General features: G+C 45.0%; 1 protein-coding gene across 2 annotated transcripts; it reads right to left on the bottom strand.

Annotated features, from left to right (window-relative positions):
• Positions 1-4,550: 4,550 nt before the first annotated feature.
• GPR45 (G protein-coupled receptor 45) lies at positions 4,551-86,688 on the bottom strand. 2 transcript variants are annotated; one of them, XM_047747054.1, is made up of 2 exons: positions 86,461-86,688; positions 4,551-5,909 (listed from the first exon to the last, which is right to left on the bottom strand). In XM_047747054.1, exon 2 carries the CDS (start codon positions 5,670-5,672, stop codon positions 4,551-4,553), a length of 1,122 nt encoding a protein of 373 aa, XP_047603010.1. In that variant the 5' UTR covers positions 5,673-5,909; positions 86,461-86,688. The 2 variants fall into 2 exon arrangements, 1 of the variants encoding a protein (XP_047603010.1); XR_007130392.1 differs by lacking the exon at positions 4,551-5,909 and adding an exon at positions 85,144-86,214.
• Between the last annotated feature and the right edge of the window lie 35,208 nt (positions 86,689-121,896).

The raw sequence follows: 121,896 nt of genomic DNA, 5'->3' as shown, positions 1-121,896 counted from the left end.
TGAAATTTCTTATCAGCGTCCTCAGATCTGTGATCGCAAAAAGGTAAAGTTCTGGTCCTACAGGTAAGTTCTTTCCGTTGTTACCAGACTAATGAGAAAAAAAAAAAATCTGTGCCGCAGCCCCTCCTGGTTGGCTCTCTGAGTCGGGCAATCTCAGGCATCCCTCTTGTCCCTAGAACACCTTGTCCCCTGCTTCTCCAAGATGAAAGGCAAGAGAACAGAAGGTAGGCTGGGAGGGTCTGCTTAAGGAACCCTGGACGCCTGTCCGAAATTATGCGGGTGCGCATGCGCACACACATAGACACGTGCACACAATGCCTTTGCCTTCAAACCTCTTTATTCTTGCAGAATCCAGATGTTAACCTCCCACCTGGGGGCCCCCACGCCCTCCCTTTTCATGAATAGTTAAATTGCCGCAGCCTGGCCTGAGCCCCCTCCCACACTCCCTGGTGGTCCACCTTGCCATGGGCAACCTGTCTCCACCGTACCATAGGCAAAACCTTGAAATTATACTCTTGCCTTGAACATAATTAAATTCTTGGGCAGAGTTGGTTTCAATCACTGTTGACTGTTGTTTTAAATAGTAATTAAAAAAATAACCTAGGCCAAATTCATTTCTTCATGACTGCAAATTTTCAAATGGTTAAACTTTGTTTCCATTCTTCTGCGTCTCAAAGATTAAATGTGGCGGCTTTATCTCCTTAGCCCAGGCATAAATGCGTGCAGTTTTTCTCTGCGGATGTAGGTCCCTGTATGTTGAGGGCTGGAGGTGAAGAGGCACCCCTCTTGGGTTGATGGAATAGAGGTGTGTTTATTTTACAAGGAGCAAGTCTCCCTTATGAAATTTGTGCTTAGGATTTCAGAATTGGTATGTCTGCTAGGATCCCTTGTTTTTCAAAATCGTGGTATTTCGGCAGAAACTGCTGGGAATCCACCAAATCCTCTTCCTTTCCGGGCTAAGAAAGCTGTACGTCATCAAAGTTTCCCCAGATGGGGACTCCCATTTCCCGGCCTCCTTTGTAGCTAGCTGTGGTCATGTGACTCAGCTCCTGGCTGCGGAAGACCAGGGGAGTGTGGGTGTGTCTTATCCCACCTTTCCTTTCCTCAGGAACCAAACAGCCTTGGCCACAGCCAAAATGCACCACAAAGAAGAAGACAGTACCCTGGAGAGTTAATGGGAGACTGGATGAAAGGAACCTGAGTGAGGCAACCCCATGAGCAGAGATCCCACCTCGCTGACGTGGACCTCAACGAGAGGGAAACAAGGTTATTGTTTTAAAGATTTTATTTATTTATTTGTTTATTTACTTACTTACTTATTTATTTTGAGAAAGAAAAAGAGAGAGCGGTAGGAGCAGAGAGAGAACCTCAAGAAGAGCCTGAGGTGGGGCTTGATTTAATGGCTCTAAGATCATCACCTGAACCAAAAGCAGACACTTAACCCACTGAGCCACCCAAGAGTCCCCAAAGTGGGGTTTTTAGTCCAAAGCAGCATGTGTTGTAATTCATGTTGGGGAAGATAGTCCCAGGGGTCAAAATAGCCAAGTAGGAATTGATCTAGAATTTCATTGCTTGGCTTGGTTGTCAGAACGACCTAGAGAAACTTTGCCTTCATTTTGTCCCAGCAACAGGAATCGAGATTCAAGACGAGAAGGTAGTAGATTTTTAGGGGTAGTCAGGATTAGGATGACACTTCTGAGGCTTATTTGTGTCTCATTTTCTGGGGCGAGGCTCTCCCACGTCGCTTCTGGAACAGTTATTACCATAGTAGCTACCCAGGCCCCACAGGAAAAAAAAAAAAACTTCAGGTGCCGCAGGGCTAAAGAGAAGATGTAAACCAAAACCCAACAAGCACCACTTTCCCTGCAAACCTCAGGAAAGGAGATGAGAACTTGGTAGCTGTGCGTGGTCTTAGGAAAGCAAAGTTCGTTAAAGACTCGGCGAGGCTGGAGAGCACTCTGAAGGTGGCAGACCGGAAGTCAGCGGTGAAGACTTAACTGGCTGGAGTTACTTAGTGGGGCTATGATTGTTTTCAAAAGTGGGTGCCCCGGTTGTGACCTCCCCATTGTTCAAATAGTCTCCCCATTGTCATCTTATATTAACTTCCTGGTCATTCCAGCTTGGTTACTAACATCAAGGTTCTAGATTTCCTAATGTTGTTTTGTCCTAGGAGGTGTTAGACACCAGATTTGTGGCTTACCCTTCACGGGCTTGGTGCTAATTTTGATAAGAACATAGTCTTGTACACTGAAAGAGCAATAATACTTTATTTAAAATATATACAAAACTATTACTTTAAAACATATATACTACTGTCCAACATACAGCATATAACACTGCTTGACAGAAATTTGGATACCTTCATTCATTCAGCTTGTGATTTCTTTTTTGCTCCTGAAGAACATTCTCTTAAGCTCCCACCAGAGGGGAGGTCCCAAGGGCCTGTTACCCAGGGTGGTCTGGCTGTGCTTCTGGACACCACTGAAGCCAAGCAACTCGTCTTGAGGGAACTGAAGGCAAAACCTGGCCCTGCCTGGTGCACTAGGGACACGGAGTTGACTGGACCCACGTCAATCAGTCACATGCCAACTGCCAGTCTTCATGTGCATTCTCTCTCTATCTATATCTCTCTGCGCTCTCGTCTGCATATAAATGGATGGGGGAGCTGGTGAGAAAGTTGCAGTTATTTCCTTAACAGACCTTCCTCTGGGCTTAGGTTAATGTAAATCATGTTCTCTTTCTTTCCCTCTGTCACCGGTACTGCAGGAAAAGAGCAATAGAATGGGGAGTTGGCCTCTTACCAGTCTTGGAAAGGAAATGAGAAAAGAGACAAAAAGAGACCTTCTGTGCTGTTAGACCAAATTCAAGTTAACGATTATCCTGAAATGCGTTGGACAACTGCTTTTTGTCATAACCCATGCATTAGTCGTCATTATTCCCACAGTGCCTTGCATCTACTAGGCACTTAATAAAAGCTCATTGCATGGATAAACAAACACACACAGGGGATCTGGTGAGTCCAAGTGGGAAAGGAAATAGACACACTTAGAATCTGAGCATCTGTGAAACAGTAAGGACACTGGACCTCATCTGGACCTCCTTCCTTCCTTGGCAATTGGGGAAACTGAGACCCTGTGAAGTGTGGTGAAATGAACAAGTTCACAGGATTAGCTCCTGACAGAGTTAGACTTGCAATCAGATTTTTGGAATCTCCTTGAATTTCCCACTCTCTTCAGATCCGAAACTGTAACAAGAACTCAGAGGCCTCAGTGGCATGCCTGAACTTGAAAATCATCCCCTGACATCAGAAGCTCCTGATGGTGACGGGTGGCCCTGGGCACAGTGGCTGAGTGGATAGCACAAGCAGAAAGGTCCCCTCCAGGCAGCTTTAGTCGTGGGCTCCTGGTCCCAGCTGGGGTTGGGAGCCCCAGGTTCTGGCAGGTGGCCAGGACAGCAGCAGTCAGACTGTGGATCTGAATGAGGTAGGAGGAAGGCAGAGCTCAGTGGGGAACCGCTCAGAGCTTGGCGGGTCAGGTGTTTATGATGCCCCCCACTCCAGCCCCTGTGCTGAAGTCCATGCAGCAGCTCACCAAGACAGCAGCCTTGGGCACTTGGGAGAAAACATAAACCAAGCCCACTGACCGCTTCTGAAACTGAGAGCAAGTCACTATGGATACTTACTGAAAAGATGAATTACAGAAAGAATGGGTTTCTTCGGTGCATGGGATGGATGGCATGAAACAAAGGGAGGCATGGGGAACAGTGGAGGGAAAGAGAGAAGGGGCAGGGGGACTCTCACAGCCCAGAGGGAGGGCTTCAGGGCCCAGGGACAGGGCTAGGCCAGGTAGGAGCAGTTGGGTAAATGCAGGACCACTTGGGTGGGCTTCTCATTTCAGCTGAGCTACCCTGATCATTCTCTGGGCTTCAAGCCATGGACACCTCCCATGTGTCCCACTGAGCAACTGAAAAGCACAGGGGCTCACTCTACTTCCTGGTGCGATTTTGGTTTATCAAAAGGAAGATTGTGCATGATCAGAAAGGCACACCTGACCAACATAAAGAGCCTTGTGTGTTTCCCATGCTCCACAAACATAAATACCTATGAAGAAGGCTGGCGTCAAATGAAAGGAGTGGTAACCCATGAGATCATCCCTTCTGGGTTTCCCATCTCAGAGCAGTCACCACAGGGTTGCTCGGAAGCAGGTGCACAAGCAGCTCTTTAGAGCCTTTCTCCAGCCCCACACTCAGTCTCCCTGCCTTCTCCCTAACTTTCAGCCCCCATATGCCTACCCCATTCCCACTTTATCTCAGCTACCTTCCACTTTCCATCAAACCCCAAAACGGCTCTTCTCCAGTGAGGAACAGAAATAATACATCTTGCAAATCTGGGAGCTGCAACCCATCCGGGAACAGATGGTACATTTGTGCTTACAGGGAGGGCCACCAAAACTGCAGATTACCACCAGCGCCGCCAGGACACAGAGCAGAAGGGCGTATGAGCTCCTTCCGGCCGGGAACTAGCGCATGGGGCTCCTCCCACGGGCATCCTCCTAAACGGCAGACTGGTTTTCATTGCACACGTAGACAGTGCTGGGCTGGATTCTCCTCCGGATCCGCTCAGGCACTTTGGGGAGGATTTGGACGGTCTGGGGGAGCAGCTCAATGCAGGCCTCGCGGAATTTTTTGATTCTCCAGCAGTAGACGATGGGGTTGAAGACGGACTTGAGGTAGCTGAGCCACAGGACGCAGGAGCTGGTGGTGTAGAAGGAGGAGCTGCAGTAGAAGCCCCGGCTGAACACCGACAGCAGGCTGTAGACCGAGTGCGGCAGCCAGCACAGTGAGAAGCCCACAAAGAGGATCAGGATGGTGGTGCAGGCCTTGGTCTTGAAGCTCAAGTCCAAACTGACCTGCTGTTGCCGCTGCAGCCTCCGCAGGCCGGCCCTGGTGAGCTGTCTGAGGTCCAGGCTGTCGGACTCATTGTGCACGCGGATGGCGTTCTTGCGGACCGTGTGCAGAATGCACAGGTAGGAGCACAGCATGATGCCGAAGGGCACGAAGAACACAGCCACCACCAGCGCCACCACGTAGGCGCGTTCCGCCGGGAACTCCGTGTAGCCCAGTACGCACTGCGGGGCCCGCGCCGGCACCTCCATGAACGTCCGGCCCGCCAGCGAGGGGGCCGACACGCAGAACGAGAGCGCCCAGGAAACGGCGATGATCCTCTTGGCCCGCCGTGGGTTCAGCTTGTCCTGGCGTTGGACGATGATGAGGAAGCGGTCCACACTGATGATGAGCAGGATGGCCACGCCCTCCAGGACAAAAAACCAGTAAAGGGTGGCTGAGAGCCGGCAGAAGTAATCCCCAAAGTGCCAGTGGACCGTGATCAGGGTGATGGCCGTGAAGGGCATACAGCATAAGGACAGCATGATATCGGAGAAGGCCAGCGTGGCCAGCAGCAGGTTGATGGCGGAACGCATGGCTGGCCGCTGGTACACGATGATGCAGACCACAGAATTGCCGAGGAATCCCACCACGATCATTAGCATCATGATTATTGCCAAGGATATCCTGATCGGAGCAGGGGGTGTGGTGACCCCAGAGGCTGACACGTTGCTCCCATTCAGCAGCAAGTACTGGTAAGTCTCAGTGGCGGAGCTGTTGCAGGCCATCATGGAAAAAAACTTGGAGCCCAGACGGAAAGGACTGGAAGGACTCCCCTCAGCGCTTCGGTGGCTGCCATTTTCTGTCTGTCGGTTGCATGTCTGGGATCTCTAGGGCATGGGAATGGTGGTGAGCAGAAGTCTTTCTTTGGGAGCGGTAACCAGGATTTGCAATTCATGGATCACAGCCTCATCGCCTGCAGACAACTGACTGTGTCTGCAGCTTCCCGCTTGGATGCTCTCCGTAGCCTAGAGCAGAGAGGAGCAGGGGAGAGAAGGGAGTGAGACTTTCCAAGCACGTTTTGCACACAGCAGTGTTTAGATTTTACAGGTATTATAAACATGGCGGTGGAGAGAAAGAATGACTCATGGATTCATTCACCATTTGGGATAAAGCTTGGCAGTCGCAAATACTGTGTGCCTTGTCGAGTAGCCCAGGGAAATCTCATCAGACCTACTTTGTGGTGGGATGAGGAGGGGAATACTCTGTAGTCCGTATTTATTTAATGAGCATGCATTTGATACATTTTATTGTAAGGAAGTTCATAAATACATGGAAGTTGATGCTGTTGCTACAATATTTTTAACTTTATTTTTTTTTAAAATTTTATTTATTTAATTGACACAGAGAGAGAAAACAAGCAGTGGGAGCGACAGGCAGAGGGAGAGGGAGAAGCAGGCTTCCTACTGGCTGGATCCCAGGACCCCCCGGGATCGTGACCTGAGCTGAAGGCAGACGCTTCACCGACTGAGCCACCAAGGCACCCCGTAATTTATTTTGAGTTAAGTGTAGATTCACATGCAGTTGTGAGAAAGAAAAAAAAAATTCAGTGAGATCTCATATACCCTTCACCCACTTTTCCCTAATAGTAAAGTCTTAAGTTAAAGTAGTGTTGCCTTGCCATAGGATTACTTTTGGAAATGCTGATGGAAAGGAAGAAACTCTGTCCCTAAAGATGGGTTCTTTTAAAGGATAATATTGATTTTTATTTCTTGTCTCATAGGTGGGGTAAGAATGGTGTCCATTAGCCCACGTGTGGACTCAGATCGCCTGGGCTGGGTAGAATCTACACCCACTACTTATCTATTCCTGGGCACCCTCCAGCAGGTGGCTGAGCCTCTGCTGACAGGACTACCTCGTCTGTAGCCCATAAGTAATAACTAGGCCTACTACAGAGGAGCTGCAAAGATGAAATGGGAGAATAAGCACAGAGTGATTTAACCACACCTAGATCATAACTGGTATTCAAGAAATGTTAACTGTTATCATTGGAGCCCGGAGGAAAAGCAATCACAATGTTACAATGGCTATTGTTTCATTTGTATGTTATACACATAGAATATTTGCATCTGTTCTAGACCAGTGGCTCTGGGTACCCCAGGGAGAGGGTGTTCGTAATACATTTCCCGTTCCCCCACCCCTCAGCATTTTCAGTACAGGCATACCTTGTTTTACGGCCCTTCCCTTTGCCGTGCCTCGCAGATGATTGCATTTTGTTTGTGTGTTTGTTTACGAACTGACGGTGTGTGGCTACCCTGGGTCGAACAAGCCTATCAGCACCCTTTTTCCAACAGCATTTGCTCTCTTGGCGTCACTGTGTCACGTTTTGGTAATTCTTCCACTATTTCAAATTTTGTCATTATCATTCTATTTGAACTGCTGCAATCTCATGTTAAAACGTTAATGTGTGAGGAGTTGCTTCTTACAGATGAGTAAAGAAAGTGGTTTCTTGAGATGGAATCTCCTCCTGGTGAAGAGGCTGTGGAGATTGTTGCAATGACAACAAAGCATTCCGACTGTTACGTGAACTCTGTCAATAAAGCAGTGGCAGGGTTTGAAGATAGACTCCAGTTCTGGAAGAGGTTCTACTGTGGGTAAAATGCTGCCCAACAGCTTCGCCTGTTACAGAGAATCGCTCGATCTTTGTGGCAAACGTCATCTTTGTCTCATTTCAAGAAATTGCTACAGGGACCAGTGTGGCAGTGGTGGGGGACAAGGAGAGAGAAAGAAAGAAGGAGAGAGGGAGGGAGGGAGGGAGGAAAGAAAGGAAGGAAGGAAGAAAGAAAAGAAAGAAGGACATTGCCATGGCCCAGCCCCCTGCCTTCAGCAACCACCACCCTGATCAGCAGCAACCATCAACACAGAGGCAAGACCCTCCACCAGCAAAAAGATTACAAATTGCTGAAAACTCAGATGATGGATAGCATTTTTTAGCAAAGTATTTTAAAATTAAGGTATGCGTGTGCTTTTTTGAAGATAGACTATCATTTGACACTTATAGGCTACAGTTTAGTGTAAGTACAACTTTTTTTTTTTAAGAATTTATTTTTTCAGAGAAAGAGCAAGCACAAGCAGGGGGAGCAGCAGGAAGAGGGAGAAGGAGGCCCCCCACCAAGCAAGGTGCCCGACAAGGGGGACCCGATCTCAGGACCCTGGGATCACAACCTGAGCTGAAGGCAGACGGCCAACGCAGGCATCCTGTAAGCACAGCTTTTATATGCGCCAGGGAACCAAAAAAGTCATTTGACTCACTATATTGCGACAGTTGCTTTATGGCAGCGGTCTGGAACCGAACCAGCACTATCTCCGAGGTGTGCTTGTATAGCTGATTGGACGGGCAGCTAACCCAATGGCAGCTAATGCATAGCCTGGCCAATGACAGCAGAGCCTCACTCACTCAGCCTGAAATCTGAATTAGGAACTACTAAGCCACTAAAGCAGCTGCCTTGAGGGATGTAACAGAAGAGTATAGAGAGAGAAGTCTCCAGGCCACAAGGTATGATAGATACTCTGCCTTTGCTTCTCCAGTTCTCCTGGCTACTCTCTCCCTTGCCACTGTGGGAAGGGAGACAGGGGAGGGCTTTTTTGCTCTGGCCCCCTCCCACCTGGTTGTGGTTGGCAGTGGTTTATTCCTCTCCAAAACTCTCAGCTCCTCCAGGGAGGCTGCCCTGCAGCCCAGCACCCTCTGCAGATTCCCTCCTGGCTCCTGTCTCAACCTGGAGGCTTAGGGGTGACAGGGCTTCCCGATGCTGCTAGCCCAGGGTGCTTCTCCAGCCCTCCTAGGTCTCCCTTAACCCGGCCTCTCCTTTGACAAGAATCCCTTATTAATCAGGGGCTGATCTCCTTCCTATCTACACCCTGATTGATACAAGGGGTCCTGGCCAACCAGAGCTATGAGGAGGCAGAAACCAAGAGTAAGTAGCTATGAGGAGGTAGAGGAAAGTGACATGTGTGTGGTATAAGGAAATAGAAACACAGGGAAACTTACCTCAGTTCATGACAGGTTTCCAATCAGAGTTGCATTTCCAAATGCAAATCAATATTTATGCCTTTGTTTTTAATTGCATTCTTAGCTTTTCGCTTTCATGTAGCTGTTGGCCATTGGTATGTCTTCTTTGGGGAAATGTATAATCAAGTCCTTTGTCTATTTTTTTCATTGGATTGTTTTTTCACTCTTGGGTTGTATTTCTTTATATATTTTGAATATTAACCCCTGATCAGACCCACGGTTTGCAAGTATTTTCCCATTCTGCAGGCTACCTTTTCATTTTGCTGATGGTTTCTTTTGCTGTGCAGAAGCTTTTTAACTCGATGTCCTCTAGCTTCTTTATTTTTGCTTTTTGTTGCTTGTTGATGTCATATCCAAGAAATCATTGCCAAGACCAATGTCAAGGAGCCATTTTTCTATGTTTTAATAGTTTTGGGTCTTACATTTAAGCCTTTAATCCATTTCAGGTAAAATTTTTGTGAGTGGTGTGAGATAGGGGTCCAATTTCATTCTTTTGTTTGTGAATATCTGGTCTTCCCACCATCATTTATTGGAGACTATCCTTTCCCCATTAAATATCAAATATTATTTGATAAGGGATATTTATGGGTTTATTTCTGGGCTCTCAATTCTGTTCCATTGATGTATGTACCTGTTTTTATGCCAGTACCGTATCATTTGGATCACAATAGCTTTTAATAACATTTGAAATCAGGAATTGTGATGTTTTTAGCTTTGACCTTCTTTCTCAGGATTGCTGTGGCTATTCAAAGTCTTTATGAGGTGTTGTTTTTTTTGTTGTTGTTGTTGTTTGGCTACTGCCATGTTTCCTTGATTTTTTATGATCTCTGTGCTCATGGGTAGGTGTCTGCCCATTTGAGGAAATATGCACTTCTTCTAGTCTTTATAGACTGACTTCAGCAGCCAAGCTGGTCTAGAGATTCTGGGTGGGTCATTTGGTGATGTCTGGGTCAATAGGTGAGCAGCCCTGATGCTTGGGTACAATGGGTGAGGCTTGGGCCTTCAGCCTGCAGTTATAGGCCTGAGACCTGGTCTATGTGGGTGGGCCTGGATCCTGGTCCCTAGGGGTTAAGCAGACTCCAGGGATCACTGAGGTGGGCCCCAAGTCTGGATTCACAGGCTTGGTCCAAAGGCTGGGGACATGAGGGTGGTCAGTGACCTGGGGCTTCAGGGACAGACCTGGAGATGGGTCTGCAAGGGCCTGTCTGGTGCTAGAGTAAGCTAGGAATCTAAGTACGTGAGAGCTGGTTTAGACTCTGAGTCTATGGGGGCTGGTTGGTCCTGGGATGGGCCAGTGGCCTGGGTCAGTCCATAGTAGTTGGCCTGGAGCTTGGGCTGATTGAGAGCTGGAGGCTCTCAGGAGTTACTGGGCCAGCAGGAGCCAGCTGACACTGGTGTGAGCAGGTACCCTGAGTTCACAGGAACCTCTAGGAGCTTGGTACCCTGGGAGCCACCTAGGGCTGTAGGAATTGGCATGGTACTGGGTGTCCCTGGTGAAGTCAGGTGCTCACTTTTCTCCTCCCATGGAGACAGGGTGTCTCTCTGTGCTGGGCTGCCAGGTTTGGGGTAGGGGATGATGGAGGGAATGTGAATCCATCTTTCCTTGCCTCCTTTGTTATTTCCAGGAGAGAGGATTCATTTAGCTTGGCAAATGTTTCCATAAGATGGAATACACTTTTGAATTGCTAAAAAATGTATCATTCCTTATGTACTTCATTTTAAAATCACCAAATAGTGATATAAAATAAACCTGCAGAAGTCTGTTGTATTTCATTACATTAGCAATGAAGCAGCAGAAGATACCGGAAATAAACCTAACCAAGAGGCAAAAGATGTGAACTCTGAAAACTATAGAACCTTATGAAAGAAATTGAGGAAGACAGGAAGAAATGGAAAAACATTCCATGCTCATAGATTAGAAGAATAAATACTGTTAAAATGTCCATGCTATGCAAAACAATGTACACATTCAATGTAATCAATCCTTATCAAAATGCTATCAGCATTTTTCACAGAGCTCAAACAAATAATCCTAAAATTGGTATGAAACTAGAAAAGATCCCAAATAGCCAAAGTAATGTTGAAAAAGAAAATAAAGTTAAAGGCCTCTCAATTCCAGACTTCAAGCTGTATCACAAAGCTGTAATCATCAAGACAGTATGGTACCAGCACAAAAATAGACACATAGATCAATGGAACAGAATAAAGAACACAGAAATGGACCTTTAACTCTATGGTCAACTAATCTTCAACAAAGCAGGAACGAATATCTAATGGCAAAAAGACAGTCTCTTCAACAAATGGTGTGGGGAAAATTGGACAGCCACATGCAGAAGAATGAAATTAGACCACTTTCTTACACCACACACAAAAATAAACTCAAAATGGATAAAAGACCTAACTGTGAGACAGGACTCCATGAAAATCCTAGAGGAGAACATAGGTGGCAAACTCTGTGACCTCTGCTGCATCATCTTGCTAGACACGTCTCCAAAGGCAAGGGAAACAAAGACAAAAATGAACTATTGGGGCTACATCCAGATAAAAACCTTTTGCACAGCAAAGGAAATAGTCAACAAAATTAGAAGACAACCAACAGAATGGGAGAAGATATTTGCAAATGTCTTATCAGATGAAGGGCTAGTATCCAAAATCTATAAAGAACTTATCAAACTCAACACCCCCAAAACAAAAAATCCAGGCAAGAAATGGGCAGAAGACACGAATAGACATTTCTCCGAAGAAGACTTACAAATGGCCAATAGACACTTGAAAAAATGCTCAGCATCACTAGGCATCAGGGAAATACAAATCAAAACCACAATGAGATACCACCTCACACCTGTGAGATTGGCTAAAATTAACAAGCCAGGAAACAACAGATGTTGGTGAGGATGTGGAGAGTGGGGAGAAGTCTTACATTGTTGGTGGCAATGCAGGCTGGGGCAGCCACTCTGGAAAACAGTATGGAGGTTCCTCAAAAAGTTAAAAAGAGAACTATCTTATGACTTAGCAATTGCACTACTGAGTATTTATCCAAAGGATACAAACATAGTGATTTGAAGGGGCACTTGCTCCCCAGTGTTTATCGCAGCAATGTTCACAATAGCCAAATGATGGAAAGAGCCAAGATGTCCATTGGCAGATGAGTAGATAATGAAGATGTGGTCAGTCAGTCTGTCTATCTATCTATCTATCTATCTATCCAATGGAATATTACTCATCCATCAAAAAGAATGAAATCTTACCATTTGCAACAACATGGATGGAACCAGAGGACATTATGCTAAGCAAAATAAGCCAGCTGGAGAAAGACAAATACAGTATGATTTCACTCATATGTGGAATTTAAGAAACAAAACAGATGAACATAGGGGAAGGGCAAGACAAATATAATAAGACAAAAAGAGAGAGGGAAGCACACCATAAGAGACTCTCAATGGTAGAGAACAAACTGAGGGTTGCTGGAGGGGAGGTGGGTGGGGCAGCTGGAGGGATTTGGGTGATGGGCAAGTGCAGGCACTCGAAGTAATGAGCACAGCTTGTTATATGTAACTGATGAAACACTAAATTCTACCCCTGAAACTAATAATATAGTATATGTTAACTGAATTGAATTTAAATAAAATAAAAAAAATAAAATTGCCTAACAGTATAATAAAATTTTAAAATGTAGGAGCTAATGAACCAACAATTTGACAAAATGTTCTTTTTACAGGCCCAGGTGTTTTTTTTTTTAATTTTGGGAAACAAATGTGTAATAATTTCCATAAAAAGGTTGTTGTAGTTATAAATGCAAGGTGAATGGACTGGCGGGAGAACCTGCTGGAGGGGAGGCAGTGGCTTCTGGCCACACCTGAAATCTCCACCTCTGGAATCTCTGTTGCCATGGCAAAGGATCACGTGGCAGAACTTCCCTGGGAGTGGGGAGGCTCACGCAGGCAAGGCCTGAAGAGCAGTAGGAGCACAACTGACCCACTCCAGACTCCCTCCTTCCATGGTTAAAGGCACCAGAGTGAAAGCAATAAAAGGAAACTAGAATTTTCTTCATTCTTTTACTTTCCACCAGAAACAAAACATGGGAGTCAGACAAGAATTAGACTCGACAGAGACTTCCAGAGACCCCGCAGGGACACACTTTGACCTCCTGCCTTTCTTCTTCTTCAGAAGCCCTCTTCCTGCTTTCCACTTAGCAAGACCCACTTCTTCCTCTGTGCTTGCAAGAAAGAGTCTTTCTTCCTAAGCTCCTTGTGGTCGGTATTATAGATAAAGGGATCCACTGCTTTTTGAAAGTTTTCCGTACGCCACTTTGCTTTTAGGTAGAACCTACATTTGTCCTGGTTTTCACTAACTGAAAGAAATCCAAAGAGGATTTTTGCTTTTACCAAAAAAAGGGCAAGAAGCAACAATAGCATTCAGCACCAGTTTTGCAAAGAGAAACAGTGTGCACCCGAGCTCCTTCCCGGGGATGCATGCTCAGCATCTTGGCATCACACCACCAGTGCTCTGACCCTTGTCTGCGAGCATCTGGGCTTTATCTTCATTTAGGCTGTGCATCCGTTAGCAAGATGTGTCTGCGGGTATCAGAAAAGCCCAACAGAGATTATCCTTTAGGTCTGGGAGTCCTGAATTTCTTTTCCCCATATAAATTAATGGCAGTTGCTTCTTTGCTGGCTACCATTTCTTTTCTTTTCTTTTCTCTTTTTTTTTTTATTGTGTTATGTTAGTTACCATAAAATACATCATAAGTTTTTGATGCAGTGTTCCAAGATTCATTGTTTATGTACAGGACCCAGCCCTCCGTGTAATATGAGCCTTCCTTAATACCCGCCACCAGGCTCACCTATCCCCGCAAGCCCCTCCCCTCCAAAACCCTCAGTTTGTTTCTCAGAGTCCACAGTCTAATGGTTTGTCTCCCTCTGCGATTTGCCCCAATGCACTTTTTCTTTCCTTCTCCTAATGTCCTCCATGCTATTCCTTATGTTCCACAAGTAAGTGAAACCATCTGATAATTGACTCTCTCTGCTTGACTTATTTCACTCAGCATAATCTCTTCCAGTCCCGTCCATGTTGATGCAAAAGTTGGGTATTCATCCTTTCTGATGGAGGCATAATACTCCATAGTGTATATGGACCACATCTTCTTTATGCATTCGTCTATTGAAGGGCATCTTGGCTCTTTCCACAGTTTAGTGACTGTGGCCATTGCTGCTATGAACATTGGGTTACCTCTGGCCCTTTTCACTGCATCTGTATCTTTGGGGTAAATACCCAATAGTGCAATTTCAGGGTCCTAGGGTAGCTCTATCTCCACACTGTTTTCCAAAGTGGCTATACCAACTTACATTCCCACCAACAGTGTAGGAGTGTTCCCCTTTCTCCACATCCTCCCCAACATTTATTGTTTCCTATCATATTAATCTTTGCCATTCTAACTGGTTTCAGGTGGTATCTCAATGTGGTTTTGATTTGAATTTCCCTGAAGGCTAGTGATGATGAACATTTTTTCATGTGTCTGCTGGCCATTTGTATGCCTTCCCAAGTGTCTGTTCATGTTTTCTGCCCATTTGTTGACACGATTATCTGTTTTTTGGGTGTTGAGTTTGAGAAGTTCTTTATAGATCTTGGATATCAGCCCTTTGTCTGTAGTGTCATTTGTGAATATCTTCTCCCATTCCATGCGTTGGCTGGCTACCATTTCAGCATGTGAAAGTTTTCACAGGAGCACTCTACTCTCAGATAGTGGGAGACACCAGCATCTCAAATTGAAGGGATTTGGTGAAATAAAAGTTTGGGACACTGAACACCAGGCCAGCTAGCCTAAAGTTTCTGCAGGTGGTGATATCTTCCTGATGTTACCTCGGTTTAGATACAACCAGTCCTCAGTGTGATAGGCCTAGAACTTGATTTGGCCAAGCATGCCCAGAAGGGTTTCATCTCTCAGTGGTGGGTCCAGTTATCCAAACTCCTGGAGGGCAAGCTATATAATCAGAAGTCTTGTGTGTTATTCTACAAGTGAGTGATATCCCTCATGCAGACCACAAATGCTTGCATTAAGGTGATACAGTACTTTGGTGCCTCAGTCTTCTGATCTGTGAAATGGGGATAATTACCTATGTCTTCCCAGAATTTTAAAATATATGTGCAATGCCTGGTACAAAGAAGGGCATTACTAAATAATTACTAAACTAATAATTGATCAACTCCACATTTCTCATTATTTCAAGTTCACGGGTTTGTTTCTTGGGTCAGAGTAGAACTGTGACACACAGATATGAGGCCCTCATGGATTAAGCTCCTCCTAGAGCATAGAGTAAGGGGCACTGAGTAGAAAACATACCCTTTTGGGTCTGTGTGCCTATCAGTCCTAGCTAGTAACTAGTCCTTCACCCACTCCCTGTGATGCTCTAAGATTGGATTGTCCCTATGTGATAGTGACAGAGAGCAATTCAATGATAGTGTGGAGAATTTTTTTTTTTAATGTGTTGTGTCTTGGGGTTGAATCAGATTAAAATTGCTTGGGCTTCCGGGCAACAACTTGTCTTGGATATTTTAATTTAGTGTTTTGGTCACAGTCCTGTTGTTAATATCCAAATCAACAACACTTTTATTACCAGACACTTTGGAAAGTTAAAGATCAAAGTAAAATGTAACAAGTGAACCAGGAATGTTGCACTATGATCCTTCAGTTTGAAACAGCGCTCAATATCTCTCTGGTGCTTTGCACTCTGAGGAATGGGAGCCATGAATGATAAGCCAAGGAAGAAGCCAGCTGGGAACAGAACAATTTCAAAGTACTTATTATAGTTCTTCCTATCCAAACCATCTCACTCTGGAAAGGGGAGGTCGCACAGGTGCTGGAAGATAAAGAATCTAAGGAAAGGACCACCAACCTGTGCCTTGCCTATGTGCTCTGGGATAAGCAGAAGCATGCTGACAGTGTCCTTGATGAGCTGAATCCATGCAAAAGATAGAAGGTCCTTTTGACCTTGAGCAACGAGGAAACACTGCCATCCATACACTGCATTTACTGCAATGCTTCCTAAAACTTCTTCAACCACCCCACACCACTGTCCTACCACCTAGCTTCTGCACACCGAGTACTCTTTCCCAAGCCCCTGACCATGCCCCGTCCTGCCATCCTCACAACTGGAAGAGGGAGGCCAGGAAATGAAAGGGATGCTCTGAAACAGTCATGACACCTCCAGGTCATAAAAGCAGGAAGAACATGGAGCCAGGGCTGGAAACCAGGTTTCTGGTACTGAGACCCCAGAAGGGGGACCAATCTTGGTTTGGACCATGCAAGAGTGACGGTGGTTTCAAGTCTATGACGCTCACAAGCATGGGGAAGAGGAAAGCAAACCCTCACCCCAAAACCATCCAAGAGGAGGTCAGAAAACTTTGAGATGAGATCACACCCTGTTCTCCTTTCCAGAAGATGAAGAATGGATGTTTATAAACAGGGCTCTGGTGGTTGAGAACCATGGGGGTGAGGGAAGGAATCTTTTCCTCTGCTCTTTCTACAGGACAGCTCAGGGTGGGACCACCACCTGGTGCCCTGAGGGATCACCCTGGGCACTGACCAGCCACAGACTGCCAGGAAGCACTGAGGACTTGCGAACATTGTCACTCCTGCTTGCCTGCCTACTTCCTCCCTCTTCAATCCTGTCCCCTTCTTTCTTTCTCTGTCTTTCCTTGATAACTTTTAAAACCTTTCTATTTTAATACATTTCAAATGTATAGAGACATAGAAAAACTAGTATACCAAACTCCATTTGACCAAGCTTCTGAGATATGTTTCTCCCACTTCCTTTCATTTATGCACACAGCAGCTCTACAATTCCTTGTCCCTGCACACCTGCTCTTTGGGCTTTGTTCCCAATCTGCTGACGAGATTCTGTGAGATTTTCTTGGAGTGAGGAAGCCAGGGTATGAGGTAGAGGAGTGCCCTGATGGACAAGGAGAGGAACACAAGCCAAGGAGAGAGTCCTAGACGACAGGAGGGCTGCAGGGGGAGTAAAGGTTCCAGAAAGTGCCTCTCCAAGCCTTTTCAAGTATTTGGCCCAATCTAATAATAGTGGGCCTAACCCAGAGATGAGTTGGATAGGCTGTTTCCTCTATTTTGAAGACCTCTCGTTTCAGGCAACAAATCTTGTCTTCAGCTGGGGATATGTCTGGTTTTAAATTGATGGGCCGGATGGAGTTCCAAATGTCTTTCTTCTTTCCTCATCCTTGAGGTCAGATATGAGAAGAACAACCAGGCTGTAAACCTGAAACCTGGTGAGCCATAGAGCCTGGAGGGAAGAGGGGAAAGCAGTGTGTGGGCAGAATGTGAAAGACTGAGCAGAGGATGGTGGGAGTCAGAGGAAGTTACCATGTGTACTAGGAAGACTTCCTGGAAGCTGGGGTGACCAAGCACCAGTGTGGGTTTTCAATGAAGGACTCACTTCTCCTCTGATGCCTCTAAAACAGAATGTGTCTCAAAGTGACAGTGAAAAGCATCGAGTCCAATCCTATACAGAAAGCTCGTGTCACTGCCATTAGGGTGTCAGGAAGATGAGTGAATCTCCCCACACGACAGTGACTCCGAACTCCGGAGGTGAGCTCCTTTGTGACATGTGCCTGTCCTTCAAGCAGGGCAGTCATTGACCCTTCCCCCTCCCCACGTAGCTCCGTACCTGTGCGTAATGGAAAGTCTCCGGCTATAAGCTTCGTTCCTGTGCACCTTTGTGCCCATGAGACTTGACCGCGTGTTTGAGGCCCCGCCCAGTGCGGAAGGGGCCACCACCTTCTCAGAAGCAGAAGGCTCCTGGTACTATGCCAGGGAGTAAGTAGTTCTTTTGCAACTATTTTACGCAAACAGTAAAGAAGTCAGGTACTTGCGGTATGCACAGGTACACCTACATTTTAATTCACAGATTTAGAAGTAAGCTATACACGTTAACATATATGTACACATATGTACATATGCATATAATATACATTATAGCATGTATATAGGTTGCCAATAGAACTTAATGGTTTCGCTCGTTCTAGTCAAGCCGAATGGTGGGAAATTTGGTGAGCCCTTTCTCCGGAGTGGTTAGTATTGCTTCAAGTAACCAACTGGTGTTTGTAATATTGGATTTTTAATTCCTACTCCAGAAGAACATATCGGTTCACAAATGCTAAATCTAAGAAATGAAGTCAATTTTGGCAGATGGGACAGTTTGCTGTTGAAACAGCTTGAGTCTGTCATTACCTGCAACTCTGTCACCTGTCTTTTTGATACAAACTCTCAGCCAGATGGTATATTTCAATTTCAATAACTTTATTGGCAATGAAAAAGTAGGCAAGAGCTGCCAAAAGTAATATGTCAAGTAGCTGTGTTTAGAAACAGGTGTTACCCCACGTGTCTGAATTTCTAAGAAAAGTGAGCTGAAGAAGACCAGATTTTTTTATTTCTCAACTCAGGCAGGACTCTTGGGGGGGAAATTTTTAAATAGAACAGAATTGGGAAGCTTTTTAAGGGAGTAAATCTTTATTGATTGTTTCCCTTACTAGTGCCTAAAATTTACGACGTGCTTATTACGTGGCAGCCTAAGCCCTTTTCAGAGTGCAGGGGTTCTCTGGACTTGCATATGCACTCTCCATATCACCGAGGAATTTGTTTCAAATGCATCTTATTGGGGCCAGGCAAGACCTCCTGAATCAGAGCTCCGGGAGCAGGGAGGTGGCCGGCTCCACAATCTGTTTCAACACAAGTTTTGGGGAGTTAGACATTCTCATCTGTGGGAACCACAACCATAGCTTATCTCTCTGAACCTGGCCATTGATCCAGTTTTACCAATGGGGAAACCGGTGGGCTCTTCTTTACCTAGAAAGGAGATTCATTGTATTAGGAACCGGGCGTTCTGGTTTAATCCCTGGCCATGCCACTTCCATAATGCTATAAGGGATGGTTCACTGAAGCTTTTACATTTGCAATGAACCAGTATTGTTGAGCAAGAGCAAGTATGTCTTTCAGCAGGAAGAGAGAAGAAACACAGGGAATGATGGCGAGAACCCCAGACTGACAAGGGCTGGAGTATAGCAGAGCCACAGGCAGCCATGAACACCAGGCTGCCCTCGCACCTGGATTACACTCTGTGTCCCCAGATGGATGGGTTCTCACAGAGGCTTTTGGGGCCAATGTGGATGGGACCTACTTGTCCCATCCCTTGAAAAATCTGCTGGCTGTAGAGGAGGTGGGATTTACTGCCAAATCCTTGGGAGACCCAGTGTAACATGGGGATTTGGCCACTAACCAGTCTCTGTTCGATGCTTGCTTCTTCCCTGGGACACACACACACAATATTTAAGTGACATATTAGAATGACAGTCAGAGGGCTGAGGAGAGTGTTAATTCCTTGGACAGGCCAGTAGCCCATTAACTGTTCCAGAGCCGTGCACGTTTGTTGGGAAACTCTTATCTTTTTTTTTTTTTTATTTAAGATTTTATTTATTTATTTGACAGAGAGAGAGAGACAGGGATAGAGGGAACACAAGCAGGGGGAGTGGGAGAGGGAGAAGCAGGCTTCCTGCCAAGCAGAGAGCCTGATATGGGGATCGATCCCAGGACCCAGGACCATGACCTGAACCAAAGCAGACGCTTAACGACTGAGCCACCTAGTCACCCGGGAAACTCTAATCTTAAGAGGCTGAATTATAGGGCTCCACACATACAGAGTCTAGCATAGACTGAATTTTTTATCTGACCAAAGAAACAATAATAATATCTAATATTTGGAGAAGATTTTTAAATATATAAAATGTTTCCCCCCAAATTGTTCTTCTTTCTTTCTCCTAGCCATCTGTTGATATATTCTTATTACCATTTACAGATGAGGAAACATACATGGATTTGGTAATGTGTTTAAGATGGGACAAGTGGAAGAGGATGTCTTCTACTCATAGGCTCTCATCCCCTTTTCTTTGGCCTGGGTAGGGCCCAGGTCAGGAAGTCTTACTACCAAACTCAGGATTGTGTTGTGTGTACAAATTCATTTTCACAGGAACTATGATTATGGTTCAGGTCAACCCATTAACTGGCTACCCTTGATCTAGTTATGAGAAAGAACCATTGGTTTTTTAAGTATTTATGGAAAGTCCAAAATAACCCCCACCCCCAGCACTCACAAAGTGTCTGTTTTTATGTCTACACATGTTACCACCATCCTTTGGAGGAAACCACAGGACATTACTTACTTAGGATCCTTAGTTTCCAAGTGCATCTTTGAAAATTTTATTTGTGCATTTAACTGTTAGAGCCAACTTTTTTTTGTTTTCGCTTTCAGAACTACTTTAGAGGTGTTGAGTCTAAGACAGGGTTTTTAATGTCTCTGAACCATGCCTGAAAGATTTTGCTAGAGGCACAAAGCATATGGCACTTCTTTAAAAATGGATATAGCTTGATATTTTAATGAAATCGGAGACACTTAGCACTTCTTCAAGATGCTATAAGCAAGACCTGTTGATGCCAAGTTCTTCCAGGTAGAATATATGACGTCCCAAGTAGCCTCACCTGGGGGGCTCCCAGGACAGCTGTGTCTTCTTCACATCAGAAAAGAACCTGATGCCACACCTCCAACTTCTCAGGCTGCAGCCCAGCTGCTTTGCAAAAGCTTTTTCCTCCTTGAACATCACATCTACAGGCGCCCTTCCCCCACTTTTACTTGACTTTCTCAAAAACCAATTTTAAACTTCCTTCTGTATCTTTTGCAAATTTTCTAACATTTCATGCCTCTATTTTGGAAAAAGAAAAAAGAAAAACTAAATCTAGTTGAAAATATGCCTTTTCGTTTGTAATAAAGACTGACACAGCTTATGTATTTGCTTAAAATTATTTTTGATGATATCTTACTGTTTTCAACAGCTTTATTGAAAGAGAATTTGCATACCATAAAATTTGCTCATTGTAAGTTCATAATGCAGTGATTTTTAGTCAATTTATAATGTTGTGCAACTGTCCCCACTATCAACTTAGAGCATTTCCACCACCCTAAAAAAAAAAAAAAAAAATCCCTCCTATTTGCTGTCATCTGATTGAATTGTTCAATAGTGATTTCAGTTAATTTTCCAAAAATGAGTTCCCCAGACCACCCAAGAACTTGACAATTCTAATGAGGAGCTGGTCACTCTAGAAGCTCCTGACCTTAGGTTCTTGCCCAGGCCCATGACATATGGAAGAACGTAGCATTGAAGACACTACCTTCCTAATAAAGAGGAAATATCATTGAAATCACTTCAGTCCTTCAGCCTGGCCCATCTTGACATTCATGACCCTGACTTTACAAGTAGGAGCTGGGTAGGGAGCAGGATGAGCTTAACTGATTCACCCAGGCCTCCACAAAAATACTAACCAATTCACATAAGGTCAAGATGAGGGAATGAAGTAGAGGAGGGGACAGGGTCTGGGTAATTCCCAGGGCAACTCTTATGGTCCTAGCTCTGCTTCTTAGCCTTGTCACCTGGAGAACAATTCCCAAATTTTCAGCCTCTGATTCCTCTTTTGGACCTACCGCAGCGCACCCCCACCCCACCGCCCCCCCGCCCACCAAACCCCGGTCCCAGCCCAAGTGCTGTTGTGAACATTAAATATTTATAAAAGCAGCTTGCAAATCACAGGGCACTAGGCAAGGTCAGGGAGGGACCTCTACCAGGGAAGATGGCACCATGCTAGATCTGAGGGGCAGTCCCAGCCAATCGTGGGTATGTGGGTCCCCAGGAGTGATGTCCTGAGGTTCTCCTGAGGGTTTTGCTTCTAAGTACATTCCATTTCAAATATTTGACATTTATGCTTTGCAAAGCATTTCATGACCCTGTTACTAGTGCCCTTGAACTCCCCATGAGGTCACAGAGGGTGTACATAGTAAAGCTGGGATGCACAGCACCTGGGTCTTCCCTTTTAAGTTCCGCCAAAGTTGGACCTCTGTGATCCTTCTCCAGAAGAGGGTGAGAGCCCCCACGTGGCAGAAAGGATGACTCCAGAATTTAAACCCTTTCTCTTAGAAGAGCTTAAGCCCACTGGCTCTTAAGGTGCATACTTTGACATGAGCCAATTTGTCTGTGACCTTGCTCATTGTTAATGAGCTAAGGGGGTCTATTTAAAAGTAAAAGGACCACAGAAGAGTTTGATTTGGTCCCTTATAAGGAAAACATAAAATCTTTTTTTTTTTTTTTTTTAATTTGACAGACAGAGATCACAAGTAGGCAGAGAGGCAGGCAGAGAGAGAGAGGAGGAAGCAGGCTCCCCGCTGAACAGAGAGTCCGACGCGGGGCTCGATCCCAGGACCCTGGGATCATGACCTGAGCCGAAGGCAAAGGCTTTAACCTACTGAGCCACCCAGGCGCCCCAGGAAAACATAAAATCTAAGGGGGAAGTATGCTCACTTTCACTTTTTGGAGTTGTATGTTAAAGTCTCGAATCTTTAGAGAAGTATTCATTGAATTCTTGTGTTAAAAAATAATTATTAAAACATCTAGGGGCGCCCGGGTGGCTCAGTCAGTTAAGTATCTTCCTTTAGCTCAGATCATGATCTTAGGATCATGGTCTTAGGATCGAGCCCCACATTGGGCTCCCTGCTCAGTCGGGAGTCTGCTTCTCTCCCTCTGCTGTTCCTGTCCCCCCACCCCAACTCATGCTCTCGCTCTAGCTTGCTCTCTCTCAGTAAATAAAGAAAATCTTTTAAAAAAATTATTAGAACATTTAAGAAGGTATTTGTCAACCTGTAAGTTTTTAAGCCCTACATAAATTTCTCGTGGACAATTTCAAATGAGCCGGCTTGCATACGGCTCTCCTGATATTACACAAACTAAGGCTACCTATACACTGGCTATGAATACAAAGGCAATGTTTCATGGCTTCCTGGGTTGAATGCATGTAACAGCAAGTGCCAAATTGGAAATGTTCCTGCTTGAGTAACATGTTGAATAGAAGCTCATTTTCTCCTGAGAAGCAAAGCCTCTCGGGTCTAAGATGTTGGGGAATGACTTTTAGGGAAGAGGTCTAAGTGGAATCCTCAGAGTGGGTCAGACTCAGCGTTTGGTCTTCCTGTGAAGTTATTTGTCAGTAGCTCAAAATATTTCCATTTTATGAGTCTCAAAAACCTTATCTGTGAAATGGGCATAATAATGCCTATCTCTTCAGCTTGTAAGAACTAAATGAGAAAAAGCTTGGAAAACATACACATTTTGTCTTTCACTGACTCTGAGAGCCCCTGAATTTAAGATGCTTCATTATCTTGCATACGCTAAGGAGGTAAAAACACTGCCATGTAACCCCAACTCAGAGTCAACAGTGGTCCTACACCCAGCGGGAATGGACACCAGTGCCTCCCCTTGCTTTGTGATTTCTTTTCTCTATCACTCTGGTGTGTAATGGCTGGCTTGCTTTTTTTTTTTTTTTTTTTTTTTTTTTTTTTTTTTTTTTTTTTGGTCATATGTCTTCGTAACAAAACAACACAGCTTCATATGTATATTACAAATACTTAAAATTTTCTATATATTGTGGGGCACCTGGGTGGCTCAGTGGGTTGAGCCGCTGCCTTCGGCTCAGGTCATGATCTCAGGGTCCTGGGATCGAGCCCCGCATCGGGCTCTCTGCTCAGCGGGGAGCCTGCTTCCTCCTCTCTCTCTGCCTGCCTCTCTGCCTGCTTGTGATCTCTCTGTCAAATAAATAAATAAAATCTTTAAAAAAAAATATTCTATATATTGTGATGGTTTGACATTTTTTTTTTTTTTTTTTTTTTTACTTAGTGTTGGATTCCCCGCTCCCCAAATTTTTATTTAAATTCTAGTTTGTTCTTTAAAGACCTTCCTGGCTGGGGATATATGCCTCTCTGGGGCCACCCACTTCTTAGAGACAGCAAAGAGCCACGCAGATAAGCAAACTGACTGAACCAGAGCCTTCTATCTGGCCCCTACAGCCCAGGAGGCAAGATGCCTCTGCCTTAATCATCCCAGGGCCAGGTGCCATGCAACGAGAGACCACCACTAGAGCTCAAAGCCCACTAAAATTATTCAAACTAGCCAGTCCTCTGGTGTCTCCCTTGCCCTGCCTTGCCCTTCCTGGGGAATCCCAATAAAGACCATGGTCTAAAATTCCCCCATCTTCTGCCTTCTGACCACCTGCTGTCTTCTCCATGTCACTCCTCATGGCACGCCTCCTCTGTCTAGGACCTGTGAGTATAATAATCTGTTTTCTGGAGCCTCTCTGTCTCCTTTAGTGGCCACACCTGACTGAAATTTTCGTGAAGAATACAAAGCAATCTGTGTGTAGGTTTCTTCCTTTCGATGGTCCTATAAAGCATTTGGTTTCTATGTGACAAAAAAATGTGGAATTCAAGTAATTCCTGGGATGACCCATCTTCGCTTTACTCGTGTGAAATGTACACCCCACTGTGCTGTTTTTGTGTGTAACTTAGCATGCGTGCCTGAAACTTTCCATTGTGGCACATAATTAGGATGTCACCTTTTTGAAAACAGTCTAAATGGGGTAGTAGCAACACTGCTCATTACTGAACCATATACTGAAGTGACATGAACCACTGTGACCAGCTCCCCCCACCACACACACATCATGGCACGTAGATGACAACCACCCGGCCAAAAGCCGGATAAGATGCACTCCAGTTTTAGAGATGTTAAAATGTGGGAGGAAAAAAAAGCAAAACAAATCAAACTAAAAATGTGTGCCTTAGTACTGACAGATTCTTTATTTGATCAAACTCTAGTCAGGCTCCTGAACCTTCTCCAGCGCCCATCTGTGTCCTTCATGTCAAATCCAGTTTTAGCAAGAACCTGGCTAAGTCAGTTCAACCAGAAACCCCAGCCTCTATATCTGGTGACCCTCAGTGTCTGACCAGGTTCCTCACTCTCCACCTTCCCCAAGTGATGATGTTTGATCGTCCCAAACTGCCTTCAGCAGGATTCCTGTTAGGTGGGCTTAGCTAGAACCCTCCTTCGCACTAATGTTTCCTCTCAGTAATTTTTCACCCACTCAACCCACCCTGTTCCTAGACTCTAAGCCCCCACTTCTCCTTGTTGCATGAGAGGCTGAGTGCCCTCTCTCCCCACCATGGCAAACTCCCCCTGCACTGGGCCCTGCACCCAACTCAATGGTCCTCAGGAAAGTCTGCCTAACTGTCTCGAACAAGCACCATTCAACATACCACTGAACCTTGAACAATACAGGTTTGAACTGTGAGGGTCTTTGCAGAATTTTTTCCATAAATACAGGACGGTACTGTATATGTGTTTTCTCTTCCTTATGCGTCTCTCTTTTTTTTTTTTTTAAAGATTTTTATTTATTTATTTGACAGAGAGATCACAAGCAGGCAGAGAGGCAGGCAGAGAGAGAGAGGAGGAAGCAGGCTCCCCGCCGAGCAGAGAGCCCGATGTGGGGCTGTATCCCAGGACTCTGAGATCATGACCCGAGCCGAAGGCAGCGGCTTAACCCACTGAGCCACCCAGGTGCCCCCCTTATGCTTCTCTTAATAACATTTTCTTTCCTCTAGTTTATTTATTATAAGAATACAGTATATAATACATATAATATACAAAACATGTTAATCGATTCTTTATATTATCAGTAGATTATTAGTAGTCAAGCTTTTGGCCAGAGTCAAAGTTATATGCACATTTTTTAGTGCATGATGGGGAGGGGGTCAGCTCCCCCAACCGCTTGGCTCTTCAAGGGCCAAATGTGTGTCAGTTTCGTCAGTACACATGAGCTATGTTGGTAAGTGCTCTGTACATGTTAGAAAGAGACAAACCTGCATTTTCACTATGCTATTTTCTCTTTCTGTCAGTACACACACACACACACACACACACACACGAGCTTGGATATAAATCCTGCCTTTGGTAAAATTTCTAAAGCCATGGGCAAAAAATTAATATATTCATTTATTTAAGAAATACTTAATGAGTGGTTGCCATGGGCAGGTGTGAGTCATTCAATGGTGATCTCTGCCTTTGGGGGTTTTTTCTAGTCTGTTTTTCTCCAGATGTGGTCTGCGGATGAGCGGCACTAAGCTGGCACGGGTTATGTGTTAAAAGGGCAGATCCTGGGGCCCAACCTCAGACCCATTCGAGCAAAATCTCTGGTTGGGAACCAGGAATCTGCTCCCAGGGGACTTTCAGTGCCCCAGTCTTTGAGACTGGCAGTGGATCGTAACAGATAATAATAGAGAAGCAGACGAGGGCCTTGGCTCTGAAGCATTATTGCACCATCTGCCTCCCCTCCCCCACCTCCAGGGCCAAGGGAAACTCTGATCAATGATACAGTCACGTACCTGTGGCAGACTCCCGAGGAAATGAGAAGATTTGAAAGATCATAACTCACAAGGTTATGCTGGGGCATTCATCACCTGCTTCTCCTGCACTGAGACAGGCGTGCTGAATTCTACCGTGCACACTGTCACTGGTTAAACACAAAATGTTAGCTAGAAAATGCTCACATTAGGCTGACATTTGGGTGTTTGCTGATGGTGGGAAGACCACATCCACCGGGGAGTTCCTCTACCATTCGACTCTCCAGACACACCCCAGCTAGAGGTGGGATTCCCTGTAGTCTAGCGCATCAGATGGTCATCTGAAATTAACCAGAAGCAGCCCTAGCTACACGGTTTGCTGCTCCAGGGGTTAACATGGGCAGGTTGCTTTGGAAAACCTCTGGTAGTGTTGCCCGGTGGGCTTTGGAGTTGGTTTTTACAAAGCTGAGTGACTGCCGGAAAGCCGTTGGGTTCCCCAGCCTCATTTCCTGCTGTATAAAATATGGACAATTAAATTCACTATCCAGAGTGTTACAAGGAATCAGTTAAATAAGGCAGCCTATAAAATGCTTAAAAGAGTGAATAACGCTGTGGCTACTATTATGATGATAGAATTTCCTCATCTCCTCCTGCCTTTTCTCCTCCCCTCCTTGCTCCTCCTCATCCCGGGTTCAGAGGTCCTTAAAGACCTGGTGCTCTCAACCTGCCAGGTGGTGGGGCTGCTTCTCTTGAAGCATCCACTGACTTTGACCTGAGGTCCTGTTGATGCCCCTTTGGCTCTGGGGCCTCTATTAGTTTCTGTGGCCACTGTAGCAAATTGCCACATGCTCGGGTGGCTTAAAACAATAGAAATTTACCCTCTCACAGCTCTGGAGGCCAGAAGTCCACAATCAAGTTGTCAGCCGGGCTACGCTCTCCCCCATGAAGGCTCTAAGGAAGAATCCTTCCTTGGTTTTGCAGTTTCCGGTGGCGCCTGATGATCCTTGGTGTCCCTTGGCCTCATGAGGCTACATCACTCTAGGATCTCCCTGTCTTGAGGCTACGTCTTTAAATGTGTGGTTACTCTGTTCGGGGCTCAAACTTCTGTGATTGCCACAGATATTAACCAGCATTTATTTTTTTGTTTCATCAAGTTTTTAGGAAAACATTTGATGTCCTATAGGACCTTGATTCAATTAGGAGGAAAGCGGAAAGCGTGAGGGACAGGATGGAACAAGGGGTGTGCTATTTATCTTTTATGTAGTGAGGTATGCTTGGCAAATAACATTGCATTTGTTTCAGGTGTACAAATAATGATTTGCTACTCATATATGTTGCTAAATAGTTGCCATGTCTAGTGAATATCCATCAACACACACAGTTGTGATTTTTCTTCTTGTAATGAGAATTTGTAGGATCTCTTCTCAGCAACTTCCAAATACAGGTGTCCCCCCACTATCCGAAAGCAGTGTTCAGATTGAAACCTTTCTTAAGCTGAACTAATGTAAAGCTTAGAAGTAATTATTGCTTTATATGAAAAAAAAAAAAAAAAGCCTGACCATTCCTAGCCACCCCTACCAATAGCCTCTTTTAGGCTTTTCTGACACATTAGGAACAGATCTTGCTAATGAAGGCAGAAAAATAAATCAAGATAATGCACAGATGCTCACAGACACTGTTCAAAGCTCTGGCCGCTTGATACTGAGATACTGAGTATAGTTCTGGGGAAGGAGGTGGGAGGTGCCACTCTTCCCAAGAGGGCTAAACACTGTCTCTGTAGTGCTGCAAAACAAACACTGTCCACTCTCCCCACCTTTATTTAACATAGTACTAGAAGCCCTAGCCACACCAATCAGACAACAAAAAGAAAGAAATAGCATACAAATTGGTAGGAAGAGGTAAAACTGTCATTATTTGCAGAGGACATGATACTCTATATAGAAAATCATAAAGACTCCACCAAAAAAAAACCCAAAAAACCTACTAAAATGAATTCAGTAAAGTCGCAAGATACGAAATCAATTTACAAAAATCTGTTGCATTTCTAGACACTACTAATGAAGCAGCAGAAAGAGAAATTAAGAAGACAATCCCATTGACAATTGCACCAAAAATAATAAGATACCTAGGAATACACCTAACCAAAGAGGTAAATGACCTGGACTCTGAAAAGTATAAAACACTGATGGAAGAAATTGAAGACGACATAAAGAAATGGAAAGATAACCCACGCTCATGGGTTGGAAGAACAAATATTGTTAATATGTCTCTACTACCCAAAGCAATCTAGAGATTTAATGAATGTCATTTTTGCTTTTCACCTTTATTTTGTAAAATGGAAAACCCTCTTCAGATTTCTTTCAGTTAATGAAAATGGACTAATGCCGGTCTTTCGTAAAAGTAGAGTGACGTACCACAAACTTGAAAGCAGGGGATTTTCTATGTACGATATGGTATTATTAACTATGGTCACTATGCTGTACATCTTCAGGACTTATTTTGGGTAGTTTTATAAAAGTGCATTCCCGGGCAAGCCCCAACCTCTGGGATCAGCACTTAAGGTGGGGTCCAGGGCCTGTGCTTCCAGCCCAACCCAAGTGATTTGGTGAGATCTCCTGGCCCACATTATTCCTACAGTTCCTGTATCAGATCTACAGTTTGCATTGCACTAGAGCTGACCCCCCAGTTCTTGGAAGGAGCAGCCTGAGAGTTATGGGAAGAGAAGCAAAATGGGAAGAGGGTGGTTCTGGAAACCAGGAGGGGGTAAAGTTCAATATTGGCTACACTTTGATGACTGTGCCTCTCCCCAGGAAGACATGATTGGCCAGAAGTGAGGCTGGACACTGGGGTTTTTAACCCACCCTCACCCCCACCCCGCCCGGGGTGATATCTTGGGAGGCGGCCAGGAATGAGAATCCCTGTGATAGCAGATATCAAATAGGGTGAAAGTTTGGAACAAAACAATGGATTTGTCCTTAGGAAGCAGCACAGCCCCATGAGAGAGGGGACTCAGTTCAATGTGGAGAAGAGGGAACGTATTAACTAGATTTTCTTATTTTCTATATTCTGATGCTCTGACACCTGGCGCCTTGCCCACTACCCTGGGGAAGCTGCCCCTCCCAAGGCTGGCCAGTTCCTAGAGATACTAAACAACTCACTGGTAAATACACTCTTCAAATACAAATCACTCATTCAGAGCCCACCGCCCCTCCCTTTATGGGGATCCCACACTCTGGGCTCCTGTCTACTTGCTCTGATTACCTCAGCCATGTACTGGACAACCAGGAACAGCCCTTGTGTCCCAGAGCCCAATCCTAAGCCTGTCACCCTGTCTTTCCCATGTCTTCCCATGGAAACCACAGTAAAAGCTCTTGCCCAGTACTGTGCCCCTCTCCTTCTACCTCCTAGCTGACCCTGGTACTTTCCTAGGAGGCCTCCCTTGGTGCAGTGTGCCCTTCCTATTGGGAACCGAGAGCAATAAACTATCTTTTCAATGGCAGTCATCTCTTCATCTGTTGGCCTCAACACACCTGATAATAAAAATACCCCTATATCTTAAAACAAGGAGTTGCAAGCTCGGTTCTCAGCACGGCCTTTGCCCCAGATACAAAATGAAGGGAGCATGACATCTGTCTCCTGTGGTTGTTGCGGGATCACTAAGCAGATGGCCATGATGGAGTTTTGGAAATTAGAACCAGAAAACATAAAGTGCATTTGTGACTTGACCATCAAAATTAACATTGCAATGGAAAAGATATGATATTAAGCATATCTTAATATATGATAAGATAAATTATCTTATAAATAATATGATAAGATGGTAAAACGCACAACACATAAATGTTACCATCTTGCACATTTTTAAGTGTTTAGTTCAGTAATGTTACCAACAAAACTAACACTCTGTACCCATCTCTCCATTCCCCTCCCCCTCAGCCTTTGACAACCACCATTCTACTTTGTGTTTCTCTGAATCTGACTACTCTAGGTACTCCGTATAAGAACACTATTTAATTCCAATGCATATTTATGTTCTCGTAGGAGTGGGTTGGGTGGAAGAAACAAGCCTGAGAAGAAGATCGAGGGGCTCAGGATTTATTTATTTATTTATTTATTTATTTATTTATTTTAATTTCTTTTCAGTGTAACAGAATTCATTATTTATGCACCACACCCAGTGCTCCATGCAATACGTGCCCTCCATTATACCTACCACCAAGCTCCCCCAACCTCCAACTCCCTGCCCCTTCAAAACCGTCAGAGTGTTTTTCAGAGTCCATAGTCTCTCATGGTTCATCTTGCCTTCCAATTTCCCTCAACTCCCTTCTCCTCTCTGTCTCCCCAAGAAGAACTTAAACAATTAATGGAAACCAATGAGAATGAAGACACTTCGGTCCAAAACCTATGGGATACAGCAAAGGCAGTCCTAAGGAGGAAGTACATAGCCATCCAAGCCTCCCTCAAAAAATTGAAAAATCCAGAATACACCAGCTGTCTATACATCTTAAAGAACTGGAGAATCAACAACAAATTAAGCCAACTCCACACACAAGAAGGGAAATAATCAAGATTAGAGCAGAGATCAATGAAATAGAAACTAGAGATACAGTAGAACTCATCATTGAAACCAGAAGCTGGCTTTTTGAAAGAATAGGATCGATAAACCATTGGCCAAACTAATCCAAAAGAGAAGAGAGAAGGCCCAAATTAATAAAATTATGAATGAAAAGGGAGAGATCACAACTAACACCAAGGAAATAGAAACAATCATCAGAAGTTATTATCAACAGTTATATGCCAATAAGTTAAGCAACCTGGATGAAATGGATGCATTCCTAGAAAACTATAAACTTCCAAAACTGAACCAGGAAGAAATTGGCAACCTGAATAGACCGATATCTAGTAATGAGATTGAAGCAGTGATCAAAATCCTCCCAAAAAACAAGAGCTCAGGACCTGATGGATTCCCTGGGGAATTCTACCAAATTTTCAAAGAAGAAATAACACCTATTCTCCTGAAGCTGTTTCAAAAAATTGAAGCAGAAGGAAAACTTCCAGACTCTTTTTTATGAAGCCAGGATTACCCTCATCCCCAAATCAAAGGCAAAGACCCCACTAAAAAGGAGAATTTCAGACCAATATCTCTGATGAATATGGATGCTAAGATTCTCAACAAGATCCTAGCAAATAGGATCCAACAGCACATTAAAAAGATTATCCACCATGACCAGGTGGGATTCATCCCTGGGTTGCAAGGATGGTTCAACATTTGCAAATCAATCAATGTGACAGAACAAATCAATAAGAGAAGAGAGAAGAACCACATGGTCCTCTCAATTGATGCAGAAACAGCATTTGACAAAATCCAGCATCCGTTCCTGATTAAAACGCTTCAAAGTATAGGGATAGAGGGAACATTCCTGAACTTCATAAAATCTATCTATGAAAGACCCACAGCAAATATCATCCTCAGTGGGAAAAAGCTCACAGCCTTCCCACTGAGATCAGGAGCATGACAAGGATGCCCACTCTCACCACTCTTGTTCAACATAGTATTAGAAGTCCTAGCAACAGCAATCAGACAACAAAGAGAAATAAAAGGTATCCAAATTGGCAATGAAGAAGTCAAACTCTCTCTCTTTGCAGATGACATGGTACTTTATTTGGAAAACCCAAAAGACTCCACCCCCAAACTACTAGAACTCATACAGCAATTCAGTAATGTGGCAGGATACAAAGTCAATGTACAGAAATCAGTGGCTTTCTTATACACTGACAATGAAAACACAGAAAGGGAAATTAGAGAATCGATTCCATTTACTTACCACAAACCCCCAGGTGGGAGTCATTTCTACTTAGAGAGATTGAATAACTTCCCTGTCCAGGGTGGCAGGGCTGATAAGTGGCTGAGTGGATCTTTGAATGCCTCTCCAGTTAACATACTGTTTCATCCCTGGGTGGAGGGACACCTAGGTTGTCATGACCTCTTTTTTGCCAGCTTACTGGCATCGTGCACCGTAGCCACTCAGGAAATGCCTGCCTGCCTGGATCTCCAAGAGACAGTCCCTGGTGTGAACACTGCCACCAACCTACTGGGGTCCCCTTGAAACAAAGAGCTGAATTTGGAGAAATGCCTGCTAATGCTCGTCCAAGTTCTTGTTCTGGAGAAACCATGTATCCAAGAAACTGCATCAGAGCAATGGTAATTATTGCTTTGAAATTGACTACCAGCCATTGTGTTCAATATCATACATGGTCCCTCTGAGCATCTGGGACAATTTGCTCGTACTTGTTTAATTTACAAAACAAATATAACCTGTTGTCACCTTAAAAGAATTGACTTAGAAATTCCTCCTCTAGGAATTGATTCTTGGGAAACAATTATAGACATTTGCAAAGATTTAACAACAAGGATGTTTACAGCAATAGTACTCATAAAGGGCAGAAGTGGGTTCTAAGTTCCGTGACAGTAAGGCGGTCAGAGGGGCAGGACCTGGAGTTAACCAGCTTGTGGGTTAAATATTAAATATTAACTCTACCATTCACAACTGTGGTGAAGTTGGATGAGCCCCGTGCCTTTGGTTTCCTCATCTGAAAATGGGCACAGTGAGATTCCCTGTCTTCCAGTGCTCTTGGCAGAACACCGCAGTGCCTAGAATATGGTGAGTGCAAGTCAGGCCAGTTTTTATTACTTCTGCTCCGCCATATAACATCCCAAAACAGAATTGCATCAGGCATAAAAAAATCACACTGGACACTCATATTCAATGGCATGGAAAGAGAAAGATATTCATTAAATATCATGTGGGAAATGAAGGTTAAAGAATAGTTTATAGAGTTTGATCCTTCATTTATAAATGTGTGCATTAAAGAAAGACCATTCGCAACGGTTCTCTCTGGCCACCTCCCTGCCTCTAGCGCCCACTTTCATAGCAGCCAGGGGCTCCTGGTAAAATGTAAGTCAGAACAAGTCACTTTTGTGCTTCAATTGTTCCACGGATTCCAAACTCACTCAGAAATGAGAGTGAAAGCCAAGTGTGTTACTGACCAACCTCCATCTCCAGCTTCCCTCTTATGTCAGCATCTCCCTCTTTTCCCTCCTCTCTTCCTCTGCTCCTCCACATTGATTTCCTCACGGTGCTGCCAACAAATGGGCTATCCCCCCTGCCTCGGGGCCTTTGCACTTGCCTTTCCTTCTGTCTGAAAAACTCCTGCCCCTGCTATCCTCATGTCTCCTTCCCTCACTTTCTTCAAACATCACTTTGGCAATGGTTCCTTCCCTGTCCATCATATCTACAATGTTAATAACTATCCCACTGATAGTTCATATCCAGTCTCCCTTCTAAGCACTTATCACAAGAAGACAGGGAACCTGTCAATGTGGGTCACTGTTGTATTTCCAGCACCAACTCCAGTTTCTACAACTTTGTAGTGGTTCAGTTATTGTTCACTGAATTTTCCTTTTCTTCCATTGCTAATTTATATGCTTGATGCTTTCTGTGGGTGGCACACCTTATTTTCTCTAATAAGAAAGGTCAGTTTGAAAAATGAGTAGCATTGTGCCTGTATGTGTCAGATTTGAACTCTAGAGACATAGATGTGTTGGGCAGGGATGGAAGACAAAGACCATGAGATGGAGGGAGAGGGAGACCGACCAAACCTGCAATTTCAGGCCACTTCCTAGACGCAGCCAAGTCCTTTGCTAAATCAAGGGACTGGAATTGAATACTGCTTCTTATTCAAGAAAGCCAGCTCACTGATTTAAACCTAGGGCCAAAAATATTTCAATACCATCCGCTCCAACTTCTAATAATTTTCAACATATTTTTATTGTTCGGGTTTCTAATAACATCAAACACATGCCTTCTCCAGCATGAGGAATAAATTTAGTTCAAAAGCAGTCAAGATGGAAAACATTTGAAGTTACATGGCCCAGCCACAGGGGTGAGTCAGCCCCCAGGTTAGTAATTCCATGTGGGCTGTCCCCCACGTTCAGCTAGAAGAAGAGTTTCATTTGCTATAACGGAGGCTCAGTTCAGATTTCTTGAGATAATGTTTAACAATCAGCTCAAACACACAAACCTGGCGTGTGTTAACCTCATCTGAGTAGTATTATCCAAAGGTCTGGAGTGTATGGGAGATGATGGCTTGATTCTTACTTGGAGACAAAGATTATTCTAGAAAAGAAACAGGGAATGTCCCAGGATCTGTCTTTGCTTTCCTCATATATCTTCCCTAATAGATTGCCTTTCTTCCAAGATTTCAAACACCCTCAAGATACTACTCAGTCTCAATGCCACAAACCCAATCCAGCATTATTCCTTGAGCAACAAAGTCCATGGAAAAATCAACTGTTGGGTGTCTTATATCCAACATACCCAAACCAAAACTCAGTGCCCTACCCCCAAATGGGACTCTCCCCCATTGCTCTGTATCTCAACAACCAGTGCCATGGTTCCTCCAGTTACCAAACAGAATCCTGGAGTCCTCCTTGACTTCCTGTTCCCCACTTCATGCCACCAGCCAGTGTCTGTTCTCCATCTTAAGCATCTCAAAAATCATCCCATTTCTCTCAGCTCATATAGCCACTGCTTGCATTTGGGGTGTCCTCCTCTCTCAACCAGGTCATAACAATCAACCAGCCCTACGGTGCCCCTACCCTCCTCACTCCCACCACAGCCCACCCTCTGCTGCAGCTAGAGCATCATTCCACAAAGGAAACTAGGCCAGCTTGCTTCTTGGCTTAAAGCTCATCCATGGTTTCCTACTAACCTTGGGATAAAGTCCAAGGTCCCTATGATTATTTACAAGGGTGTGTGGAGACTCATTAGAAGATTATAAAATCAATTTTGAGGGTCATAACCAGCACTGAAAGAAACAGAATAGAAATAGAGTACTTTGTTCATGGTAAGGGTAAGTGTTCTGTGAACATTGTTTCATACACAAATGTATCCTGAGTTATGACTTAAGTTGTATTTCTTGCTGTGTGTTGCAGTGAAGAATAGTTTGAAAAACACCAGTAGACAAGACCTGTCGTGACCAACTCTCCAGATTTCCCTCTACCTTCTCCTTCTGCTTGCAACATTCTCTAGGTACACATAGTAGTCTCCCTGAAGTTCTTTGCTTGCCCTGCACCCCCTACATACCCAAGCTTAGCTTTGCATGGCTAGTTATTACTTTCTGGATCTAAGCTTAAATGTCCCTTATTCATGGAAGTCTTCCTTGATCCCTAGGCAGGGGGATACGTCACGGGCCTATGTCCCCACAAAACCCCATCTTTCCCCATTGTAGCACATTACACTGTAGTGCAATCCATCCCACTTTGTGTCTGGTTTCCTGCTGTTGACTCCATGAAAGTAAGAATTCCATCTATCTTTTCATTTCTGTGTCCCTGGCACACAGCAGAGGGCTCAACGTATAATAGGTTCTCAATGACTATGTGTAGAATAAACACACAAAGGAGCCCATTCATTAATTTCAGGGCCATCTATCAAAGGGCACTTGAGCCCCTCTGATGTCCAAGACCCAGTGGACATGTAGAAACAAGTATGGCAGCATTATTGTCTGGAATTCAAAGATAATACATCCCTGACATCAACAACAGACTGTATCTCCCCTAGAGAATGGCTCACAACCAAGCTCATGAGTAAACCATCCTACAGGGTGCTTCTAGAGGAGGAAGGAAGATTCTTTTGTGCCCCAAGTAAAAAGCAAACCTCCTCCACCTCATGCTTCCAGCATGAAAATAATTTATTTTATATGAAAATTTTCTATGAAAATTATATTTTTATTCCATAAAATATTACATATGAAATAAAGAGGAAACCCATGGTTTACTCTGAACCTTAATATTTTGGGGGCAATGACAAGCCAGACACGGGGGCTTTGCCAATCTTCTAATGCATCTATCCAAGGAAAAAAAAAGTACACTATAAATATCAGTTATTCACTGTAATTTATTAATTATTATTATAATAATATATTATTATTATAATAAATTATAATTTATTAAAAATTCATTAATTTACAGTCATTCCTTATTAATTCTTTCTGAAGTCAAATTGGTATTGAGCAGAAGGGGAAGAGACTACAGAATTCTATCCCCCAGGACTCGGAGTCCGAGAGCATAGGCAGAGGAGGAAGAGAGCCTGGAAGGACATTCTCCAACTTCTGCCTCCATATAGTGGAGACAGAGGGCTTTGGGGTCAGCTGGGCCCAGTCCTGAGCCTCGCCCTGCCCTGCTGCCTAGGTCACCCTGGTCAAGGTACTTAATTTACCGAAGTCACATTTACTTACGAGTAAAGAGGGGCAATAAGGTCTATGCCCGATTCTGCCGGAAGAGTAAAGATAGAACTTTGAGGCTAACTGTAGTGTAGGTTCTCAATATGGTGCCCATAGCAAGTAAGGTGGCTGGGGAAGTACCCTTAATGATGATGAGACATGGCAAGTGGGCTCTCTAAAACAGACAGGGTGGTCTCCCAGATCCCCAGAAAGCTTCACCTAGTGGGGCCCTGGTAAGGGTGGGAAACTAGGATCAGGAAACTCTCACAAACCCGGGGAAAGGCATGGGCCAGAGCATCCGCCATTATAATGAAAAGTCACACTGCCCAGGACTAAGGAACTCAAGAGAACTTTTTAAAATCATTAAGCCATATGACATACTTTTTCATTTGTTTCTTTTTCTTTTTCCTTTATGTGTATTGTGAGCTTCTGTGTCTGGTAATCATCCCCCCCAGCAATAAAAGTTTTCTTCAGTGGCTGCATCAGTTTGAGGAAATAATTATGGAGTGAATAACTCATGCTTTATTATTCCCTGTCAGCCCTCCAGTCAAGTTGCTTATCTGATGTAAATGCGCCACGGGAGAGTCCCAGAATGGCGTGTTCTCCATTTCCTGCAGTGCTGGAAGCAGGGAAGGAAATGAGAGGGGAAGGCCGGGCCAGCTGGACCCAGGGAAATCAAATACTCATCGCCTTTGTTCAAAATAATTTTAGCCGATACCTTTGAGAAAGCTAATATAAACCATGCAAGGGAGGCTTTGCATCTCTTCAAACATCTAATATAAAACATGCACAAAACCATCATCGGACTTTGAAAGAAAGGTGGTTTGTTTTCCTCAGAGAAGTCCGGAGGTCATATTTTTAGGGAGTTTCTATAAGAAATTTGTGAAAGTGAGAAAAGTGAGGGACCCACTTGGTCCTTCAAGTTTGAGGTGAGGATTGGTGTAAAGTGGGGCTGATTGTATTGTTGGGGGGTGGGGGAGTAGAATGAGTGGGTAGTAGGTCTTCCCTCCAGTTCACCAAAGTGGGTGTGATAGTGAATTTTGTGTGTCAGCTTGACTAGACCATCCCAGACTAGATATGGGTTGAACACTGTTTTAGATGTCCCTGTGATGGTATTTTTCAGATGAGATTGACGTTTAATCCAGTAGGCTTTGAGTAAAGCCGATTTGCCTCCAAAATGTGGGTGGGCTTTATCTAATCAGTTGAAGGCCATAAGGGTAAAAGACTGACCTTCCTGAAGGAGAAGGCATTCTGCCTCCAGGCTGCCTTCAAACTTGAGCTGCAATATCAGCTCTTCCCTGGATCTCCAGCCTGCCATCATGCCCTGCAGAATTCAGACTTATCAGCCCCGACAACTGTGTTAGCCAATTCCTTAAAGCAAATCCACCCCCCCACCCATGCATCCTATCAATACTGCTTCTCTGGAGAACCCTGATTAATACGGGAGATGAACAGTTACCCAATCCAGATATGAAGAAGGTAGTCAAAGTGAGGAAGGAGTCATCGAGGGGGCCCTGGTAATTATAGATCTCCCAGAATATTTGTTGATGAGGGCAAGTGGAGTTAGGCTAACTTCTGAGTAGTGAAAGTCAAAAGAGATGCTTGTGTGCCCACCAAGCTGACGGCAAGCTGGTTCTGAAAGGCTCACGGTCTCACTTCTATGCCTTCACCCATTCATTCACAAAACAAAATCTGACTATAAGACACTCTCTGGGCACTTGGGATTCAGCAGTGAACAAAGCAAAGCCTGCCTTCCTCAAGCTTGCAGTCTAGGGGAAAGGAGACCATAAATAGGTAATTAAGGATAAGAAGAGAAATAAAGTAGAAGGATGGAGTTTGGTGGATTGCTTATCCTAAGGGTCTTCGATGTAGCAGACCCTGTGCTAGGACAATGAAATACTAGCCCTACCCTCAGGGAGGCTACAGTGTCCTGCCAGGGGCCAACTACTTAACAGGCGGTTAGAGCATCAGCTCTGTAGGACGCCAGGCAGCATCCTGTGAGGCCAAGAACTCTCCGACACTTAAGAATTGTTCCCGGAGGAAGTGGTCTCTGAGCTTCCCCACAGCTGGATGCCTCTTCAGGCCTTCTCTTTAAGGAACATTAGTGCACCTGTGAAGCCCTCCCACATGGGCTCTGAGGGGCTCCATCTTGGCTCAGAATGCTTTCTGGGCCCTGCTTCCTAAAGTCTTTACCTATTAAGTTAATCTAGACCAGAAAGTGGCCTCCTTCCTGGATGTAGATTCATGTAAGTCTGCATTGTTTGTTTCTAGTCAAGGTAAGAAACATGTTTGTCCTGTACAGAAAAGCCCAGGGGATGGGGAAGAGGGGGGAGTCTAAAACTGGGGTTCCAGCAAGGAGGGGAAAATCGGGCTGGGTTTCCACCTGCAGAACCCAAGTAGTTCAACGACGGTGGTCTCTGTGGTCGCCACAGAAATCACCAGAGGGAAGAGTCTGGAGCTGGTTCTGCAGCGGGGGGACTCCTGAGCTAAACAGAAAGTGTTCTCTATTGCCAATGGCTTAATGGAAATAAGGGCTGCCCACACTGAGTGGAAAGCGATGGCCCTTCTCTGCCATTATTAACTGTTCCTGAAAGGTGAGGCTCCATCCAGCATTAGTAACATTTGTAATTGGTGTGTCTTCTTCAGAGTCCTTTCATTTTGCTCAAGTGCCTGATGGAAATGCCCTCTTAATTGCTAGAGTTACGGTGCTAATAAGGCACCTCTGTGTCTCACGTGAAAGGACTGTGGGGGAAGCTCAGCTGGACACACACTGAGCATTAGTAACACCTGCAAATGGAATTAATGATTGCACCCCAGCAAGAGCAGAGCCAGCAAGTGAGCAAAGAAGTGGCATTGTGAATATTTTATCTTCTGGACTAGACATTATTTGAGAGGAGGGGGTCATGTCTTTCTACATTTATATTCCTGCTACTGTAATTAGTAGAGAGATTTATATGTGAATAAGCAGCATCAGTATTTATTAAATTGAAATGCACGATAGTGAGCTCTTAATTTTCCACATCGATGGCAGGAACATTTGTGGATAACATGAGTAGAAGTAATAACAGTAAAATAAACAATAACTACACCCTAAAGACCTAAACAGATGACCTGAAACCATAAAAGTCCTAAAAGAAGACAGGGGGAAATGTTCATGACATTGGATTGGGTAATGATTTCTTGGATTTGACACCAACAGCGGAGGCAAAAAAACCCAAAACAGACAAATAGGACTACATCAAACTTCAAAATCTCTGCACAGCAAAGGCTACAATCAAAAGAGTGACAAGGCAATGAATGGAAAGAGAGAATATTTGCAAATCACTTATCTGACAAGGCTTTAATACCCAGAATATATGGAGAACTCCCACAACTCAACACAAAACAAAAATAATCAGATTAAAAAATGAGCAAAAGATTTGAATAGACAGTTCTCCAAAGAAATATATATACAGTCAACAAGCTTATGGAAAAATGCACAAGATCACTAATCACCAGGGAAATGAGAATCAAAACTATAATGAGATATCATCTCACACTCATTAGGATGGCTATTATCAAAAACCAAACCCCAAACCAAATATAACAGGAAAAAACAAGTGGTGGTGAGAATATGGAAAAATCCCTTGGACCCTTGAGCACTATTGGTAAATGGTGTGCTTGCAATGGGAATCAGGATGGAGGTGCGCCAAATAATTAAAAACAGAATTACCATGTGACCCAGCAATCCTCTATCTGGATACATATCCAAAAGACTTGAAAGTAAGATCTCAAAGAGCTATTTGCACAACCCGTGTTCACTGCACCATTATTCACAATAATCAAGAGATAAAAAACAACCCAAATGCCCTTCGATGGATTAATGGAGAAACAAAACGTGGTAATATACATACAATGGAATATTATTTAGCCTTGAAAGTTGAGGAAATCCTTTCATAAGCTACAACATGGATGAACCTTGAGGATATCATCCTAACTGAAGTAAGCCATTCATAGTAAGACGAATACTGTATGATCCCACTTACATGAAGTATCTAAAACAAACTCAAAGAAACAAAGCAGAATGGTAGTTGCCAGAGGTAGGGTGGAAAGGGAAATAGAAAGTTGTTTGACGGGTATGGAATTTCAGTTTTACAAGATGAAAGAGTTCTAGAAATCTACTGCACAAAATGTGAATGTACTTACCATGGTCGAAATGCCAAAAAAAAAAAAAAATGTGTAGGAGGACAAAGTTCAAGTTATGTGGTATTAGCACAATTAAAACTGGAAATATTTTACAATGAAAAAAATATACTACCATTTGTTGGTCGCTATGTAGCAGGTGACCAATTAGGCTCCTTACCTACATTATTTCACATTAATCACAGCAATGCACCCTGCTGAGGTTGGGACTATTAGCTCGATTTGCAAAGGAAGTAGCTAAAGCTGAGAGGGTGAGCAAAGTGCCCAATGTCACATGCTTAGACTGAGTAATGGGCTCTACATGATCCCACTAATAAATGGCTGAGCTGGGTGAGACCTCACCTCAAGCCCATTCCTGTAACTAACGACTTAATTATGTGGCAGTCGGAGGAGCAGGGCTTAGGCACAGCTGTGATGCACACTAGGTACCAGGGAAGGAGGCAGGCTTCTTTGTTTGCCAGGGAGGGATAAGTGACGGATCTTGGGCACTTTGAGGAGTGCACATTAAAAATTTTTGACTTACAGTATCATATTAGTTTTAGATGTACACATAGCGCTTTAACACCTGCGGGGAGTATACATTTCAAAGTCAATGCAGAGGGTCTGGGGAAGGCTGGTGGAAACACCCCATTCCCCTGGTCCACTCAGCCTCCTTCTCTCCTACAATCTGTTTCCTCTTCCAATCCCATCACTTCCTGTGACCTCACTTCCTGTTTCCTGCTACCATTCAGGGGAAGTAAGGGGAACAAAACCTCCCCAGGCCACCTGTCAAACCTACGCTGCTGACTCTCTGTGCACAGACTATCCTCCCATGACCAGGGCTGACCTGTCCTCGGTTTTGAGGTCAACCCTTCCCTATAAGAGTACTACGCCCAGTGATTCTCCTTTCTGTCTCTTGCAATGCCCAGTTTCCTTCACTATTCAATCATTCCCACTTAAGCAAAACTGCTTTTTTTTTTTTTAGGACCCCAGTGATCTCTGCAGAAAGGTGTTCCTAGCATGTTCAATGGCCAAATGAATCATTTTAGCAATCCTCCTCTGTATCACACAATTATAATCAGTGATAATGACTGTTTTCTTGATTCATTCTCTAGTTTTAAAGCAATTAACAATTTAGGGAAAAAAATTCTATTGTAAAGCTTATCAAATTCAATATATTTGGTGACTGAAATCTGCACTTATCAAACCAAAATGACACACCTTGCAGTTTGTGTGCTATTATACTATTCTAAATGTTCAACACAAAAACTTCAGTTGGGCTCACAAAAATGACAGAATTGAAGTAATGCAAGGTCTGTTTAGGTAAGTATACATTTCTAAATCAACGCAGATTTGTTTTGACAATCTCCCTGCCACTGTCTGAGCTCAGGGAGAACCTGGAGCCACTGCAGAAAAACTCCTTTTTAAAAGCAACAAAAAGCTCCCAAAAGCAGGTGCTTGATTTTGCTCACTTTCATCATGAAAAATGACCAGGAATGTGCCTGCTTGCTTGGCTAAAGATGTCCTACAAAGCTTTGGCCTGCAATGGCAAATGTGTGACACAGACTCTTTCCACCGTGCCCTTCTGAGATCTGGGTAGACATCTCTATTCAGTCGTGGCCCCAGGTGTGGTCTCTGAGATGTCCACCACTGACCAGCAACTACCGTTGATTACTGGAGTTGGCATGTGAGATGACATTTATCTGCCATCTTTCATTTTAAAATATTCAGTGTACATATGTTGATCCCATGTTGAATTCTGAAGCTTAGTTTGTAATTTATCTGAAGGATCAAGAGACTTAGATGTGTTGATATAATGGGAGATGGCAGCTCTGGAGCCCCTAATTGTGCCCCACCCCCAGTGATGGCTCACAGCACTGGGTTCCCCAGAGGCCCTGAGGGCAGCTCGAGACCCCTCATTCTTCTCAACTCTGCAGAAGAGTACTCTCCCTGGAGTGCAAAATTCTCTACTTCTTTTAATTAATTGACTAGTTAATTACTTTTTAAATTAAGAATCATCCAGCTTCACATGTCAACAAAATCTCCACTTCCAATTGTCATCTCTGCTTGGCTCTTTCAGAGACTTCTCTTACTCAACACGCCTAAACCAAAGCCGTGTTCTTCCCTTCTAAACAAGGGCCTTTGCCTCCGGGTCTTAGCACATGGCCCCACCATCCACCCAATGCATGAGCCAGAGGACCTTGGGGGCAGGCTGGACACCATATTCCCTTCTAATTCATCACCAGTACCTGTTCATTTTATCCCCCAGTCTCATTTTGCTGCCCATTTCTCTCTAGACAACAATCATGGGGTGAATCATAATCTGAATTAGCATATTAAAGACCTGAGGAGTTCTGTACAGAAGAAACCTTCTAACTTGGTTAACTGAGGCTTTCCAAATCATATTTGACCCTGGAGAACTTGATATCTGCACCCCATCTCCCAAGACTGTTCTTTGGGAGACATCCCCTGACTTTTCTCTGGGGAGGCCCTATAGCATTTCCACTCTGTCCTGATCAGGAGCGAGGCCACCTACTGAAGCTATGTTGCTGGGCCTCAACATGTTTCCTTGGCTCCCTTTTCCTTCCCTTCCCTCATAGAAGGAATGAGGCCATTGAATCCATCAAGCATGGAGCATACGTTTACCACTTACCATGATGAATGTGAGCAACGTCAAGTGTTTGGAAGCTTCTTACTGTTTTTAACCAACATTTCAACAGAGGCACCAGGAAGTTCTCTTTAGGCTCCCAGAGAGCAGGCCTGAGCACTCTTCTAGACAGTATGAACAGCACCAACATGTGGCCAAAAAGAGACCACGTGCTATTACAGGTTTCAGAATTCACCTATTGGACGATTTACTCAGATGCCTCTGCCTATGTTTCCTTTCCCTTCCTGCCGACATTGCTTTTTCTTATAGGGGCACATTTAATAAGGCCCACACCAACCCCCAGACCAGGGAGGTGGCCCGGCCATCAACCACATTCTCCATTATGCTGTGTGAAATTTTTGATGCTCCGATCTCCAAAAATCACTCACTTGTTCGGTGATTTTTTTTTAAAGATTTTATTTATTTATTTGACAGAGATCACAAGTAGGCAGAGAGGCAGGCAGAGAGAGGGGGAAGCAGACTCCCCGTGGAGCAGATAGCCCGATGCAGGGCTAGATTCCAGGACCCTGGGATCATGACCCGAGCCGAAGGCAGAGGCTTTAACCCACTAAGCCACCCAGGCACCCCTTGTTCGGTGATTTTTAACTAGCATGTTCATTTAGGTTTCTATTCACGCACAAGTTTATTTATTCAACTTATTGTGCTAGACACTGTTTTAGATGCTGGGGATTCAGTGGTGAATAACACCATCAAAACCCCTACATTCAGGGCAGGGAGATAGACTATAAACAGATAAATAACAGAAACTATGAAAACCAAGTCTGATGGTGGTAAGTGCTATGAAGAAAAATAAAGCAGGGCTGCAGGCTGATGTATGGCCTTTTGAATCGGGTCATTGTCTAGGAGGTTGTATAAATTGGTTGCTTGGGGTTGAACACAGTGAGTGTCTCATGAGGGAACCAGAGGCCCCTGTAGGTTGATGGGCCACATGCAGGTACCGTGGAAATGCACCACTGTCTAGGATTGGCCTTTTAACAGGTAGCGGGCATTGGTAGTGGCCTCTTCTATCTCTTTTGTAAATAGGCATATGCACAAATGTGGGTCAGGACTCTTCCGTGTGCATAGAAAAAGAAACACGTGCTTTAAAAAAATTCCTGTGTTAGCAGACAAGCTTAAATCATTGCCTGTGCCTAAAAATGTGCATGTTTTCTGAAATAAGCATTTCAAGAAATGTTTACTTCATCTTTGAGTTTAAATATAGAAAGTGATTCTTGGAGACTGGTTTTTTTCTAACTTTGGCTACAAGATGGCTTTGAGAGGGACCCAGGAATGGAGAAGTGAATGACTCCTTTGCACACCCACTTCCAAGTAGGATCTGAGACTGCTGCATGGATGTCCTCTGTACCAGCAATGCCGGGAGCCAGGCTCCCTCCTGTCACCTGAGCTGTCTTCACAACCAAGTACTGCTTCCCTATACAGGCACTCACCACATCATAGATAAAATGTTGAGCTCCAGGAAAACATGGTTGGGCCGGTATATGGAGACCTTAGTAGCTTCTGTGTATGGAGATAGTGGGATGGTCATACAAGAGGGATAGTTTGGTAAAATTGTTTAAATGCTAATGGATTTGAATTCGAAGTATTCTCTATAGGTTCTACCTTCTTAGGGTAGATTTCTCTGACCATCCCAGACTCAACACCAGCTTCCTTCTCTAGAATCCCAGATGCTCTCTGTCTGGCTTCACTGATTTCACTCCCATAATGCCCTGCAATACACACTCCCCCCACTCAGTGGTGGTTGACCAAGTGGGTGGAGAACAGAACCTCTCCAGCTTCCCTTGGGACCATCTGGGGTCCAGTTACAAGGCAGAATCGAACTTATTAGATCTGGAGTGGGGCCCGAGACTGTGCACCTGGGAGTTACCAAGCTCCTAGGTGAAGCCTGTGTGGCTGGTCTGAGGGGGCAGAGTTTGAGGGCTGCTTGCAGACAGACAAACCTACGTTCAAATTCTGCTCTTCCCTTATGTGGGCTTAAGCTCTTTATAACTCAGGTTTTTTGTTTTCTTTTGTCTTCTTTTGTTTTGTTTTGTTTTTTGTTTTACTTAAAATGGGCATAGGCACCTGGTAAGTTTGTGGATAATGGCTATTACCCATGGTGTTGCGTATTCTTTTATGAGATGTCAGACAGGTGTGGCCACAAGAGAAGACAAAGAAAGGCACAGGAAAACGTTTACTTCACTTACGTGTCCTAGAGACAGAAGACATGCCAATCAAGGTCACACAGGAAAGGCACCTGGGGGTCAGGAGGCAGAAGACAGGATTGAAGGTTTGGGACACAGTCTTATTGGGGTTTCCATGGGAAGGACAAACAGGGCAGGGTGAATATCCTAGAATAGCTAGTTTGAATAATTTTGGCCAACTTTGGGCTCTGGGGGTGGTCTCTAGTTGCCTGACACCTGGCCCTGGGATGATTAAGGTGGAGACATGTGGCCTGCTAGGCTAGGTGGGGCCAGACAAAGGAGGTCTGGTTCCAGATTGGTTAGTTTGCTCAGCAAGTGCTCCCTGCTGCCTGGCCTTTTGCTGTCTCTAAGCATTGTCTAGCGCTAGAAGATGGCGGCTCTCTCCAGCCAGAAAGATCTTTGAAGATCCCAAAACATCATAATATAAATAGGAGGTAAAATATATACAATACAAACATAAATGGGACTTCTAGATCATGATTCCTCACAGCTTTCATTGCTTCCTTTCATCACGCTCATGCTACGGGCCAATCCACCATCTTCCAACCCTCCACACAGGGCTCATTGCGGTGTCCAGCCGTCATGATGGCCATCCAGGTTGAGCATGCTGCCTGGCACGTAGCACTCCCTAAATGGCGGCTGCATTGCTCTGATTATTTCCCAAATCCATATGACTAGCAGAAAAGAACCACTGTTACTTACCAGGCAAACTAATGAGGAGCTTTGTGTGCTGACTTTGAGAATGAAGCAGGATGTCCGCCACAATCTGTGTTTATTCTGAGCAGCATGAGCTGAACATCAGCATTCTGCCTCCTCACTTGAATCTTAACCCTGAGCCAATCCGTCAAGACCCTTCATCGAGATGAACAAATGATAATGATCTTGGTATGAGACAGTTTAAACTTGCCTTGCTGTTGCTTATAAACCAACTCGCAACCCAAACTGAGGAGAAATCCCCACCTGTCAAGATATTTTTCTCAAAGTGCTCAAAAATAGAACCGTCATCTGACAAATTCTGGAACTAATTGCCTTACACATAGCAGGCTGCTCAATGTGACCGGCATTCTCCCCTCTGCTCAGTGGTTCCCAAGGAAACAAGGTTAATACATTCACGACTGATATTTGCCTTGTGAATCCCAGTTCACTGCAGTAGGCATACAGCGTGCAGGAAAAGTGCTGAGAACACCGTTTCATGCATGCCCCCCCTCTGCCTGAAGTGCAACGCATCACAACCAAAGATTAAACAAATGCTCAGTCAACCATCAAGAATTAATCAGCATCTACACTTGCCCCATACTTTAAATGCCTGCCTGGGTGTTCTGTTAATAAAATAGGGAGGCATTCAAAATCCCAAAGGGTAGTTAACCCTTTAGTTATGAGGAGTCAAATGTTCTTTTGGTGCATTTTGTAATTTCTTCTTTTTCTTCTATGGATCTGTGTTACTTTATTTAAAAATTAAACAAACTATAAAATACCAGTTCCCAGGAAACTGTAAATATTAGTAAGATGAGCACTCTTGTATGTCACCTAGATCTTGTTTCACATTTATAATCAGGAACAACTGTAGTAATGACAACAAAATCCCTAAATTCATCCACATCTCTTCCAAAATCTGTCCTTCCTGACTTCTGGTTTCTGACATGGACAACACTGTGGTTCAGGCCATCAACATGAAAACCTCAGAACTCTGGTTGAAGGTTACCTACTCTTTAACCTACAAGGCCACTTGAAGGCACCACTAAGTTCCTTGAAAAAATCCCGTTTGTTCATTCCATTGCTACTTTGTTTCAATAGCCTTAATCACCACCTTCTTCCTCATTCTTGTCATTTCTAGGTCAACAGTTTTAAGACCTTGAAGATAACATTCCATCATCTCCTTGCTTCATTATAATCTGAGAAGTCAACCGAAAGTCTGATTCGTTTGTGTATAATCTATTTTTTTTTAAATCTCTTTCCCTGGGTGATTTTAAGATCTTTTTAATTTACTTTTTTAAGATAAGCTCTCTACCCAATATGGGGCTTAAACTCATGGCCCCGAGATCAAGAGTCACAAGTCCCACCAACTGAGTCAGCCAGGTGCCCCAGTGATTTTAAGATCTTTTATCTATGGCATTTCTCTGTTACGATAGTTACAGATGTCTCTGTTTTTTTAAGGTTTATTTATTTTCGAGAGAGAGAGAGAGAGAGCCCACATGTGAGGTGGGGGGGTGGGGAAGAGGGAGAAGGAGAAAGAGAGAATCTCAAGTAGACTTCCCACTGAGCATGGAGCCCTGAGATCGTGACCTGAATCGAAATTGAGTCAGACACTCAACTGACTGAGCTACCCAGGTGCCCCCAAATGTCTTTTTAAATATGCTGCTTGACATCAGTTGGGCTTCCTGACACTGACAAGGAAGCTAATTTTCTCATCATTTGTAAAAATTCTCAAGCATTATGTCATCCATGTTCCTTCTCTCTTATCCTTTTTTTCTTCTTTTTGCAACTTAGTTAGACATTTGAGAGGAGTTTTCTCTCTCCTTCTAAAAAGATTTTATTGGGGCGCCTGGGTGGCTCAGTGGGTTAAGCCGCTGCCTTCGGCTCAGGTCATGATTTCAGGGTCCTGGGATCGAGTCCCGCATCGGGCTCTCTGCTCAGCAGGGAGCCTGCTTCCCTCTCTCTCTCTGCCTGCCTCTCCGTCTACTTGTGATCTCTCTCTGTCAAATAAATAAATAAAATTAAAAAAAAAAGATTAAAAAAAAATAAAAAGATTTTATTTATTTGAGAGAGAGAGCACGCTTGAGGAGGGGAAGGGGCAGAGGAACAAGCAGACTCCCACTGATCATAAAGCCTGACACGGGGCTTGATCTCGCAACCATGAGATCATGACCTGAGCCAAAATCAAGAGTTGGATGCTTAACCAACTGAGCCACCCAAGCACGCCTTCAAAGCAAGATGCTAAAGCAGAAGCCACACTGAAGTGACCAAAAGCCAACAATGAGACAACGTTTCGATATCTCAATTCCTCTGCTTTTCCACCATTCGTTCTAAGAAAAAGTTGTAGTACCAGGTTAACTTTACTAAAGCCAAGTTCATAAGTGGGCTGAAAACGAATTAACCAACTTTAATTTAGTAAGTAGAATTCTACACCTGAAATTGAAAATATTAAGCCTGCTCTTATACATACATATGATATATATTTGATATATATAGGATATACAAATTCTATATATATTATTTTCCTCAAGTAATAACACCATGAATGGCAAGAGCCCTAAAATACAAATTCTCTGCAATTTAGCAAATGCAGGGACAATGCAAAGTCTAATATTAAACTTGAGACAGACTAAATACTGCATAATTAGCACACTTGAACCAAAGACAGAAGAAAAACATGTAATTAAGTCTGAATACTTTAGGAAGAAATAAAGATGGTCCAATAATAGCTAAATCAACCAGAATGAGAGCGATTATCAAAAGCAACGTCCGATTGATTTCCCCAATAAGATTTGAGACCAAATAGACCAAATTGGAAGAAAGAGGGGGAAATACACTTACTGATACAAAAAAATGGAGATGATGTCATTTCAAAGAGCAAATGGTTGCTTTTCCAGCAGCACCCTTGAAGGCCGAGTTCCCTTATGGCTGGTAAGAGCAAATAAACAAAAATGCATGAAGTTCGGTTTACGTGTGTTCATTAAATAATTACCTTGAGCAAAACGGGGGGGGGGGGGGAGGCTCGCCGCAAGGACTGCTCAAAGGGCAATGAAAGGTGCTCCTGGTGGGAAACCTAGCCCAGCCCCCTTTTCAGTCTGCAGTTTCCCCCAAGCCCTTCCTTCCAATTCAGTCACTGTTAGACTAAAGTACGGAAACCCCTCAGCCTAAGACACTTTAATTATGATCTTATTATTATTGTTTTTTTAGAGAGGGACTGGCAGGGGCAGAGGGAAAGAGAACCTTAAGCAGGCTCCAAGCCCAGCATGGAGTCCAATGCAGGGCTCGATCCCAGGACACAGATCACGACCTGAGCCAAAATCAAGAGTTGGATGTTCCACCAACTGAGCCCTAATTATAATCTTAAGTAGGCATAAATAGAGACGATGGAGTGAACGACTTTTGTGGCTCTTACACAGCCAGAAAACCCAAGCAAACTACAAATTCAATACAGACCAAATAATAAAATTTTAGAAAATCAAAGGAAGAGCAATAAGACTTCTGCTCATGCCAGTGCCAGGCACAAAGGAGACACATGATGCGAATGTGTGGAATGAATGCTGGAGAGTGATTTTATCATTATAGTGAGACTTTTGGATGGATGTTATAAAGACATAGGAAAAGGGGGCAGCTGATGCTGTGATGGAGCGTCTCTGAACTCTTGTAGAGACAGCAGAACCTTTCCTTGGGAAGGAAGGGGAAGGTACTCAACTGGGGTGGGGAGCAGTCTACCCCTGGCCGAGAAGCACCCCAGAGTCAGGGATATCTGCCAGTCTAGTTCTGTGGACCCCCTGCCCCGTGGATAGTGTGGCATGGAGTGGAAGCTGAACATGTGTCTTAGCCCCTCTGAGCTGCTATAAAAAATTACCGTGGACTGCTAAGTTATGAACAACAGAGATTTCTTCCTCATGGTTCTGGAAGCTAGAAGTCTGAGATCAGGTCTCAGCATGGCTGGGCACTGAGAGTCCTCTTCTGGGTACCAGATTTTTCCTTCATCTTCATATAGTAGAAAGCTATTGGGGTCTCTCTTTAGAAGATGACTCATCCCATCTGAGGGGATCCTCCTTCATGACCGAATCACCTCCCCAAGGCCCCATCTTCTGATACCATCACACGGGGGATTACAGTGTTCAATGACTGTCCAAACACAGGGAGAAAAGAGGGGCATCCCTTACCCTGAAGAAGGGAATACCTTGAAGGCTGAGGTCATTTCAACCATCCACTGGTTTAGAAATTCTTCTTCTAACTCTTCTGGCCTTCTTGGCTTTCTTGTAACAGAGAAAACAGAAAAGCTAAACTCCCAGCAGTTCACCTGATTGCTGGGAAAAGAATGGTCGGGAGAAAGGAGAGTATCGGCTGTAGCTTCAGCAAGCTGTCCCAGAACCCGTTCTTAGCATCAATGAGCCCCACCCTTAAAGCCAGGCCCTACAAGGTTCAGGCAGGTGTTCTTGGAGGTGATATACCTTCTGGAGCTGGAGGATGAGAAGAGAATGGGCAGAAGGGTTCTGTGCCTGGGGCAGAGCCCTGTAGACCCTCAGTAGAGACCTCTCTAGGAACCTTCCCCCCTCACCTATGCACACGTAATTCACAAAGCATTATCAGGCCTTTTTATCTCTAGTAAATGTGCACTACCTCCACTTCCTTCAAAATCTTCTAAGGCTTCCCATTGTACTCAGAATAAACCTCCAGAGCCCAACTTCCTGCCATATTCAGCCCACCTCCCCTCACTTCTCAGCAGCTGCATGGCTCTATGTTTCTACCCCAGGGCCTTTGCACTGTGGCTCCATGCCTGGAATATTCTCCAGATGAAGCCGTGGTTCATTCATACACAGCTCTGTTCAAATGTCACTTCCACCAAACCCTTGGCAAAAATCACATCCCTGGGCGCTCTCTCTCTCCTATTCTGCTTTATTTTCCTCAAAGTACCTCTCCTTAACCCTCTATCATACATTTGTTTGTTCTTCAACTTCTTCTCTGCACATGCACTGCAAGGGGTGGGCCTTCCTCTTTGAATTCCCACTGTTGTCCCTTGTGCCCAGAATGGTGCCGGCTGAAAGTGCGGGAATAAGAACTATGTATTGACTGACCAGATAAACATAGCTTCCCAGAGGTCAGCGCAGTCAATCTACCCCAAAGCATTTACCAAATGCTTCTGCAGAAGTTGTTGACTTAGCTAAAGGAATGCACACATTCCTTCTTCACTATCGCTATTATAAAAATTAGCATTGAATAATAGCAGCCCTCCTTTGGAGGACTTAGCCCACGCCAGGCACTAGGAATGCCATTTGCATGACATTTGTTTTTCACAAACACCTTACTAAGGAGGTGTACTGTCTCTGGGAGAGAAGGGGACGCTGAAGTCTGGGGATCTTAATGACCTGCCATGGCGAAGCAGGTCTGTCTCAGGACTGTCCAGGTGGGCGGCTGGGGGAGCGGGGGATGTGCCGGCAGGCAGCCTGTTTCTTCAAGGAGGCTCTCCAGGAACCAGTAAATCTCGGATTGCCAGAAAGACTCCTGGCATTTTGGCTCTTCTCCAGTGTCTGCGCAGAAAAAATAAAGAGCATAATTACTTGCTTCCTCCTCTCTCTGCTAAGAGAGCCCCCAGAGGAGGGATGCTGGCTTTCCAGGGAACCCACCAGGCTCTGGCGGTCCCTGTGATTCCCAGCCTGGGCGCATCCTAAGATTATCTGGGGAATTTAAACAATATAGATGCTCAGGCCCCGCCCCCTGACATTCTGTTCTGATCAGCCTGGGGGTAGGTCAGGGCATTCTCATTTTTTTTTTTTAATAGAAAGTGCAACAATTATTTCCAATATGCAGGAGGGAACCACCAGAACCCCAGAGGAGGTAGGAGGGAGGGAAGACCGGAGGCAGGGGATGGAGCCTTCATTTTTAACTAAAGATGGGATTAGAACTAGGGATTTTTCCTTTTGCCTCAGGCTCCAATATAACCCAGGACTGTTAATGATGCCATCTTCATGTAAACATTTTGCTATTTTGCTCATTGTGCATTTTTTACATTAATTCGGCTTTTTAAAAAAAGTTTTGCCTTAAAATATTATTTATGTTGATTCTTTTTATGGGGAGACCACCTTAAATTTTGCCACCTCACCCATGGGAAGGGAGTGGCCATTTACTGAGAGCCTGCCGCCCCTGGGCACTTGGCAAGGGCTACGTGCATTTCCCCTGAACAACTATTCCTTCATTCATTCCTTTGTTCATTTGCAACAACAGGTACTATTTAGTAGGAACTCCTGCGTCAGGTTCACTCTGGATACTTTCGGACCATTTTGTCTAACCTTCTCAAGGGGGATAGCATCAGGCCATTCTGTAGATGCTCAGAGAGATTTGTTGAGTGACCCGCCATCCCCAGAAAAGGACGTAACTTAGACCTCTCCCTTGCCCTCTCAAGCTAGAAGTGTTTGTTATCTTAGCATAGCCCCTGCCCTTGACTTTAACATTACCTCTAATCATGATAGCCCTCCATGAAATGTGTCATTAGCTCCCTTTTACAGATGAGAAAATTGAGACTCCCCAAATCACACAAGTAATAAATGCCAGAGCAAGGGCCCTTGGTCTCCTTCTTCTGTGTTGGTCCACACCGCAGGCTGCCTTGCCCGGATCCCTTTGCTGGAACTCTACACTTTTTAAATATATCATTTTAATCCCGCCCGCTTCTGTTAGCCAGTCTCTGTCTCATCAAACATCATGAAGCACATCACCTTCACTTCCTCCTTCTCACCTCTGTTTCTCACATCACTTGCCTTGGTTCTAGAGTCAGTGCTAGGCCGGTGATGGGGAAATTGTATCACCTGGGAAATCAAGGGCCGTGGAGGCCTTTGGGAGAATTGGTGGAAACCAGAAGAAGCTTTCTGTCAGCAGCCAGGCCCAGGTTGGAGGGGCCACAGGAGATGCTTTCTGTCAGGGCAGAGTGCGCTGAGTCCCTAGAAGTTTCTATGGAGACACCCCTTCTGCCTTCTCTGTCCGGCTCACCTGCGACAAAGCTCGGGACACTGGCTCTCACTAGCTCCACCTTCAAGGTACGATGATGACTGTCATCCTGAGCGAAGCCCGGGTTCCATCCAAACGGGGCCACTAACAAAATGCTCCTTGTTTGAAGAGGGAGTAAAACAGAGGCAAGGCCCACATTTTGCCCATGGAATTTGCCGGAAGTGGTTTTGTAAAAGGAAACGATCCTCAGTGAGTTTTACTTTTCCAAGGGGGAGGATCCTGTTACTAACGATGATTCTCCCTCAGGGAAGCTGTGGGTAGGACCAGCTTGGCCCAGCGACCTGAAGCCTCCTCACCAATGTCTCTTCTGCTGGCAGCAGACCTCGGGTTTGGCCCAGACGTACCTGGGCATCTGGACAGGTGAGCTGGGCCCCGGTTTGGGGGGCATGGTCAGTGCTGTGTAAGGGGAGATGGCCAGAGCGCTTGTGGGAAAGAGACGGGCTCCCATATAAATGTCAAGTGCAGGAAGGGCGGGAACAAAGCTGTTTTGTGCCCTTGAGGCTCCAAGGGACTGAAAAACCAGACAGGCACTGAGGAGAAGAGGAATATGATGTCCTAGGGGACGCTCATAAGTGGCCATTCTCGCCCTGGATGGCGGATCTTTTGTTCCCTTAATTAATCAAGTGTCTTGATAGCTAAAACCACCTTTAACTCGCTTTTCTCTTCCTTGAAGCCAAACATACAAGTAATGGATGGGCCAGCACCAGCTGAAAAAGAAAGGCTAGAGCTCTAGTTAGCGATGTATGGACGGACGTTGCCGCCCGAAGGGGTCTCTGGTTCATCCAGCCCGACACCCTCATTTAACACATGAGGGACCTGGGGTCAAGGAGGCCGAATGCCTTGCACCGGTGCCCTGGCTGGGGAGCTGAAGAGCCAGGAGGAAGAACAATACTTTGAAGGGTCAGAGTGCAGATACCACCCAAATCCAGTCCTACAGCCCATTCCATTAGGTTTGTGTGTCAGCCAACCCCGGCACCCTGCACAGGACAGGAAAGACTTTGGGGACCTGTCTGTCTGAACTCACCCCTCCTCCAGGCTCCCTTGTGGCCCTTAAACCACCCAGAGCCTTCTAGTCTTAGAGGGGAGCGCTCTAATGAATTAATTTTCCCTAGGGTGGTGGGGGCTGATCGAGTTACCACTTGCATTTTTTATGATGCTGGTGCAAAGCTCAGGATGAAAGGAGTAACTTTCCTACAGGAAAACTGCAGGAGATTTGTTTAGAATCCCCTCCTACCACGACATCAGGCCCTGCGCATTTGGTCCTCGGCGGCTCAAGGGGCAGCTTCTCAAGCCCGGTCATTTTCTTCCTGAACTTGGAGAAGACAGAATCATCTCCTGCTTTCTGAGCATAGCCTTTGCAGCTGTTGCAATACTTTGAGGAAACCAAGAGGTTCAGCCACCTGGGATCCCCTTCCCATTTTGGTTATTCAAAGCGGAAATAAGGTGGCTCAGTCAGTTAAGCATCTGCCGTGGGCTCAGGTCATGATCCCAGGGTCATGGGATCGAGCCCTGCTCTCTCTCTCTCAAATAAATAAAATTCTAAAAAAAAAAAAAAAAAAAAAGGCAGAAATAAGCCTTCAATGTGCCAGGCACTGGGCCAACATTCTCATAAACCTTTCTATTTATTCACATGGCAATAGTTTGGAATATAGAGGGTTAATCTTCTTGTACAATTCAGGGGGAAAAGGCTCAGAGGGGAGAACCAGCTCCGCAGAAGCCAAATGCATTGGCTGAAGTGGCCTCACAGGAGAGGGGCTCCATTCCTGGTCTGTCTGGGGCCAAAGCTCGCAGGCTCTTTCCCTTCAACTACAACTTCCTGCTCCAGAACGTGTGACAGGGGTTGAGTTCTCTCAATTGGGCCCAGGCCACAGCTGCTTACAAAGGGCTGTGTGACCTGAGGGCAAAAGGACAAGAGAATGACAGATCCAGTATGATTGACGGTCTTCTATTTTTATGAGGTACCAAATAATATCTCCACATATGACGAGAAGTGGTTAACAAGCTCAGGAAGGATGAGAGCTAATGTGTGAGGGGAAAAGAAATACCTAATTCTCAACTTAAAATAGAGCATTTCTTGGCTAGTGTGCTCATTTCCTAGGGCTGCCCGAGTAAATTCCCGCAGACTGGGTGTCTCAAAACAACAGAAATTTAGTCTCTCACAATTCTGGAGGCTGGAAATCGGAAATTGAGCTGGCAGCAGGATTGGTTCCTTCTGGAGGCCTGAGGGAGAATCTGTTCTCTGCCTCTTTCCCAGCCTCTGGAGCTTGTCAGGAATCCTTCCTGTTGCTTGGCTTGTCCACACCTCACTCGTCTCTGTATCTGCCATCATGTGGCCTTCTCCCTTTGTGTCTGTGTGTCTCTGTGTCCAAATCTCTCTCCTCTTCGAAGGACATCAGTCAGTGGGTCAGCCCCGCTCTAATCCAGGATGACTTCACATTAACTTGATTATATCCACAGAGACCTTATTTCCAGGTAAGATCATGCTCAAGAGCATTACGGTTAGGATTTCAACACATCTTTTGGGAGGACACATTTCAACCACAACTGATGGTGTTGTGATTAAAAATATATTTAGATTCTTTATCTTTTTAAATAAATGCTGGAACATATGTAGATGAAAGGATGTGGTGAGACATAGGGGGTTTGCTTCCGAATATTTTGAAGTAGGCAGGGGTCTAGACTGGCCAGGAGTTGATCACTGTTGAATGTGAGTGATATTGTACGTGGGGTTTGTTATACACATAGTGGTTTCCTACTGCTGTGGAAGATGTCCCCATAAGACTTAGAGTCTTGGAATAGCAACCTTCATTTTATTATTGTCTTTCAAGGTGCTAGAGGTTGACTGAGCTCAACCAAGATGGCGGTCGCTTTGTGTCTCTCATGCAATTACAGTTGTCAGATGGTGGGTAGACTGGAAACAGCTTAAGGTTCACTCAGGTGCATGCCTGGTCCCTGGGCTACAAAGACTCCAATATCTGGGGCTCTTTGAACTCTTTTGCCTACTCTGTCTGTCTGTCTGTCTGTCTATGTGTAGGATTCTCCCAAGACAGTGAAGTGTAGCAAAATACACCACTCCAAAATAAGCCACTTCGGCATAAGAATTATTTGAGCTGAAAGCAATGAAAAAAATGCACTTTCCCCTCCACCTAGTTGCCTACAAGCAGGATAGAAATTTGTAAAGGTGTTTACCTTCCCCTCTGTAGTGGGAAGGACAGAAATTAATCACCAGAGATAATTCTTGACTCTTACAGGCCCAAAGCTGGGACAAGAGGAATCGACATAAACTTGGCTAAAACTAGTCCGTATTTACCACCAGTTTACCCAGAAATTTGCTTTCCCACCCTTCGCTGCCCCTAGAAGTTCCAAATCCTTTTCCTTTGTCTTGCCACTTCTCTATAAAATTATTGGTCTTTACTAGGACGCTCTCTAAGCCCAAGTTCAGCCACCCCCTTGAGTGACTCATCCCTGAGTTGTCCTGTGTGTGTGTGTTTGTGTGTGTGTGTGTGCGCGCGCACTGCACACGTTAGTAAACTTGTTTGTTTCTCTCTTGTTAATCTGTCTTTTGTCAGCCTAATTTATAGGGCACCAGCCAATGAACCAAGGATGGGTATACCGAAAACTAATATTTTTCCAACCCTACAACAGTTCTTAGTATTCTTTTTACAGGGGTGCCTGGATGGCTCAGTCAGTTGTGCATCTGCTTTCGGCTCAGGTCATGATCCCATGGTCCTGGGGTCGTGTCCCAAGTTGGGCTTCCTGCTCAGTGGGGAGTCTGCTTCTCCCTCTCCCTCTGCCCTCCCACCACCTGTATGCTCTGTCTCACTCAAGTAAATTAAAATCTTTTTTTTTTTTCATAAAAGGGGTTCCTTTTACAATAGTCAGGGGTCCCAAAGTATACATCCCAAGAGAGAAGCCTGGGCAGATTCTGCACTGCCTTCCCTCATCTAGCTTCAGAGTCATGCAACATTATTTCCATCATACTGCTGGGCAGAGGCAATTACCAATGTCCATGCGGGTATAAGGGGAGAGGGACACAGATAATGAGAGGGATATCAATGACTTGCAGACACGTTTTTAAACGACCACAATTCTCTTCTCTCTACTTTTGTCTGTGTTCAACATGTTTCCATAATAACACACACACACACACACACACACACACACACACACACACACACAAATATAGACTTATAAAATGCTACCTGGGGAGTCCCTTAACTTCCTAAAATTAATTTCAAATTAAAGTAATGTAAAACTTTTACATGCATTTTGGAGGCAGGAAAAAAAAAAAGAAATAGACTAGAAAAGATCGCTTTTCCACCACCATATATCATCCAGAAAAATAAACATTAATCTCGAGATCTGGGGAAACCCAAACACTGTTTTCTTTTATCATATAGTCTGGACCTTTAGTTCTTTTCACATATCATCTTTCAGCGTTGGGGTCCGGTAATGTTTGCCAGCATAATTATATTCATATAAATTTTGTTCTTTCTCAACCAGGTAGATGTTGGTACCCTGGGGAAGCAGAAAGGGCCATCTCCTGTGGGTCTCCAGCCACTCTGTAGGGTTGCCCCCTCTGCTCTCTTGAGGTTGGGTATGACAAGCAACTTGTGCTGGCCAGCAAACTGTGAGTTGCGCACTTCTGGGCTGATTTTAAGGGCCATGTGGGTTGATACCCTCCTCTCTGCTCTTGGCCCTTAACATTAGAGCCATCCTCAGGCTGGGTCCCTCCTTCTTCCCTGAATGAAGGTGATCTAAGGTCCTGACCAATCTGTGGCGAGCATGTAGCACGAGCAGTAGTAACTCCTTGTTGCTCTATGAGGTTGTTGCCACAGCATAAGCTTGTTCCTCCTGACTGAGGCAGCAGGCAGGGACTCAGGGTTTGGGTCAGGACTCTACCCCCAACTGGGGGTTTGGGCAAGTGAGTTGCCCTCACTGAGTAAGACGTACGTATCAATGCTTCCAATAAACTACAGAAAATATTTATGAGGCTTCAATGAAGGACATATGGGGGAGCAGATAGCACATGGCTGGGCACATAGTAGGTACTCAGTAAAAGCTCATTCTCTGATGTGCTGTTTCCCTTCAAGGCCTTGATTTCCTAATCATTAAAATGAGGTCATGAGCTTGGATTGGTTGGTTGCCAAGGGCTGTTCCTGCTCCCATTCTATGATAGAGTTAAAGACTTATTCAGTCACATTGTGGAGTCTGACATTGGACTTGTCTCGACAATGATGGATTATTTGGAGGAGGACACCAAGTGCCCAACCGTGCATTTCTCCTTCTTGGAAGAGAGGCAGGATTGCATCTCTGCTCTGAGAATCATTTATTATATTCATAAGACACTTGGCAGTCCCTTGCAAATAAATAAGTGTTCAGAATCATTGGATGTCCCCATGAGGCTTCATGGATGTGTACCCAGAAGGTGACTGGCAGACCTCGAGGGAATCACATACATTCATTTTTTTTCCAGCTTCTGATTAGCCATTCCAGACATTGGCTGTTTATTTTTCACTTGCTTATGTGATTAGATCTGCTTGGATAACTGCATTTTAAAGCTTCATTCTCAGTAAAACCGTTCTGCCATTTAATAAGCCTAAGGGTAGAGGATGGTTCGTGTAAATCGTAAGAAGCCAAGTTAAAGTTGACCCCCCCCCCCCCGCTTCAGCCCCTTTCTAGCAAGTTCTTCTCCATCAAGTGCTCTTCCATGGCAACAAAAATATTTGCAGACTCCTCCCCCAGCAGATCTTACAACCTGACATGATTCCTTTAAACAACAAGTAATTACCGAGCACCTAATTTGTGCTGGGCTCAGCATTAGGTGCTAGGGTTCAGCGTTGGGTCTGCCCTCATGGAGTATGATGGGAAACAGACTTTTAATGGAACAATCAGCTAACTAATGGAAAGTGACAAGGCTGGTATGGTCTGAGAAAATGCTGTCTATGGTGCAGAGACAACAGCTGCGCCGGGACGGTGGGTTCAGAGGAGGCCTCCCCTCCCCACATCTGCACATTCTCCAAGTGTGTGCTTACACTTTCCGGCTTCTCCTTTGGGGATCTTACATGTTCCCACCTTGTTGCAAGGATTCCCAAGTCTCTACCCTTAACCCCCACTGGAACTTTCGGCTTGCATTTTCCAACTGCCAGTTACCTAACTTGTTATCCTTTCTGGTAATAAAATCATACATATATCAAACACTTACTATGTGCAGGTTTTACACGCATTTATGCAATTCTCCCTATGAGCCCTCTTATTATTCCTGTTTTATTTTTGAGGACATCAAAGTGCAAAGTTGTTGTAATACCTGGTCAGGGTATTACAACATGATTTAGAAGTGGCAGAATTCAGGGGCTCCTGCGTGGCTCAGTTGGTTGGGCAACTGCCTTTGGCTCAGGTCATGATCCCACAGTGCCGGGATCGAGTCCTGCATTGGGCTCCCAGCTCCATGGGGAGTCTGCTTCTCCCTCTGACCTTCTCCCCTCTCATGCTCTCTCTCTCTCTCTCAAATAAATAAAATCTTAAAAAAAAACCACCAAAAAAAACAGAAGTGGCAGAATTCAGATTTGAGTTTGAGCTCTGATACCAAGCCTGGGTCCTTCACTGCCCATCTCTGTGGCTCTTGGCAGCTCATATTAAATTATCTAAAACCAATCTTTTCTTCCTTCTGTGATCTGTCCTTCTCTCTGCTTTTCCTGTATGTGACATCTTCAGTCTCTCAGGTACTTGCACTTGACACCTTGTGTCATTTTTGACTCTCCCCCTGTCTCCTCCACCCTAATTACTTGCTGAGTTCTGTGCCTACTCCCTTGCAAAGTCTTTTAGATCTCTGCAACAACTCCCATGTAACCCACTTTCAGCCTCACTGCTTTCCAAGTGATCCCACAAATGACTCGCAACATTTGCCCTCCTAAATGCTGGGTCTGTTTGGTTCCTCCCTTGATCAAGTGCCTATGGCTCCCTAAGGAAAATCACAAATCTTAAGTCCAACTTTCCCCAGAGACCCCTCTTCCGAGTTGCCCATGGGCAGGCACTCAATAGGCCTCAAACCAAATCACACCTTCCACTGCAAAAATTCCCCTCTCACCCCCTCGATTCTCCCTTTTTCTGTCCCTAGAGTGTTAGTTGGACACAAGACAATGTTTGCTTTTTTCCAGCAATGAGGTATGGCCACGTGACTAAGGTCTAGCCAAAGAGATGTGAGCAAAAGGGATCTGGAAAACTTGTAGGTCGTGACCATAAGGAAAGAGGTATGTTCTACTTCCATTTCACTGGAGCAAAATGGACTTGGTGGTGAGCCATCATGGATAATGTTAATGACAAAACAAGGTAGAAGGAGACTGTGTCCCAACACCATGGAACTACCATATTCATTCTGAAATGCTTACGCTTGCACACCTATGTAGAAAATAAATAAGCTTCCCTTTTAAGTCATTGTGCGTGCATCTTGTAGGGAAGGGAAATTTGTTTTTCTTCCATGCTTCTAAGCTCTTGACGGGGACCCCTAAAACAGAAGATTAACAAGAGAAGAGCATACAGATTTATTTAACTTAAGTTCTACATGATACAGGAGCCTTCATAAGGAAATGAAGACCAGAAGACATGTTAAGTCTGAGTGTTTTTGTACTAGCTTTATGAAGAGTGGAAGGTTGTGGAAAAATATGATTGGACAAAGGGTATGAGCCCAGTGTACTAAATTGGAGGAAATTTAGCATGGCCTGTTCATTCACATTTCTGTGTCTGTCTCTTTATCTTCTAAGATGAAGATGCTCTTTTCCTCTGCGTGTAGGGGGAGCCCTTCTCACATAGAAGTTTCATGACCTGTTTTAGGGAAAGGTGAAAAAGTCCTTCTTGAACATGTCATTTCTTAGCTTCTGCTTGAAATATTCAATATGCCACATTAAAAGGATTATTCACCACGACCAAGTTGGATTTATTCCAGGGCTGCAAGGTTGGTTCAACATCCGCAAATCAATCAATGTGATACAACACATTAATAAAAGAAAGAACAAGAACCATATGATACTCTCCATAGATGCTGAAAAAGCATTTGACAAAGTACAGCATCCCTTCCTGATCAAAACTCTTCAAAGTGTAGGGATAGACGGCACATACCTCAATATTATCAAAGCCATCTATGAAAAACCCACCGCAAATATCATTCTCAATGGAGAAAAACTGAAAGCTTTTCCGCTAAGGTCAGGAACACGGCAGGGATGTCCGTTATCACCACTGCTATTCAACATAGTACTAGAAGTCCTAGCCTCAGCAATCAGACAACAAAAGGAAATTAAAGGCATCCAAATCGGCAAAGAAGAAGTCAAACTATCACTCTTTGCAGATGATATGATACTCTATGTGGAAAACCCAAAAGACTCCACTCCAAAACTGCTAGAACTTGTACAGGAATTCAGTAAAGTGTCAGGATATAAAATCAATGCACAGAAATCAGTTGCATTTCTCTACACCAACAACAAGACAGAAGAAAGAGAAATTAAGGAGTCCATCCCATTTACAATTGCACCCAAAACTATAAGATACCTAGGAATAAACCTAACCAAAGAGACTAAGAATCTATACTCAGAAAACTATAAAGTACTCATGAAAGAAATTGAGGAAGACACAAAGAAATGGAAAAATGTTCCATGCTCTTGGATTGGAAGAATAAATATTGTGAAAATGTCTATGCTACCTAAAGCAATCTACACATTTAATGCAATTCCTATCAAAGTACCATCCATTTTTTTCAAAGAAATGGAACAAATAATCCTAAAATTTATATGGAACCAGAAAAGACCTCGAATAGCCAAAGGAATATTGAAAAAGAAAGCCAAAGTTGGTGGCATCACAATTCCGGACTTCAAGCTCTATTACAAAGCTGTCATCCTCAAGACAGCATGGTACTGGCACAAAAACAGACACATAGATCAATGGAACAGAATAGAGAGCCCAGAAATGGACCCTCAACTCTATGGTCAACTCATCTTCGACAAAGCAGGAAAGAATGTCCAATGGAACAAAGACAGCCTCTTCAATAAATGGTGTTGGGAAAATTGGACAGCCACATGCAGAAAAATGAAATTGGATCATTTCCTTACACCACACACGAAAATAGACTCAAAATGGATAAAGGATCTCAATGTGAGAAAGGAATCCATCAAAATCCTCGAGGAAAACACAGGCAGCAACCTCTTCGACGTCAGCCGCAGCAACATCTTCCTAGGAACATCACCAAAGGCAAGGGAAGCAAGGGCAAAAATGAACTATTGGGATTTTATCAAGATCAAAAGCTTTTGCACAGCAAAGGAAACAGTGAACAAAACCAAAAGACAACTGACAGAATGGGAGAAGATATTTGCAAACGACATATCAGATAAAGGGCTAGTGTCCAAAATCTATAAAGAACTTAGCAAACTCAACACCCAAAGAACAAATAATCCAATCAAGAAATGGGCAGAGGACATGAACAGACATTTCTGCAAAGAAGACATCCAGATGGCCAACAGACACATGAAAAAGTGCTCCATATCACTCGGCATCAGGGAAATACAAATCAAAACCACCATGAGATATCACCTCACACCAGTCAGAATGGCGAAAATTAACAAGTCAGGAAATGACAGATGCTGGCGAGGATGCGGAGAAAGGGGAACCCTCCTACACTGTTGGTGGGAATGCAAGCTGGTGCAACCCCTCTGGAAAACAGCATGGAGGTTCCTCAAAATGTTGAAAATAGAACTACCCTATGACCCTGCAATTGCACTGCTGGGTATTTACCCTAAAGATACAAACGTAGTGATCCGAAGGGGCACATGCACCCGAATGTTTATAGCAGCAATGTCTACAATAGCCAAACTATGGAAAGAACCTAGATGTCCATCAACAGACGAATGGATAAAGAAGATGTGGTATATATACACAATGGAATACTATGCAGCCATCAAAAGAAATGAAATCTTGCCATTTGCGACGACGTGGATGGAACTAGAGGGTATCATGCTTAGCGAAATAAGTCAATCGGAGAAAGACAACTATCATATGATCTCCTTGATATGAGGGAGAGGAGATGCAACATGGGGGGTCGAGGGGGTAGGAGAAGAGTAAATGAAACAAGATGGGATTGGGAGGGAGACAAACCATAAGTGACTCTTAATCTCACAAAACAAACTGAGGGTTGATGGGGGGAGGGTGTTGGGAGAGGGGGTGGGGTTATGGATATCGGGGAGGGTGTGTGCTATGGTGAGTGTTGTGAAGTGTGTAAACCTGGCGATTCGCAGACCTGTACCCCTGGGGATAAAAATATATGTTTATAAAGCTGTAAAAAAAAAAAAAAAGAAAGAAAGAAAGGATGAATCCCCAAGTTTTGTAGCAACATGGACGGGACTGGAAGAGATTATGCTGAGTGAAATAAGTCAAGCAGAGAGAGTCAATTATTATATGGTTTCACTTATTTGTGGAGCATAACAAATAGCATGGAGGACAAGGGGAGTTGGAGAGGAGAAGGGAGTTGAGGGAAATTGGAAGGGGAGGTGAACCATGAGAGACTATGGACTCTGAAAAATGATCTGAGAATTTTGAAGGGGTGGGGGGTGGGAGGTTGGGGGCACCAGGTGGTGGGTATTGTAGAGGGCACGAATTGCATGGAGCACTGGGTGTGGTGCAAAAATAATGAATACTGTTATGCTGAAAAAAAAAATTAAAAAAAAAAAAAAAAGAAATATTCAATATGCCAAGGAGCTGTAATTTGGACTAGTGTCCCGAACCCCATCACTGTGTATGTGTGTGTTTCATTTTGGTCTTTATTTAAATATCCAAATCTGTACCCTAATAATACATTGTCCCTTCCCCTCATCCAAATCCCTCCCTCTGATAGTGACACCCCACATCCCAGGCTGCTTACACAGAAATCTGGGTGCCACCAGCTGACTTCTTTTCCTCGCCCTCTACCTCCAATTCCACTTCTAAATAGTTCTCAGTCCTGTGCTTCATTTTTAGCTTTACTGCCTCAGTAACTTTGACTTAGTTGAATTTTGTGTTTTAACAATGGGGACAACACTGTTCTAAAAAAGACACTAAAATCAGGGCACCCTGGTGGCTCAGTCAGTAAAGCGTTCAACTCTCAGTTTCGGCTTTGGTCATGCTCTCCGGGTCCTGAGATCTAGACTGCCATCTGGCTCCCTGCTCAGTCCATGCTCAGCACTCAGTCCACTTGGGATTCTTTCCCTCTTCCTCTCCTTCCCTCTCTGCCCCTCTCTCTCTAAAATAAATAATAAAATCTTTTTAAAAGACATTACTCCTGGTTGCCAAACTTCTTTAAAAGGGAGAACAGGGGCGCCTGGGTGGCTCAGAGGGTTAAGCCTCTGCCTTCAGCTCAGGTTGTGATCTCAGGGTCTTGGGATCAAGCCCCACTTCGGGCTCTCTGCTCAGCAGGGAGCCTGCTTCCCCCTCTCTGCCTCTCTGCCTACTTGTGATCTCTCTCTCTGTCAAATAAATAAAATCTTAAAATAAATAAATAAATAAATAAATAAATAAATAAATAAATAAATAAATAAAAGTGAGAACAGACCACGAAAATGTCTCTGCAGGGAATTTGTTTTTCAAAAGTGAAGACTAACAACTTTCCCTCCTCCTGGAAGCCCCTGGTCACTATGGGCCTTGTAAGAGGCAGGAGGCCTATGTGTCCTCTAAAACGAGCCCCCTGGACAGGGTTAGCCCCTCTATTCTGTTCTGTCAGCAGAAAACTTCTGAGGAGCGAGGATGGGAGGCTCCCACCCTCTGGGAGTCTGAACTATAAGTATCTGTGGAGACAGATTTCTCCATAGGGAATAAAAGCAGAGAAATTTGTGATTAAAAAATATGGAAAGGCCTCGTATCTCTTTGGTGAACAGGATTCCAATTATCCTCACTTGCCTTTGGGCTCCACAGGGCAGTCTGTTTCTAATTTCCTGTAAGTCCTTTAAGTCTGCAGCCAACTTCTCCCCCCAAATGTTGCCACATCCCTCAGAAATGGTATCTAGAGAAAGCCACTCCATTCACTTCCTGTCATACTAAAAGGAAAGAGAAAAATGAAGCGACCAAACATGCCGTGTCTTGCCTCAGTCTCTTCTCGGATTTGGGACTTGAGAATGAGGAGATTATATTGCATTAGATGAGGAAAAAACCGTTATTTCCTGGATGCCGGTCTGTGGCCAGTTGTGACTGGTGACGGCTCTCTTGATGGCGTGCTGGGCGCAGGGATGCAGCCCTGAGTGAAACCCACAGAGCCCACCCCTGGAGCTTACGGTAACATGGGGAATTCAGACAGTGATCCACGTGGCAACAGCCGCTCTAGTATGTGGGGACATACTAGGGAACCAGCCCTAGTATGTGGGGACAATCCGTGAAACCGACACGTTAACACACGCCTGACCGTTCTACCCCAAGAACACTCTGTTCAACCTAATTGACTGATGAGCCTGTTTTGCAGAAAGTTGACCGACTGTCACGAGACCAAATAAGACTGGAACAAACTGGCAACAAGTCCTACGGCCCCACCGACCGCGAGATCTCCCCACCACGGTCACACTCGTGCCGCCATCTTTTGCGCATATGGACGTAAGTGCCCGGATGTCACTGGATGGCTCCTTGCACAGAAGCAGTTGAGATCATCCCTCTTACCTCTCCTTTCCCAACGTCCAATCACCTGCTTCTACGTTTCAGATCTCCACCCCCTTGTAAAATCCATAAATGCTCAGCTCCCCTTGTCTTCTGGAAGGCCAATTTTAGAAATTTCCTCCCTACTCCTGTAATAAAACCCTTTCTCTCTGCCTCAAGAACCGCTGTCAGTGTTTGGCTTACTGCACATCAAAAAGGAGACACTTGTCTGGTGACATTTGAAAATAAGTCATGGCAGAAAAAGGGAACTGCAGATCAGGCCAGGCTTCTAGGGACAAGCCCGATTTTCCATCCTTCTCTGCCACCAGCTCCTTTTTCACAACGCGCACAAATGTTTGATGAAGAAATGTGTGGATAAAGGGGAAGACGCCTTGTAAAAAAGGAGAGTCGTTTTTCTGTCCATGGGGCCTCGGTCATGGGGTGTACCACTGTCTGTTATTTAAATTAGGAATCCCCTAACAAGTAAGTCCACCCTTAAATTGCTACGTCCACAACAAAAGTCACATACAGTGGGAGGGGCGTGTAGGGGGCTATTTATGGAGCATATGCTCCGTGCTTTATACGTGCTATTTCGTTTAATCTTATAGCAGATGTGTAAAGCATTTTCCATTTGATTCCTCTTCTACAGATGAGCAAATAGAGGCTACAACTGGTTACATAACTCCTGCAAGATCCCACAGAGAGAAGGGGACAAGTGCTGCAAGGATTCACAACCAGGTCTGAGTTCAAAGCCCTGCTCTTTCTAGAATGTTCATGAATTTTCAAAAACTTGCTGCAGCAGGATGCGAAAGACAAGCTTGACTGGGATGTTCCTCTGCTGAAATCATATAATTTATAATGATAGCCTTTTTCCAATTTGCACAAAAAGTTAATTGGGAGAATTTTTGTAATTTAATGTTTTTCTCCTACTATTATTTTCCTGAGCTTTGGTGCCTGCTACCCCCTTATCGGAGAGTGACATCAGCAATTCTAAAAGGAATGAAAAATTAGAAAAGGATAATTAACAGCTATTCAGGCTTCATTCAGTAGATTTTATTTTAATTTGGGATGAATGCTCCCAATTTTGGTTTTATATTGAGTCTGTGTTCCCAGAGCCTTGGGGGCTCACGAGAGAGTTACGTGCACAAAGTTCATTAAAAAGGTGTTTGGATTGAATGTCCTGAGGAGGGCTGTCCATTTGAGGGAGAACACCAGGATGAACCCAGCTCCAAATTAGCAAGGACACACCAGGGGCGATGAAATTAATTTCCTATTCAGAAATAGCTGGTCATGTTCCTTCCTCATCTTCAGTAAGTAGCTTATCTACACTCCTTTCTATTAGGAACAGAAAAAGTCTTTGGTCACTCAATAAATCACTGATTTCCCACAGAAGACATGTCCCTTTCATTAAAGAAGGAGGGAAATTAGGCCACTGCTTCAGGGCTATAGAACAGTATTGTTATCTTGCAAACAATTATATAAAAGCCAGGTCCCACTGAGAAGCAACCTCCCAGGACAATAAGAAAGGAAAGAAATAAAGAGCTTTTGAAAACAGTCAGGTCTGAGGCTCTGTTGCCCCACTGAGAAGCCAATTTCTTCCTTCCTACAGCCATTTATTCTGTTACCCTGATATTTACTTATCCAACATTCTTTCAGCTCCTCCCTGTGCTGTGTAGCCCTTTACCTGGCCCCAGGATGAATAGAAACTTCTACCGTTGGGAATTTTGTAGTCTGGTGGCATATAAGAGTGGTAGAGAGAATGGACATAGCACAGGTCCCCCACAGGCTCTGCTTGGTGGTAAAGGGGCGCTGTGTTGGGGCCCTAAAGGGGTGTGGGTCCCACTGAGAAAAAATGTCATATTTCCACATGTAGTAATGATGCTTCCCCAAATCTACAGATTTGATACAGCAAAAGAAAAAACAGTTTGGACTTCATCAAAATTTAAACCTTTTATGCATCAAAGGACAGTATTAACACAGTGAAAAGACCACCAGTGGAAAACATTTACAAAACGTATATCAAACAAGGATTTAATATCCTGGCTATGTAAAGAACTCCCACAACTCACCAGTAAAAACAATCTGATTCAAAAATGGGCAAAGGACTTGAATAGGCATTTCTCTAAAGAAGATATACAGATGGGCAATAACCATCTGTAAGTGTGCTCAACATCACTAATCATTAGCAAAATGAAAAATCAAAACCACAATGAGATGCCACTTCACAGCCATTAGGAGGGCTACTATCGAGAGAGAGAGAGAGAGAGAGACTGAGAGCGCCAGCCCTTGTGCATGGCTCACGAGATATAAAATGGTACAGCTGCTGTGGAAAGCAGTATTGTGGTTCGTCAAAAAGATAAACGTAAAATCATCATATAACCCAGCAATTCCACTTGTAGATCTAGACCCCCAAATTTGAGAGCAGAAGCTCAAGCTGATATTTATATACCCACATTGATGGCAACATTATTCACAATAGCCCAAAGATGGCAGAACCCAAGTGTCCATTGGTGGCTGAGCAGATAAACAGAACGTGGCATATCCACACAATGGAATAGTATTCAGCCTTCCAAAGGAAGGACATTCGGACACATGCTACAACATGGGTGAAACTTGAGAGCATTATGATTAAGTGAAGTCAGTCAGACGAAGGAAAAAGTTATCATCTGAAAGAAATGCCTTACACACAGTACCTGAAGTAGTCAAGTTCACTGAGGCAAAAAAGTAGAATGATGGTTGCCAAAGTCTGGGGCGTGAAGAATTCATGTTTAATGGGTACAGAGTTTCAGTCTGTACCTCATGATGGATGCTGATGGTGGCACAGCGATGTGAATGTACTTCGTGCCCCAGAACTGTGGACTTGGAAATGGTTAGATGGCTATAATTTGAAAGAGAAAAAGGACTCTCCTGGTCCAAGATAATGCCCCTCTCAGGTGTTTTACCCTTTCCCACCTTGAAGAGCGCAACATTCTTCTCTCATTCGGATAACAGAGGCAAATACATTCTGTGTGAGACATAGTGTTCATTTTTCTTCATTCGTTCAAGATCCATTGAAATATTTATTGAGCACCTTCTATGGGCTGGGTTCTTTTCTAGGCACTGAGGTTATGGCAATGAGGTGAACAAAAATGGGCAGAAATCCCTACACTTTCATGGACCAGTCTGGAATTGAAGGTTGTATCAGTGAGAGTCCCAGCAGAAAATACAGGACACACTCAAGTTAGGGTCATTTGTGGAGAGGTTAATAAAAGGAACTCTTGGGGTGCCTGGGTGGCTCAGTGGGTTAAAGCCTCTGCCTTCGGCTCAGGTTGTGATCCCAGGGTCATGATCATTGCGCTCTCTACTCAGCAGGGAGCCTGCTTCCCCTCTCTCTCTCTCTGCCCACTTGTGATCTCTGTCAAATAAATAAATAAAATCTTTTAAAAAAGAAGGAAACCAACTATATTTAATAAATGAATGAATGAATGAATGAATAAGAGACTCTTGATAAAGATATGAACAGATATAGGGAAACCACATGGGGAAAGTTCAGAAACAGTAGAGTTGTTACTACCCACAACCTGAATAGTAGAGGGGAGGATGTAGCTACTCTCTAGGGAAAGGAAATGGTAAGAAAAAACTGTCATGAGAGCATCAGTGAAGTTAGTGGAGGGACACAGTCCCCCAAGATTACCCCATGGTCAGTCCAGAGCTACCCTGTAGTTAGGTCAGAGTTATCCCACAGTTACCCAAGGCTACCCCATAGTCAGCCCAAGGCTACCCTACAGTTGGCCCAGGCCCATTTACCCCCACAAGGAGTAAATACCCAACCTCACCCTGTCCCTACTTGGATCCCTTGCTAGTTCCTTAGGGCCCAAACCCAAGCAGATAACAGAATGCAAAAGAGCCTTTTGCTACAGAGTCCAAACACAGCAGGATAGGAAATGGGGAGGGGGACTAGAGGGCCGACAAAAGAAGTTCCATACTGTGAAGAAAACATCAGGTTGGTGACCACCCTGGGCCTCAACTCCAGAAAGCTAACTCAAGGTCAGGAGTTCTCATAGGAAGCAGGCAAAGCCAGTCCAACAAGAATCTGGGAATTTTCCCAGCTTGAAGCCATGCCAGAAAACCAGGTTCAGTTGAGATTTGATGAAGAGACCAACACAACTGTAGTATTGGTCTGAGCAGGCAGGGCTGGATTGTTCCAAGCAACCTGAACCCAAGTTTGGCCTAATGCAAAGCTCAAACCACATCAAGACCAGACTGTTCATTCAGCAAATACTCACTTCTTATCCCCATCCACGAGGAGTGGCGTACTCTTCCCCACCCTTCATGTCATTTGTCACGTGTTTTGCAAGAGAAATTTAGTAGACATGAACAAGCAGAGGCTTACAACGAGCTCTGGAGGGGCACCTCGGTGGCTCAGTGGATTGAACCCCTGACTGGATTTTGGCTCAGGGCATGATCTCAGGGTACTGGGATTGAGCCCTGCACCTGACTCCCCACTCGGTGGGGAGTCTGCTTCTCTCCCTCTCCTGCCTTTCCCCCTTCACACACACACACGTACACTCTCTCTCTCTCTTTGAAATAAATAAATCTTAAAAAAAAAAAGTGCTCTGGAAATCTGCCTTGAGAAGATGTGTCCAGGGTAGCTGTGGCCTTCAGCCTGGGCCCCCAGATGAACACAGGTGGGGCAGATCCAAATCCCAAACTAAATGATTAAAAGCACTGACTTAACAGTCACTTAACAGTGACTGACTCACTGTTCTACTAAAGAAATGAGACTTGGGGGCGCCTGGGTGGCTCAGTGGGTTAAAGCCTCTGCCTTCAGCTCAGGTCGTGATCCCAGGGTCCTGGGATGGAGCCCTGCATAGGGGTCTCTGCTTTGTAGGGAGTCTGCTTCCCTTCCTCTCTCTCTCTCTCTCTCTCTCTCTCTGCCTACTTGTGATCTCTCTCTCTGTGTCAAGTGGATAAATAAAATATTTTTAAAAAAAAAGAAAAAAGAAATAAGACTCAGGAATGGAGTGGTTTATCTAAGATATATATAACTAATTTATTGCAGATCTGGTTCTAGAATCCAGTTGTTTTGATGTGCAGTCCAATAGTTTGAAAACCCTTGTTTTCTCTGGTGGAATAAAAGGGCTCCAGGAAGCCACGCCTATGTTAATATCAGTTCTGCCCCACTGACAACCCAGAGCCCGTGTTCTTCCTGCTACCAATTCTTCCTCCTCTTTCCATCTCATAAATATCCTTACTTTCTCTTTTCATTCCTCTCTCTCCCTTAGCAACCACACTACAGGCCCGCAGCTTAATTTAGCCTCATCTTGGGTTCAGGTGCTCTCAGAATTCAGACCAGTATTACAAGCTGTTTATGTCTCCATCCAGTGATCACAACGGCTCCTCCGGCTGAGTGTGCTCCCCATCAAATGCATCTTCTCCAAACAGCTCTTCTCCAAACTTCTATATTTCTTTAAAACACTTTTTTGTGGCGTGTCTGGGTGGTTCAGTCAGTTAAGTGTCCGACTCTTGATTTTGGCTCAGGTTATGATCTCAGGGTCGTGAGATCGAGCCCCATGTGGGTCCATGGTGCGTATAGAGCCTGCTTCAGATTCTCTCTCCCTCCCTTCCTACCCCCCTCCAGCTCTCCCTCTCAAATATATATATATATGCTTTTTATTTTTTAATAATTATATAGAGATTCATAAGAAGTAACAGAGATAGTACACAGAAGTCCTTTGTACCATTTACTCACTCTCCCCTAGTGGTTACATTGGGCATGGCTATAGCACAGTGTCAAACCGGAAACTGACATCTTATAACCATCACCACACTTCAGATACAAAACTAGTCCAACAACACAAAGATCTGCCCCATGCTACCCCTTTATAATCACACCCACCTTCCTCCCTTCCCCATCCCTAAACCTGCCAACCATTGGATTATTCCCCATTTCTATATTGTTGAGAATATTATTCAAATGGAATTCTATAGTATATGATCTTCAGAGACTGGCTTGTTATGGTTTGGCATATGAAGTCACTAGAACAATGCTAATAACAATGGTGTGCAGGTTCTTTTGTGGATATGTTTTCCTCTCTCTGAGATAAACGTCCAGGAGTGAGGCTGTGGGGATGTATGTTAAGTGTATGTTCAATTTTTAAAAAATTTTTTCTTTCCATTTTATTGAGATAGAGTTGTCCTCCAGCACTCTGTAAGTGTAAGGTATGCGGCATAATGATTACCACAATAACTTGGGTTAGCATTCTTCATCTCATGTAGTTACAAAAAGTTTTTATCCTTGTGATGAGAACCTTTAGGATTTATTCTCTTAGCAACTCTCAAGTATACCACACAGTAGTGTTAACTGTAGTAATCATTTTGTACATTACATCCCTAGTAGTTATTTATCTTATAACTGGACATTTGTACCTTTTGGCCACCTCATCCAATTCTCTCACTCCTCAAACCCTCACCCCTGATAATCACAAGTCTGACCTCTTTTCTTTTAAAGGTTTATTTATTTATCTTCAGAGAGAGAGAGAGAAGGAGGAAGCGAGCACAGTGGGAGGAGCAGAGAGAGAAGGAGAGAGAATTTCAAGCAGACTCCATACTGACCACAGAGCTCAATGCAGGGCTCAATTCCATGACCCCAGGATCATGACCTGATGGAAACTAAGGGTTGGATGCCCAACTGACTGTGGCACCTGGGTGCCCCCAATCTCTTTTCTGAGCATAAATAAATACACACACACACACACACACACACACACACACACACACATTCACTTAAAAGGATATATTTATGGTAGATAAGCACATTAAAAAACCATATATGTTATATATAGGTCAGATCATAGAGTATCAAACAGTATTTTTGTCTTTCTTTGTCTGGCTTATTTCACTTAAATTGTTAAAGAGACCACAAAACTCTTTTCCAGAATGGCTGTAACATTGCACATTCTCATCAGCAGCACGTTCTCTACCTCTTGCAATAATTTGATACTCTGAATATATTTTATGTATCTGTTTTGATAAGTGTGTGGTAATATCTCATCAGGGTCTTCATTTGCATTTCCCTGATGGTTTGTGATGCTGAATATTTTTTCAGTGCATATCTATCATAAATATAACCTCTTCAGTGAAATGTCTCTTCATGTACTTCTTTTCTAGCAAGATTGTTTTATACTGTTGACTTCTGAGAGATTTTTGTATAGAGTCCTTTGTCAAACGTGTGGTTGCAAATATTCTTTTCCTGTCTGTAGCTTGTCTTTTCGATTTTTCAACAAGGTCCTTTGCAAAGCAAACATTTCAAATTTTGACATAGTCCAATTTATTGATTTTTGTCTTTTGTGAATTGCACTTTTGGTGTCATGTCTAGGAACGCTTCACTGGCTCTTCTAGGTTTTCCTCTAAAAGTTTTGTATAATTTGATGTTTTACATTGAAATCTATGATCCATATTGAGATAAATTTTGTGCAATGTGTGAGTGTTAAGCCAAGATTCTTTTTTAAAAATATTCAGTTGCCCTAGACCATTTGTTGAAAAGACTGTCCTTCGTTGCACTGCTTTTATTTTTTTTATTTTTTTTTTTAAAGATTTTATTTATTTATTTGACAGAGAGAGATCACAAGTAGACGGAGAGGAAGGCAGAGAGAGAGAGAGAGAGAGGGAAGCAGCTTCTTGCTGAGCAGAGAGCCCGACGTGGGACTCGATCCCAGGACCCTGAGATCATGACCTGAGCCGAAGGCAGCGGCTTAACCCACTGAGCCACCCAGGCGCCCCCGTTGCACTGCTTTTAAATCTTTGTCAAAAATTAGTGCTATATGGTATGCCTAAGTGGCTCAGTTGGTTAAGGTCTGATGCTTGATTTTGGCTCAGATCATGATCTTGGGGTTGTGAGATTGAGCCCCATGTTGGGCTCCATACTCAGTGCAGTGTCTGCTTGAGATTTTCTCTCTCCCTCTTCCTCTGTCCCTACCTGCCATGTGCGCACACTCTCTCTCTCTAAAACAAACAAACAAATAAATCTTTAAAAAAAAAAATCAGTGCTGTACTGGTATAGGTCTCTTTCCAGGCCTTCTACTCTATACCACTGATCTATGTGTCCATCCTTCTGTGAATACCACACAGACTTAATAAATAGTCACACCTACATACAATCTTCAAATTGGGTAAACTAATTCTGCCCATTTTACTGTTTTTTTTTTCTCCAAAATTGTTTTAGTTATTGTAGTTCCTTTGCCTTTCTGTATAAATTTTAGAATAACTCTGTCTATACCCACAGAAAATCTTCCTGGGATTTTGACAGAAGTATTAAACATGCATATTGACTTGGAAAAAATAGTCATTGTTACTAAGTTGAATCTTCTAATCCATGAACACAACGTGTTTATTTATTTAGATTTTCTTTCATTTCTTTCATGGGCTTTGCAGTTTTCAGCATATAAGGCTGGTATATGGTTGGGTTTTTTTTTTAAGATTGATGCCTAAGTATTTTATTTTTTTGAGTGACTATAAATAATCTTGTATTTTTTATTTTAATTTCCAAGTGTTCTTCACTACTTCATAGAAATATAAACGACTTTTGGGTTGTTAATTTTATATCCTGTGATGTCACTTATTAGTTCCAGAAATGGTTTTGGAGAATTTGGGGGATATATCCCCCTATATTCTATATACATACATATGTATGTATGTATGTGTGTGTGTGTGTGTGTGTGTGTGTGTATATATATATGTATATATATAGCAAATGATGTCATCTGCAAATAAGCGCAATTGCATTTCTTCTTTTATGATCTGTATGCTTTATATTTCCCTTTCTTATTATATTGGCTAGAACTCTCACTACTTTGTTGAATAGGGGTGGTAAAAGTAGACATCCTTGCTCCCAATCTTAGGGCATAGGCACTCAGTCTTTTACCATTAAGTGGGATGTTAGTTACAGAGTTTTGGTAGATGTCTTGTCAGGTTGAGGAAGTTCCCTTCTAAGGCTTGTTTTCTTGGAATTTTCATTGTGAATGGGTATTGGACTTTGTCAGACATCTTTTCTGCATTAATTGATACCATTATGTGATTTTGCTTCTTTAGCCTATTAATATTATAGATTACATTGATTGGTTTTCATTATATTTAACTAGCTTTGCATATCTGTAATAAATCCCACTTAGTCATGATGTATAATTCTTTTTATATATAGATGAATTCTATTTGCTAATACTTCATAAAGGAATTCTGTACCTGTATTCATAGTGTTTGGGTTTCCTTTTTTGTACTACTGTTTTCTGGTTTTGATATCAGGGTAATAATTAACTCATAAAAAAGAACTGGGAAGTGTTCCCTTCTCATCTATTTTCTGGAAGACATTGCCTCTTAGCCTTTCTTTCTTTCTTTCATTCTTTCTTTCTTCTATTTTCTCCATTATTTAGATTGGGGAATATCTGTTTCCTTATTTTCAAGTTCACTGATTTTCTCTTTTCTTTCCTCCATTTTGATGTTAAATGCATCCACTGAGATCTGTCTTTTATTTCTAGTGCTTTTAGGTTCTAAAATTTTCATTTCATTTTTTATATCTTCTATTTCTTCATTGAGATTTTCTTCTTTTTCATTCATGTCAAATGTGTTCAGAATTGATCATCCATTTTTATGATGACTGGTTTAAAATCCTTGTCAGGTAATTCTAAGATACATCTCATCTTAATGTAGACATCTATTGTTTGATTTCCTTCACTCAAGTCGAGATTTCTTTTTTTATTATTCTTTGTATTATGAATGATTTTTGATTGAAGATTAGACATTTTGTGCCTGACATCATGAGACTCCGAGAAAGAAGAGGCAGATGAAATTCAGGGAACTCAGCACCATGCCATTCTTCAAGCTCTGAGATCCCTAGTGGATCTACCTCTTTCTTCCATTTTTCAGTCTTCTTGTCTTCATTTTGTATGTAATGTCTGGCGAATTTTAGCTCTATTTAGCAGGAAAGGACAATTACTTATTCTCTATCTTTCTAGAAGAAGAAACCCATATTTCTTTTAACTAAGCCATCTTTCTCCTCGTTTTAGGAGTCATATCTGGCTCCTTCATTTCCCTCTATTTCCGATACTGGAACATTGGTTCCACCCCTCATTACTCCATGAGTTAAAAGTATAGTCCTTTCCACATTCTGTGCCTTTGTCCTGTTCAGAAACTGTTTATTATCTCTTGCTTGAATTATTTAAATGGTTTCCTAATTAGTCTCTAAACTGACAGTCTCTCCCTTTCTTCCAGTCTCTACTATTCTGTAGATTGTGGCCAGGTTTATTTCCTTAGGCGTAAATCACTGTGCTTTCTTTCTCTTTCTCCATGACCTTAGATAGCTCATCAGTGGCTATTCAGGAAAACTCAATCCTTAGCTTGGGGTTCAAAGCCATCTATGTTATGGCTCCTCTTTCTGTTTATAGCCTTATCCTCCTCTACTCTTGCACACAGTCTGATGCTGCAACACAAGGGCATCACTTTCAGATCCCAGGCACACATTGTGCAGTTTGACACTGGGCCTTCAATCATATATTCCCTCTGCTTGGAATCCCCCAACCCACCCACTCAGGTCAGATCCCACTGCCTCAAGGAAACCTTTCTTGATCACCCAATCAGAACCAATACCTCCCTCCATCAACGGCTATGGCCTTTTGCTCACAGCTCTCTTTAAACATATTTTAATCCAGGTTGCCTGGGTGGCTCGGTTGGTTAAGCATTCAACTCTTGGTTTTGGCTCAGGTCCTGATCTAAGGGTCATAAGATTGAGCCCCACATCAGGGTCCACACTGGTCATGGAGCCTACTTAAGAGTCTCTCTCTCTTTCCCTCTGCCCCTCCCCCTGCGTTCTCTCTCTCTCTCTCTCTCAAAAACAAAACAAAACAAAACAGAACCCAAACAAAAACAAAGCAAAACCTATTTTCAATCCATCTCATAGCTACAAGACAGAATTTACGGTTTATGCAGGGTCTCTCCTTTGGTACAAAACCAGGCCTTCTTGGCTTAGTGGTCCAGGGAAGAGAGCAAGCCCGTCAGTGGAGGGCAAGACTGGAGCTGCCTTCATCAGGAAGCAGGAGGTATGTCAGTGAAACATTTGCTTAGTTCTGGGAAAACGTGCTGATTTCAGGAGATTTTGTTCTATCCTGGGTTTCTCTGGAGGTCCAGAGAAGGAAACTTTAGAGATATGTCAGCCATGCTTATCATGAAATCAGTTTTGGAGACATTCTAGAACAAAGCTCCTCTGCCCTTCCTTAAGTCTACCTATCACATCTATAATCTGGACAGTTCATCCTTTGGGGTGCTGGTGGTTTCTCTGTACAGGGGGTGGTGGCAGCAAAGGGAGCAAGGGAAAGTAAAAACTGCTTAAGTCTTGGCTCTGCCCCTTACTGGCCATGTAAATTCTGGATGTATTATTTAGCTTTGTACCTCACATTCTTCATCTGCAAAATGGGGATAATTATAGAACCTACAGAGAATCACATAAAAATGCTTAGTACTGTATTTAGCACTCCAAAATGTTAGCGATGACCATTTTCAATATTTTCCACCCAAGTATCTTGAAGAGTAGGATATTCATGAGGCCTGGGACTATACCCCAAAGTAGCCTCTACTTGTTTGAAATTTCTTTTGGGCATAAATAAATATTTCTGCAAGTTTTGCACTCCCCTCCACTCATAGAGTTTGTTTGTTGAGTTTGTTTTAATATCTGGCTATTTCTCCTATAAAAATATTTAAGAGAAATGTAGATTCTAGAAAGAAAGATAATTCTATGTTAGAACCTTGGTGCAGGGCAGAGCCTCTCAGTGACACACTCCTAAAAGTCAAGGTGAACATTCCCAGCAGGCTGACACAGAACACTGAAGCCCATACCAACACCACAAAGTATTCCTCACTGATGAGTTCTCTATGGGACTGACACAGCCCCTATACTCTCCTTGACTGACCCTCCCTAAACTGAGATTCACAACCTCAATCCCTCTTTCCTCATCTGGGAGGGCTGGTCCCTTGTTGGATGTGTGGACTGTAAGCAATGTGGCATGGAGATAAAAATCTTGGCTTCTATTTCCTGGGCTATGATCATCAATAAAATAGGGCAGAAGAGAGCTATAATCTAATGCACTGTATTACTGTAATTAGAGCTTCATGCATAGAGCTCTCTCCCGCCCTCCCTCCAAAATAATGAAACAGTTTAAAATAAGTAGTAGTGACTTTATTCTCCATCATGTGGTGTTCAGTGATTGGGTAATTATGGTAACAGCATACAGTTAGTGGATGTTGTGTTCAGAATGTGAGAAAAAGGATTTGGGGAAAAACACACACACACAAGGGAGAGAACCAGAGAACCGTAGCACTGTGGAGCTAGGAGGCATCCTGGCAATTGTGTACCTTGTACCCCCACTCACAAAAGAAGAAACAAGAGACTCAGAGACTGCAAATGTGAGGCATTTAGGCAGAGGTGGAGTTAGAATGAAAACCCAGGTTCCTCTCTCTTGTTCAATATTCGTTTCAAACCACATGTTGTCTCTGGGAAAGCACACAAGGCAGAATATTCTAGAAAGCTTTCCGCATGGCAAGTAGACTTTGCCCCCCACACCTGCTGAGGTAGAGGACAACACTTCTGTGACTTAAGCGGTTGTCTGTCCTTTCATTGTCTGTGGACTCTGAAAAGTCACGGCCACCGAATTTCAACAGCAACTAGCTCTGAACGTTTGAAACCTTTTTCTGTTTGTTTGTTTTCTCCATTTTGTTCCTTTGATGTAGCAGAGAGGAAAAATTAGCAAGTGCACAAATTAAGATTTTGTTTAACTTGCTCTTGATGAGGCTAATTGTTTATTTTCAGTTAGATTTTATTTCTGTTATTACATTGGGAACATCAGATAAATTGTCAAATTTCTCATAAGAATGTTTACGTTTCTCAGTCCTGCACTACATGTAAGAAATTCAGGAAATGTTAATGCTTTTTGTAATTTTTTTTTTTTTTTTTTTTGGATTTCCCAAAAAAACAGCTAAGGGTCCTCTTGGAACAAAAAGGAAATGGGCTTTGGCCTGCAGATGTGTAACAGGTCCAGAATGACACAAACTTGCGCCATTTCCCCCCCTGATGTGTTGAACAGAAACATAATCATAGCCAAATCCCTCACATGCCCCTCTCTCTCCTCTTCTCCTCCTTCCTGTAGAAATGGAGAGACGGATGTAGCCAGAGGGAAGGGCATGAGCTCATCCCTGCCTCAAATCGTCACTGACTCTGTCATTTGCTACTCAACCCCTGAAAGGCTGCACTTAGGGCCTGGGGGAAGGGACCTCCTCCTTCCTACCCTGTCCAGGAACCACCCAGCAACACACAGGCCCTGCCATGGCTAAGCCCAACCTGAACGAGGTGGACATGGGAACTTCTACTCTGCCTATGATGAGAATATGTGCCACCCCGAAAAGAACAGAGCCAGTCACTGGTGGTTGCTGAGCAGGAAGCAGCAATGCAGTTGGGAGACCTTCTCTACAGAAGAAGATTCATGCTGCTGCATCCACAGGTACAGATGCCACTAAGAAGCAAATTTATCATCCAAGATAATGTTCTCTATGTTCTTTCTTGCTCCAACTCCAACTCTCTCTGAACCCTGAAATGGAGCTGGGGCTCATAGGTCTTTATGAACAGAGTCATTCAGATGTCAAGGTGAGATTAGGAAGATGTCAAGATGGCTGTTGAGACCAAGAATGGGTTTCTTGTCTGTAAAATGGGTTGAAGAATGGCACCTCCCTCATATGGTGTCATAAGGACTAAGTGAAATGACATTGCAGAAATGTTTAGCATGGTGCCTGATGCACAGGAAGTCTTTGAGTTAAGGGTTAGGGGTCCCTCTAACATCCTTACTAGTATCTGTTATAACCTCCACCTTACAAATCAGGAGACTGAGGCACAGTCAGGAAAATGACTCACTCAATTAACCAGCATGGTAAGTGGCCTAGTGAGGCCTCAGAGGCAGATCTGTATGACACCAAAAGCTTTCCAGTCAAGAACACAATGACTTCCAGAGCTCGTGTTGCCTGTTGGCAAGTTCTGTTCCTTTGAAAGTTCCTTTCACAGACCTGTTTGTCCCGATTTGAGACCAACACAGAAAATGTTGAGACCTGGTTTGACAAGCAAATGCAAAGCCTTCTACCTCAGAAAATACATAACGATTTGTCATTGTGCACACAGACATCCAAGCATCATGTTCCATGAAGACTTTGATGACATCAACAAAGAAGCCCTCCCCAGAGTCCCCAGGGAGGCTAAGTGCTTCTGAAGTAGAGTAGGGTGTCTGAGGCCAATAATTAACATGAATGTCCAAAGACTGTTCTCAACAGCATTTCTATGATCTCAAAAATTCTCTGTCGTTATTACATAATTCCTAACTCAGTTTCTTTCTTTTCTTTTTTTCTTTTTTTGATAAAATGTCAAGTAGATTTAGCAAAAAATTGGGGGAAAACCCTTTCTTCTAGCTACAGCTTCTCACATGCTGTAGGTATTTCACAAACGTACAATGTATGAATAAATTGATGATGAAAGAATGAATCTATTTTGTTCTTGTGAATTGGCTCAAAGAGCCAGTTTTACAGAGGTTAGCTAAAAACTACCTCCCTGAGAGGTCACAAGTATCCAGTAATGCTTTGCCAAAAAGCTCATAGTCTACATTTTAGATGCCTCTGATGCAAGGATGTCCCCCCACAAATGTGGCCAGAGACTCAGGGGTGTGTAAGAGCAGCCAGGCACTCTCACTTGCTTTGTAAGCATCCAACCTGAGCTTGAGTAGAAGGCACCCATGCTCCCTCCAGGACCCACAGCTTGGGCAAGGAATCCACCTTCCTTTGGTGTTATAGCCATTCGGTGCCATTGGCTGGGGCTGGCCAGTTCTGATCCCATGTCCACCCACCAAGGATTCTTCAAAAGAATCAACATACTAACAAGATCAACAGGCCGGCCCCTCTGCCACATGGCACATGCTTTGCCAGGAGCTCCATTACCGAGAAGTTCTCAAGTGGAAAGAACTACTCTCGTTGGAACATCTAAATCAGAGTCTTGGCTCTGTGGTCTCAACAGGGAATGTTTCTTCTCCCTCCTTAACTGTAAAAGTGGCAGTGGGGATCCCACTAAACGGAACCCAGGTGCACAGAAGTTTGTGAGAGCACTTTGTAAACAATGAAGAGTTAAGCTGGCCCGTCTCCAAAGACCATTACTACCAACACAGGGGCAGAAAGAAAGTTCATTGGTGCACAACCGGCTGGCCCATGGCTTGGAAAGAAAAATATATACTCTGTCCTCCGCAGCTAGTAACTTCAGATGTTCTTATGCACCCCACTCTCGGATATATTAAGCTGGAGTTGCCCCAAAGTTCCTCATTTTTGTGCCTGTCACCCTCACACCTGTGTTGCCATAGACAGCCGAATCTTGCCTGTTATAATTTACCTACTATTTCTTTTCACATCAAATTGAAGTTAACTTTCTTGCTGTACATTTTCATCTCGTTTTCATCAATAAACCACAGGTCTGACATGCTGGTAACACGTACTTCTTGCTGCATTCCATATATGGGGAGACACTGTAGTTAGAAAAGATCATTCCACTGCTCAATCCAAGACGGGAGGAAAGGGAGCTGGCCGAAACCTCCTATGAGTTGGCACAAGGAATGACTTGGATGTTCCCTAAGCTGAGCAAAAAAGCAGTCCTAACAAACTGAAAAGCAACTTTGAACTCTAATTCATTATCTATCCATATACAATAAGGATTATTTATGTTCCTATCACACTTTATAGTTTTAACAACACACTCATGATCATTTTACATGGGGTCCTGACCCCAAATGTGGCAGAAGGTGGGGTGGCTGATACCATCCTTTCACATGAGGGACTCAGGAGTGTTGGAGGATTTGTATGAGATCATGTTAGAAATAAGGAACAGCACCAGTAATGCCTCTGTCTTCAGCACATTTCACTGAACCCTCCTCAGGGGGAACAATATTTTCGATAGGACTGCTTTGCCCTCTTTAGGCAGGACAACTCTCCCTGCCAGTTTTTTTTTTTTTATCCTTCTGCTCTTCTACCTACACATCCATTTATCTGTCTAGCCATCTTCCCATTTATCCAGCCAGCCAGCTACCAACCTACCCACTTCCCCATCCATCCATCCATCCATCCAGTTTTGGGGGACCCTCTTTGAGCTTGTCACTCACTATACAGAGCACTGGAACTACCTGCCAGTCTTTATTCTTATAAAATGAAGAATGTTCATGGTGAACTGGGATGGCAATAAGAGTAATATCCACATCAATTTCTTGTGATTTGAAACTCTACAGCAGATTTTCCCTGATCGTAGCAAAACATAGTAATACGCTCTACTTCTTCCTGTCAAATGAAAGAAAATACTTGGGAGTGGGACAACAAAAGAAGCAGGAGAAGATCTGGTTAGTAAGAGTCCTCTCCTCCATAAGTACATTGGAAATACAATACTTATGGTTACATTGTTGGATCACTTTAGATGAAAAGGGCACACTTCCAATTACTTCACACGAGTATGAAGTCCAAATAATTAGAATATATCCCTGATAGTGTCTTGGAACTTTCTGGAAGAACAAACTTAAGCAGCTAGGTGTTTTCTTGGCAGCTGTTCAGAGTCAAGACTCACTTATCTTCATGACTGCCCTCTGTTTTGGAATTTAAATTCCTTCATTTCAGAGCTGAGGACAGCAAACCAATGATCAATGATGCAGGTGGCCTAACATATTGAGAGCCCGTAAAGGGATGTGTCTCAAAGCAGATAAAAATAGAACTCCAAAAATCATGTAGAACAGAGTGAGACAAAACAGGAGTCTATTATCAACCAGTATATAAAAGAAAAAATTCAAACATGCAAAAGAAAGAAAGAAAACATGGGAGATTTTCAAAGAAAAAATAAAACAAAACTTGAGCACTCCTGTAAGAATTTTTTGAATTTATCCCAAATAGCTGTAACTTCAACCCACTTGTTTTCATCACGCTTTCCAGTCACTGATGACTTACTTATCAATGAATGAAGTAGAGCAATGGTTCTCAAACCTCAGTGTACATCAGAATCACCTGGAAGGCTGGTTAAAACACAGCTGGGTTTCAGATTCAGTAGGTCTGGGGCAGAACTCAAGAATGTGCCTTTCTAAATTCCTGGGTTATGCTGCTGCTATGGTTGGTCTGGGGACCCCACTTTGAGAAGCAAAATGGACCATCTCTAGTCCTCGTCTTTTCAGCTGGCTGTGACCCTGGGGACCACTCCCCAGTGAATACCACTCTGAATGCCACATTTCTCTTGCTTTCCCAGCCATCTTGCCTCTCCTCCATCTTACAAACCTAGAGTTCCTCAGGATGCTATGATAGGCTTCTCTGTCCTTTCACTGAAATCTTCCTGAGCAACCTCGTTCCCTCTGAACCCTTTCGTCAACCATGGGCATCTGGCAGCCCCCAGGCTGCTGCTCCAGCCTGACACCATGTGAGCTCCCCTCGGGCACAGCATGTTGTCTTGCTCAGTGTCCAGAACATCAGAACATGCCTGGAATATAGACTGTGCCCCATAAACAGCTATTACAACTTCCTCGTAGATATTTCCACCTGAATGTCCCACTGGCTAGCCTGCAACTGACATTAAATATATTTGGGAAGAAATACATCAAAGAAGGGTATTATACAAACTAGATTCCTTCCCCGTATTTCCAGTCATATCACCATCCACCCATTCTGTACGATCTAAGAAATCGATGGGTCATCCTCGAAGTCCTGCACGTCAAACACCAAGCTGTGCTGACTTCACTTCTAAATCTCTTTCAGGACCTTCCATCCCTCCCACCCCATTCCCATTGCCACCGCCTCATCAAAGCCACCCCAGCCTCACATCCAGTCCCTCCTCTGATCTCTGCACCAGGCAGTCGGCTGAGAGATGGGATCTCATTCCGTGCTCTGTGACGAAAGCCAGCCCTGTCCTCCCTGATGTGTTTTTGTTCCTCAGACACTCCATGTGCTCTCATTTCTGAGCTGTGGCTCGTGAGCTTCCTTCCACCTAGAATACTCTTTCCTTTTCTTCCCCCTACATGTCCTTCTACTCATTTTTTAGTTCCCAATGCAAACATTCGGATCCTCCAAAAAGCCTTCCCTTCCTCTCTCATAAAAATAGAACAAAATCCCCAAATTGGGATATGGCTTGCCTTGAGTTCCTATGACCTCTCTACCTACAGAGACTGTATTACCCCTGCTGTTTAAATACTGGCCTTGTTTGCTCTCCGGGGGGAAGGCTCATGTCTGTGTCGTGCTGGGTCCAGGGCCTGGACCTGATCATATTTGCTGAGGGAATAAGCCAACCAGATTTAACAGGGGGAGACATAAAAGAAATTATTTTTCTATGTTGAGAGCCATCAGAGAAGCAGTATGTCTGGAATGGGCACAGGGGACCACTCGAGGATGACGGGAATATTTTGTACTTTGTTCTGGGTGGAGGTAATATGAGGGTATACATACATAAAAATGCAAGCTATACACTGAAGAGTGATGCATTTTACACATGTAAAGTGTACTTCAATAAAAGAAGTAAATTATTTTTAAATTGTGGTATAACTCATATGGAGATATAAAAATTCATATACGTTAAAACAATTCATGTGGGATGTGACCCTGGAATTCAGTTACAACCCAAGGCACAGAAGTACTGAAAGATGCTAATTATTTCCCAAAGATCCAGAACAAAAACATGGTGAGGGTTTTTTTTGTTTGTTTTGGGGGTTTTTCTGAGAAGAGGAGAGAATGGAGGGGGAAAGGGAGATAGAGAATCCCAAGCAGCCTCCAAGCCCAGGGCAGAGCCCTAAGAGGGCTTGGTCCTATAAGCCCCATATCATGACCTGGGCTGAAATCAAGACCTGGTCGCTTAACCCACTGAGCCACCGAGGCACCCCTTCCTTAAGTGGGTTCTAAAAATGTAATTGCTTTAGATTAACTACACCTTACTTAAAATTGGAGACCTGAAATTTTTTTAGGGAAAGAGATGATTTCAAAGTCATTCTCCCCAGAATCACAGATACCCTTTAAAAAAAAAAAAAACATTTCACAGGTGCACCTGGGTGGTGCAGTCGGTTGAGCACGCAGATCTTGGTTTCCGCTCAGGTCGTGCTCAGGGTCATGATCTAAGGGTCATGAGATTGCGCCCCATATCAAGCCCCACATCAAGCCCTGGATTGGGCTCTGTGCTCAGCACAGAGTCTGCTTAGGACTCTCTCTCTCCCTCTGCCCCTCCCACCTCGCTCGCTCGCTCTCTCTCAAATAAATTAAAAAAAAAAATTTTTTTTAAAGCCCATTTCACAAATTAGAGAGACCGTAGTCTAACAGGAAACATGGAAAAGTTTGAGATTCATTTTCTAGCTAATAGGCAAAATGCAGAGCGTTTAGGACCTTGTGTTCTGCAATTTACTTTTCATAAGAAGATCCCTGTGCTTTGTCATGCCGGGCTTCCTAACAGCCCCTCTGACTCTGTTGTTTGTCCTGACTGCTCAGCAGTCCTTTGGATCAGGTAAATGCCAGTTTTGAAACACAGCAATTAAAGCATTCTTCAGGTAGGGTGAAAAGCACCCAGGGGAAGCACCAATCCAAAAATAATGACATCTACAGCCACTAACCACTAAAAGGGCGCTTTCTACACTTTAGGCAAAAGTCATTGCCTTCAGCCTTTTTGGGTGATTTTTCTACAAACGTACATGTTTGCTTCCGTTCTTCGTATTATTTTAGTCAAAGTTTCATTTTCCTTATGCCTCTCTTTGCTAATGGTATGCTTACATTCAAAATTTAAAGGAGAGAAGGATTTAAAACTCCTGATTATTTAATTTAGTGAAGATATGACTTTAGCATCACGATCCTCATTATTCCCAACTGAGAGGGGAAACAATTTTAATATACAAAACCCTTTCCAACACCAGAGTTGAAAAACTGAAAGCTTGCCAGTCATCCCAGTCTGACTGTGAGGAAGGGCGCACCACCGTGGTCCTTTTCCTGGTGGGAAAGCCGAGGTAGCTACCTGGCAAAGGAAAGGGGACCCAATGTCCCGGGAGCAGGGGTACTTATTCCTAATTTGGAGCACTCTGTCGCGGTTTCAAAGTATCACTCAGGAAAAGGAAATAATCCGATAAAGTTGACGTTACCCGGGGAAATGAGAGGGGAGGGGAGGTCGGGGGCCGCTGGGATGCGCGACGGGCAGAGATGGTGATGGTGGTGATGGTGACGGTGGAGGCGATGGTGGCGGTAATGGTGATGATAATGATGGTGACGCTCGCCGGCTCCTCTCCAGTTTCTCCATCACTGCCTGTCCTCTCTGCCTCCTCCGTCCCCGCGTGGCCTCTGCCCGGAGAAACACAGCCGCCAGGATTTGCACCCAAGCCGCACGTCCTCGGGCGCAAGGCTGCGGCGCCCGCCACCCCGGCATCCCGGTACCCCGCCACCCCGCCGCGCCCCCCGCGGCCACAGCTCCTCGCAGGGCGCGCACCGGCCCGGCTCCCCGCCCGCGCGCCCGGCCCGCCCTGCTGACCCCGCGCCCCACGGCCCGCTCCCCGCCGAGCCCCCGCGACCCGGGCCGCGGTCACTTACGCCAGCGCTGAGCCCCGCCGCCCCGCGGCCCCGAGACAAAGGCTGCGCGGCCGCTGAGCCGCCGGCTGCTCCTCCGGCCGCCGCTGCCGGGGACCCGGAGGAGGCGAGGGGGAGGGGACAGAGGAGAGGGGACGACGGGGAGGGGCTACCCGGCTGCAGCGGCCCAGACCCAGCTCCTGCTCCCCACGGCCCGACGCCCTTCCGGACGCCGTCCTCCCCCAGTCCTCGGTCCCGAAAACCTCCCCCAAGGGACCGGGGTACCGCCCCTCGGGGGGCGGGGTGGGAGGAAGAGGAAGAGAGACGCGCGCGCGCCTGTGTGTGCGTGTGTGCGTGTGTGCGTGTGTGTGTGTGTGTGTGTGTGTGTGTGTGTGTGTGTGTGTGTGTGTGTTCCCTCCTCCCAATCATGATCCTCTCCATCCACCCCCGCAGCCCCGAGCCATCTCAGGAAAATGCCAGCCTCTGCCGCACCTTACAACCCTAGAGATGCTCCCACGGACCTCCTTGCAGTCCACGCACATCTCCTCCTGACGTCCAACCATTTTATGAAGAGCAAAACTGAGACCTGGAAGGTGAAGTGCCCAAGGATGCAAGGTGGGAGGAGAATGCCAGGACCGTGAACTCTTTCCGGGTGGGACCCACATCTCACCTGTTTTCCACCTCCCCGCTCCGCCCCACCCCCCGCCCCCGCCGCTTGCTTAGCTCCAGTCGCTGGCCCCCAGCAGGACCCGGCAGGCTGGAAGGTGGGCACCAGGGAAGGCGACCCCCTCATGCACCTGAGGGGAATGGGGAGGTTTCCCTTTCCGGGAGAAGTACCATTTTCCCTTGGCTCAGTCATTTGCATCTTGTTAAGAATAGTGGCTTTGATTTGTTTTTATTTTTAAAACTTTTCACTGTGGAATTAAGAAAAAAAAAATCAAAAGTAGACTAGTATAAGGAAGCCCTGAGTGCTTAGCTCCAGCTTCAAAAGTTGTAATCCTTGCCATTCTTCCATTTATTCCCCACTCTTCTCCATCCCTGGGGCTAAGGACTTTAAAAGAACACAATCACAATTTCATTACCCCACCTTACCAAATTAAGAATAATTCCTTGACACCAGCTGACTGTGATTTATTAACAGCTGATGGTTATTTGTTGAGAACTTATTACCAAGCTTGTGTTCAGCGCCTCTACTGTTGCTGCTCAGCTTCCGTGTGGGCCCTAGGGTCTCCAGAGCCAGTGATAGACAAGGGCTGTCTACATTGTTTCTGGCCTCTGGTGACTGATGGAGCAGGAGTTCCATAGCTCTGACCTAGCCAAGTGTGGGTGCTTCTTACTGAGTCCCAGGCCCTGGAAAATGTTGATTGAAGCTCATCCTTCCAGAAAAAGGCACACACAGAATTCTGATTTAAAGTCAGGGGACTCAGGGGCACCTGGGTGGCTCAGTGGGTTAAAGCCTCTGCCTTTAGCTCAGGACATGATCCCAGAGTCCTGGGATCGAGCCCTGCGTTGGGCTCTCTGCTCCATGGGGAACCTGCTTCCCTCTCTCTCTCTGTCTGCCTCTCTGCCTACTTGTGATCTCTCTCTGTCAAATAAATAAATAAAATCTTAAAAAAAAAAAAAAACAACTAAGGTCAGGGGACTCGGATGTAAGGGCGATCTGGCTGCGACATCTGTCACCCCATTGAGCACCAGGATTGATTCAGCTGATCTGGCTGGCTACGCAGGTGTCCCCTTCCTCTCTCACCGCTCCATGTGCGTCCCTCCCAAAACTGTGCGCTCGGTCGAAGAGGACTACCTTCCCCAATAGAGGAGAGGACCGTTTTTCGATCCAGGGTATGAGTAGCTGCCCTCCCCTGCTGGAACCTCAACAAGCTCTCAGGGTCCATTTGTAGGAGAACATAGGGTAGTCAAGCTTTCAAGACTCCAGACACATCCAAATGAGGCGCTGCCCGTGGCAGTCTGCCTTTCTAAAAAAAAATAAAAAACAAAACAAAACAAACAAACAAAAACAGGGGACTCAGTTCACTTCTCACAGGCTGCGTGAATCTAAGTACAGGTTACAAACTACAGAAGTGGTCTGATATGTCCTTTGCAGTCCCTTGGAGACTTCGAGATGGGATCCTGAGTCTTCAGCTGGGTTCCCCTCTTGTTTGCTGAGAACTCTGGGGCCCAGGGACAGAAGGGGAACGCTAGGGTATGGGGCCTTTCTCCCCTGGGAGGAGGCTCTGTGTTAAGTCCTATGCCAGTGTGGTATGAATCCAGTAACTCTTGCTAGCCTTGTGATCTTGGGCAAGTTACTTGACATCTCTGTGCCTCTTTTCTCACTGGGGGCAAAATAGGGTTGCCATTCAAATCAGCCTCTCCGGGCTACCGGGGGGCCTTTAGGCACAGTCAGTGTCTGGTTCCTAAAGGTTGAGAAGGTGCTCAGAGCATTCACACTGGTTGTGCCCGCAAAGTGGGAGGACTAGTTGTTGAAACCTAGGAGGACCTCGGCTGCTCCAAACAATTCCCAGCCTCGGTGCAAGAAAACAGAAGGGCCCGTGCCTGCTTTCTACAGCAGTAGAAGCAGAGCGTATCTGTGAAAAAGTGGCTCTTCCCCTGCCCTGCATGGGGAGGCAGTGCAGGTGCCCACTGGCGGGCCTCGGTGGAATTCCTAACTACTGTGGGTTTCCTTACTGACGTGGCTCAGGAAATGGTCTCTGAGATGCTCAGGGATGCGCTCATTCTCTATCCACCCACCCCAACCAGACCAGTCTCCGTCGGTGGAGCTTGATGTTCCCTCTCCTACCTTCCCGAGCCTTCCCTCCCTCCCCTGTGACCTCGCCCTGATAATTTCAGGCAGTGGGAAATCTCCCCAGTTGGAGTTCCTGGGCCTGCCCTGCGTTAGTGATCTGTCCCGTCGGTTGCTGTGTGTGTCGCGTGGGCCCGTCTAGGGTGGAAGTGTGTTGAGAGGAGAGATTGTCAACAGCTGTCTCAGCACCGCCCATAACAACCTGTTGATTGCCCAACCCAACATCTGTGCAAAGAGTGTGTCTTCTTTTTTTCTTAAAGGATTTTATTTATTTATTTATTTATTTATCAGAGAGAGAGAGAGAGAGAGAGAGAGAGCGAGCGAGGGCACACAAACAGGCAGAGAGGCAGGCAGAGGTGGAGAGAGAAGCACGCTCCCTGCTGAGCAAGGAGCCTGATACGGGATGTGATCCCAGGACCCTGGGATCATGACCTGAGCCCAAGGCAGTGGCTTAACTGACTAGTCACCCAAGAGTGCTTCTTGTAATGTAATTAGATTATTATTCTCCCAAGAGGGTTCAACCTGGGCCAAGATTTCCGTGTCCCTCGGGGAGCCCCACAACTAGCAGGTCACTTGATCCTGCTTACCTGCCTGCCCTTCCCGAGGGTAAGGCTGGGCCTGAGGAGGAAGGGATAGGCCTTGGGGCTGGGGCTTCCCATTCACCCTGATTGTGACACTCTGTTTCTGAATCTTCATCTCCCAATTGCTCTGTAATCCCATCCCCGAGCTGGCAAGGGGACCACCTCCCCTAGTGTGGGTCTGGATTTCTACAGAGAACTGGCCTTTCTCTTCTCTCTGTACCTTCCCCTTTCTCTCTCTCCTCTCTCCCCTCTCTCCCCCTTCCTTTCCCTCACTTATGCGTCTCCTATGGATCGTATTGATTTTTCAAGCCATCCTTGGCCAGCATCAATCAGGGAGGAGGTAGGTGAGTAGAATCAACTGAAGCTTTTGTAGAATGAGATGGACAGAAGAAACGTAGTGTCCAGCTGTGTTTGGGGGAGAACGGCCGAACTGTAGGTCTCTTACAGGATGTAGAATATTTTAGGGATACTACAACCTTATGGGTCTTCTTGGGCATAAATTGACCGAGGAGCCCTCAGGGTTAAGATGAGACCCAACAAAAATATTATTAGCCTCCATTTGTTATTTGTGGACAATCTGACGCTCTCTGCCAGCTCTAAGAGAAAGCTCTCTAAACTATTAAAATGACAAAGAACTATAGTCCCAGTAAAGAAATAGAGTTTGGTGTAGCTAAATGGAACGCCATACAAATGTGAAGGACGGCTTGGGGTGATGAATGGATTCACGACTATAAAGATGAACTTAACAGAAGATTAATAGCAGGGGAGATGTCTAATATCAGGGCTTCCAGCTGTTGATGAAGGCTGAACTTATTGACAGTGAAGATAAGCTCAGATAAAATGGAGAGAAAAATACTTCAAAATAAGCCTAATGCTAGCAGCTAAATGAAGGCAGTAAATGCATCTGTGGTTACAATCCATTTGTTATGATAGAGACTGCAGATCATTATAATGAACAGCAGATTAGTAACTACAAAGTGCCCTGTGCTTCACAAGGAAATTTGAGCCCCTCGCTCCCCCACATCAAAGGAAGTCCACCTGTCCCGACAAGAAAGCTTTCACACACGAGTTGGAAACTAAGAAATTGAGAACATCACACAGTGTGGGCTATGTCCCCTCCCACCCAATCTGGATGGGCTTGCTTCTGCTTCATCTTCCCCACACAGAGAAAGGTGGAAGAGTCCGTGTTTATGAATTGCACATCGTAAAAGGCACACAGCTTCCATCTGGCTTGGTCGGAATGTTTGCCCTCCAGTGCCCCCTCTTGGGATAGGCCTACTCAGAGCTTCCAGATGATTCCAGCGTCCAGCCTTCAAGTCACCTCCAGATGTTTGTCTTTCTAGATGAGACCTCAGACATCATGGAGAAGAGACTAGTCATCCCCTCTGTGCCCCATCCATGTTCATGCCCAAAGAATCTGTGACCATAAAGAAAAATGGTTGTTTAATGCCACTAGGTTTAGGTATTTGTCATGTAGCAATAGATAACAGTAATATTAAATAAACAAAAATATGCCAGATGTGGTAAGACAGATTTTGCCTTCAAAAGTCTTATAGTCTTCACAGAGATCAGCGGGATATAAGCTGAGCAAGAAGGTTAGGATCTCACTGAATTCCAAGCTGTCCTCTGCACTTCCCAGCTACACGGGCAAGCGACCATCTCTGTGCCCAGTGTCCCCACCTGTAAAATAAGGATGTTGTAAAGAGTGAACACACATGAGGCATTTAGAACATGGTGAGTGGCCCAGAAATGCCAGCCACTGTTAAGGTCATCATGTAGCAGGACATATTTACTCTGTGACATGAAGCAGAGAAAGTATCCCTGTGCCTGGTCAGATCATCAGGCGGTTTCTTTTTCAAGAAGAGTAGATTTGTGTAATGGATTTGATGAATAGGCTCCATGATTTTGTAAAAAGATTTTATTTATTTGGAGAGAGAGGGAGAGAGAGAGCACAAGCAGCAGGAGGGGCAGAGGGAGAGGAAGAAGCAGACTCCCCACTGAGCAGGGAGCCCGATGTGGGGCTCCATCCCAGGACCCTGCGATCATGACCTGAGCCAAAGGCAGACACTAAACTGACTGAGCCACCCAGGCCCCCCTCAGACAAGGATTTTTGAATCGACCTTAGAACAGGGATACTAATGCTATTTTTCTGCTCAGGTTTTATGTGTGCTAAGCACTTAGTCGATTCTCAGATGATTTCTAATTTGATGATAATGCAATGTAAGTGTCAGGGAGAAGAGACTGGGCTAGCATGCCTTTCTGAGATCTTCCAAGGAAACATGCATGCAGTTCTAAAACCACACCCTGGTCACACGCCTATCCTTTTTGAAAGCTCTTCTTGTTTTATAACCACAGGACGTTTCAAGCCAGATTCCAGAAAATGCCTTGCAATTAAAATTTTACACTGCCTGTTGCCACACGCCAGCTTTGTTATTGCTTTTTGTCACTGCCCATTAGAAATAATGACCGTGGCATGGGGTTTGTTACTGGAGTCATTAACACACCACACCGTTCTGCTACATGAAACAAACCATGCTTCTGCTAAGGTGACCTCATAGATCGTTGTGGTTTTGTTTTTTTTCACCCGTCTTTCTTTTGTTTTTCCTTCTGCAGAACCTAATGATAGACAATAAAATGAGCAAATGGAGATTTCACGGAAATGTACCTTCAAGCTGCAGATGCTGCACGGGGCTAGCTACAGTTGGCCTGCAGTCCAAAACATGTTTCTCCACTCTTGGGGCTGCTCTAGCAACAAAATGGGATCATATTTGCACAGGGGTGTCCCACCTCAGTTTCCTTCTATCTGCAGATAAAAGGAATTGCCTTCTCTTCATGGAGAGCCTGTGATGGAGTAGAAAGAAGGTGGGGCTTGGCATCACACAGACTGGGGCATGGACTCCAGCTCTGACACTCATTCACTGAGCAACTGGAAGCGGGTTGCTTTAGATCTTTGAGCCCCAGTTCCTTCACCTGTACAATGGGAACAATAATGGGGCTAATAATACATCTCTCAGGGTCATGAGAAAAGTCCATGCAATACAAGTGGTCAAAGCCATTCTTTGCTCACGTGAGTGATGCTTTTCTTATACCAGGGCTTTCTGCCTTCCTGGCCCAAACTGAAGGGGCCACGGTCATATCCAAGGCCACGCACTACAGGCTGGCCAGTGGCCCTGGTGTGACCTAACTAAAAACTCAGTGGCAAGCAATGAACAGCCTCGATCAATGTATTTTAAAAACAGCTTTGTTCAAAGAAATGATCACCTAAGAAGCCCAGAGAGTGGGTGTGGTGGGCAGAACAGCAGCCCCCAAAGATATCCATGCCCTAATCCCTGGGACTTGTGAATTTGTTCTATTTCCTGGCAAGAGGGACTTGGCAGATATGGTTAAGTTAAGGGTCTTGGGATAATGTAGTCACCGTGGGTTATCAGGGCAGGCCCTGTGTCATCACAAGGGTCCTTATAAAAGGGGATTAGGGGGGCTCAGAGTCAGAGAAGGGGATGTGAGGACAGAAGTAGGGGTTGGGGTGATGTAGAGCCAGGGGTCAATCATTGCCCCTGTGAGAGGCTCCAAGCCTCTAGGAACAGGGAAGTCAAGGAACTGATGGTCTCCTAGAGCCTCCAGAAGGAATGCAGCCCTGCACATGCCTTGGTTTTCACCTATGATAAACACTTTTTAGACTTTCAAGGGTCAGATCTATGAGGTAATTTATTTATATTGTTTGAAGCCACTGAAATGGTGGTAACTTGTTACAACAAAAACTCATCTATAAAGGGAGGAAGGGGATTGTCATGGGGAAGAAATATACAAGATCCGGCGGGCTTCTGGAGGGCTGGCCTCCTTCTGGTTCTTGACTCGGGTGGGGGTAACCCAGACAAATGGTGTTCAATTTATTACAAATGGCACGTTCAGTGCCAGATTAATGCTATGTACACTTTTCCTCATGTAAGTTATAGTTCATAATGTAAATAAACATCATTTCAGTGGCTTTTTTACTTGGAAAAGTCTGGGATCCAGCAGGAAATAGATGAGATCCTCCCACAGGGTTATTGAAGAGAGTATAAAGGAGCCGATATTTACCAAATGGTGGCTAAGGTTAGGAAAGAAACAAAGGCCAGTTGAGTGGCCTGAGACCAGCAATGGAGGGAGGCTGGAAGAGGCAAAGGGGAAGGGCATTCCCCAGCCAGGGAGGGGTAGCTCAGTGGAGAGGAATGCCAGATAGGAGCTGTCAGGGGAGGGACCTCCCAGTGGGGGACAGAGGGGGGATGAGCAGCCCATCCTCCAGTGTCCTGCTCCTGCAGTCCATTGGCTGATCCCACCCAGAAGCCAGAGCACAGGGGCCTGGTTGATGCCTCCCATCCAAGGAGCAGGGTGGACAAGTTTGGAAGGTGGGTCTAGAGGCCAAAGGAAAATATCCTGGACAGTCTATCCCCTCTTGTCTTTAGTTGGTGTAAAAGTAGTCATGGCCTCTGCAGAGAGGACATGCCAAATTTCATCACATGTGATATCACCCTGGGTGAGGTCGATGCAGCCATACACCCCGAGAAACCTAACCTTTTAGCCCTAACAGCGCTCTTCTGATACTGAGATGTAGGTGATGGGGAAGAGGGAGAAGGAGAACAAGGAACAGAAAGATCCTCTGTGTACTCTTCTGTAGCTGGTGATGAGGCTTAACTGGCATTATTACCCAGCTTCTCCCTCCTTCCACACTAGGTCCCTCTTCCTATCTGCCAGCATCTCAGCTGGGTGACGAGCTTCTCTGTGTGTGATAGTGACCCAGATCTTCATTCCTGAATGAATGGAATCCTTGACTTGACTGCAGTTTTCCATGGATGAGAACAGTTGGAGAGAAGTACCAAGAGGCCATATCCCCAGGAATCCCTTGGGCTAACCCCCTAATCCTCCCTGACCCACTGTGTAACCATGATCCAGTTTTTCCCTGGTAATTAAGATCTGTGGGCCTGCTCAGACTAGTGACCCTTTCTTGGCTGTTGGCTCAACAGCATGAGGAGACCCAGATGGCCAGGGGGCAGTCTCAATTTCTAGTTTAACAGCACTATGACTAGGTTCCCTGGTGACATGGTCCTCTGTCAGGCTCTGGGACTTCCAAATTTACCCGTTGCAAGATCACAGGATGAGAAGGAAAAAGTCCCTCAATTGTTTTTTGTGGGGAGGGATTAGCTATAAGAGACTCAGAGACACCACCAACTCGACCCTTTGGTTCCTAGACCCATGGATCAGGCTACTGGGACAATGGAGAATTCCATTGCTTGGAAGCATATGTTACATCCTATAGGACAGTTTCCAACAATTCTCAGGGTGTTCCTCCCTTCTGCTACTATAACTTCAAAAGGCCATTCTACCCTTCTATTGATGCTGCTTCTGGGTGGTGGTGGGCCATGGGGTAAGACTAGCCTATTTCATGACCTTCCATCATGGGAAAATGTGTCCTGGGTGGAAAGAAAGTTGTAAGGGATGTTATGGCTACAAATGAGGAATTCTTCCAGCCCATTTGGGGAACTGGCAGAGCCCTGAGGACAGAAAGGGTGAATCTATACCCAGATTATAGTTTCTCATTCCGAAGATGGATCGCTGCCTGTTACATCACGACAGAAGCCCAATGTCATGAATCTCTTAAAAGGTAACTCCCCACCCCCCAGAAAATGGTGCCAAATCAGGGGCTTTGTGTTGACCTCTGCTGTTGGAAGTAGCCAGATCCTTGTTGGTGAGGAGAAGGCCCTCTTGCTGCATAAGCCCCATTCCTGCCCCACCCCCAGCCACATGGTCATTATATGGCGTGGTGAAAAGCACTGACTGACTGCTACAGAACACATCATCCTCTACACTTGATGCTGGAGAGCCTTGTTCTGGGGGGATGTCTCTCATGAGGATTTGCATGGAATATAAATTGCTTCACATTCTGTGGACATTCCAAAAGGTCAACCACATTCTTCTCTCTAAGAGCTCCTTCTACCAGTTTTCCAATTTTGCTCTTTCCAATTCCTTCACTGACAACCTGTGAGTCACAGCTCACGAGTCAGTGTAGATCCAGATCCCTTCTTCAACACAGATGGACAGACTGGAGTGTTGCCCATTGAGGGGGTAGGGTGAGTTCCCATCACCAGGGATTTTTAGGACCATCCCTTAGTGCGACTCTAGCATCATCTGCGTCTAGCTGTTCAAGTCCATTATTCCCGTGAAAATCAGGAAACCCATTTCATTGCCATATCTCCCACCCTGACCTTTAGCCTACAGAGGATACAAACACACAGTCCTTTCGTGGTGCTGGCGGCCCATTTATTCACGCTGTGGTGAGGAGGGTGTCCCTTAGACCCTTCCAGGGAGTGGGTGGAAAAGATGGATGTGCAGGTTGCCCATAATCCATCCATTCGAACTTACCCACTTCTCCGAACCTATGAACATCTTCCTCTATGGGCTATGTGGGGCATTCTGAGATGTTGCCCTCACTAACTGCAGGCACTACTGAGTCCATGGAGGAGAGAGAGAGGATGGTGGAAGGTATCAGCGTGGCTCTGAGACCAAACAGAGCCATGTAGTTTTCCTCCTGCTCCCCTCTTCCCCACTGCTTCTTGGAGACAGAGGCCCAGTAGAACCTTGACTATATGTGGAGAGCATAGCGTGTACCTGAGTGGGGCAAGGCATGGGCAGTGATAGACATGGAGAATGCCACTTCCTTCATGTTGTCGTCTGTGCCCAGTGTGAGTGGCACAGGAAGCAGACAGCCTCTATTCCTCAGCTCCTTGATGGTCCGCCTCAGCTGCGGAGGCCACCCAGCCTGAGGTCACCGCCATACAAGGGCAGCCCTCATGTGGTGACTAAGTGAGGCAGAGCGTGAAGGCATGGCTATTCTGTGATTCTAGTGAATGGTTCTTGCCCCAGGGCTCCCTGCCAGCATAGCTAAGGCATTGGGTGGTGGGTGGGGAGCTCACATGGCAGTTGAGCTTCTCCTCCACTGGGTACTTTTCCCTCACAGGGCTTGGCCTCCTTCTTAGTCAGCTCATGTTTTCCTAACAAAGTACCACAGACTGAATGGCTTAAGCAACAGAAAGAAATTTCTCACAGTCCTTGAGGGTGGAAGTCCAAGATCAAAGTGTTGGTAGGGTTGGTTTCTCAGGAGGCCTCTCTCCGTGGCTGGAGATGGTCGTCTTCTTCCTATGTCTTCCTATCGTCTTCCCCCTATGTGTGTCTGTGTCCTAGTCTTCTTGTCTTACAGGGACACCTGTCATATGGGATTAGGTCCCCCACTAATAACCTCTTTTTAACCTAATCACTTCTTTCCATACCCTATCTCCAAATACATTTGAATACTGTGGTACTGAGAATGAAAGCTTCAACATAGGAGTTGGGGAGGTGGGAACACAATTCAGCCAATAAAAGTCTCTATTGAATGTCTTGCACCCCAAGCCCTGTCTCAGCATCTGCTTCTGGAAAATTCAGCCTGGGACACTGAGCCAACATATCAAGTCCTAATTTCCGATGTTCATAGGCTTAGCTTGATGGAATCTCAGATTCCTTCCATTTGGTCTACTACCCTTACGGTGTACCAACCTTGCTCCTCTCATGCCCCTTCTCTCATTCCACATGAAAGCCACCTCCTCGTGGAACTGCAGGTGAAGCCTTACTATGTCGATCATAATACGAATATCTTAAAGCCTCTTGATTGTTGTCTCTTCCATTTCATGACCGCTACCTTGGTTAAATCCATTGTCATCCTTTGCCCGGTGTTTGCAACAGCATCCTAAACAGCCTGCCTCCTGTCTTGCCCATGTTTAATTCATTTCTTGCACTGCAGAGATCTTCCTGAAGAATTCTGCAGGCATAATGTCTGCGTGATATTAAACAGATGCTTTTTTTCCTTTCTCGTAGGTGACGTAGGCTTCCCTTCCATTGAATGGGTGGCATTCAGAGCTTGAGAGGGAGGCTGCAAAGTCCCTAAAAAGGGGTTCGGTGCTCAGGTCTGCCTGATAAATGAGATAGTTTAACTCTGTGGCAAGAAGGTATTGAAGTGAGAGAGAAAATGTTGCCTGTTTTTTATTTCCTTGTAGGTTTCAAAACTATATTCCCTTGCAAATCAAGGGCCAATTGAGAGTTGTGAGTGGAGTTTGCTGGGAACCCAGACCAGGGGCAGTCTGGGACACATGGAGATTTCCCACTGGGGGCGGGGGTCTAGGGGAGTCCTTTGGGAACTGGAAGGGGAGCTGTAGGAGACATGGCAGGGCACGGGTTCAGAGGTAGGGATTCTGGTTAAGACTGGAGTTAATTCACCCACACCTGAGATTTCTAGACAGCTCTGGAGGAAAGCACAGGACAGAAGGCAGCAATCTTGGCAAGGGCGGGCCCTTGGCTCCCACTTATAGTTTTGGGGAGGAGGTGGGGAGGAGAGGCCTGAGGGAAGTGAGGACCTGGGCTGAGGGGAGAAAGCCTCCCCATGCCAGGGTTTCAGAGAGGAAGCTGAACCAGGCTGTGGTTTTGGGCAGCGGCAGCTGGTCCGATACCCAGAGTATAGACCCTGGAGGCCTGCCTCAGTGGCCAGCAGCCTGAGACACACCGAGGTGGAGCCATTGGCCAGGCTTTACAGGGAAGTGCGTGGACCCCACGCTTCTCCTCTCAGCCCAACTGCTCCCTTCTTCTCCTGAAGGGAGTTGAGGGAGATGCACTAAAAGTAGAGAAACTGCTAAAAGGGCACTGTCGACTTGGATAGGCCTAATCTGCCTCCTCGCCTCCCCTGTGCTCTCCACCAGCTGGAAGAGAGGAGAACACGGGAGGTCAGTTACAGAAAATGTCCTTCCTCCCTCTTTCCATCCTTCCTCTCTCCCCCTCCCTCCCTTTACCCTCCTTTCCTCTTTCTCTCTCTTTCTTCCCATCTCTTTCTCTCTTCCTGTCTCTCTCTCTCTCTGAAGCCCTTCTGATCATGTCACTTTCCTGCCAGTGTCCCCAGTTTTTCCCCAGTGGGAAAACACCAACACAAACCTTGGCCGCAAAGAAAAGCGACTATAGGCTCTGGCGATTCTGTAAGGGGAGGTGCACAGAGCGGAAGGAAGCTGGCAGGGACCATGGTGAGCCTCTTCACAGAGATCCTAATTTCCCAGTCAGATCAAAGGCCAGGGTGAGGGCACACAGGGGGTTAGTCTCCAAGACCCAGAGATGCCACTCAGGGGCAGGCTGCTTCCAACAGTCTGTTTGCCCTGCTGCGTGTTTTCCCCATTTGGTAGTAATTTGCCCATCACGGTGGACAGATCGGTTATAAACATAAACACTGTGGTGGTCAGACTCCAGGGTGGCCCCCCGCATGATTCTTGCCTCGTGGTATATAATTTGCCCTCCTTGAGTTGGGGGGGGAGACCTGTGCCAAGAACTAAAAGTCAAGGTTGGCTGGGAAGGCAAGATTAACAGAGCAATTCTTTGCACCAGTGGAAAACAATTTTTTGATGGCGAAGCCTCCTTTCTAGATATTAGCAGCGCATATTATGTGTGGTCTGAGACAATGGGCAGCATGGGGTGCACCCCCGATGTCCAGGGAAGGCAACGCTTCCTGAATCCGGCTTCAGGCTAGAAGGTCTGTACCTTTCATTGGGTCTCCATCTGTCATCTGTTGAGGGGTCGCACTACCTGTCCCCTGGAGCTAGATTTTGGCTAAGGAATGGGGCTCAGAACCCAGAGGAACAGCTCACACTTTTTCCAGTTAGATGCTTATCCTGTGACTCATTTATTTTGTCTGAATTGGATCCCCAGAATATTAAACATGCGCCTAATCAAATATAAGTACAAGCCCACATTTGAAAGTCAGATATAAAAGGTTTCTGGATTTGTATCATTTCACATTACCCAGACTTCCGCTTTCATCCATGAGAATGAATACATAAGAGTTGTCTGAGACCAAAATAATTTTCTGGGCAAAGTGGAATAAATGTATTAAAATGAAGGGGGGTGGGAAAGCACCCTGAAGATGAAAAGGTTTTCACCCGAGATTGAGCTAGGAGAGATAGAATCTGCCTGTTATTTTCAATTTTGATCACCCAGGCTTTTATTTTCAAGGCAATGATAGGGGAGCACAAGCACTTCACCGAGGGGGGTGAGGGGGGTGATAGGGAGCGACAGTGAGGGACCTTGGCCTTCATCACTTAGCCCCAAGCACAGGCTGCTGCAGCCCCTGACACCCACCTCTGGAAGCATTTGGCTCTAATCAGTTCTCCCCGAGATCCTAATCAAATCCAGTTTTTATGAAAATCAACTTTCGTTTGATAACTTAATTAGTATGTTCCAAGGGAGTTTGGGAAAGCAACCCAGGGAAGCCCCTCAATTAGGGGATGTTTGTTCCGCACGGTTTCTTCTTTCTGTTCTTATAAAAGAGTAGGCACCTTACAGCTGGAGGCATTTTGGAACCTTCTCGAAGGAGGAGAGATCATTTATGATCGAGCTATCCATCTTCTGGTAACCTGTTGTTTCTTGTCTTGGAGTCTCCAAGAAGCTCCATCTTGGTTTTTAAAAATGGCTTTCTTGAGAACATTTACATAAGACTCGGTTCTATTTTTAATCATGCACAGGTCTCCCTTTGTGAAATTTAACAGGTACTTTGATGAGAGAAACGGAATCCATGGCTTGAAGCGGTATTTTTAGAAGGCAGCTTGGGTTTTCGCTGCTTCTCCGAACACAGAAGACGCACTTTCTGCTGTAAAATAGAACTTCCATACAGACGTGTGCCATTTTACGATAGTGCTAAAGTGAACACCAGACATAATCACTACTTGCATCAAGAAATGGAGATTATGGGCGCCTGGGTGGCTCAGTTGGTTAAGCGACTGCCTTCGGCTCAGGTCATGATCCTGGAGTCCCGGGATCGAGTCCCGCATCGGGCTCCCAGCTCCATGGGGAGTCTGCTTCTCCCTCTGACCTTCTCCTCGCTCATGCTCTCTCTCACTGTCTCTCTCTCAAATAAATAAATAAAATGTTTAAAAAAAAAAGAAATGGAGATTATTTAAAAAAAAAAAAAAGATTATCTGCACCCCCAAAAGCCCACCCTGGGATCCTTCACCCACAACCACTGACTTTATCGACAGGCACTTCCTGACTTGACTCTGTAAGTTTATTTCTCCAAAGGGATCCCCAGGTAAAGACGAGCTTCTCTCGGTCTCTCTCTAATGTGGGCATATACATGTGCGCGTGCACCCACACACACACTATGGCCCTCTAGATTTGTATTTATTCCCTTTTTTATTTTTTTGGCAATAACTATTTCTTTTGATGTTCACATTGTCCCCATTTGACCGGAGAAAGCCCAGCAAGGTGGCTCCTGTGTCCTTTTGACTTCCCTGTTTGGTCTTTAAAAAAATCAGCCTCTCTGTAATATTATTTACGGAAAATGGACTGTCTGCGTTGTCACCGTGGAGGCCGGTGGCTTTGACAAAGGTGGACACCCATGTCCCCCCTGCCACCGTCGCACATAGAATTTCCAGCACCACACACTTCTCTTGTGCCCACATTCACTCAACATTATCTGCTTTCATCACCATTGGCCAGTATTTGTCTTTCTCGAATTTCACGTAAGTGGAAGAATACAGTAGGAGTTCTTTGGCATTTGGCTATTTTTTCCCCTTAGCATAGTGTTTTGGGGATTTAATTCTGCTGCTGAGCACAGCCGTGGTGGACCCCTTATTATTTCTGAGTAGCTCTTCCCTATAGGACACACACTCTATTTATCTCTTCAGCTGTGGCTGGACATTTGGGTCGTTTCCAATTTGGGGTTCGTGAGAATACAGCTCTGTGAAATTTGCATACAAACAAGTCTTTCTTTGGGCATAATTTTCATTTATCTTGGGTCAGAGTCTAGGCATGGAATTGCTGGTTTGTGAATTTGGTTAATAAGACACTGGCACGAGACGACCCAGGTTCACCTTGCCCATTCCCTGCTCCAGACAAAGCAGCCGTTTCTCCAAGGAGCCCTGGTTTCTTTTCCGTATAGAGTGGTATTTGGAAATCAGGATCAGGAGCTGGGCATGCTGACTGCTCCCAGCAGTGCGCCCCCTCTGGTGGGGTAGTTTCCTGAAATACTGATTCATTTTGTCTCAACCATGGCGGGTCACCCTGCAGCCCCAGGTTCCATGCAGTAAATGCCAGTATCACCTCTCATTCACTGAGAACATGCATACACACACACACACACACACACACACACACACACCGAGAAAGCCCTTGAGTGATTTCTACAAGGATGTCCTGTTGAGATGCTCCCATTACTGTTCAGAGCCCCCATTCTACACAGCTTTCTACCATCGAATGGAGGTATCGATCTGTGTGGACACCGGTGTGTTCTTTGGTCCCTTGTGTTACAATAGAAGAACGGAGTTGCTTCCACTCCCTGTCCTCTCGTCTCTTGCATCCCTAGGGCTTCCTTTCAGCATCTTCATCTCCTTCCCCAACGTCTATACTTTCTCCCCGATATTCACCTACTCGCCCATCCCATCAGAATTTAAACATGCCCAAACCTCCCCCTCTCAACACAAAACTGAACCTTCCAGAGGTCCCATGTTCTCTTTGGCCACATCCTTCCCTCTTGCTTCTCACCCTGTGGCCCCCGCTCATGTCCTCCCTGCCCTGCAGCACGGCTTCTGCTCACCACCTGTCACACCTGTTCTTGCCAAGGTCACCGATGACTTCACTTGTGCCGAATCCAGCGGACGCTCCTCAGTCTTTACCTGACATCTGTCGGCACTAAGTGGACCCTTCTGAGCCCCTCGCCCCTTCCATGAAAGACTGCATTTCCTTGATCTCTGAGGCTCCCCACTTCATTCTTTCTCTCTGGCTGGTCCTTGGAAACCTTTGTCTTCTCTTCTCTATTTCCTTGTCATTTAAATGTCACTGGACCTCTTATGTCTTTCCTTTCTCATTCAACATAACCCACCCTTCTGGAAGCTGTCATTTACTCTCCCGGCTTCAGACACCACCCATATCCCCCCGCCCAATCCAGGTGTCCAGCTCTACCCCTTCTCCTGGGCTCCAGACCCTTTCCTCTTTGCCCATCAGACACTTGGATGGTTCAGCAAGTGGCTTCCATCCCTGACTCTTCTCTTTCTCCCACTCTAACCTCTAATCAGATTACCAGGATTGGCAGATTCGACCTTTGTAATCATGTCTCTAGTCTGTCCACTTTGTTCTATGGCCACTACTCCAGTCTGTGCTCCTTCCTCTAGGACACATGTTGATACTGGGATTTATAATAAATATATATTTGTTCTTCTTCCTGTATCTGGCACAGAGCTCCCCAACTCCACTGGATTTCCTAAGTTATCAGAGTGATAAAAGGGGTCTCTTTTGATATCCATAAGGAGCCCCCTTTTGAGTATACCTGAGTTTATGCTAATGAGGTGACAGAGAAGCCTTGAGAAATATAAGTATTACTCTGAGCTCTATGAGCCATTCTAAAAAATTCTCAGACCCAAGATGGGGGTCACAAAAACCCTGATTTCAACCAGTTGTTTAGAAGTACACATGGCAAACTGGTCTTAAGATGGTTGTTTGAACTGGGGGCAGTCTTTTGGGGGGGAGCTCTTTCCTTGTGGGATCTGATGTATCTTTGGGTAGCTGGTGTCAGAATTGAGTTAACGGTGTAAGAAACCCACTCAGTGTCCAATGGAAATTGGGGACATGCTTAGGTGTTATTACAAAACACACCAGAGTACACCAAATCCTCAGAAAAGTGACTAATCACAGTACTTAATGCTATTTGTATCACCAGACTTATTTATGAGCTATTTTAAAAAGTGTTGATGATCTGTTTCCACTACTAAAATATAGGTTTGGTGGGAGAGGGATCTTGCCTGGTTTACTGATTGAGTCTCAGTGCCAAGAACACTGCCCCACATGGAAGAAGAGAAAAGGGACAAGGAAATACAGAATGATGTCTAACTGAGTTTCTTAGGGAAAAAAGGAAAGGCTGAATGCTTCCTCCAGATATGACACAAAGGAACCTAGAAGAGTATGAGGAAGTTGAGTTGGAAAGTGAGTGATGGGATTTGAGCTGCCAGGCCCTGGACCTCAGGTTTAAGCTACACCCAAATCTCTGAGGGACAGAGCAGGGAACTTCACCAGGTTACATATGTGCCCTCTATGGGTTAAGGACGTTCCCCTGTACCCCCACCTCCATAAGCCACACCAAGGCCAGTACCTACTCAGCCATTTCTTCCTGGTGGTATGTGTTACATGGCACATCACTCTCGCCATAATTGTCTGCACCGCGCCAGCTCATACACTCCCTGAGGACAGAGACCATCTCCCTTGTTCTCTGCAACACCTCCCTGCCATTCCTGTGCCTGGCCCAGACTCGATGCTAAGTTAAGATGAATAAATAAGGGGTGACTGGGTGGTTCAGTTGGTTAAGTGCCTGCCTTCAGCTCAGGTCATGATCCCGGGGTTCCAGGATTGAGTCCCACATGGGGCTCTCTGCAGCCGGGAGTCTGCTTCTCCCTCTGATCCTACCCCCCTTTCATGCTCTCTCTCTCTCTCTCGAATAAATAAATAAAATCTTTTTTAAAAAAATGAATAAATAGGGGTGCCTGGTGGCTCAGTGGGTTAAGCCTCTGCCTTCAGCTCAGGTCATGATCTCAGGGTCCTGGGATCGAGTCCCACATCGGGCTCTCTGCTCGGCAGGGAGCCTGCTTCTCCCCCTCTCTCTCTGCCTGCCTCTCTGCCTACTTGTGATCTCTGTCTGTCAAATAAATAAGTAAAATCTTTTAAAAAAATGAATAAATAAATGAAAAGCTTTTACACATTAGGAAGCTGATGGTCAGAGGTTAAAGTGCTTATCAGAATCAAAATGCCTATACATATTTGAACTTTTGTCTAAAAATCTGTGCGTTTTCCTCTCTAAATGGTTGACGCTTCTGTGCACTATATTTGAAATACCAACTCACTACATTTTCACCAGCCCTGTCTCCAGTGGACTTATTGCTACCACCTATTTCCAGCCCTCTGTGATGAATGAATGGCTTCAGAGAAATCATGTAAAAACATAATTTGCATTATTTGAAATTATCTCACTCCTTTTGATGTTTTTGATACTTTGATTTAAGACGCAAGATATCAAAGCAAAACCAAAGTTGTTTCTGGCTTTGTTGCTTTAGCATTTATGTTAGATTGTACTATATATCAGAATGTTCACCGCCCCTTCCCATGGGAGAATTACACTTACCCACCCCACTGAGGTCAGACCTGGTCATGTGACATGCCTTGATGCATGAAATTTGCATCATGTTTTCACTCCTGAGCAGAAGCACAGAGTTGCCACATGGTTCTGCCATCTTTTCTCTTCCCTCTGGCCCAAGGCCAGCTGTATCCCAGATGGGAGCGGCTCTGTCAGCTAGGGTCGGCAGTTAAGATGTCTTGGAGCAGAGCCTTGACTCACCCCTTTGATGTGAGTGAGTTGCTGTAAACCACCAAAATTTATGCTTGTTAATTATGCTTGCAGCCTGATTTAGTGTGAGTTCACTGATAAACCCCCTACAACTCATCTTATTGATAGCCAGCACAAATAAATTTTGTCAAGTATTTTTGTCTCCTGCCTCAAAGCATTTTGCCTTTAGGCAATAGGTCAGGACAATAATCACACTAGAACTGTAGAGTTTCAATGCATCAATCAGTTGGATGTTTTCCTCTATCAATGGCTGTGGTCAACTGGGATGGGTCTGAGGTTGAGATTCCACTCTTGCATTCACATATGCTATGACTTGGAGCTTTCATTTCCCCATCCCCAGTGAGGATGAGGATGAAGGTATCCAGCACGGTTTTGACATAGAGTATGTCCTCAGCGTATTCTAGGGATTTTTGAGTTTCCCCTGGAAACTTCAACTTTTCTGTTGGCTCATTCCATCATTAATTTAAATTTTCCGTAACTCAAAGATTCGCCTCTTGCAACACACCTTCTTTGGTGAATATTAACCTCATTTGAAACTTACCTGGTCTTCCAGTGTCCATTAATGCAGATTATATATTTATTTTTTTCTTATGCTGCAGCAGGAATTTAATAGAAAGGGGATAGAACTAAACTGACTTTCGTATTTTGCACATCTATGTGAATATTGCATATAAATGCATCAGGTATGACTATGACTCTGAGACTAATTTTTAAGGAAATTTACTCTGTAACATTGGATTTATTCAAAAGAACTTGGGCACTGGGGTGGTTCGATCAGTTGAGCATCTGACTCTTGATTTCAGCTTGGGTTATGATCTCAGAGTCCTGGGATGGAACCCCGCATCGAGCTCCATGCTCAGCCCTGGGTCTGTTTGTTCCTCTACCTCTCCTCCTCCTGCTGCTTGTGCATGCTCTCTCTCTCCAGCTCTCTCTAAAATAAATAAATAAATTTAATTTAATTTAATTTAATTTAACAAAACAAACATCTGTCACCTCACCACCCAGCCTCACCCAGTACTGCAAACTTCTTGTCTGCCCCTGGCCTCTCCCATCCTCCTGCCTTCCCCAGAAGTGATCACTATCTTGAGTTTTGTGTTTATCACTGAAGTAGTTTCTCAACAATCGTGCCAAACGTTGCCTAACCTGTGAGAGTTACCCCCTTCAAAGTAGTCAGCTCACTCTGCTCAGAATATTTTTGGTTGTCCCTCCTGGAATTACCTTTGGAGCCACAGCCATATACTCTGAACATCCTCACTTACGGGGATTTAATTTTTCAAAACACTAACACTAAAGCACTAACGATACTCCCTGTCATTTATTCAATATTTATAATGCGTCAGGCACTCTTCTTTGCTCCCTGGATTTACAGCTTCTTTGGTCCCCACTCTGTCCCCAAGTCTATTTTACGGCAATGCAATGGAGACTTAGTGAGGTGAATAGCTCCTCCCAAATCACCTGGTTAGTAAGTAGCAAAGCTGGGTAGGTCTAACACTGGGAGACCTCATTCTACTCACCGCTACGTGACCGTGCCAAAGCCAGCTTGTGAATAGGGGAAAGGTGGGTTACTCTGGACAGGAAATACCATCTGTGATTAAAAATAAAAGCAAGACAATACTATACCTACTGATTTTCTTCAGTGGTCCTGGCTCTGAAATGAAGTCCGCAGGAAGAATTCGGGGTTTGAGAAAATGGTCCCAGGGAGACTGTACTGGAGACACTCGGCATAGGTTTGGAAATGTGAGCCTCAGGCTTGTTAAATTATGAACATCATACATACAGACATGTCCTAGTGCCTTTCCTACACAGCCCCTCCCCTGCAACATAAAGAAGAGGACACAGAAGGAAAACATAACACGCAGGATTCAATTCCACTAGTTTTGCATTTCTCTTCAGAAACAAACATGGCTACGCACATCTGTTATCAAAAGATGTAACTATTGTTGACAAAAGTACAGAAGCGGGTCAATGAAGGAAGACAGACTTCTCAACAAAGGGAGCTGGGCAAGGGGACACCCATAGGAAAACACAGTGAGCCCTGACGTCACATCATACCTGATATGATGAAACCTTATTCAAAACGGGTCACAGATTTTTAAAATGTAAATGTTAGGAATGTAAAGCTCTAAAGTTTTTAGGGGGGAAAAAAAGAAAATATCTTTGGGACCTAGGGTTTGGAGAAGCATTCTTAGACTTGACATAAAAAAAAACAAAACCAAAAAGGATCTATAAAAGATAAGCTTGACCTCATTGACATGCATGTGGCCATCTGCTTTGCTCCTTAAGAGATCCCACTGTATATATACAATATCCTATATTACGGGATGGGAAGACAAGCTACAGAGAGACAGAAAGTATCAGCAATCACATATCTGACAAAGGACTCGCAACCACAGTATATAAAGATCTCTCAACAGTCAACAGTGAAAAGCAAGCAACAAATGGGCAAGACAGAATGGAAACATGACATGCCTTCACAGAGGAGGGTACACAGATGGGCAAATAAACACACAAGAAGGAGTCATCTGCCATTTGGGAGACGCAAGTTAAAAAGCCCCAGAAAGCCCCCTTTTTTTTATGGAAAAAAAAAAAAGACATCAGTATGTACCTACCAGAATGGCTAAAATTTAAAATAGTGACAACACCAAATGCTAGCAAGGATGTGGAGAAACGGGATCCCTCAACATTGCTGGAGGGAATGCACAATAATGCAGCCACTATGGCAACCGGGTTGGTAGATTCTTATAAAACCAAATATGCAGCTGACACAGCAATTGTTCTCCTAAGTCTCTGCCCCAGGAAAATGAAGACTTAGGTGCACATAAAGCACGTGCACAGATGCTCATAGCATTTTAATGCAACCTCAGATCGCAGTAAAAGATATTTTAAGTTGGAGAAAAAATGTAAAATCAGCCATATTCTTCAGTGCTTGCAAAAATAACTCGCCCCCCCTTAACACAATACAGTCAGTAGCTACAAAATGCTTTTTATGAAATTCTTGTCCGCTTTGTAGATGAGGCACATCAGTGGATAATCAGGAAACGTGCTTATATAAAAAGAAGGGAAGTTTTTTTGTTTAATTTATTCACATTCCAAGATGAGCTTCTAACACCTGAAATGGCTTCTGGGAGAAAGAAGTAGAGAGAAAGCCCTTTGGTTTAAATGCAGAGCTCCTGCCAGACCTCAGCCAAGAGCAGCGTGTCTTCTGCCTGACAGCATTCTAATTCCTCTTGTCATTTAGATGAATCATCAAAAATTCCCACTAGGCATTATTTCTTGCCTTTCTCATTAGAAAAACCCATAAGCTTTAAACTTTACTTATGCTAATGTTTTAAAACAAGTCTCGCTATCTTATTTGATTAATATCAGAATACTGCTTGAAATCTTACATTTATCTTCATTAACTTCAAGGTCAGAGACACAAGAGCACTGTGAGGGGTTAAAGCCTCCTATGACTCCATCTCCTCTACTGTGTGAAATTCAGGCCCCTCTGCCAGACACTTTCGTCATCATCACTGCTCACAATGACTGCAATGGTGGGAGAAGGGTCTCCAACAGACCATCCTATGCATTACAGCTTCCAGAACTGGAGATATCTCTCCCTTAGTTTAGGGCCGAGTCAAAGACTCACACAGCTTACCATGTGCCAGGCACTGTTCTAAGCATGTTACATATGTTAATTTGTTCCCTATATTCCTTATATTTATTCCATATATATATCTTCTATGAAGTAACTAGTATTTTCCCCCATTTTACAGATAAGGAAAGTGAGACACAGGAGGGCAAACTGCTCAAGATCACACAAACAGGTGGCAGAGGTAGGTTTCAAACTAAGCAACTCATACCTAGGCTCTTAGCTATGCTGCCTCTCGGATGAATGAAAGAGTAGGTGATTGGATGGATGGATGGATAGGTGGATGGATGGATGGATGGATGGATAGGTGGATGGATGGATGGATAGGTGGATGGGTGGGTGGGTGGATGGATGGATATACAAATGATTGAATGAACCAATAGACAAGTTTGTCCCAACAAATAGAATCTCCATTAGTCTGAGAGCCCTGTAGTTCTCAGGGCCTATCTTTGGTCTCCACATGTCAGCATTTAGCCTTGTTTCTGACCCAAGACTTGTTTCTCATGAATATCATGACTGACAAAGTATAATATCATGAGTGTGGGGCTGGGAGGCAGGACACATGGGTCCTTATTTTGGCTGTACCACCCACCTGTCATGTGTTTTCACTTAAATTGATGACCTATTTTTCCCCTCTGCAAATGAGAGTGTTCAACTAGAATAACCTCTAATATTTCACAATTCCAAGGGAATCCATCAGCAAGACCAGAAATATAGGAGGTGGGCATGAATCAAGCCTCACAGACGTGGAGGGTGAAGTGTTGGAGAACTCTGCAGCCGCTGAGTGTTGTTCAAGTTCATGGTCACAGAGACCACAGTAATATTGTGTGGCTACATTTCAGGGACAGGTAGCAGATGAGGCCAGAAAAGGGGTGCTGAGACTGATTCTCAAGGACTTGGAGCACATGCTGTAGTGTTGCAACTTTTAGGCAGTGGGACACGCTCGAGGTTTTTTTTTTTTTTTTAATGATGGCAAAAATGCATAAAATACTCCTTTTTAACCATTTTTAGGTGAACAGCTCAGTGGCAGTAAGTATATTCACATTGTTGTGCAATCATTACCCCCATCCATCTCCAGAACTTTTCCATTTTCCCAAACTAAAACTCTAGCCCATGAAATATGAATTCTCCATTTGTCCCTCCCCTGGAACCCCTGGCAGGCACCATATGACTTCTGTCTCTATGGATTTGACTATTCCGGGTACCTCATAGTGGAATCACACAGTATTTGTCCTTTTGTGACTGGCTTATTTCACTTACATTATGTCCTCAGGAATCATCCATGCTATACCTCACATCAGAATTTCCTTCCTTTTGAAAGCTTAGTAATATTCTCTCGCATGTACATACCATATTTTGTTTATCCATTCTTCCATCCATGGATGCTTGATTATTTCCACCCTCTGGCTATTGCAAATATGTCTAAACTGAAGGATTTTGAGTAGCATACTGGCCGGACCAGATTTTTCCTTTAGAAAGTTCTATGTGGTAGTGCAGAAGAAGAAGGTGATAACAACAATGAGCATTTAGTGAGTGTCTGCCATGTGCCAGGTGCCGTCTCAGGTGCTGCACACGTATGGACTCACATAATCCCCGTCCTATGTCACACCTACTCCCTTGAGGTAGGTGCTGTTACTGTTCCCCCTTATATATGAGCAAATGGAGAGAAGTTAAAGAACCTGCCCAAAGCCACAGAAGACAGAGTCTTATCCTGCAAGTCTGCCTGTAGAATCTACCTGCTCTCATGATGGACTGGGAGAATGGGCTACAGAATGGAGGCCTTTTATGGGGCTGTTGGAGTAATCCAGGCAGGCAGGAGCTGTCAAGAGTTGTGAGGTGAACTCAGGAAGCAGTGAAGAATGGACATGAGGGGAGACATTGGAGAGCTTTAAGAGGTGGGGTGGTCAAACTCCTAGTGAGTAAGTGGCCCTGGATGTGAGGAGGGGGAAGGAATCTGAAAGGACAGCTTTTGAACTTAGTCATGTAGGTGGAGAGTGGTGTCATTCACTAACGGAACGTGAGTAACCTGGCAGGTAAGGTGATGGGGGGAGGGGAACGACGATTCTATTTGGTACCTGTTGAATCTGAGATACCTACAGGAACTTCATACAGAGGTGTCCACTGGACATCTCTTAGATAAGAGTCAAACTCAATAGGAAAACCTTGTTGGAGGCACAGATGGGGAAGGCATCAGCATCGGGGAAGATTATGATCTTGGAAGCAGGTGAGCTCATTCACAGATAGAATAAAAGGATATAGAGTGAAAAGGATATAGAATGAAAAGGAGGTGGAGACTGAATCCAGGATTGGGAGTCACAAAGCCAGAATAAAGGACACACTAGGATTTGTAAATTTCAGAATGAACATGACAGCATAGAGACAGGGCGGGAGGCTCATTGCATTGTCCTAGGTGCCATTTATCCCATTTGGGGAAACCCCAATGGTTAAGGGCTGGGTTTGCAAAAAGAAGACAGCTGACATTTGCAGAGAAGCTTCAGAAGGGTAGGAGGACGTGGAAGTCAAGGCAGCAGGAAGTTTCCAGAAGGGTGGTGTCAATGCCTCACAGAGAGCAAATGGAAAGTGCCTCTGAGACATAGTCTTACTTTTGCAGTTCACATCCCTGGTGACCTTGGAAAGAGCCATTTCACTGAAGAGGTGGAAGTGGGAGCCAGATTGCTAGAGTGAGTTGCGAAGGAGAGGTTGGAGCATTGATGGAGAAATTGGCCCTGGGCCACTGGACGGCCCCTGGGGAACTGTGGGCACATTCACAGAATGAGAGGGGACTCTGCTGAGGGTGACCAGAGGATAACCACGGAACCAGGACTGGGGGTCAAGGGCCGGGGGCTGTGATAAGGCACACACACGAGCAACCACCGTTGGTAGGAAGGCCATCCCAGATCAGAGGGGATGTAAAGAATGGCATGTCCATGGGGCAGTCTCTGGGAAAGTTGAAGGCTTCCAAAAATGAAAATGCTCAGCGCTGATATGGATGCAGTGATGCTAACACACTCATACACAGAAACGGCAAGTTCCTTCCGGGAAATCATTCGGCACCAGGTATAAAGTCATAAGTTGGTGCCCATTGACTCGATAAATTTAGTCTGGAGAATTTGCCCTCAGGATAAATGAAAAGAAAACCACGCATCCAAATGTGCTTGTGGCATATTATTTATAATATTATTTTTTAAGAGCGCATGTGGCTCATGGTATGGAAACCAGTTAATTATGGAACATATGCTCAATGGATGGGATATTATGAGGTCATTAAAATCATAATTATGACACTTATAGCTGCATAGAAAAGTGATTATGACGGTAAATGGAAACCCAGTTTGAAAATTGTGTGCGTACTCTAATTGCAACTGCATGAAATATGCCTTCACGTGAAAACATACTACAATAGAATTCCTAAAAGTGATACTAGCTGTTGGCTGTGGATAATGGTAAGATGATTTGTTTTCTTGCTCCGTGTGGTAGGCTCCTTCTGAATCCTGATGTTATAGTGCTGGGTGGGAGGATAAACAGTAGCCTTGTATCTTGCAAGTTATTACTCTATTCAAAGGAGAACATAGCTGATTTTTTTTTCCCTTCCTACTCTGATGCTCCTGAGGTCCACTAAGATGGATTTTATGTGGTGTAGTCATTCTGTCAGGGCCCCCCTCCCATCCGATGTCAAGACGGAGCGTGAGTGGGCACCTGGGTGGCTCAGTGGGTTAAAGCCTCTGCCTTCAGCTCGGGTCATGATCTCAGGGTCCTGGGATCGAGTCCCGCATTGGGCTTTCTGCTTGCCCACCCCTCTCTCTGCCTACTTGTGATTTCTCTTTGTGTGTGTCAAATAAATAAATAAAATCTTAAAAAAAAAAAAAGACTGAGTGTGAGTAATAGCTAACGGGGTTCCTCCTCGCTGCCAAGAGAGTCTGGGTTATCAACAGCACCCAGCATTTTGGGGTGCTTTGGCTAGAAAACACGCCAACCAAACTCTGGATGACAGTCTCAGCCCTCGCATCACACCAGGATGGGTTGTGGGTGGGAGGCAATCCCAGATCCACAACCCCTGAGGTTTTCAGAAGAAGCTGCTGCTAAGTACTATTTTGGCTTCTAGTCTTCTCTAAGTTTCTCTTTTGTTAAAAGAAATCAATTGAATAAGAGATCGTTATAAGTTCAAAAATGTAAGCATCAGCACAATCAAAATTTAGAAATTCATCTGTAATCAATGGATTTTAAAATACAGTGAATATGCCTGATGTTTTCAAGAGGCATTACAATGCTCTTGAATCACCCAGATTAAAAGCTGGACAGGGAGCAGGAATCCCATTCCCCTCCGCGCGCGCTGCGTTTAGCTGCTTATTCGATTGTAAACTACTCCATCTTGTGGTTGAACAACGGTACTCGTAGCTAGAACTCGGGACACTTGTCACCGTGAAAATCTCTGCAGGAAAGTTATGAATGAGCTCTAAAAGATCTAAACCACCCCTAAAGGAAAAAAGTAGAATGTACCGATCAGTTCCTTGTCTAGAGAGATCTAGACACACATATTTTATAAGTCACATATAGGTACCTACTAATTGCGCATTCTTTTATGTAAGAAATAGTAGTTACCATTTGCCGGCTTTCACTTCAAATAAATCACCTCATCTCAACACGATTCAGGAGAGCTAATCAGTGTTTGCTTAACAGGTTGGAGCAAAAACGGAATATTTTCCTAACAGGGTAACCACAACTTCCGTGAGCCTCGCCTTCCTCATCTGTTATGGGTGGGGGCGGGGGAGAGGTTGCGGGGGCGGAGTCAGAGTTTCCACCAGGGAATCCTGATTCCAGCCCCCAGCCCTTCGGGTACCTGTGGTCTCACACCATTCCGCACATTTATGTTGCTTCCCTGGGGAAGCATTTGGTCTGCAACAGTTAGTAAATGCTTCTTTTTTTTTCCTTTTTAAAGATTTTATTTATTTATTTGAGTGAGAGAGAGCATAAATGAGCATGAGGGGCGAGCCAGTGTCACATGCCTCTGTAAACCCCACTTTCTCCTCGAAAGGGCTCACTTTCTCCTCGAAGCAGTTTTGATTTTTGGGGTCAACACTGAACTTTCTTCTTTTTTAGTCTCTGTTGCTTGGCCTAATCATTACACTGACACGAAACAGATGAACAGGAGAAAAACGAGTTTTAAAAAGTTTGTACCTATGGGAGATCACAGAGATAGGAGATTCAAAGAAGTGAGCAAGGCAGGCAGCTCCCGTACTTTGAAACAGAGAAACAATTATTTGTGAAGAATTGACAGAGGGCTTGAGGTAGCAAATAAAGGAAAAAGCAACAAGGTTTGTTCATCCAGCGATGGTGGCCCCGAGGGCGCTCGTTGGGCAATCAGGATGTCTTCTACCTTCTAGGTGCAGGGACGGTGGGGAGTGGGGGATATTTCCTGCTTTCAGGGGACAAACGAGGGTCTGAGGGTCCTTCTTGCACTGGCTGTTTCTTAAATGGCTTTCATGCAAACATCATCGACATACCAAAGTGACATATTTGGGGGTGGCCTTCCCTGAACCCCATCAGTTTCTTCCTCTGAAACTTCCCTGGAAAGTGCACACTTTAAAGGTGAGCTGGTGGCCTGGAGAGAGCAGAGTCGGGTTCCTCGGTGAGTGGGAAGAGGCCTGCGAAGGGAGAAAAGAACGTAGACTAGAAGCAGGATGGACAGAGATGAACAGAGGGAGGAACGTGGCCCACAGTCCATTAAACCGCCTCCCAGTCCTGGGACTCCATCAGTCCAATGGACGAGGCTCGTGCTTCATTTATTGGATGGGCAGAGCGCATCTTCCCTTACAGAAAGGTAAATTAGACTCTACTTGACCCATCTGATTTACATAAAGACAGTATTTTTCACCGATGATTGCATACCCTCCTTATCACCGGGCAGTGAGAACAGGATGAATTTGGAGGACAGCGGAAGCAAAGCTGTTAACTTCTGACTCGGTAGCTCCCAAGTTCCCAGGCTCATGAGGAACTTGGGTTCTCTCACAGTGGAAATAGATAAGATCACTTTTGCAATGCATCACTCCCACAGCCTGGGACTAAGAACTGCTGAACCTGCTGTGGGGATACCCAAGCCCATGTCTAGTCTAGTGTGGCACGACTTCATGAACAAAGGGGCCCAAGTCTGCAATCTGGCTGGCTTTAAGGTGGAGTGTCTAGTGACGGAAAGAGTCAGGGGTCTGGGTCCACATTGCCCTGACCATTTGGGTGGGAACACTTTATAGACCTTGTCGCCACATAAGACCAAAAGACCTGTGTGATTCAAAGACAAGATCAGAGCAGAATCTGTAATATCTGAGATCTGGGGCTTTCCATCACCTCTGCTACTAGTAATGTTAGCAACCACACATTGGCACTTTCTCTGTAAGAGGAAAACAGGTTGCAAAACATCGGCCACAAGAAGCCTGCATGCCAGCTTCTGCAGCTCGAAGTCTCAGTTTTGTCCCTTGGTCAAGTTAGTCCACATTTTCTTGATTCACTCATATATAGTTTGGGGTGTTGGGGAATCTAATTCGGGAGCAGCTGGGATACCCCAAGTCCTACAAGGGTGGCCTGTGAACCTTCTAAAACATGGAGTGATTTGGCAAACACCTGTGCCAGGGGACATGGTGCTAGAGTCACTTTTGATGGCCTTGACATGTTCGTGGATGCCATCTACGGACTCAGCCCCCAGAGTGTGTCCACAATATCTCCTGGTATGTCGTCACCCAGGAAGGGCCCACTGGCATGTGTTTTCAATAAAAAGAGAAACATTTTCACCTGTTGTCTTTTTCTGGCCAAGGGACTGTCCTTGAGCTTCTCTACAGGTTTCCCCAAGGTAATTTCCATAAGTGACCCCGAATACAATTATAAGCCCAATGGAGGGCTGACAACAGCGAGTCCATCTTTGGGCTCCACGTTTTCACGACCTACGATGACTTTCCTTGGGCCACATGTTCCCTGCGGTGTGGAGGTTCATGGAGGCCCTGCCCCAGTTGCAGGAACGTCTGCGCTGAGCGTCCCGGAGCACCCAGAAGGCTCTGCTTTAGGTAACTAGTGGAGATCCTCTGGTGCACAGACGGCCCCACTTTAGGTCGTGACCTTATGACCCCACCGCCATGTTCCTCATGCTATTAAAGCTGGAGATAAAGGCCAGGACTGGAGGGCGAATGGCTGAGGAAGGTCCTGGTTCTTCCCCTTTCCATAAGTTACCCCGAATGCAATTTTAAGCCATACGTAGTGGCTTGCTTCATTTTTCTGTCTCAGGGTCCCTTCTCAGGGTGGAGGATAGCTTCTTGACCCTCCTCCACCTCTGAGAATTGGTGAGCCAGGCACAGAGCAAAAACGAAACAAGTTCGGGTAAAAGGGGGGTGCTGGGGGCAGCCCGGGGCCCACATGGGTCAGGGGGCAGCTGGGGGTCTGCGCAGGAAATCCCCAGCCGGCTGGACCCCGCCTGTGGGGTGACTGGGCTGGGTATTTCCAGTGCATGAGTATGGGGATGGGGACACCCGGCAAACACCCCAAGGAATGTTCAAGATCCCATCTGAAACCGTGGGGGAAAAGCAGCAGAGGGGAGAGTAATCAAGCTGTTCTGGCGGTGGCTTAGTTATTCACCTGAGGGTTACGAGATGCCAGGAAAAGGGAATTTCGAGTAAGGAGAGAATCAGAATGGACCAGGGAAGCGTTGGCTTTAGAAAAGCCCATATGAGCCACAGGCTCTTGTAATGGGGGTATTATGTGCAAGGGAAGGCCTGGGAATCCTGGCAGGAGTGGGCACAGGGTCAGGGACCTACTGAAGGGAGACAAGGTGTGTCTCAGGAGAGCTGGGGGCCCTGGGATGGAGACTCCCCTGATAAGGAGAACTCGGTCTTGAAGGAAGAGGAGGAGGCCCTTTGATTCAGGTGGAAAGCCAGGCCAGTCGTGAGCCTGGGCATGACTGAGAAGAACGCCCACCAGTCAGAAGACTGCTATGTGGGAACATTCTGCCATTGAATTCGTGGAGTTAATGAGCCCCTTTAAGCCAAAGGGTTGAGAAGGGGTGGCTGTTTGTGGGTCAGGACTGTGGGTACCCGGGGGAGATGGTATTGTATGAAGTGGGTTTGAGATGCTGGAAATGGCCTCAGGTGCTGCTCCACCTGCCTTGGGAGGAAGGTTGTGTGCTTCAGGCTTGGGCGCCAGCACTAACTTTGTGGATGAGGTCAGCCTGTCTGAGATTGAGATAACCTGACCGGAAGAGCCGGCTGTTCATCCCCTCCCTCTCACTGGCCCTCTCTAGAACAACTACAAGAGATGATAAGGGAACTGGGAATGAGGCATGCCATTTATACCTAGGGTTCTAGAGGCCCAGACAGAGAATGGTTTTCCTGTGATGTGAAAGGCAATGTCAGACCCCAGGGGGCTGTGGCGCCGGGCTTACGGATCTGCCCTTTCCCCTGTGGTTCATCGGCTCATGGCCATGGTAGCCGCTCTGGTGGCAGTTTTAAGTGAAACCAAAAGATTCTGTCACAAGGGAAAGAGATGGGTGGAAAAGTGGAAAAACAAAGGACACTCCCAAGGACAAAATGGCAGACAGAGGGCCCATCAAATTCTCTCCTAAATATCTGTGGCAAGATCTAATATCATCTGGGACCCTGGGAGAAAATAGGGACAAACAATCCAATCTGGTCTTCCCAAGCCTATGGAAGGTGTTGTCTAGGGGAAAGCAGTTTACTCCCTTGAAAGAAGGCTCAGGAAAGACAAGTGCCTCCCGGAGGGCCCTTCCACTAACAGAAGAATTTCAGGGGTGGACCCCCACAGCCCCTACTCCCCCCAACCCCTCTATCCATCCGTACTAGGGGTTAGGCCAGCATTGCCCTCTAGTGCATGTGCTAGGGAGTGACCAGAAGCTCCATGCTGAATTAACCATTTAGTGGTCTTGCACTTACAAACACACTGGGCAAGCTCTTATATTCACTGGCTGAATGCACACTTACCTACGGAAACCCCTCAACATTTCAGAGAGAAATAAAGGCTATTAATGGTTATGGGCGACCAATTATTAATGACTCAAGTCCTTGAACTCTCCAAGCAGTAGACATTGACTGGAGCCAACAGGAATTTCCAGGCAAGGCTTTCACTGGGGCTTATGCTTAAGCATGGGGCAGACGGAATAAGGGAAAGGATCCTTCATGCTGGTGTTCTACATGAAGGCCAGGGAAAGTTTTCGAAAAGACTGAGGAGGCAGGCAAGGAGTGATGTCTAGGTATGGAGGAGTGGGGAGAGATACAGGAAGTTGGGTGCACGTGGGCACAGAACATGGTCGTCATGCATTGATTAGCTCATTAGCATGTTAAATCTCCACTCCTGGGGGTAACTTTTAGTATTATAATGAGGGCAAAAGTCAATGGCAGGTCAATGCTGGGGTCCACCTTGGTGCAGACTGATTCAGTTGGGTCTTCTGGTCTCTGTAGTTGAGTACCTCCTTCGATAAGCATCCTGCTTCCACCTTCCTGCAAGACATGCTACTCAGGAGGCATAGAAGGCTATCTAGCAAGGAATGCTGGATTTTGTGGTCAGGGTTGAGGGGACCGGAGTCCAGGCCCTATTGGGTCTCAAAATTGTCGAGGTCAGACAAACTAGTCTTTCAGACTACAGACAAGCAGGCTTCCTCCCCACTGTTTTCTAGTGCATATCTCCCCCATTCATGAATGTATTTGGGTTGTAGGCGTTTTACAGGTTCTAGATCCAACTACAATGACAGGTGAATTTGGATTGTGTATCTGAGTAGAAAACCCATCGTGGTGAGTCGTGCAGAATGGGAACCTCTCTAGCTGCCGGTTCTCGGGGACAAATATAAGACACCATAACCTACCCAGGGTGCGTGATGAGATTACTGCCACTGTGACCAAATTAGAGTAGGCAGGGGTCCCCAGGCCCGCTCAAAGCCCATTCAGTAGTCTGATTGGGCCTGTAAAGAAATCAAAGGGGACCTGGCAAATAGCAGTAGATTATAGGGAACTCAATGAAGTTGTTCTGCCCATCCACGCTGGGGTGCCAATTTAGTCTTTCTTATATTCAGAGAAAGTCATGGCATCTGTTAAGACCTACCTTTTTTTTTTTTAAGATTTTATTTATTTATTTGACAGAGTTCACAAGTAGGCAGAGAAGCAGGTGGGGGTGGGGAGAAGCAGGCTCCCTGCTGAACAAAAAGCCTGATGTGGGGCTCAATCCCAGGACCCTGGGATCATGACCTGAGCCAAAGGCAGAGGTTTTAACCCACTGAGCCATCCAGACATCCCAAGACCTACCATTTTGTACTGGGCCTATCTAAGGCCTTTTTTCAGCATACCGTTAGGACTTGAATCCCAAGACCAATTCACTGTCCCATGGAACAAGAGACAGCAGACCTTCCAGGGGTTGCCTCAAGCATATCTCCATAGTCCCGCAATTTGTTCCAGGATAGTAGGCAGATTTTTGGAAGACTGGATTTGCCAGAGAAGACTGTGCTTTCTCATGATACAGATGATGTCCTGTTAACTTGTGGTGACTTAGCCTCCCTGTCTCAAGCAGTTGTATCTTTCCAGGTGTACTTGAAGTCCCAAGGATGGGACGTAAATGCCGACAAGATCCAACGGCCTAGTCAAATGGGTACCATCAGGCTTGGGAAGACCCAGGTGATGCGGGAGGTGGTCATCCATAAGATCTGAGCCCTCCCCATCCCTAACATAGTAAAGGAATGAAAAGCTTTTGTTGGTTTGTTAGGTTACTGGAGACCTTTTCTATTTTCCATCTAGAGTAGATATTAAGACCTTTTTATGCCTTGGTTAGGAAGGGAAGCCTATGGGATTGAAGTACTCGCCAACAAGAGGCTTTCTTAAAGGCAAAAATGGTAAGAATATTGGTAGGGGTAAATGGTAGGGTATACCCAGGGGTATCAATGCCTGATGAATGAGATGTGAGTTCATTTCCAGAAGGGCTTGGCTGGGGCTCATGGCAATGGCAAATTACGAAACAAATCCTGTAAGGATTCTGGTCTCGATTATGGAAGGGAATAGAAGCCGGGTATAGTCCCATCGAGAAACAACTGAGCTGTTTATCTCTTACTGCAAAAGACAGCAGGACTGATGGCTGACTTGCTCATGATGGTAGTAACATCTCTGCAGGTCGGAGAATGAATTTAGGACACGTTCAGCAAACCTAAGTGTGCCTGTGCCCAGGAAAGCACCTTACAGGAATGGCTCTTTTACCTACAGCAGACATGATGGCTCCCCTCCGGCAAGTAAAGGAAGGGTTAGACCAGCCCCCAGCAGACACCAGTATACTGACACCTGTTGTCTGGGAAGCCCACCTCTTTGGCATTCCTGGCTATCCTGCTGGATTCTGGTGGACTTTAGTTCAGAGAAAGCTATTTGGGAAGTAGGCACTAAACCCAGTGTAGTTATCCAAGTATGGCATGTGTCTGCTCAGTGCCCACGCACACCAACACTGCCAGGCAGTCATGAGGCAGAACCACATGTTGCTGACAAGGATTGCCCCTGATGGCTCCTCAGGTGATGGCCGGAGCATATCGGTCGGACCACACACCATCCTTTCTCGCTGGTCAGTGGATGGCATCGGCCCTCTGTCAGTGCTGGAAGGACACAAATTGGCACTAACCTGTGTGGACACCTCCACAGGGCTTGTACGAACCTTTGCCTATAAAAGAGCAGGTGTGGGGGGAGGGGCAAAGGGAGAGGGAGAGAAAGAGCTAAATATTAAGCAGACTCCCTTCTCAGCATGGAGCCTGACATGGGGCTTGATCTCACAATCCTGAGATCATGACCTGAGCTGAAGCCAAGAGTAGACACTTAACTAGCTGAGCCACCCAGGTGCCCCCTCCACCCAACCCCTTGACATTGGTCAGGGCCCAACACGTGCATCTGACTTCTGGACCTCCGACACTCAGCGCTGAGGTAGAAAGGTTAGTATGGGTACTGACGGAGACGCCTGTGTACAAGTGAGTCACACCCTCTCAGATATGGAGGCACATAATATATGGCATCCTCCCTCAGATAAGATACCTAAGCCAACAGGGGTGTTGAGGCATGGGGACTGAACCACTACCACGTTGCTCCAAAATGAAGACTTGTCTATGGCTATGGCCTATAGAACATTGGTCTGATCGCCTCTACCCTCAATTGCTGCTCTTCCTGCCTATCCGGTCAGCAAACCTCTCTCTGTCACGGACCCCCACGTACACTGAAGTTCTCAGTCCCTCTGTGGGAAGGACCTCTTTACTGGGTTTCTGGGGGAACCAGAGTTCTGAGTTTTTTCTTTGGGCTTAATGGAATATTAATGTTGCTGTCGTGGCACAGGGATGCAAGTCGCCTCCTGATATGTGGCTCTAGGGTCATTGTGGAAGAAGGGCGTGAGACTGTTTGGGCTGTAAAGATGTCGGGGTGGAGTGGAGGGGTGCTGACAACACGGACTCCATCTTTGGCCTTCCATCTTGTTCATGTGCTCCAATGACTTGCCGCAGGGCCATGTGTTCTGAGGCCCGTGGGGGGAATGTGTGCCCTGACCAGAGTGAGGAAGGCTTGTTCTGATCTTCCCTAAAGTGGTGCACAGAGGGCAGAGCAGTGCTGAAGGCCCCGCTTTGGGTGATTAGTAGGGATCCTATAGCACAGAGAAGGCGCACATTAGAAGACTGCCCTGTGACATCACCACCTTGCCCCTCACTCCATAAAAGCCAGGGATTAAGGTCAGATGGGGCAGGGAATGACCCCGTACCTCCTGGATTGTCTTCAAGTCAGTCAGTTATCTGGAATAAAACTCTGTGGACAGTATCCTGGGACTTGCTTCATTTTTCGGTCTCAAAGTGCCTTCCCCATATACAGGATGCTTTCCTGACCTCTTCCACCTCTATCACCATCTGTTTCGAGAGCCTGGGAATTCGCTCTAGAAAGCCTTCCTAAGGTCACCTGCAGGGATTGCCTTCTAATTATCTCAGAAGTGATGAGCTGGGCTGTCTTTGGCATAGTTGTTGAATCCGGGAGGATTCTTTTTCTGTGTT

This window comes from Lutra lutra, chromosome 9 (genome assembly GCF_902655055.1).
Source record: "Lutra lutra chromosome 9, mLutLut1.2, whole genome shotgun sequence".
NCBI lineage: Eukaryota > Metazoa > Chordata > Mammalia > Carnivora > Mustelidae > Lutra > Lutra lutra.
Note: the sequence above shows the minus strand (reverse complement) of the source record. Positions and strands in the feature narration are given on the sequence as shown.

Coding starts and splice junctions, on each gene's coding strand:
- GPR45 (XM_047747054.1), bottom strand. CDS start 5,672: ATGATGGCCTGCAACAGCTCCGCCACTGAGACTTACCAGTACTTGCTG.